The sequence below is a fragment of the Elgaria multicarinata genome, chromosome 1 (assembly GCF_023053635.1).
Source record: "Elgaria multicarinata webbii isolate HBS135686 ecotype San Diego chromosome 1, rElgMul1.1.pri, whole genome shotgun sequence".
NCBI lineage: Eukaryota > Metazoa > Chordata > Lepidosauria > Squamata > Anguidae > Elgaria > Elgaria multicarinata.
In genome coordinates, this window is record NC_086171.1 from 98,983,459 (window position 1) to 99,096,905 (window position 113,447).

A 113,447-nucleotide genomic window follows, 5' to 3' on the forward strand; every position below is an offset into this window, starting at 1 on the left:
AGGTGTAGAAGTAGCCTAAAAAAGGAACGAAGTTTGCACACTGCTACACTCCAACATAATTTTTGGGCCAACCCAAATTCTATATTGTTGCCACTATGAGACTGTTTCCCAAGATACCATAACATTGTGGGCTTCTCTAAATGACTGTATTATAACACACTTGTGACTGACCATTCATGGTAGTTTGCGGGTCATTTACATGATGTTGTCAATAGCCACGGCGTCTCCTGTGCTATGCCCCCACTTATTCTGCTGTCAGAAAACACAGAGATAGTTTTTTAAAAAATTAAAATCCACAAAATTGGCCCCACTGAGTGGAAGACACATAGGAATCATTCAATCCAACCCACATGGCCACCCATGTAATTGAGCTGATTGCAAACCCAGAACGAAAACTGAAGCAGAAGTTGTTTTTCTTAAATTTAGAGAAGCATTGTGTCTAGGTCAAAGTTTTATTTTTGCGCAAGATGCTATCAAACATAGAAGCATAGAATAGTAGAGTTTAGGGTGACCATACAGAAAGGAGGACAGGGCTCCTGTATTTTTAACAGGAGCCCTGTTAAAAGGGGTTTTCAGCAGGTGTCATTTGTATGCATGAAGCACCTGGTGAAATTCCCTCTTCATCACAACACTTAAAGCTGCAGGAGCTATACTAGAGTGACCAGATACAAAAGAGGGCAGGGCACCTGCAGCTTTAACTGTTGTGATGAAGAGAGAATTTCACCAGGTGCTGCGTGCATACAAATGACACCAGCTGAAATTCCTTTTTCTATTCAACTGTTAAAGATACAGGAGCCCTCCTTTCCATATAGTCACCCTACTGTGTGACACTCTTTCAAGTACTTGAAGAGTGCTATCATGCCTCCCCTCAGCCTTTTCTTCTCCAGGCTAAACATGCCCAGTTCTTTCAGTCTCTCTTCATAGGGCTTTGTTTCCAGACTCCTGATCATCCTCATTGCCCTCCTCTGAACCCCCTCCGGGGAGGGGTGTTCAGAGGAGGGCAATGAGGGCACTGCATCCTTCTTGAAGTGTGGTGCCTAGATCTAGACACAGTACTCAAGGGGGGAGTCTACACCAGCTGTTCATTCCAGGATTGTATCGCATTGGTCACTAATGGGCCACATGATGTTCACCTGCTCCCGCAGTGATCTCAACTCCACCTCTCAATTTTCCTGAAATATCGCTGGCTGCTTTCATTACGTTTTTTCCGGCTCTCTCATGTCCATTGCGGTTTTGCCCCCTCTTTGCGAGGTTGTTGCTGTTTGCCATGAGTTCCAGGATTAGAAACAGTCAATTAGCTCTGAGGGGCATGTGCATGGGTATTGGCATGTTTTACCACTGGGTTTTTTTTTGTTTTTTGTTTTAAACAAACATATCTCTGTGCAGGAGCACATACTGGATGGAGTTACTGTCATCGTCCCCCCTCCATGTGTTGTTGTATATCTGCACTGGTGCGCATCCCTCACAAGTAATTTTTTTAAAAATCCTGTCCCCAGTAGCCATCTCCTTAGCCCTGCCCACTTCTACCAATACACACGTGGAACCGCTGTAATGGGGCACATGTGCTCCCACAACAGCACTCCTGTCATTGCAGGAAACTTCAGTCGGGTATGTCCCATGAGTGCTGATCGTGGAAGTGGCAAAACTGGCACCCCTCCATTGCAAAAGGACTGTAGGTGTAGAAAGGGCCAAGATGAGGCCTAACCAGTGCCAAATAGAAGGGAACCAGTATCTCGCATGATTTGGAAGCTATACTTCTATTAATGCAGCCCCAAATAGCATTTGCCATTTTTGCTGCCACATCACACTGTTGGCTCAAATTCAGCTTGTGATCTACAACAATTGCAAGATCCTTCTCGCTTGCAAGATTGCTGAGCCAAGTGCCCCCCATCTTGTAACTGTGCATTAGGTTTCTATTTCCTAGGTGTAACCCTATTAAATTTCATTCTGTTGTTTTCAGCCCTGCGCTCCAGCCTATCAAGATCATTTTGAAGTTTGTTTCTTTCTTCCATGGTATTAGCTATCCCACCCAATTTTGTGTTGTCTGCAAATTTGATAAGCTTTCCCAGCACCTCCTCATCCAAATTATTAATAAAAAATGTTGAAGAGCACTGGGCCCAGGACTGAGCCCTGCGGTACCCCACTCGTTGCCTCTCCCCAGTTTGAGAAGGTTCCGTTGATAAGCACTCTGAGTCCGATTCTGTAGCCAACTGTGGATCCACCTAACAGTTGTTCCATCTAGCCCACTTTTAGATAGTTTGCTAATCAGAATGTCATGGGGCACTTTGTCAAAAGCTTTGCTGAACTCAAGATATATTATGTCCACAGTATTCCCATAGTCCACAAGAGAGGTTCAAAAAATGAGATCAGATTAGTCTGGCAGGATTTGTTGTTGAGAAATCCATGCTGGCTTCTAGTAATCACAGCATTGTTTTCAGTTTGCTTGTAGATAATCTGTTCCAAACATTTCCCAGGGATTGATGTCAGACTAGCTGGTCTGTAGTTCACAGGTTTTCTTTCTTTTTCCCTTTTTGAAGATACAGACATTAGCCCTTCTCCAGTCATCCAGCGCTTCACCCATTCTTCTGCCAGCTCTTTATTACACTAGGATGCAGTTCATTGGGGCCTGGAGATTTGAACTTGTTCAAAGAAATTAGGTGTTCCTTGATCATTTGTTTATCACTCTCAAGCTTCAGTCTTGCCCCTTGAGCTTGTACTTCACTTTTTGTCAAGGGGGTCATAGACCCACTTTTGGGAGAAGGCTGAGCCAAAGTAGGAATTGAGCACTTCTGCCTTTTCTTTCTCAACTGTTATCATTTTGCCATCCACATTTCTTCCCTCTGTCTTTTACTTTGCACATCTCTGTAAAAGCTATTTTGTTTCTTTTAGCATCCCTCGCTAGCCTCAGCTCATTCTCAGCTTTAGCTTTCCTGATGCCATTGCTGCACTTCTGTGCTACCTGTCTGTACTCTTCCTCTGCAGCCTGGCCTTCCTTCACATGATTCCCCATGTCAATAATTGCCATTACATCTACAGAAAACGAACTGGGGGTGTGCACCACAAACCAGCCATGGGCCACCCAAAATCACAAACCTTTTCCCCTGGGAGATTGTTTGTTCTGTCTGGCCAACCCCTTTGTTTAAGTCTAAGGTAAAGGTGGATGCAATGCTAGGGGTGTGTGAGGAGACCGTTTCCTGGTGATAGGGGTGCATATTTTGGGATGTCCTGTAGCTTATTTTGGGGAGCAGATGTGTGGAAACTTCAGTTTGTTATTCAGATTGCTTCTGCACCTCCCTGTTGAAGAAGGAACTGGGAACAAGGTAGGCTTCCACCCTTAAAGGCAGTGTAAAATGTTTTTAATTAAAATAAATGAAGTTCAGAATCTCATCAAACCACATTCTTAGCAGGTTTGCATAGAATTACAGCATTCCAGTTACAGTCTACATTGTTACAATCACTTAAGATGAATTCCCTCTTAGCTAGCTTTAAGCATCCCTTTCATATTCCCAGTTAGAATAATTAAATAGTGATAGAGAAATTCCCAGTGGGCTGTATCGTGTGGAGTGGGTGTGAATGGTCGTCTCTGAGAATACAAAAAGCACAGGTAGCCATCTGATGTTGGCCATAAGAAAACAAAAACAAAAACCAATTATTAAGCCAACTCAAAAGTCACAAAATAGTGTGTAAGCTTTCAATGTCTCTTCATCTGGCAAGCAAGCTGGTGGGATGGGGTGGGGGGGCTGACTTGATCTTGAAGTCATGAAGTCTGCATTGTCTGAGTCTTAAGATGAAATGGGGGAAGAGGCTACAGACATTCAAATTAGGTCACCAGTTGCTATGATTGTGGGACTGTCTCTGTGTCCAAGAACTGCTGGGATGAACAAACAATGATTAATATAACCCATTACAAAAATATATAGCTGTTACTCAGAACTGTCTGTCTCCATCCTTAAGTGAAACACATAGGTTCTTGGAGGTGGAAAGCAAAACCAGACAGTTGTTATATTAACAAAGCTGCAGATAATTTTAAATGATGTACTAGGTAAGAGAAAACATCAATAGAAGCCCAATTGGGTTGTTTCCCTAGTAGTCAGAGATGTACCTTCAGAGGTTAAAGTCCAAGCTTCAGAATAGTTTCTATATTGGAGCCCTTTTTGTTTCTGGGACATCACTTCGCCAGTATTTTTTTTCCATACACAACTGCTGCTCTGTGGTCACTTGTTAATGAATACAGCTCAGTATCAGTTGTGTTTATAACATGATCAAATGCTACATACCAACGCATAGTGTTGTAACAATGGAAGAAGTAAGAGTTTGAAAGCTCACATGTGTATTATTGCATTTATATCCAGCCTTTTTTCCTCCAAGGAGGCAATCATAATCCTCCTCCTCCTCTCCATTTTATCCTCACAACAACAACCCTGTGAGGTAGGTTGGGCTGAGAGTCTGTGACTGGCCCAAAATCACCCAGTGAGTTTCCATGGCCAGTGGGGACTAGAACCCGGATCTCCCAACTCCCAGTCCAACACGTTAGCAACTACACCACACTGGCACAAGCACATGCTACTACAGCCCAGCACCCCAGCCTATCAAGATCACTTTGAAGTTTGTTTCTGTCTTCCAGGGTCTTAGCTATCCCACCCAATTTTGTGTCATCTGCAAATTTGGTAAGCCTTCGCTGCACCTCCTTGTCCAAATCATTAATAAAAATGTTGAAGAGCACTGGGCCCAGGACTGAGCCCTGCGGTACCCCACTCGTTGCCTCTCTTCCTTGGAGAATGGTTGAGTTGAGAATGTAATAAAAGTAAGTCATATTCAGAAAGTTAATATTTACTTCTGGACTTTTTATCTGTGCCTTTCCCCATTCCAGTTCTTGTATTCTTCTAACCATTCTGGAATAGGAGGCAGGCAACCTTAGGAAGTTTGCACATTAAAATAGGCGTGATCCAACAAACATTAAGCACTTTCGTCCCATTTATTTCACTGACAGAGATTCAAGCACATCCTCACATCTCCCCCTGAATTTCAATTGGAAGTGCTTCTTGGCTGGATCGTGTCACTCTAAGCAGGTACAATTCTGGTCCTCTTATTATTTTCAAAATTCAACAAGTTTCTATCCTGTTTAAGGATTGCACCCCTTTTCCTGCCCCCCCGGGCAACGATCCAATCAGCGACTCGCTTATAATAGGTACCAGCCAATGAGCACTTGTGGTTTAGATTAGCGCACCAACCCCCTCCCCCTCGAAGCCTTTAGGCCTGGGCGGCGGAGGCGCCGTTCCGTTCCGCTCCGCTGTTGTTTGGGCTTCGGTGAGGCTCGGTAATGGCGGCAGCAGGAGAGCAGCTGAGTTCGGTGCCCGAGGCGCAGATAGACTCCGACGGCACCTTCAAATACATTTTGGTGCGAGTGAAGCGCGGCGCTGACGAATACCGCGATATCGTGAGAGGCTCCGCCGCCGCCGAGTTCCACAGTGAGCGGAGCCGTCGGCCGGAGGGCTTCGGGCGGGCGGGAGGGCGGGAAGGCAGGCCGGCAGGCCGGCCTGAGGTTCCTCTCCCGCCCCCCTCTGGGTGCAAACGTGTGAATCAAGAATGCGTGTATTTTGCTCTGCCTGTGTGGAAGCCCTACAAGGAGCACAACCCGCTTCAAGTTTGCATAAGATTGGCATGTGCTGGTGCATAAATATAGACTTGAGTGCTGATGGACTCACTTGGGTTAATGAAATTGCTGCACGAGCAAACTGAATTTTTCATCCTACAAAGGGTGGGGAATCATAGAATAGCAGAGTTGGAAGGGGCCTACAAGGCCATCGAGTCCAACCCCCTGATCAATGCAGGAATCCATGCTCACCCTAAAATGGTTACATCGCTTCTGCAGAAAGCTGGGGCCGATCTACATCAAGCAGGATATAACACTTTTAAAACAGTATGAAAACGGTATATGTAATCTGTCCTGGGCCTGAATAGTTGTCATAACCCTTATAAACTGTTATAAGCAGTAGTGTAGATCCTGCCCCGAAATTCTACACATATCAAGTCTAAAGCAAAGACAAATGTATGTCTCATGGGGCATATTTATTTATTTCATTTATTAATTACACTTATATACCGCCCCCATAGCCAGAGCTCTCTGGGTGGTTTACAGAGATTCTAAAATTGAGATAAAAACAAGGATACAAAATTTAAAATTTTAAAATACAGAACATACACACATAAAGCATTAAAAACAGTTAAAAAAAACTGCACCCCCGAAATTGTGCTTTTAGAAAGCTTGAAAACCACTAGGTTTAATAAGGCATGAGGTGTTAGATACTCCCCTCCTCTCTTCTTTCAACGTGTGTGTGTTGTGTGGTGGTTGTGTCTAACCCAATTTTCTTCATTTTGGGGAGCCAACACATACCCATTAGATTCAACATCAGTTGGCATCCCACTTAAAGATAGTTTCTGCTTATACATGCACACACTTAAGGATGGCAGCCTTGTTCAAAATGGATTTTGGAAGTTGATACAGGAGAAATAACTTGAAATGTTTAAATGCTTAGTGGGAGAATGCAGCCACTTCTTCCCCAATTGGTATAGGATAACCTTTGAACATACTAGTTCAGCACCTTAAACTTGGTGTTTGACTTCACTGTAAGATCTAGTTGTAAAAAGAGGTGCTCGGGTATGTTGTGCAATGCTGTAAGTTTTGGCTTTTGCTTTTTTTTTTTTACTCAATCCTTTGCAGTACTATTCTCACAATGAACTGAGAATGAGAGAGAAAATTGCTCTCCCAAGGGTACTCAGAATAAAATCAGGCCTTCCAGGCTCAAGCTCAACTCTTCTTTGCTAGATTTTCTTTATTGTGAGGTTTCTTCACTCAAAAGTTATCTTTGTAACGTAGATGTATTCTAAAGTTTATGAGGCAGAAATTATTTTTCTACTGCTTCTAATATTTCTACTTTTTCACAAATGTTTTTTTTAAATCCTCATTGTGCTTTCTTCTTTTAAGGTCCTCTTGGTATTGTACTTTTATCTTTGCAGATCACATATTTGATAAAGTAAATCCTGAAATGGAAAAACTGGGGTTTGTATGCAAGTGTCTTGGAGGAGGAAAAATCGAGCATAATAGCAAAGACAAGAAAATCCGTGTATTTGGGCTTTCTATAGTAAGTGTTGTGTACAGCTAAAGCTTAAATATGACACTTTGCATATAAAGATGTAATTATAAGAACCCACAAAAATGTCTTCATATTTTTTTTCTTGCCAGAAGGGATAGGCTTCTAGGTGCATTCACAATCCTATAAATTGTATTTAGTTTTCATAGATTTGGAATATTTTTAACATGTGAACATACTGGTATTTCATAATCTGCTAAGAAAGCACATGCAGTTGCTCTTTTACATGTAGAATAAACAAGAAATTAGTTGCTGATAATCTTTTAAGGCATTCTAAATAAAATGTAACATTCTTCAAAATAATTCTTTATGAAAGTATAATTTATAATCAGAGTGCCACACAAGCTCAGGATAGGTGACAGCCTCCTAAAATAAACTAGCAGGAATTAATCATGAGGGAACCACCACTGGATCAGCCCATTACTGACTGAAGTATAGTTTGCTGAAGTCCAACACTTACATCTCAGCATTGGGTATTAAAGGCAGCTAACAAGTTATCCCTTCCACTCCCAGCTTTCCCATCATGATTTTTAAAATTTTTATTTATTTATTTGTTTATTGCACTTATATACCGCTCCCATAGCCAGGGCTCTCTGGGTGGTTTACAGAAATTCTAAAATTAAGATTAAAACAAGTATACAAAATTTTAAATTCTAAAACACAGAACATACACACATAAAGCATTAAAAACCGTTAAAAAGAACCCTAAAATGTGGGTAATTAAGATGTGCCGCCATATGCCTGGGCAAAGAGGAAAGTCTTAACCAGAAGGATAGCAGCGTTGGCGCCAGGCAAGCCTTGTCAGGGAGATCATTCCATAGTCTGGGGGCCACCACCGAAAAGGCCCTGTCCCTTGTTGCCACACTCCGAGCCTCTCTCGGAGTAGGCACCCGGAGGAGGACCTTAGATGTTGAACGTGACGATTTAATGGCTTCAAATCCCCTAGTTTCCACTGAAATGAACCCCCCTTTCTTCTCCCTTTCCCTAGCAGTCATACTCTCTTTGGGACATAAGCTGTGCCTTCCTTTGGTTATTCATTGGCTCAGCAAGGAACAGTGCCAACTCCTTTTTCAAAACACATAGAATGCCATTTCTGTAGTTTGTCAGTGGCCTCATTTCTAGAAGTTCAAATAACTATTTGCAATATCACTTTGCCATAGTGATGCTACTGTGCTAGAACTATGCTGGCACAGTAATAGAAGCATTGGATGAAAGTTCCTGTGTCCTACACCTGCCTCCCCCCCCCCCCAGGATCATGCCGGGATCGTTCCTGTGCATCCAAATGCCACACGGGATACCGGGAGCAGGCAGGGACGATCCCTCATTTGCTTCGGATAACCCTTAGGTGTGGAAAGGGCCTTACAGATGTTCATTATGATAGTTTAGGTACTGCTCTAATCCAGTTCTGCTTGTTCTCTCTACTTCCCACCCCCAGTTCCTTCACCCTTTTGTTTCCCAAGCATGTCTTACTATCATTATAGGAGGGAATAGTCTGGCCCTTCGGCCATAGAATAAGAAAAAAGAGCCCTGAGATCCCAACTGATCCAAACTATGAGTTGCTGTTAATTATTAATTCAGAGAGCAATCCTATGGTCCCTGGAGAACATCCCAGGGACTGTAAGATTTTGAGAGTCCCTTTCTTTAAGCTGTACTGCTACCACAGCAGTATCCTCCTAAAATTGTACCATAGGTACAGCTTGGCTTTCGGAAGGGACTCTAAAATCCGATCCCCCTTCTGCCCCAGTAGAGGTTTGAAGCAGGGCGGGGACAAGAGAAGCCAGAATATGAGAATATTGAGCAGGGGTTTGGACTCGATGGCCTTGTAGGCCCCTTCCAACTCTGCTATTCTATGATTCTATGGAAAAACCCAATGACCTCAACCCACTTCCAAGCTCAGAAGCCTGTCTGGAGGAAAAATAAACAACACAAGGACATAGAGGCAAAAATTGTTTTGTTCACTCCTCCCACCCTGTCATCTCTTGCATATAGTCTCTCTTTGGAAATAATCATAATGGGGATTTTTTTTTTACCTGCAGGGATATGGCAAAGCCGATCATTCTGTAACTGTAGAAATACTGAAGAGAAGCTATGTGAATTATGAAATTAGTTGGTCAGATGACAAGAAGTGAACTACTGCTGTGAATTTTAAAATTTTAACAGAATGTAGACTTAATTTTTGTTTTCTTCCAAAAAGTACAATCAGTGTATTTAGCTTATTCTGAATAAAAAGCTTGAATGTGAATTTGTGGATGTTCTATTCAAATACGTTTAGGAAGTACTTCCAGGACGCTCATGGGATCAGGGTGAACTTCTGCAAAGGAGAGCTTTTTTGTATCCATGGAGCATTGCCCACTTCAGTATTCACAAGGCATTCATCCTATGAGCCAAGGAATTAGTCCAAGATGTCTCCCCTCTGACTGAAATCCAAGTTCAGCCTGGCCTCTGTGCTTCATTTGGGACATGATTTCTGGACATTCTTTAAAGGATGTTTTACTGGAAACCATACATAAGAACACCATGCTTTTGAGGAAGGAGGAACCTGAAGAGCAACAAGCCCAGGAATTCTAGGGACTTCCCATACCAATGGCCGGGGAAGGCAACGGCAAACCACCCCCGCTATAAGGCCTGCCAAGAAAACGTCAGCGAAAGCTGGCATCCCTCCGAGAGTCAGTAATGACTCAGTGCTTGCAAGAGTGGTTCCTTTCCTTCCCCATGCCAAACCTGGCCCTACTTCCAATTGGACAGAAATCTAATCGACTACGGACAGCATAACTGCCAATTTCTCCCTCCCTAGTGGAGAGAGATTGTAACTGCTTCTTCTTGGCATGGGTGGCTTTCCTCATAGATTAATGGGTCATTGATGGTGCAGAAGGGTTATTATATAGATCTGACATGCATTCCCAGAAACACTTCATTGCGTCTCCAGAAAACCAGAAACATACCTGTTGTCCTAATCTGTTCGCAAGAACTGGAAGGCTTCTTCTGTTCAGGCTTCAAAAACGTATCACTTCACTGCAGCCTTTCCTTAAGAATGTGAGTGACTTGTGTGATTCACAACTGCAAAAGAACTACATATATCTGATATGCCTAATTGTATCTGGTATGTGAGGGTTTGGCCCTATAGAGTGGTTTATAAATACTTTCAATAAAAATATGATCACTCAGGTTCTTATTCCATGTTTATAGTTCTTGTGAAGTATAGAGAATCATTTTGGAATTCAAAAGACTAAACTTATTTTGGCAGAGGTTCAGATTCCACATGGAAACCTTGAGTACCATTAGTGAGAGCATCCATCAAATTGGCTAATTGTAATTAATAGGCCCCATGGAGGCATATTTACATATATCAATTCATCCCAGATACAGGAAGTTCCTGCACTTTGTGTATGAGAGAAATCAATATTGATACAGAGCCTTCAGGGCCTCCTCTTTGTAGGTGCTCATTAAACTGATGGGCACCATAGTGGCACATCAGAGAACCTCCTGCCAAGACTGTCTCATCTAGTCATCTAGTTCTTTAACAGTATCTAAGAGATGCCCAGTTGATATACCAGTTTATTGTAATATAGATTCTTGGTGAACCAAGAAGAGATCTCTGCACCCTGCCCCAAATCTGCAGCATATGGGGCTCAGATCAAACAGAATCATAGAATAGTAGAGTTGGAAGGAGCCTACCTAGGGAGGTCGTGGGATTCCCCACACTAAGATGCAGCTGGACAGCCATGTGTCAGGTATGCTTTAATGTGGATTCCTGCTTTCAGCAGGGGATTGGACACCATGGCCTTATAGGCCCCTTCCAACTTTACTATTCTATATGAGGCATTCTCAAGCATCACTTATGTTACATAGGAGTTGCTGCTTTTATTCTGATGCCTGTTTGGCAGATTGTGTACTGCTTTGCCTAGTTGGAAAAATCAAGAACGCTTTGAAGGCCCAGCTACGTCACCTAAATATATTCAGAAGAGCACATCTATATTTTTTTTATGTGCGTGGTACTGAACCAGAAGCAGGCATTCCAAAATTTTAAAGCAAAATGTATAAGTAAGTCATATAGATATTACAGGTGGAATGCTTTTCAACAAAGACTGAATTATGGATATATTTTTAATCCAATTATTAAAATGGGACAAGGTATTCAAATTGGATTATAAAATAACTTCTCTGCCCTTAGCACTGTCTTTCCATCTACCTATTCCTTTACACCAAAACAGTATCTTGGATAATTGTAGAAGCTGCTGTTAAATTGGCTCCGCAGCCTCTTGAGTCTAAATTTACATTCCCTTCCTGTAATCAATAGATAACTCTTCTAACCACCACCCCAAAGATGACTCAGATAAGGCAAATGCTTGTCCCATTTGGCTCATGCACCCACTTCCTTCCTGCACTAATTGCCAGCACAATTGATGGCACTTCATTGTCCTGCTTGATTACTGGAAAGAAAATGAGGGCAGGCCAGTTTGTCTTACATGAAAGTTGCATGCTTGATACAGAGATATAGTAGAAGCACTGGAAATTTACTGTAGAAAGTAGAAAGTAGACAAGTCGGGGGGAAACAATTTTTTTTGCTTTTTTATTAAATTAATTTTAATATATACATTTTAGCATTCATAAATTATACATCAGAAGTTTCATATACAGAACCCAAACAAAACACAACAGCTTGGAACAGTCGTCTACTAGAGTATTGCTAGAGTCTAACTATAGGAGTTCATTGCAATCAAATCAAAGTCTTTACATCGTTCATTCACATCCAATAGCAGATCTTTAAATAAGAACAGCCAAAAAATTGAGAACTGATTTTCTTTCAAAATTAATAATAAAAAAGCCACAATAGCGTTTAACATCAATAGGTTTTAAAATTAACAAAGGTATAAAGTGCCGACTGTAGGGAGTGCGTTTGTAACTTCCCCCTTTGGTCAAGCTATAACGGAGAAACAGTTATATCTATCGATGCCTACAAGTGCATCTGGATTGCCTTCAGCCTCTCTCTGCCTTATGCCAGCCAGCCAATGTTTCCAGCTTTCACCCTCAAACAATCTCCCCCCCTCTCTGCCAAAGTCTCCCAGTGGTCCAGCCAGGCTGTGCAGTTGTACTCTGTGGCTGGGGATAGGGTGCCAGCTTATAGCTTGGTTGCATCTGGTGACTCTTGTTTTAAAAGAACAACACCACCAGCCACCTCTGCCTGCACAAACACTGGACTCTGAGACACTCTTAAAAGGCTCTGTGTGGCACGCCAGCTTCTCAGCGCTAAGCTACAACTTTCTCTGAGTTGTGACTCTGTCTGAAACTGATGTCAGCCAAAGCCTCCAGCCACCTAACGCCTGCACCAACACTTAATTCTGAGACGCTCTTGAAAGGCTCTGTTGGCACGCCAGCCTCTCAGGGCTCAGCTACAGCCATCTCGGAGTTGTGTCTTCAGTCTAACTCTGTCTCTAAGAGATATGCCATCCAGCTGAAGCCTCAAATCTATTTTTCGCTGACACGCACTTCAAACGTTCTGCGTTGCATGCCAGCAGTCCAGACAGAGCCTAGCTTGCAAGTGAACAAAGTGAAGTGGAAGGGAAGGGGTAGCAAAGCAATGACATGCCGGGTTCCAACATCCACAGTAAAATGACATCCTCAAAAAGGAGAGCCTCTCTCTCGACTGGCACCTCACTGTTGGTTGTGAGAGTTTTTCTCTAAGGATGACCCTTCATTGTCTATGATGGAGAACTCTGAGGAAAAGGCCTCTGACCTGTTCCATTTTGCTCTGTGGGCTGCTTCAACTGACCTCTCCTTTCCCATATTTTGATCTGTGGACACCTCGCCTCTGCTGAACTGCAGGTACCTGACTGCCCACCAAATTTGCAACAGGAAAGGTGCCCTGCTCGCCCAGCACTTCTTAGCTAAAAACTGGAGATCCCCTTGATGCCAAGGGCTGAAACTTCTCAAGGTGTAATACCCCACATAGGAGGTTTGACAACCTGAGTTTGAAGGATATGGCTCCAGCAGTTTTTTAAAATAACAATTTTAAAACCTCAAACTTAAAAAAAAAACCAAAAAACCCAACGGATGAACAGATTTGCTTCAAACCTGGCATGGCTAAAGCCCTACTTAAGAGCTATCCCGGTGCTAAGTTTCATCTCTTTAAGTTTAAAAAAACACCTCAAACTAAAAATTCCTAAAAATCAACGGATGAACAGATGTTTCAAATTTGGCATGGCTAAAGCCCTACGCAAGAACTATCACAGTGACAAGTTTCATCTCCTTATCTTTAAACATGGCAGAGCTGTAAGCATTTTTGTTAAAGTATTATTATTATTATTATTTATTTATATAGCACCATCAATGTACATGGTGCTGTACAGAGTAAAACAGCTGCCCTTTGCATTGGGGAAAAAATCCCCCCTTCCTGGATTTGTTACCAAAAACTAACAAATCCATTTTTTTCCTGCCATATGGTCACCCTATATGTTTAATTGTGTTATAAATTCCTCTCTGAGAAAGCAGGCAGTAACAGCCTCTTTAAAAGAGGCAGTAATCAAGCCACTCCTGAAGAAACCTAATCTGGATTCAGAAAGTGAAAACAACTATAGGGTAGTCATTAACATCCTCTTCCCAGGCAAGTGCTCTTGGATTAAACTGTTTTTCTAGATCCATTTCAATCTGGTTTGGCCTTGGTTTTGAAATGGAAACTGCCTCGGTTGCCTATGCTGAGAAGGGATGGGGCAATGTGACCATGCTAGTTCTCTTGGACCTCTGCATGGCTTTCAGTACTGTTGACCATGGTATCTTTCTGAACAGGCTGTCTGAGTTGAGATGCGGAGGCACAGCATTGCAGTGGATCTGCTCCTACTTAGATGGCTGATTTCAGAAGGTGGTGCTGCAGGATTAGTGGTCTGTCCTACGGCAATTGTGCGATGGGATTCGTCAGGGCCGTATTTTATTGCCCATCTACATGAAACTACTGGTGAGGTTTTCTAGGGATGTGCGCTGAGGTGTCATCAATCATGGATGATACCCAGTGTTACTCCTTTTCATCTAATACAGGTGAGGCAGTTGATCTGAACCACTGCTTAGGCAGGGTAACGGACTAGATGAAGGTCAATAAACTGAGACTCAAACCAAAATGGAGATAGGTTGCACGTGGTTGATGTTTGGTTATGTGGCATTCAGCCTGTTCTGGAGGGGGCTTGCACTCCTAAAGGAGCAGGCATGTAGTTTGGGGGTGCCGTTAGATTGATCATTGTCACTAGGTGGCCTCAAAGGCCTTTTAGCAGCTACAACCCTACCTAGACAGAGATAGCCATACAATTATTCATGCTCTGGTTATCCTCCATTTGAAGCATTGCAATATGTCATATATTTGTTTATATTTACTGCATGTTTACCCGTTCAGGCAAAAATGCTCTCAGAACAGTTTACACAGGTTAATAAGTCATGGGGATGCCTTTGAAACCAGTGGAGAACCCTCAACTAGTACAAGATAGGGTGGCTGCCAGACCATTTCCAGGTCTAATTCAAAGTGCTGGTTTTAACCTTTAAAGCCATAAACAGCTTGGAGCCAGGTCACCTTAAGAAGCATCTACTCCCATATTTACCTACCTGAACAGGAAATAATCCGAGGCCCTCCTCTCAGCACCACCATAGGTGATTACAAGAGAGAAAGCCTTTTCTTGGAGGCACCCCATCTGTGGAATTCGCTCTCCAGAGGCTTATCTGACACCTGCATTACAGTATTTCTGGCACCCTGTAAAGCGTTTTCTATTCTCTCAGGCATTTTATGAGCTGGTTTTAGTGCTTTTAGATCACTGCACTTTTATTTTGTTGTTTTTGCATGCTGTATTTTTACTTTTTGCTTTTCATTTTACCTTGGATTCATTGTTTTAATTCATTTTTGATTATACTTTGTTTTTAATGAATTGTACAGTGCTCAGAGAGTTTGGGTAATTAGGTGGTTTAAACATATAAAGAAATTGGTGATTTTAATGGGCACTTTCCACTTCTTTGTAAACTTCTTCTTTCCACTTTCCAAGTCCCCCTTATGCTATTTTGAGTGCGGAAGCTTCTAAAGTGAAGCTACTTCTCACACTGCTGAGGTTAGAAAGGAAGCCCTGGGTAAAGTGGGAGGCGCTCAAGGGGTGGTTTCAAATCATGACAAGATTCTCCCAGTTTCCCGAAAGGACAATGTTTAGAGGCCTTGAAATACCGGTAGCTAGGGGACAAACAACAGGGGAAAGCTGTTGCATGCATGCCCCTATTTCTTGGTTTCTCAGAAACATCTGACTGACCACAGTTGGAAATAAGATGTTGCAGTGAATTGGCCCAGTCTGATTCAGCAGAGCTCTTCTTTGTTCTTATCTTGATGGAAAGGATCAACACTATAAGCATAATATAAAAGGGGGCTTGCCCGAAGCGCATCAAAAGTGAATTTGGAGAAGGCGATCAATGGCTACTAGTCCTGATGGCTACATGCTACCTCCACTATCTGAGGCAGTAAGCCTATATGCACCAGTTGCTGGCGAACATGGGTGGGATGGTCCTGCTGCACCGTGACCTGCTTGTGGGTCCATAGTTGACAGAGTGCTGACTAGATGAAGCCTTGGTCTGATCTAGCATGGCTCTTCTTATGTTGGCAGAGAAGGGGGAGCAATAGGGTTAGGGAGACAGAAAAGGAGCCCTGCAAGAAAAACACAACTAATGAGCCAAACACACACAAAAGCAAAAACATGTCTTTATTATTGCAGTGGCATGTTAGTACAGGAATTCCTAAAGACCAGTTCAATTATATAATGCTTTAACCCTTTGTCAATAACTTTAACCATTCTACACTTAAACACCTTTTTCTCTTCAATGAATTTTGTAAAAAGGAGGACCCCACCTCCACACCCAAAATAATGGGCTTTGCTTGCCAAATATACACAACCATTTATTGCAAGTAAACTTGAAAGTGTATCATGCAAAGCCTCATAGTAATCAGGATTGTAAATAGTTTCTGAGGTGAGTATGAGATCATATTTTGCTAAGGGATTATTGCTATTTAAAAGAAATTTAGTGAACTTTGACCATTCCCCAGAAAAGAATCTGCATTTAGACAGCAAGTCTTGGGTAAAGTTTTCTTTCCTGCATCGTTTTGGAGGACTCTCAGTAATTCCTTCAACATCATCATCATGAGCACAGTTAATCAATACATTAGGCAGGGTTATTTCTTCAATCACAGAGCTGTTATAGTCCTGAAAATGGACTTCTTCAGCTTTTCCTTTTAATGCAACTATTCCCAGCAGTCCAGCCCCACAGCCAAGATCTAAAACTAACTTGTGTGCAAACTGAATTTTAGATTCAGACAAATAATCCATGAGATCAAAGGTGCACTCCCAGATCTTCAGACCTCCTTCATAAACACCTGTGATTAGGTCAGACTGAGAAGAAATACTTTTAGACACTATGTCTTCCCCAAGGAACTCATCTGGGAGTGCCATCTCCACTATGGATATATTTACATGGTTCATGGCTGGTAGAACCCCCACAATTTTATTTTCTAACACTTTGCTGACATCTTTAGGGACATTATGTTCCTTGACAGATTTAGGACACAAGTGTTGCTTTGACAAAGCCATGGCCTCACTTTTACTTAAAACACTGTCTGACTCATTAATAGTGATTTCTGATAACGGCTCCTGGTTTAATATATTTTCTTCTGAGGACACCTCTTTCCTATTTTCTGCAGTGTTTTCTTGTTTATCCAACAGGACTACAGACTTCTGTATCATTCCCTGCTGTAACTTCCCATTCCCAATAGACTCTGTTCTGTTTTCTGCTGCATTGTCTATTGAAAAGTTGAACTGAAATTCCATTTTCTTGTGAAGCAGGCACAAGATGTCCAAAGTACAAACACACAGACACAGCACCAATGGAAATATTGACTGTACTGTGCTGAAAAGGAAGTTTGCAAGTCCAGTCTTTACTGTGAAATCCTCTTCTGTGTAATTTTCCACTAACTCTATTAAGATCCTCTTAAGTGCATACATATGCTCTGAAAAAAAGAAAAGTAATATATATATATATATATATATATGACAGTAGTAATAAAAGGATTGTGACTAGATTTCCCCCCTGATGCTCTGTCCATAATAAATAGAGAAGCTATTGTGGAAAGAGTTTATCTTTATGTTTTGAGGAGGCAGAATTGTTTGTTCAAAACAACTTCAATCAGTCCTGCCTTTGCTTTTTAAAATACATCCTTAGCTTCTGGAAGCAACTTAGAGCAATAGCAAGTATGCCATAAGGCTGTTTTGTATACAAAAATCCCATAAGGCTGTTTGGTATATTAACTCCTGAAAAATGAAGTTTCTGTGTAATATGGACTTACAATGATAATTTGGAATCAGTTCATGATCCATTTTCCACTTCCACATTTAATAACTAAACTGATGTGGAGATACTCTTACATTCCACTTGTAAAATGCTCTTACTTGATTTGTTTCATGAATAGGGTGAAAAAGGACTGAACAATCCATAATTTGTCAGGTTAAAGTGACAACCCTGTAAAAAATAAATTCCCCTATCATCAGCCTGGTGGAATGGTGTTTGTGCAAGAGCAGTCCTCAGAGTCTAAGAGAGATATGACAGCCTGGACTTTCCTTGGCAGTAGAACTACCGACTTGCGTCAAGATTTTGACCAAGGCCATAGCTAGACCTAAGGTTTATCCCTGGATTGTCCAGGGGTCAAACCTGTTCATCTAGGTGACATACAGGGGATCCAGTGCTCAGGCAGGGGCGAAGCCTGGATGATCCCAGGATAAACCTTAAGTCTAGCTGTGGCCCAGGTTTCAGCTAGGGCAGCCACCATTTCCTCAGCATCTCCAGGGGAAAGAGTAAAATGTATGGAACATTCTCCCTAGGAAAGCTTGCCTGGCGCTGACACCGCCATCTTTTCAGTGCCAGGAACAGACATACTTATTTTCCCAGGCATTTGGACACTATTGTTGTGGGCTGCTTTTGTGATGCCCATTGTAGGCTATGAGTAGGTTTCATTCTAGGCTATTTTGTATATGGACACTTTTTATATTGTATTGTTTCTAGATTATTTTTATTATTGTGCTGATTATGGCATATATTGATTTTGGTCCTCTCCCTCGTAATATTACCTGTGGATTTCTATATTGTGTAAAACCAAGTCTGCTTTTTTGCAGTAGGAAACAATACATAATAATATTAATAACAACAACAACAACAACATCATCATCTCAGAGTCAGAAGCTCTAGGTCCTAAACCCTGAGGCTCTTATTTGCATGAAACAGCACCTTAAGTCCCAAGCGCCTTTTCCTGCAATTCAGGGTCTGAGAAGACCTAAAACGCCTACCTGGACACCCTGTTCATGACCCAGAATCCTTTCCTGCCAGTCGCTAAGTGGAGGGAGCTTGAAGAATAAAGCAGCTCTCTTAAGCTTAGGGGATGGGGCCACAGCTCAATGTGCATTCAAAAAGGTCCCAGGTTCAATCCTTGGCATCTCCAGGTGCAGCTGGGAAAGACTCCCTCTAAAACAAAGAAGAGACGCTGCCAGTCAGGGTTAAAAATACAGAATTACATGGATCAATTCTATGACTCTTTAAAATAAAGCAGCTTGCTATGTTTCGAGTTCTCACTGATGAGGTAAGCCTGTTGTCCGGATTATACTTGTGAATACAAATAGGGACTCACATGCTTGAATATTCCTCTGCACAAAACAATGTCAAACACTAGTATTTTAGGGAGAAGGTTTGACCTTCCTGGTTAGCCCCCCCCCCCCCGTTTTCTAGGGAACATGCCTCACCCTAACATGCTAGTTTTCTATGTGCAGGGATTTTAAATTTTATTAAGAGAGAATATTCAAGCATTTATTTTATTTTATTTATTACATTTTTATACCGCCCAATAGCCGAAGCTCTCTGGGCGGTTCACAAAAATTAAAACCACGAAGAGCATAAAAACCAACAAATTTAAAACACAAATACAATATACAATATAAAACGCCTCCTCCCATATGTACCTGCCCAGACCTTAAGATAATCCACAGGGGCCCTTCTCCGTGAGCCCCTGCCAAAGGAAGTGAGGCAGGTGGCTACTAGGAGGAGGGCTTTCTCTGCTGTGGCACCCCGGCTGTGGATCGAGCTCCCCAGAGAGGTCCGCCTGGCGCCTACACTGCACTCCTTTCGTCGCCAGCTGAAGACCTTTTTATTCTCTCAGTATTTTAACTCTTCATTTTAACTTAAATTTTACTGTTCTAAGTACTGTTCCTCACAGGCTTAGCAGCAGAGTGAGGAATAGGCCCGAATTGCCCATTGATTTGTGGCTTCACCATAAACACAGGGTCCCACGGCCAGCTCAGTCCCGCAGGGGGGCGAGGCTTGGCGCGCGCTCCTACCTCCGCTCCCCACGGGCCGCCGCCGCCCCGCGACTTCCTCCTCAGCCGCCGGCCCATTCCCGCCGTCCCGCCACCATTGCTAGGGCCGCCGCGGTGCCTGATGGGAAGACGCGTCGGGGGGCGGGCCTCGGGTTGAGGCGGCAGGTTCGGGCCGCGTCGGCGAGCTCTGAGTGGGAGTCCCGGCCTCGGCGTCGCCATGTCCCAGGCCGAGCCCGGGCCGCTGTCGCTGCTGACGGAAGTGGAGGGCTGGGATCCCGAGTTGTGCCGCCGCCAGCTGCCCGCAGCCCTGCCTCGTCTCCTCATATCCTTCTCTGCTGCTGCCGTCATTCGGTGCGGTGGGGTGGGGTGGGGGTGGGGGTGGTAAGGGGGGAAGTAAGGGCCGAGAGTGGGAAGTAACGGGCATTCCTTCGCCCGTGGTAATCATGGCCCTTTTATGGTTATGATATTATGGTTGTGGTGGATGAAGTACAGGAATGAGGAGACCTGAGTTCAAATCCCTTCCACGTGTAATGAAGCTGACTGTTAAACCAGGCATATGCAGCCTAACCTTGCTCATGGATTGCTCTAAAAATTACAAACAGGGTGTGGGGGCGGAGAGGGGCCATGTTGGGGGAAGGTGGGATAGAATCTATTTATTTATTTATTTATTTATTTTATTAATTACATTTCTACACCGCCCAATATCTGGAGCTCTCTGGGCGGTTCACAAAAATTAAAACCATTCAAAGTATAAAACCATAATATAAAATGCAATATAAAAACTCAACCAGATAAAAACAGCAGCAATGCAAAATTACAAATTTAAAACACCGTTAAAATTTATTTATAGACTGTTAAAATGCCGGGAGGATAAAATATGAGAAATAAATATTTATGCCAGGGGTGGGTAACCTGGTGCTCTCCGGATGTTTTTAACTACAACTCCCCATAAGGTCCAGGTAGCATAGCCAATGGCCAGGGATTGTGGAAATTGTAGTCCAAAATATCCGGAGGACACCAGATAGCTTACCCCTATCGAATTACTCTCCATCCCTAAGGTGTATGGAAATAATTGGTAACTTCTCATGATCCAGAATACAAAAAGTAGTTAAAAAAGTACTTCCAACTGATAACATTCCAGGCACCTGTGATAGACCATTGCATGAATAAATAAATCTTGTGGCATCATAAGACTTAATAGATTTACTGTGGCAGAAGCTTTTGTAGACCCGAATCTGATGAAAGGGGATTTAGTTCACAAAGGGTCATGCCACAAAAAATGCATTGTATTTAAGGTGGTACAACGTTGTTTGTGATTAAAGGATGCAATGTTAAACAAGTATGCATGCATTTATTAATTTTAATTCTGAATCACTTTTCTGTCTTGCACTCAAAGAGATGTACAGTCAAACCTAAAATCATACATTTAGCGTGTAATCCTATGCATGTTTAGACAGAAAAAAGTCCTACAACTCCCAGGATTCCTTAGCCAGCATATGATTGTACTCTTAATAAAGGGAATGTAAAATCCATTGAACCCTGAAATCATAGTATTTCATATGAAACAGTAGAAGGTCAGCTCATTTAAAACCACTATAGTTATCAAATGCCAGCTGCCAAGGTGAGCTTTTTTAAATGAAATACATTTTAACCTGTCTCCTATGAAAACAAAAGGGAATATAGATAAATACCCCTTCCCCCAGGAATTCTAGCGGGTAGACACCACAACCTGAAAACAAATGCTGTTGAACTTTTATTTAAATAAATAAAAAATAAAAATCTTGTGAGTCAGAATAAATACAGTTAGGATCAGGTTGAAAGTGTGCTATGACCTTGATACTTTGCATTTGGATTCACGCTTTTATGCCAGATGATTTAATTCAGAATGACACTCATTCCTTTGCTCTGACCTTAAAATTAACATTTTCTCCATTTCCGTATTAAAACAATACATGGGAAGCTAGTGGATCCTGCAGCAATTGTAAATGGGTGAAATGCTTTTTTTCCAGGGGCAGGTCAGCGGAGCTTACAAAAGGGAGCTGCACTGTAAATGAGCATTTGTGTTTGCAGAAACAGCCAGATCACAGTAACAGTATTGGACACTGCCCACTGAAATTGCAGAATGATATCCATCCTTTTTCCACTTGAGTCTTTAGCTACCATGCTTGTGAGGATGGTGTGGTTAAACTTTGGAAAGGAATTTCTAATAACTAAGTGTTAAAACACTTGTTAACAGTGAAGGTAGCTGTAAGAATTATGTGATGTTCTAGACAAACGTACAAAAGATAGAGTTATGGAACACACATAGAACATCACATAATTAAAGTGCTGAATATAGTGGGACTTACTCCCAAGTAAATGTACCCAGTAAATGATTTTTTGCCCTAGTTAGTTTTTTCTATCTGCTGACCAGTGGAATTACTATTATAATATTTATGGTTTGCTTGTTTACATAAAGTGGGTACTGAAGGTGATATAAAGTAAGAAATTCTCTGCCTATTTGAACTGTGTTCCAGAACCTGCTGATCCCTTTTCTAATAAGGCTTTTCTGATTTTTAGTTCTAACATCTATCTTCAGGTTAATTACTAGGAAGTTAACTAGCCCTGGAAAAGAAGGGGTTAGCATTCTAGCCCAGCCTAGGGACAGTTCTCTTTTTTGCCTTCAGTCGGTTGGATATGGGCAATACTATTGCTTCTCAAACAAGTGAAAGGAAAATTCACAAAAAAATACCAAATCCAGTCTCTGTTTGGGACTGACTCAGGAAGCCCATTTCTAACAGATTCATTTGCAGTTTCAATAAAGCATTATTTATTGCATTGTTATCCTGCCTTTTTTCCATGATGGAACTCAAGGTAGCACACATAAAGTTCTGAGGTAGTCTTGCACGTAGGCATTGACTAGACTCAGACTTGCTTAGCTTCAGCAAGGTTACTGCATCTTGTGCCTCAGACCAGACCCTATAATGGCAAGCATGATATTCATCCAGTACCCAGGATGTTAGATTGATATGCTCTGTTTCCACCTTCTCTTTTCGTTGTTGTTGTTGTTGTTGTTGTTGTTGAAGTTTTCAGTTAACAGGAAGGTTAGAGATCATTATAATACTGGAAAATATATACATTATTCTTAATTGGTACAATAAAGGGTTATATTTGAAAAATGAAAATTATATTCACAGCAATGCATCAGAAGTGGCACTAACAGAGAAGATAACAATCTCAAGCAGATTTGGGATTATTATTATTATTATTTATTTATTTATTTATTTATATAGCACCATCAATGTACATGGTGCTGTGCAGAGTAAAACAATAAAATAGCAAAACCCTGCTGCATAGGCTTACATTCTAATAAAATCATAATAAAACAATAAGAAGGGGAAGAGAATGCACCAAACAGGCACAGGGTAGAGTAAAACTAACAGTATAAAAGTCAGAACAAAATCAAGTTTGTGTGCTTACTAAAACTATTTAGTGTTCAGCTAGTTGGTTGTAGTAATTTGTTATTGTTGCTGTGTTTTTCATTATTTGACATTCATTGCTTTTTATATTATTTTCTTGGAAGCTGCCTTGAGAGGGTTTTTACTCTTAAAAGGGGTGTAAACACTGTTTAAATAAATTCAACCTGCAACCTTTTTTTTGGGGGGGGGGGGTTAAGTAGATTTTGGCAAAGGCCCTTCATGCACACACTAGGCTGTAATCTTAAACATAGTTTCAAAGGAATAAACATAATTGAATATAGAGGGATTTACTTCCAAGTAGACATACATAGGATTACATGTTAGTGGTATAGGAGCCATTTCTCTGTGGTGCTGAGTGCATGAATATTCTAAACACATGTGTGAAGATGATTGGCTGGGTATTTCCTACTGGATCAGCTGGGAAAGACCCACATGGTTAGAATATTCTCATTTCCCAGGAGTCATGGGGTCATGCTACATGGATACAGCTCCCAGGCATGTGTAAAAAGGAGATTTTAAGAATATGGTGGTTAGAATGCAAATGGATGGGGAAAATATTATTTTGGAACTGAAACTACCTTAAAGAAAATATGGACATTTTAATGATGTTAAATGTTTAATATTTGGAAAGAAACATTTGTATATATTTATTTATTTGTCTTATTTATTAGCTGGCCTTCAGCTGAAGCTTTTAGAGCAGCTTATAAAAATAAAATACTGCAAGTAACAATCAATCAAGCACATCAGCATGGCAGATAAAATTCCAGCATAAAACATCCACGAGCAAATTAAGAAACCTAAAACACCTGGACAAATAGAAATCCTTCCATCTGACAATTGATAAGACTATTCTAAAACAGTTTTGAGGCAGCCTTTAATTGCAGGCATATGTTGTTTTCCTTAGTATTTGAACTCTATGTATCAGGCAGCTGAAAATTGGACTCAGCATATTTGTAAGTAATTATTGTGCAAACTTTAGACTTCCATTGCATACTTACAAGTGTTTTTCTATTTGCATTTATTGTACAGGCATTCTTCTGCTACATATATGATTTACCTCATTTTCCTTTCCATGATGAATGATTGAATATTTTAGGAATGAATATAGGAAAAACTTTCTTTTACTATTAACTATCAAAGAATTTTAAGATCTTGCTCCTTCACCATGTGTATCTATGATCCAGCAGAAGAAGTAGAAATTTGATCTCTTCCCTCCACCCCGTAGTTTGCCTGTTTTTTTAATGAACATAACGGAAGCCACACTTCTTTGATGAACATACTGACTTATTGTATGAAGTTAATGTTCAAAAATTATTATATTCATTATATAAAATCTTGAGATATCAGATTGCAAATCAGGAGAGCTCAGAAACAAAAGATTTGGTTGATTGTCTCCTGCTGGGCTGGGCTGGGTATGCAACCTGAATCTATTTTGGTTGGCCAACTTTGCAAATGGGCTGCTGGAGAGAAGGAAGTTTTAATCTCCTCCCCTATTGGTAGCAGGGAAAAAGTAGTCTTAGGACCACCAGGAGTGGGGGGTAAAGGGTTTCCATACCTCCCCTTCCCAGCAGTTCAAATCTCACTGGTGGGCAGGAGTACTTAACTAAGCCTTTCCCCATGTGATCCCAATGCAGGGAAGATATGTAGCTGTTTGGCTTAGATGCTTCTTTAACACTTTACTATCTTTTTTCAAGCTATAGAGAAATAGACATCTATGGCTATAGTTTCAATCCTCAATATACTGGATGTACAGACACTTGTGTTCAAACAATTATAACATGGAACAATGGGAGTGACTTCTGCCTTAGTAGCCATGGCTCTACTCTTTATTATGCATCAGTGTATGAGTTTATGATGGAATAAGAGAATTATGTGCTACATTTTCCTAATTGCAGCGACTTTTACTCCCATACTGAAAAAGTAAAGCATTGAAGGCTGTCTCAGGGAAAGGAGGAATGTGAAATAACATAGCAACAAGCCAAGGAGGATACATGGTGATGCTTCTCATTCAGGGGGACAGGAGGGAGCTTGATGAGTGGGAAGCTGGCAGTGGAAAGAGAAGAGAGTTTTTCATTTCCTTCCTTAAGAGTTGTCCAAAAACACTTCAAAGTTCCGTAGTGTTGGGGCAGAAAGAGGACACTGTCTTCAGCCATGGCAAGGCTTCATTGGGCAGAGACCACTGGATGTTGGGGCAGAAAAGGGACCAAAGCCAGGAGTCCAGAATCAGTCGGGATATATTTATCCCACAAAACCTCTTCTGGAGTCACTTTGAGTTCAGGAGTTCAGAGTTGCAAGAATGTCTCCTAAATCCATAGCCACCTAAACTGAACTTATTTCAGCAAGGCTACTCCCCTGGAAGTTATTGACTTCAGTGTTATAGTCTTAGAAAGGCAGTTATAGTGTTTGAAAACAAAGAGTACAAAAGAATAAGGTGGTCCTGCACTAAGAACATAAGAAGCATCATGCTGGATCAGACCGAGGGCCCATGTAGTCCAGCACTCTGTTTACACAGCTGTCCGTCGGGAACCCAAAAGCAGGACATGGGTGCAACAGAACCCTATTGCCAATGTTCCTCAGCAACTGGTGTATATAAGGTTATTGCCTCTGATACTGAAGTAGCACATAGCCATCACTACTATTAGCCATTGATAGCTTTCTCCTCCAGGAATTTATCCAACCCATTTTAAAGCCATCTAAATTGGTAGCCACCATCACATCTTGTGGTAGTGAATTCCATAGTTTTAACTATGCACTGTGTGAAGAAGTCCTTCATTTTATCTGTCCTGAATCTCTTACCCATCAGCTTCATGGAATGACTCTATTATGAGAGAGGGAGAAAGATGTCTCCCTATCTGTATTTTCCACACCACACATAATTTTTTACACCTCTATCATCTCTCCCTTATCCTCCTTTTAATTTTTTGAAGCTAAACAAATACAGCTGTTATATCCCTCCCTCATAGGGGAGATACTCCACCCCTTTGATCATTTTAGTTGCCTTTTTCTGCACTTTTCCCAACTCTATAATATGATTATTTAGGTGTGTGGTGACCAGAACTATATCCAATATTCTAAGTGTGGTCGCACCATAGATTTTATAAAGGCAGTATGATACTGGCAGTTTTATTCTCAATTCCTTTTCTAATTTTGCCTAACATGGAGATTACCTTCTTTCAAGCAGCCACACACTGGGTTGACATTTTCATTGAGCTGTTTTCCCAAACCCCACAATCTTTTTCTTCCTCAGTCATTGCTAGCTCAGATCCCATCAGGTTATACTTGAAGTTGGGATTTTTTGTCTCAACGTGCATCACTTTACACTTGCTTACATTGAACTGCGTTTGCCATCTGGATGCCCATCCTCCCAGTTGGAGAGATCCTTTTGGAGCTCCTCACAATCCCTTTTTGTTTTATCCACCTCAAATAATTTTGTGTCATCAGCAAACTTGGCCACTTCTCTGCTCACTCCAGATGAACAAAAGAAAGATGATTGTGGGTGTATTACAATAGTTCTCCTGAACCTATTCTGAACTCTCAGTATCCAATGGAGCAGTGATACAGTGCCTTATTGAATTAAGAAATGGAGATTACGCACAAGTGATTCCAAAAGTTCCTAAGCTAATGTATAGAGGGTGGGATTCTACCCCATCCATCTTAGGTGTCAGGAGGACTGCAAATGTATTTTGTTCTTGTGTGTTCAACTTTGCCAGCTAAACTTTCCAGGGCCTTGAGTGAAGATGATCATGTGGGGACTCAAATGGAGGCAGAATGGTGCTCTCTGGCAAAACATTTATTGTAACAGAATTGGTTATGCTCTGAAAGGGAGTAAATTTTAGCAAATCCAGAATACAGCTTAAAACACTTTAAAACTACTTTGGCCAGAGAACTCAAATGAGCCTCAAAATTAATATTTGTTCCTTGGGCAATTATAGATCTTTATAGTACCATCACCAAGTTTCTGAAAAGTTCTTTAGTATCCTATGCCATTCTCAAAACCTCAGCGTAGTATACATTAATCATCTTCATCTTAATTTTATTCTTAGTTGAAAACTGCAAAATAATATTTCCATAAATATATGACCACTTATTCATGGTTAGAAGCTGTTATTCACCAGCCTATATGCTTTGAATTCATTAAAAATAATGGTTTCCTAAATTTATTTATTTACAGGTATCTTAAGGATCACAACTGAGAGATTTCTACCTCACATTGATATTTCTGAGTTAGAGCAAGCATTTTCCTCTAAAATATTACCAAAGGTACGACACTGTATATTATGAACTGGCAAGTGTGAATTAAGAACTGCTGGGTCTTCACCCTGTTTTAATTTGCATGATTCAGCTGTTCTTTTGGAAGCATGTGATTTCTTTTTTCAGTAATGATTTTTATTCATTAATTCTGTTGCTTGTTTTAATGAGAGCTTTGCTTGTGCTGGGCCAATGGCCAATTTTGGACAGCAAAATTAGCAAAGGCTGGGTTTTAACAACTGAAACAACTTTTAAATAACTTTTTCATTTAACAAAAAAGCCTCAACCTGCATTCAATTGCTACCTTCCTTATCTATCAGGAAATTACACTTCTGAAACTGGGATATTAAAAATGGTTTTATTCCCAGTTCCAGAAATTCACTTGCTGGGCAAAATGTCAAAATAAAGATCAAGTTAGACAAACATGTTTCCATTCCGGGTGAGGTGACTGTGGGGGAAGTCAGCTCTCAAGGAATGACTCCTTTATAAACTTCCAGTGGCTCTCAATCTTTTCAAAAGTTCACCTTGTGGTCAGATTATAGGATAAGATATAGGATAAAGTAATGAGGAGGAGGATTATGTATGCCGCCTTGGGTTCCTGGCAGGAAAAAAGGTGGGATATTAATGCAATAATAAATAAAATAATAAAATAAATAAAAAAATAAGATGAGTTAGGGAAAGTTGAGGTCTGCTTAATTGTCTGATTTGCAAGGCTTCATGCATTTGGGCATTTATTGATTTGTACTTTAATCTGCATTGGTGGATTGTCTGTTTTGGAACTTCTAAAAAGATTTGAAATGTTTCTCCTGTAGCTGACATTGATGGGATTTGCCTGGTATTCAAGATTGGCAGTTTCTTGGAAAGGGCTGAGTGTTACCCAGTAAAGTATCTTGTGTGGATGGAGCAGAAACTAGATTAGAGGGGAAAATGTTTTGCGAACCTATGTTGAGAAGTAAAGAATAAATGAGCATTAGGGAAAGCATAATGCTCATTTATTTACTAACAGATCAGATCTAGGAAGAGGAAGAAGAAGAAGAAGAAGGAGAAGACATCATGCTGTTTTAGCATTTAATGTTATTTTGGAACAATTGTGTGTAAACCAGGAACCTCTGGCCTGTGGGACCTCCCCTTCTTGTCTGGCCCATCCTTTTAAACAGCCTCGATTGGTACTGAGTGTTTTGTCCACTGGGGCTTTTCAAGCCCTCTCTCTTTCTGTTGTAGCCTTTCATGCCTGCTTCTGTCCAAAAGCTGCTAGTATTGTTTAAGGAAACACACCAGAGCATTATGCTATTGTGCAAGGAGTTGCAGCTAGAAAGTAAAATAGGGAGCAAAGAACTCATGTGCATACAGGTCTTTTAGTATCTTGGCTCTCTTTAACAGTAGCCTTCTGGATGAAAAAGCAACTGGTAATCAAATATATGCCATCTTTGTGTTTGGCTGTCATGGCTAGTAATCATCATATGCCCTGAATTAGTCTTGCACTTCTTTAAAACCATCAGAACTAGCAATCATCACCCCAGGGCTTTTTGTGAGAAAGAGTGGGATATCAATCAAATAATTATAATCCATTCTATGTCAGTACCCTGCATTTTGGTTGCATTCAGTCTGTAGAAGCCCATATTGAGTTTTCTGCTAATATTAATTATATTAATCTGCTTTTTTTAAAACAGACAGTACAATTATTTGATCTTTTGATGTATGAAATATCCAGTCAGGCAAAACTATTAACAAACCAGAATCTAGAGTTACACGTGACATTGAGGAACCATTTGCAGGTAAATTCAATGATGTTAGCTCTAACAAAAGGAGTTGTGGCGATTACATATTTTTCCACAGTGATGGCAATACTTTGGGAGGGTTTACACCAGTATATAAAATCAAATCCATTGAGAATTTGTGAGCATTTGCTGGTGTGGTTCTATTGTACAGTGTGTGTCTATGTTTGTTTAAAGGGATTCTGTGTAAATTGCAGTAAAAACAACAGAGTCCTGTGCCAACGTATTGACAAATTTAGTCTTCAAGGTAGCACAAGAAGCTTTGTGTATGAGTGTGTGTGTATGTATGTATGTGAGGAGTAATGTGAGTGGAGCAACTCATGTTGACAATAGCAGGTTGTTATGCACAATTTGGGCTCTCTCCAGCACATGGGAGATGACAGGTGATGGCCCTTGTATGATGTCTGATCCATACCATCATAGTCAAAAGTTGAATAAAACCTCAGCTGCTATGCCTAAAAGAATTGTATGAATAGGTCTGCAAACTTTCCTTTTTTCCTTGAAGTCAGAAAATAGTTTAGCAAATGGATACGTTTCTTTAAGGTTTCTTTTAAGATTTCAGACTTGGGTTAAATTGCTGTTTCTATAATCTCTGTTGTTGCTTGTATTAATAACATATTTTCCATTGCAGGCGCTGGTGCATGTGTTGGAAGCATTAACAGGGTGTGTGCAACACATCTGCACTATGCAGGAGACTGTGTCCTTAGAACATGTCCACAGTCTTCCCTCCTCTGTTCTTCATGTTATCAAGAACACATTTATACATTGCAAGGTTAGTGCGTTTAATCACACAATACGTGTTTAATATTCGTGATCTAGCAGATAATAAAACATTGTAGGTTTTTTGCTTGGGGGATTGCAAAAGTTGAGCAAAATTCATGGCAGGGCAATAAAACGGAGATTTGTGCAAATTTTATGGCAGGATTGTTTTTAAAGTTTGTGAATGCTTAGCAATTTGTGCTTTGCAACTACAAAAAAATAACCTGAGTTATAAATTAGTTGAACTATTTTCTATATCCTTAACCTGCATCCATGGCTAATCTGTATAATATGTTCATTTTATCTTTGATTTTCTATTTTGCTACAGAACAGTGAGTCATTGTACAGTGAGTGTCTTCACTTGTTTTCTGATTTACTCCAGTCTCTGTTTAAGGAAGCCTATACATTGCAAAAGCAACTTATGGAGCTGCTTGATATGGTATCTGTGAACTCCTGTACTCCTGAAGATAATATAGCAATTGTGGTATCAGGTGTGTATAATAATAATAATAATAATAATAATAATATTTATTTCTTACTTGCCTCTCCATTTTGATCGAGGCGGGGAACAACGGTAAATATAAAATAAAACTGAATTAAGAACATAATATAATTGTTAAAACATCCAAAAAACATTCTAAAAACATCCTAAAATTCCCCTGGATAGGCCTGCCAGAAGATAGCTTTTTTGATAGCTTTCTTGAATGCTACTAGACTGTCAAGTTGATGATGCATCTTGACAGATAAAAGATGCATCCTAAAACAGGCTACTCTTTACTGATGCTAGTCCCCAAAACATGAAAACTCCCACCATACACCCATTTCCTTTTGTGGAAATTGATATGACTCATCAGTTCAAAGAAACTTACATGTATTATGCCAGGGCATATGGGTTACCCCCTCCTCAAATTCAGGATCACATACAAATGGAAATAATTGAAAATGTGTTTCCCCGTTATATGTTCCATTCGTTAATTACTATTGTGAACTTATGGGAAATAATATTCAGGTTACTAAATACAGTAAATGCTATTCACTGTGTTAGATGGTGAAGTTATCTTGCATTTAATTTTTGTACTTTTTTCCTCCACAGTGATTCACACTGTGCTGGAGATCTGCTCTACAATTTCGAGCATAGATCATGCTCTTCATGCAAATACATGGAAGTTCATAATCAGGTACGTTTTCAGGCTATTGATGTCATCTTTTATATTATCTAAAGTTCTAAACAAATCATATAGCCACTCTTTTACTAATAGCTGGTCTGACCTACTGATGAGCTCAGGTGAAATGCTTGAATTTAAAGCAGAGTACTTCTTTAGTTTCTCATATGTCTAAATTGCCTAAAATTCAAGTATTTCAGTTGTGGGTTGGGTAGCTAATTTAAATGTTTAGGAATTTGTATGTACCTAACTCCCATTGCAATTCAACCTTTAATTAGAGCACAGTGGAGCAACTTTATAGTCTGCACATGGGACATCCCTGGGCCAAATTGTTAGGGTATGGAAGTTCAGTTCACTAGTCCCACTCCAGGGCTATTCAGTATTCCTCACCTCTCTTCACATCTCTCCTGCTACACCATTGAGCATCCCTCAGCAGTATGATTCTGTCAGTATCAGGACTTTTCTCCCTAGTATAGAGGAAGGGATTTCGGGGTGGGGGGTAGGGTCATTCAGACTCAGAATCAGAAGAAGAAGCAGGACCAGAAATTTACCTGCCAATACAGGAAGCAGGGAAGGATGAGTCAAGGATGAATCTTCCCAGAAGCTTATCGGCAAGAATGCTGACAGCTCAGAGACCATTACCCCCCAACTCTTGGGAACTCAGCCTCTGTTGGAGGGGGGAGGGGATGTCGGATTTGACAGATGTCAGAGTCCATCGCAGGTTCAAGCAGGTGGAATTGAGAGGAAGTGGGAGGTGTTCCCTTAGGGTAGCGGCTCTTGAAAAGCTTCTCCTGAAAGACCCTCCCTGAGATACAATGCCTTTTAGACTGCAGGAATGGTCCTGCTTTAGTTGAAGGCAACTGCCTAGCATTCACACTCCCTTCAGGTATGAAGAGATGTCTATTTGTTGAATCAAGTTTTGTGGATTACACAGTGGATGTCTTTATTCTCACCCTTCAGTGGGAGCACTTGGAATCACTACAGATTTTCATCTCCCCGTATTTTTCCTTCCTTTGTGTGAAGCTTAGGCCTGCTACTTGAACATCTTTTAGCCTGCTAAGAGGGAGGGAGTGAAACGAATACTTGGCCAGTGGAGAGGTTCTTCTGGCTAGACATCACTCATGGATTACCAGTTAAACCATACTGAACCAGGCCTAAGCGAATGTCGCACTGAGACTCTTATCCTGTCATTTGCCCTTATATGGCTGTAATGCTCACTTCTTAACATCTGAATCAACTCATTATTTTCATTTGGAATTTAAACATAGCTATCTAATCTCTGAGTTTTCAGCTCCTGTTTTATGTTTCAGTATGTAAACATGTTAGGCCAGAATTCTAAGACCTATTGCTAAATTGTCTTTGATTTCTTTCAGGCCTGTGCATACATCTATTCATATAATTATTCCTGTATTTAGTCTGCTTGTAGAATAGTAAGAAAAAAAGCACATCTCTGATTGTGAACTTGGGAAACGCTTTGAGTCTAGGGTAGATCAGATGTGCTCAGCAAACCAAAACAAGCAGGACCTGCAACAAAACATTGCAGCGTACCCTCACCTTCTAACATGAGTGCTACTGTCTCAGTTTTTTGCTTTTCTTTTCAAACAGACATTCAGCACTCCATGGTTGCTGATAATGTGAGCTCGAACAGTCATCATTTGACTGTCAGGGTGGTTGCCCCCTCAGGCTTTTAAAAAATATTTATTTATTTATTTATTTATTTATTGCATTAATATCCCACCTTTTGCCTCCAAGGAACCCAAGGCAGTGTACATAATCTTCCTCCTCTCCATTTTATCCTCACAACAACAACCCTGTGAGGTAGGTTGGCCTGAGGGGCTGTGACTGGCCCAAAGTCACCCAGTGGGTTTCCACGGCTGAGTGGGGACTAGAACCCAGATCTCCTGTCCAACACTTTAGCTACTACACCACACTGGCTCTGCACTTCTGCAAGACTTAGGATTCCCCTGAATATGCAGATACCTTGTTTCTCAGTGGCCCCGTTTTGGTTCTATTTCTGTTGTCACTCACAACTTGCAGTCACTAAGAGGGATTGATGGAGAGGTGGTGGTTTTAATGATCTCTTGATTATTTACAATTCGGCAAATATTTGTCTTTATCAGGCAAAGTCTCAAGCACAAATCCCTGATAAAGAACCATTTGAAACATTCTGATATCTTCAGTGGCCTTTGTGAGGATATCCTGTTTTCTTTCGAATCTTGTTTGCAGCTGGCCGTGCAGATGAAACAGTCTGGAACACAGGTGAATAGATGATTACTTAACAGTAGGGCTGGACCACTTGTGACCCTCCAGATGTTTTGGCCTACAACTGTTATCAGCCTTGGCCAACACAGCCAATGATTAGGGATGCTGGGAGTGGCAGTTCAAAAACATTTGGAGGGCCACGAGTTGCTTACGCCTGATTTACAGGTATGTTGATTTTGAGAAGAAGTGGACTTCTAAAAGTGCTGTAATTAAAGTTGCAAGGGTGATAATTGAAAACATTGGCATACGTGTGTCTTAGACAAGGCCACAAGGTTAGCCTTTGGGCCTTTGGGCAGTGCGTAAGGTTAGAATCATGGCAATCTTAGCTTTCCTTTTACTTTTTTTTTAAGATGGGTAAAATCCTCTTCATGGTTTTCCCTCAGGATATGTAAAAGTTGCCCCACAATGGCCTAGGCGAACATCATGTTCACTCACTTCAATGGGACTACACTGCTTTTAGGAGCAAACTTTATTGTTGTTCTCTGATGCATTGATTTAGCCCCAGCTTGATGAGAAAATTGGGTAGAGCCACAATGGAAGGGATTCCAGGATTGAACACAATGCAGTAAAGAAACCCCTGGCATAGGACTCTCTAATGCAGGTCATAAGATGCCTGAAAATGTGGTGGATGAAACAGAAAAGAAAAGTAAAACAAGAAGGTGAAATTCTCTGTTTTGAAGTTTTAGAATTTCTAAGCGGATGTATAATATTATATTGTATAAAGACATCTTTAAAAAGTATATTAGCTATACCATAACTTTCATACATAATTAGTTTTTTTTTCTATTCTGTCTCTTGATCATGTTGAATTTCTATTATGCACATAGAAGTGCAGGAAAAAAAGTTCTTCAGGTTCAACAATTTTATTGTTTTCTACACTGAAAGACAAAACTTAACAAACAAAACAATACTACTTATAAAAACACATAAATGTTTTATACAAGGCCATCATACATTTAAGGCATTCTTCATGTCAGACATATAGGCTATCTGTTCTTATAACTTAGTTCCCTAAATACAGTAACATTATATCATTCTTACTTTTCTCTAGCCAGCACAGGACTGTTACTGAATCTACCAACATTATATATTGAATCCACAGACATATAAATCATTTTTTTCAACTCTTGAAAATATTCTATCAAAGGTTTCCAGTCCAAAGCTGTCGATTTTTCTCTTACCAGCGCTGTAAGTTTGGCCATCTCCGCCAACTCCAGAACCTTCAGCAGCCATTCCTCCGTTGATAGTACTTGTGTGTTTTTCCGTTTTTGTGCATAGAGCAGTCTAGCAGCTGTTGTCATGTACAAAAACAGCATTCCTCTTTTTTCTTTAAATTGATCGTCCATAAGCCCCAACAAGAACAATTCGGGTTTCGTTTGTAAATTGGTCTTTAATATTTTTTGCATTAACAAATGGATCTGGTTCAAAAAGGATTTTGCTTTTTTTACAAGACTACCACATATGGTAAAAAGTTCCCTCTCGTTCTTCACACTTCCAACAGTCTCCCAAAGCAAAATCCTTTTTGAACCAGATCCATTTGTTAATGCAAAAAATATTAAAGACCAATTTACAAACGAAACCTGAATTGTTCTTGTTGGGGCTTATGGACGATCAATTTAAAGAAAAAAGAGGAATGCTGTTTTTGTACATGACAACAGCTGCTAGACTCCTCTATGCACAATACATTTTGAGGGAGACATATACCATCTATACATCATCTTTTAAAAGTTCTCTTTAAGCCTGTTTTCTAAAACACTGTTTAATGCTGTCCATTTGACTTTGCTATTTCTTCCCTTTTGGATAGGAGAGCATTGATAACAAGTTGTTCCAGAGGACAATCAAACTGTGTAGATTCTTCGCTAATTCCCTGATACACTATACGAAGGTAATTTGGGTGCGAGGTGGGGGAGAAGAACTATGCAATCTATGTGTTGATGCAGTGTTGCAAGTAAGTCCCCAAAGGTTACTAGCCTGCAAAACCTTTTGCTAGCCCACTGAGGGCTGGCAAAGGAGGGCTGGAAAGCTGTGTTGTGCACAGAGGAAAGGGATTCCCTTGTCTAGCACAGTGCTTGGTTTCTATGTTAGGGGAGAAATGGAATGCTTTTCCCCTCCTCTGCCAGCTGTTTACTTGCCTGTCTGGAAGTTTGTGTACTCGCCTGAATGCAATTCCTGGTAACCTATGGTGACCAGGCTAGTGCTTAAAAGACAAGGCTGTATTAATTTTGGTATTGTTCTTGACCATAGTGAAACTGTGCAAGGTTTGTGCTCAAAGTCATATCTGAATATGGCTACGTTTCCAACTTGTCATATCTGATTAGCTCTTTTTCACTGTGCATTATGCAAATTCCGCTAATTTTTAAGCCTGCTATTATAAAAGGCAGTTTCCAATATCTCATTTAGTGAACATCCTCTCCCTTCCTCATCTCTAAATCTTTTGTTCCAATTTGAAATTAAGTGGTTTGATTGCTTCCCAGAAACATCACCTGACTCATAGAATCACTAAGGGTGTCCCCCCCCCTTGGGGGCATCAGCCCTAATCTTATCCTGTTTTGAATTTTAAATTAAAATAGTATTTGACATTGTTGGCTTTACAGGAGTTCACTTCTTTCCTGGTAGATTCCTGCCCTCAGCTTCATCAGACATACCTTGAAATATACAGGTAAGTGAAAATGATTATTTGGAGAGTGAGAGAGCATAAACTTCTGTATACCACCTGCAGTGCAGAATAGACTGATAAGGTTAACTCCCATCTCCATAAACTGCTGTTAACATATTCATAGACTATAATTAGAAGCTTGATAAATAGTATTCATGATGATATCTGTGGCCCAGGCTCTTTTTTAACTAATAGTTTTAAGAAAATTTCAAAATCTAATTTAAATCAAAACAATCCGATATAAATAAAAGATCAATTTAAATTTTAAAAATCAATTTTTGTTTTTTGTTTTGTAAAATGATTGGTTTTTATCAACCCTGCTTAGACCTTTGTCCTAGGGGGTCCCCTCAAAGCTGCTTCTTGTCCCTAACGTTGTTTAACATCTGTAGAAACTATTGGGAGAGAATGTCTGAGGATTGGGGCTGGGTGCCACAAATATGTGGTGATGATCATTTCTATCTCCCCATTTCATCTTATGCTGAGGAGGCAGTGAAGGTTCTGAATAAATACCTGAGTGCAGTGATGGATTGGATATGGACTAATAAACTGAGACTCCAGAAAAGACAGGAGGGCTGTCCGTCAGCAATGTGCTGTACATGCAGCTACCTTTGAAAAGCATTCAGAAGCTTCAGCTGGCACGAAATGTAGTGACCAGAGTGATCTTTAGAAATGGTTTTGTGGACATGTTACTCTAGTCTTGTGCCACGTGCCCAGGCTTCCCAATTGTTTTGGGGAGAAATTCGAACTGCTGGTTGTTACCTTTAAACTCATAAACAATTTGGAGCCTGCTCAGTCATAGTGTTCAATATTTCATGCTTCGCTCCACATACCATTGCCTTTCACAGAGCTATGAAGATTTTTATATTTTAGCTGAGTTTTTATTTTGTTTTTTTCTCCTACAGTTGATTTATGGGTTAGGGTTAGGGTGCGCACCTGTTGGAAGAGGGGATTCATTATTTAAAGGCCCTGTTTCTGTCATCCCCCACCTCACCTCAGAAGGTGGAGGGACCCAGAGCAACACCTAAACAGTGGTTCTTAACACACAGGCAGGTTCATGCAGGAATGGGTGGTCCTCCAAATAATCTGGTCTCAAGCCATTTAGGGCTTGGTAGGTCAAAGCCAGCACTTTGGATTGTGGCTGGAAAAGGACCAAAAGCCTGTGTAACTGTTCAAGAATTGGCAATATGCGTTCCTACATCCAGTCCCATTTAATAATCATGCTGCTGTATTTTGTGCTGAATGTAGTTTCTAAAGAGTCATTGAAGTTAGCCTCCAATACAATACTTCATAATTATTTAAGCAATATAAATACCACTATATGGATACCAGTGGCCAGGCTGTTCCTGTCCAGGGAGATATTAAAATTGGGTCCGCAGCCTTGAGCCTTCAGTGACAATGCTGGATCTAGTAGCACAGTGCTCTAGTTTATACTGTTTTTAACCTTAGGAATTCTTACGTAGTGTTGTTCAGAATGTAAGCAATAATGAAGCATTCTGTATTCTTTCTTGACAGCAAATTTCCTCCAAGTCTTCATGCTCCAGTGATTTCTGAGGCTCATCAGGATGAAATAGCAAGGGGATTCCTAGTGGTGCTGGATTCCCTCCTCCTGCAACTGCTCTGCTCTAGGCCTTTCCTAGAAGTGGTATTAAGTAAAACTTTAGGTAAGCTGAAAGGCCTTGCTCTGCGTTCTCTGGCAACAGAGAAGTGAATAACTGCTACTAGAGGGTCATGCTCTGGCTGCATTCAGACGGCAGGTTAGTCAGCAGAAGGGGAATAGCCAACTCCACAGATGGCAATTGAGGGGCTACTCCCCATGTGACATGTTGCCAGGCCCCCGTGGAGCGTTTGAGGCTCACATTGAGTGGATTAATGGTCAACGCAGCACTTGACTGACACAAAGCCCCTGCCCTCTCCCCTCCCTCAGTCCTCTCAGTGGTATCCCAGCAGCCACCATGTCCTGAAATCCATGGCGGCTGCCATTACCAAGCTCCTACCCCGTTGGTTCCGTCGCGGCTGTGGGCAGACCTCCCGCTCTCTGATTGCTGCTGGGAAGTTTAGCAAAGTGGTGCTCAGCTGGCAATAGGGCCCCTTCCTGCCTCTCCCAAACAGGTGGCCCACTTGTCCTTCGTGTGCCTCAGCCCCACTCCGCCCCTTGCTCGCTACACACCCTCTCAGCGATCTGCCCTGCTGCTGCGCTGGCCAGCTGCCCCAGTCTCTCCCCACTCCTCTGCAATCCTCTTCCCCTAGCCCAGTGGAGTGCCCGTTCAAATGGCCCACGCAGGCAAGCCAGCCTCGCACGCTCCCCCCCTTCCTTTGCTTGGCGCTTCCTCCCTGCTCCCGAGGGCCCCCAACACAAGTTGAATCGGCATATTCCCTACACACTAGCACTATGGGAAGCAGTGGAATTATTGGAAGCATTTTTATCAGCCACTACAAAAATGGGCACAACCATTTCAGCATAGGAAAGGGTTGGCATACTAGTCAGGAAGATAGGCCACCTTTGTGCTTGACGAAACCTATGGTTAAGACACAACTGTTAAGGCTTCTCAGAGCTTTGCACCTCACTGCAGGAAGGGAAGCACTAGAAGGGGAGGCCCTCTTACTCAGGAAGCAATGCCAGTCCAGTCACGCCCGGCACACATGGGGGTAGTGCGCCCAGATCCACTCCCAGATCCTTTGGCATACCGTTGTCGCCTCTGTCTGTGCTGCCCGCTCTTGAGTTGGATTCTCACTCTGCCACTCCCATCCACCAGAATGGTATTGCTGTCTTCATCCGTTCTAGGCAGGTCAGGGTGCTCATCCCCATGAGACTCACAGCTGTTGTGCAGAATGCAGCAACAGACGATAAAAGTCAGGAATTATGTGACTCTAGGTCCAGCAGACTGAAAAGAGAACTGGCCAAAAGCAAGCTCAACAGGCATACGGGCACTGCTGTGTTAGAAGTTGAAGTTCTTCTACATGGGGGTCGTGGGAGGAATGGTAGGGGCCATCAGCCACGGCTGAGTGGCAAACGCCTAGGCAGATTTCAGAATCGAGTTCTAGTGGCTGTAGCAGAGTGGCCAGCGTAGTTTTGGCCACTCTTAACCAGGGACTCTGTAGCCAGTCGAAATAGTCTACTCAACAGATCGAAGTAGTCCATGGAGCCTGACAAATGACGTGCTAACCAACGGTTGTACAAATGGTCAACTGCAGAGCGTTGGTTATCTCCGTTGGTTAGTTCGGGAAAATAGTCAACCATGGGGTGGTTTTTGCCTGACAGACAACACAATAGTTAACGGTTGACTATTTAAGCAAGAATTGACTACTTAAACCACCGATGGTGCCGTCCGAACTGAGCCTCTGTCTGCCCTTGATAACCAAACTTTTTTTTTTACTAGCCAACTGTGTAGAACAATCCCACTGCAATAATATTATATGCATTTTCAAAATAGTTATTGGTACAATCAGACTGATAAACTCAAAAGTTACCTATGTTACTGCACACCTGACTATTTATTACTTTTAATCAGATTCATTTCATAGCTTTAGACTGTTTTTCTTTCTAATTGTTAAGCTTGATCTGTTTTCTTCTGTACAGAATTAAATATTTTTATTAAAAGCTCTGATATTATGTACTTTTACATATTGACATAGTTCACATGCAATGCTAACTTGTGGGTGAGCCCAAGCGAGTGAGTGCATTGCCTCCAGTGTGCTTCTCATTTCTTCTTTCACTTAACAACCTAAGATCACGCTTTTGTAGGTTGTTAGCATGATGCCCAAACTTGGACACTGGGTTGTTTAGGGTTTAAACATCCCAGAGTTTAACCCAAGAACAAATTGTATCTTAACTCTAGGCTGTTTAATCCCCAAGAGAACCAGACTGTTGAGGTTCGAACATCACACTAACAACCTATGAAAGGGGAATCATAGGTTGCTAATTGAAAGTTTTGGGGTCAATTGTATGATGTCATCAACGACTAGGATGTCTCCCATGGTATACTCTGGAAATCCCGGTATGAAAAGAACCACTTTTAAAGTCATTAAATCTCAGAAAAAGTGGGTTGTTCCGCTACTAGATGGCACTGTCTTAATAGAAGTGAACAGAGGGGAATTATTCAATACAAAGCACATAGTCGCCCCTCTCCACCTGTGTTATGCAGCCCATAACAAAGAACCAGGAGGCACAAAAGCCCCAGGTAAGCAACGAGATTTCCCTTAATGTGGAGATCCTTGAAGTCTCTCTTGCTGCCTGTAGTGCAACCTTTGCAGTTTGAATGACCAGGTAAATGATCTTATTAAGAATTGCTCCATTTCAAAATGCTTGCTCTTGGTTTTCTAAAATTTTTGAACTGTTAGTCTGAGCTAGAAACCCTGAAAAATCCAACCTTGCCATGAATGAACATTTTCCTCACTCATGCTTTTCTTTTTATTTATTTAGTTTTGGTATTTAGTCAGGTCGGGCTACCAGTTTGAAACATTAGAATTTGAAGTATTTGCTCAAATCTGACCTGTGACTTGCGGAGAAGAAAGAAATCAAACTTAACTTGCATGTTCCCCCTTTTATTTTAGTCTGGAATCCCTTTTGGCCCCAATTAGCAAAGATAAGATCATTGGTTCCATGTGCTTCTCAAACACCTTTTAGCGTGACTTGCCCAGTTCCCTATATTTTCGTATTTCACTTGAGTCAGAGAGTAAAGGGAAGGGCATTCACCAGAACATGGAGGGGCGGTGGTCATGGTGTCCTTGGCATGTGCCATTGTGGACTGCTGACTATGTTGCTTTTTCTTTTTTTCTTTTCTTTCCCAGCTATTTTTTTAATGTGATATCCTCTTTGTGCTATGGTGCTTTAGAATCTAAACTTTAAGATTTCTAGAACTGCAAATGTTTGCATGGTTGTAGGATCCTAGATTTGTTTGGACTATTGGGTCTTGACATGAGTGTCCATACAAATGAAAGCTTTTTAAATAAGTTTTATCACTTTTAAAAAACTGACTTCAGATCTCTCTCCTGAGCTGCACTTCCCACAATGTCGTCTTCTGCTTTCTGTCATGGACATGTTGCCATCCCAGCCTCAGGATGTGCAGGCTCTTTGGAATACAGGAAGACAGTTCCCAGAAGAGAATCCCAGGTAAATCCTTGCTGCTGCAGTGAATCTGTGTTAACAGGTAGGGGCTTAATTGACTCCACATGCTCTGTTGACAAGCCAAGTCCCTGTGGAACCTTGAATATGCTTCATAAAGAAAAGGTGTTTTGATCTGTTGAAGGAAGGATGAAGTCTGGATTTAGTGAATCTATAAGATATCAATTTTTCTTCAGTGTATACCACTGCTTGCAGCATCATTTCCTGGAAACCTAGTAGTTAATAGCATATGACCTATCAAGCAGTGCTTAGTGCTGCACAGTCCTTATTAATTTTTAGTGCTGCTTGATGGATGACTCCAAGGATCTTTTGGAAGTAAAGAAGTAAACCTGCTGTTCTCCATTTCTTTGCAGGGTGTCCTTGTTTGCAGCACTGTTCCTCAGTCTTCAGCAGTGCTCTGGCGAACTTTCCCTTCCCTTTTTGCCAGGAGCGATGGGGACAGGGCAAGCTGAGGATCCTGTCACCTTTTACCACTATGCTTGCATCCACTTGTGTACCTTTATCACATCCATCCCTGAATCACATTTCCATCTTCTGGTAAGAAGGACTATTGCATGCTAAGACTGATTCGCTGATTTGCGATAACCAGTGGATTTTGAAACTTTTAAACCAAGCCTTCATTTCATGAGACATAGGGGCTGTCTATACATCTTTTAAGCCCCGTGGTGGCTGTGAATTGGTGCTGCGTTGGTTATATGATGCAGCTGCCAATTTGCCGCCACTGTGGGGCTTTCCTGCGAAGCTGTGTATTTAAAAAGTTGAGCACTTACCCCGACATTTACTGCTGAAGCGAGGTCACCACAACCCTTCCGACGCCTGACCTTATGCCGGCGTCGGGGTGGGGGTGCTCCAGGGCAGATGCTGATCCCTGATTGGTCTCTGGAAGTTGGGCTGGGGTGCGCCTGGCGACCTGAATGGCTGCCAGAAAATCCACACGACCTCCAGCCGTCAGAATTACCTGCTGCCATCCCGCAGCAGCGAAATCACGGGGTTTAGCAGGGAAGTGGTGGCAACATGTTGCGATCAAGGTAGGGTCGTTCCTTACTGCTATTTCCCACATTTCTTTAATAGTCAACGTATTGTCAAGAAAAGTTGACCATTAAAGAAATAGATCATGTACTATTTTCATTGGGTTGTATCATCCTCCCCCAACCCAGATCTGAGTGGCTGTCCTGTGATCTTAGCTGGAAAGTTCAAAATTGCAGGATTCTGATATCAGTTTTTAAGTACTCTCAGAATTCAGAGTCATTTGAATTGATGTTAGGGTCAGTCCTTTTTGCAGATAAATTATTGCTATCGCTAGCTCCTTGGATTGAATGTACAGCACAGCATAAACTGGATTTGACCTGTCAACATACATATAAATTCTGGAGTTCTAGAAGAGACTCTGAATGGAACGAATCAGATTATCTGATCATTCAACCAGATCATCCACACTCTTTTCTGGGGTGCATGGACTCGACACACACTGCGAGATGCAAAAATGTCATGTCTGAATTGACCTTGCGTACAAACAGCAGGAAGCGAAGGCTCAGTGGGATCACGGAATCTAGGAACTGGCCCCTTCTGTGGAGCTATACATTTTGCACTGCAAGATTCTTTTGATAGTACCTTGTTATGTATGGGAAGTACTCTAGTTTCCAAATAGGGCGTTGTTGTTTTTGCTTGACTCATTTAAAAGCCTGTGTTCTCTTAAGACAGTAAAAAGCAGTCTTGAGTTCTTCTTAAGCAACGTTTTGATTGTGTGTGTGTTTACTTTTTCTTAGGAATGCTCCCTGCTGGAGGCTGTACTTGGTTCTAACATGATGACTGCTCTCTTGGCTATGGATGCTTGGTGCTTCCTTGCCCGGTAAGATAGAAGGATGGACAGCAGTAGCAAAGGCCTGAGCTGCCATGTTCCCTCTTCTGTGAGGACCTATTTATTTATTACATTGGAAACTACCCTTTCTTTGAGAAGGGCTGAGTGCCACATATGGCATTATTTCAATTTCCCCCCCCCCTTAATTATAGGTTGCCAGCTAATGAGCTTCAAGAATAAACAAGGACTTGAATCCAGGTCTTCCCAGTTCAAGATCCACACAGACTAGCAGAGCAGGAGGAGATCTACTTGACTCACTTGCTAATCTTGCTCTCTCTCTCTCTCATCTTCTAGGTATGCGACAGCAGACCTGTGTGCTCATCATGCATTTATAATAGCACATTTGGTAAGAAGAATATGATTTTGTTTATAAACAAAACAAAACTAAACAATGCTAAAGAGCACACCTGCATACAAAGTCAAATTGTTTTATACAAATCAAATAACTTGTTTTTGATAAGACAGATAAATCAAATGGGTTGTTTTTTACAAGTCTGATTACAGGCATCCAGTTTTTGTCCTGTTTTGTCATATATTTAGACTTCATCAGAAAAACAGTTCCGTTATCTGTAAAGACCGATGAACATATACAAGATACAAATTAAATAACATTCAGTGTTACGTCATTATTTTCAGAAAGTATCAAAAGATTCAAAAATATTTTAGTATGTGTTAAACACTCACCGCCATGAAGAAGCAATACTGTGGGAGTATAGGTGTTTGCAAACTTAAATAGTCGTTCCGTACTATTTTTTAGTTTAATCCGTCAAAAGGAGGTTTTCTGTGTGATAAAGGTAGGTTTTAGAAATAGAATAAAATAAACACAATGACGGAAGAATAATGAAGGATCCAAACCTCAATTCCTGGCAAGTAATCCAGACTGCTTCAACGGCGGCAAGTACTGTGAGCAGGTTTGTTCCTTCTACCTTATTAGGTTATTTTATACATGAATCTTAAAGGTACAGGAACATCACTGTATGTAGTGCTAACTAGAATAGCAGTGGTGGTACTGCTAGTGAAAAAGGACCATCCTTCGACATTACTTTCCAAGAAAGGATGCCAATTCCAAACTAACATTGAGGCCATGAGGTTGTACAGTGCCAAGCTTAAAAATCCATTGTGCTTCCTTCCTTAAAAGAAGGTTCTCATGATTATTCCAGTTGTATTTATGGGGGTATATCAATAACCAAAAACTTGAACTCATAATATCTATGAGAGTTATTTAGTTTTGTTTTCTGTTCAACTGCTGCCCTTTTTGGTTGTTTTGTTTATAAGCGGACATATGTTTGAGCAGAGCAGAAAATGTAACTGGCGTAGCACTGAGTGAATCCTACATAGTTCCAAATTCTAACCCCAAGGCTCCTAAAACATTGGGAAAATTTCTTGTACAAAACAAGGCAAATGCTATTCTTCCTTCTCAGGGTCCTGCTGTGCACGTTCATGAAGTACTAAGCCTTGGCTTTATAATTTAGTAGAAGGAATAGAAAAATAGAAAATGCAGTGGAAAAAGTTGATGGAATGATGCACTGTTGGATGTTGCTTCCCAAAGTTGCTCAGAGCCCCCTTGGGCTGCAGCACCCAACACTCCCGACCCACCCACTCTTTCTGAAGGAGCAAGCCGGGTGGAATGGTGGGGCGTGCAATGGATACCATAGCCTGGATGAAATTCCCACTCCTCCTTCTGGAGAGGCTTATTTGTTGGGCTGTTTCATTATGGAAAACATTTTCTTTGATTGTCTAATGACTAGGATTGCCAAGTTCTTCATCTAGGAAATAGAAACCAAATGCACAGTTACAACATGGGGGATACTTGGCTCAGCAATACTACGAACGAGAAGGATCTTGGAGTTGTAGATCACAAGCTGAATATGAGCCAACAGTGCGATATGGCTGCAAGAAAGGCAAATGCTATTTTGGGCTGCATTAATAGAAGTCTAGCTTCCAAATTGCGTGAGGTACTGGTTCCTCTCTATTCGGCCCTGGTTAGGCCTCATCTAGAGTATTGCGTTCAGTTCTGGGCTCCACAATTCAAGAAGGACACAGACAAGCTGGAGCGTGTTCAGAGGAGGGCAACCAGGATGTTCAGGCGTTTGGAAACAAATCCCTATGAAGAGAGACTGAAAGAACTGGGCATGTTTAGCCTGGGAAAGAGAAAATTGAGGGGAGACATAATAGCACTCTTCAAATACTTAAAAGGTTGTCACACAGAGGAGGGCCAGGATCTCTTCTAGATCCTCCCAGAGTGCAGGACATGGAATAATGGGCTCAAGTTAAAGGAAGCCAGATTCCAGCAGGACATCAGGAAAAACTTCCCAACTGTTAGAGCAGTACAACAATGGAATCAGTTACCTAGGGAGGTTGTGGGCTCTCCCACATTAGAGGCCTTCAAGAGGCAGCTGGACAACCATCTGTCAGGGATGCTTTAGGGTGGATTCCTTCATTGAGCACGGGGTTGGACTCGATGGCCTGCTATTCTGATTCTATGATTTCCCCCCTTCCTTTGAATGGATGATTTTATTAAGCTGTTTCTTGCCTTCTTTAGACACCTCTAATGTGGGATTCTTTGGGGATTTCTGCTTGTGACAATAAGATAAGGCATGTTGTAATAATAATAATACTCTGAAGTATTATTATTATTATTATTACTACTACTACTACTACTACTATTATTATTATATTTATTTGTATCCCACCTTTTGCCCAGTACTGAAGTAGTTTGTGTGAGACAGATGTAGATTGGTACAGATGGGCTTAGGCTAAACAAACAACTCCATAATCAGTGGTGAATCAATAATGTTAAGAATGAAATTGTGAGCTTGGATATGTTGCTGCTTAAAATCAGGCTCAGTATTTGATTAGTTATAGATCACTCATTGTTTTTTATGCTGATTCAGATAAAAGCCTGTCCTGCTGAGTGTTACCAAGTCTCTCTGCTGGGGGTCCTGTTAAGACGTCTGCTCTTCCTGATGGCTGCGGATCACCAGGCAAGTACGGCTCTGGTCTCTCCGATCTGCATCAGCCTATAAATACTTTGGTTGCGTTCTTAAGTCTTGAGCTATTAATTGGTACGGGACAGTTCTGGTTGAGGAGGGCCAGTGTGAACTGGTGAGACTGAGTGGCAGGGGTACACTTGTTTATGTGTTGTAATAATGGGGAACGGGGAAAAATGTTTTATTTAATATGTGTATAAATTCTTCTGCTGCTTTCAGGAATCCAGGCTGCCTAACGATAGAACTTAATAGAATTATGTATTCTTAATACTTTAATAGAATTAAAGTATTTTAAAAGTACAATAAAATTATAAAAAGAGAAGAAGAGCATATAAAAAATAGTTACCAGCCAGCAGTATTGCACGACCAACTATCTTCCCTTGGAGACTTTTGTAAAAAATAAGAGGATTTACTTCTGTTTTGGAAGAGGGAAGAGAGGAGGCTGCTTCCCTGTGGAAGGAGTTCCACAGGCACGGTGCCATCACTAAAAAGGCCCCACGTGTAGTACCATGTAGTTTCTTCAGGAAGTGGGAAACCTGAAGCAGGGCCTCCAATGATGTCATGGCCATCCAGGAAAATTGATACAGAGATTGGGGTGGTTGTTCAGGTATTCTGGTCCCAGATGTTTAATGCTTATTTGTTAAGATCAGCAGTATTAAGGGTGGCTTTTGCTTCTAACAGAAACCTGGTTTACATGTCATGATGGCAGTTCTTAGTTTGTTTAACCCAGGAATTTCCAGGGACGAGTGTTGCACGTGAGCCATTTCTGCTTTTAATCAACAATCCATTTCCTGGGTTGTTTCATGATGTGCAAATCCAGAAACTAGGTTGTTTATGGGTTAAACAACCCAGAGTTAAGCCATGGGTCATTCCTGGTTTTTTTATTAAAAGTATAAATGGCTTGCAAACAGCTTGCATGCTCAGCTTATCCACACAATTCCTGGGTTAAACAACTCAGGAATTGCTGCCATAATATGCAACCTGGGCCAATAAGTGGTCACTGTATTAAATGGAGATGCATCCCTAGAAGTTTCAGAAAAGTCCATCCTGTAGCCTTAACATTTCATAAAGATATTCAATATTTTAATACTATGGGAGGTAAAGGTGAGAGGTGTCTTCTTACCCTGGGATGTTAATAATATCCTTGAACGAGACCACATCACGCCAGTCCTTTTCTAGCTTCATTGGCTGCCAGTCCAGGTCTGGGCCTGATTCAAAGTGCTGGTATTAACATTCAAAGCACTAAATGGCTTGAACACCTCCTCCCATAAGTACCTGCTCAGACCCTAAGGTCATCCTCTGGGGTCCCTCTCCGTGAGCTCCTGCCAAAGGAAGTGAGGCAGGTGGCTACCAGAAGGAGGGCCTTCTCTGCTGTGGCACCCCGGCTGTGGAATGAGCTCCTTAGAGAGGTTCGCCTGGCACCTACACTATACTCCTTTAGATGCCAGGTGAAGACCTTTTTATTTTCTAAGCATTTTAACAGTCTAGTAACTTAATTTTAACTTTGCTGTTTTAAATTAGTATTTTAAATCTGTTTTAAATTCTGCATTGCTGCTTCATTTTATCCTGGTTGTGTTTTTATATTGTATTTTATATTATGCATTTATACTGCTTGTTTTATATATTTAATGGTTTCCATGGTTTTAATTTTTATAAACTGCCCAGAGAGCTTCAGCTATTGGGCGGTATAAAATTGCAATAAATAAATAGATAAATAAACTTCCCTCTCCAGACTTATTTCTTTCACTCAGTGAGAATGGAAAATTAGGGTCACCAAACATTTCCTTTCTGTTTAGTGAGAAAAGAGTCATATTTTCCACAAGCCCTCTCATTTACATCTGGAATAACGTACCAGGCCCAATTCAGATGTTACATGCACCGTGGAGAGGTGTATGTAACGGAGTTCTCAGAGGAGGATGTTGTTGCGCTCATGCCCTGCTTGTGAGTTTCTCGTGAGCAGCTGGTTGGCCATTGTGTGAACAGAATGCTGGACTTGTTGCTATGGTGAAGGCCGCGACGCGTCTGATCCAGTATGGCTCCTCTGATGTTCTTATGTGGTCAAAATATTTCTTTAGGGTAGCTGCTGTCAATTTTGTGCAGTTAAATGAGGCTTACCACGTGGAGAGTCCCCATACCAAAGGCTTTCATGAACTTGCAGCACTGCCACGGAGAGTCTCTCCACATAGGAAACAGCATGCGAGCTCCTGCCCTGCAAAAGCATTTTATGACAGCCATAATGTCTGAACGTGAATCCAGAGAACCACAGCGCACAGGTTCTCCACAGGGAAGTCTCGTAGACGCGTCTCCGTACTGACTGAAGCTGTGTGCCCGCCTGTTCTATTGTCAGTGTTGACGCATTTTATCATTATTGGTATGGTTAGATGTCTGTCTTAGGAAGAGAGGGGCTGAAGTCAAGCTGCACCTATGTAGTTTGTTCCCTCCCCCAAAATATTGGCCCTGGTGTTTTGTTTTTTTTGTGTGTGTGTGTGTTTTTCAGAAGGAGAGTGAACTTTCTCCAAACTGGCCTCTCATTATATCACAAATATTTAACTTTTCATTCACAAACAGTAACATGTGTGGGATTTTAACATTTAAGTTCTCCCATGTTCTTTCTAATGTTGTCATCTTCTTGCAGGTGAAGTTTATCCAAAACTTCCCTCCTAAAGATACAGAGAACCTACTATTGTGGCAGCATCTTTCTCTCCAGGCTTTGATACCTTTGCTCAGGCAGCAAGTTGCTCGTGAGCTTTTTGTGGCAGGACTTGCGCAATGTCAGCAGTGGCTGAGCAGCGAAAGGTCCATGGCGGAACTTCCACCGGTGGTAAGCAAAGGCTTGAATGAACAGACTTTCCTTGTGAACTAAAAACTCAGGGAAAGGTTCCTCTTTCCTCTTTGGTCCTATCACATCTCTGTTTGAGGATCCCTACAAGTAAGAGCCCAGCATTCTGGATTTTTTGTTTTAATTACACTGAGTGTAGTCTTCATTAAAGTACTGATTCATTTTACAAAGAAGTGGGGCTTGAATCATAGAATCACAGAATAGCAGAGTTGGAAGGGGCCTACAAGGCCATCGAGTCCAACCCCCTGCTCAATGCAGGAATCCACCCTAAGCATCCCCGACAGATGCTTGTCCAGCTGCCTCTTGAAGGCCTCTAGTGTGGGAGAGCCCACAACCTCCTTAGGTAACTGATTCCATTGTCGCACTGCTCTAACAGTCAGGAAGTTTTTCCTGATGTCCAGCTGGAATCTGGCTTCCTTTAACTTGAGCCCGTTATTCCGTGTCCTGCACTCTGGGAGGATCGAGAAGAGATCCTGGCCCTCCTCTGTGTGACAACCTTTTAAGTATTTGAAGAGTGCTATCATGTCTCCCCTCAATCTTCTCTTCTCCAGGCTAAACATGCCCAGTTCTTTCAGTCTCTCTTCATAGGGCTTTGTTTCCAGACCCCTGATCATCCTGGTTGCCCTCCTCTGAACACACTCCAGCTTGCCTGCATCCTTCTTGAATTGTGGAGCCCAGAACTGGACGCAATACTCTAGATGAGGCCTAACCAGGGCCAAATAGAGAGGAACCAGTACCTCACGTGATTTGGAAGCTATACTTCTATTAATGCAGCCCAAAATAGCATCTGCCTTTCTTGCAGCCATATCACACTGTTGGCTCATATTCAGCTTGCAATCTACAACAATTCCAAGGTCCTTCTCGTTTGTAGAATTGCTGAGCCAAGTATCCCCCATCTTGTAACTGTGCCTTTGGTTTCTATTTCCTAAATGTAGAACTTGGCATTTATCCCTATTAAATTTCATCCTGTTGTTTTCAGCCCCAGCACTCCAGCCTATCAAGATCACTTTGAAGTTTGTTTCTGTCTTCCAGGGTATTAGCTATCCCACCCAATTTTGTGTCATCTGCAAATTTGATAAGCGTTCCCTGCACCTCCTCGTCCAAATCATTAATAAAAATGTTGAAGAGCACTGGGCCCAGGACTGAGCCCTGCGGTGCCCCACTCGTTGCCTCTCCCCAGTTTGAGAAGGTTCCATTGATAAGTACTCTTTGAGTCCGATTCTGTAGCCGACTGTGAATCCACCTAATAGTTGTTCCATCTAGCCTACTTTTAGCTAGTTTGTTAATCAGAATGTCATGTGGTACTTTGTCAAAAGCTTTGCTGAAGTCAAGATATATGACGTCCACCGCGTTCCCACGGTCCACAAGGGAGGTTACCTTATCAAAAAATGAGATCAAATTTGTCTGACAGGACTTGTTCTTGACAAATCCATGTTGGCTTCTAGTGATCACCGCATTGATTTCAAGGTGTTTACAGATTGACTTCTTTATTGTCTGCTCCAGAATTTTCCCAGGGATGGATGTCAGACTGACTGGTCTGTAGTTCCCAGGTTCCTCCTTTTTGCCCTTTTTGAAGATAGGGACAACGTTAGCCCTCCTCCAGTCGTCCGGCACCTCGCCCGTCTTCCATGATTTTGCAAAGATAATAGACAAAGGTTCTGAGAGTTCTTCAGCTAGCTCCTTCATTACTCTAGGATGCAGTTCATCGGGCCCTGGAGATTTGAACTCATTCAAGGAAATTAGGTATTCTTTGACCATTTGTTTATCAATCTCAAACTGCAATCCTGCCCCCTCAACTTCTGCTTCACTTTTTCCAGGGGGGTCATAGACCCACTTTTGGGAGAAGACTGAGGCAAAGTAGGAATTGAGCACTTCAGCCTTTTCTTTGTCATCTGTTATCAATTTGCCATCCACATTAAGCAGTTGAACCACCATTTCTTTCCTCTGTCTTTTACTACTCACATATCTGAAGAAAGCCTTTTTATTGCTTTTAGCATCCCTCGCTAATCTCAGCTCATTCTGAGCTTTAGCCTTCCTGACGCCATTTTGGCACTTCTGCACCACTTGTCTGTACTCTTCTTTTGTAGCCTGGCCTTCCTTCCACTTCCTATATGTATCCCTTTTTGTTTTCAGGTCATCTCTAAACTTTTTGTGGAGCCACATTGGTTTCCTATCTTTTCTCCTGGTTGGAATTGTTTGTAACTGTGCCTTTAAAATTTCCTTTTTTAAATACTCCCACCCATCCTGCACTCCTTTTCTCATTAGGCTCACTTGCCATGGGACCTTACTTATCATAGTTCTGAGTTTATTAAAATCAGCTTTCCTAAAATCCAGAGTACGTGTATGGTTACACTCAACTTTTGTCTCCTTTTGTATAACCTTTTTGTGGCAATTCTAGGAATCCACATGGGCATAACTAAGCATCTGTATAAAGGATGCAGAACTTCAGAATCCTGAGATTCAGAACTTTCACTTTAAAAAGAGAGTTCGCTCCCCCTCCGTATCCTTTGTGGTTGCTGAGAGGAACCTGAATGTGTATGAGACTATGGGTGCATTCAGACAACACAATAGCCGACCTGCGTGAATAATCCACTCCACGGGTGACTATTAGCATGTCACGCTTGGGTGACATGCTAATTGTCATTCATGGAGTAGGCTATAAAGGCGTGTGTGGCTATTGCACTCTCCCCACTCTCCCCACTGAATGGTGGCGCTGGTTCCTGCTCACCATATTGGGGCCCTGCCATTCCGTGGGGCTGGGTGGGGGAGAAACACAGCACGCCTCCTTCTTGCTACAGCGAAGGCCATGATGAAAGACGTGCCGTGGCTGTCACAAGAAGAAGGCGGAGCGATTTCATTTCCTGACAGAAGATGAGATCCCTCTGCCACCTCCTTCTTGCTATGGCGGCAGCCGTGATGAAAGACGCGTCACAGCCATCACCATAGCAACAACTGCCGGAGTTGAGGAGATCCCTCTGTCACCTCCTTCTTGCTACGGCGACGGTGGTGTCACGTCTTTCGCCACATCTGACACCGCAGCAAGAAGTGACGGAGCGATCTCTCCTGACAGGAGAGGAGATCCCTTCGCCCCACTGCCTCCTTTTGGCAGGGCCATAGCAACAAGGGTCCGCCCCGCTCCTTGTTGCTATGGCCCACTGGGGAAGGAGGTGTTGCAGAGTGATATGATCCCCTGTGAGGGGATGGTATCCCTCCGCAATGCCTCCTCCTCCATTTGTTGTGAGGCCGAGGGCAGAGAGAGAGACTGTCAGTAGAGTCTCCCTGACAACGTCCCCCCACCCTCGGCATAGCAACAAATCGTGAACGGAGGGCAGGATGCAGGAGGATGCACTCACTCCTCCTGCGCCCTGCCTTCCGTCGCCACAAAGTGCTGGTGACTGGGGACGCTAGGAGCTCCTGCTGCTTTCAAGCAGCAGCAGGAGTTCCTGTCTCCCGTCCCCAGTCAACAGCACTTCCCCTGGGGCAAGGGACATGCACGTCCCTGGCAACATGTGGGGCGCCACGATTGGCAGCACCCCACCCAGGGATGGTGTGTGCCTGTCCTGGGAAGCGCATGGGGAGCCACCGATCGTGGCGACACACCAAGGGACGGCGCGATCGGCCGCTCCCCAAGCGCTCCTGGGACGGGATTATTTCCCCTGCCTATAGAGCCCCTCTGGGGAAATAATCAACGGAGCCCGCCCCACCGCAGTAATTCGTGGTTGTGCAGATAATCAACTCTCCACACTGTTATTTGCATTGGTTATTTCGGGGAAACAACTAACCGTGGCGTATTTTTCCCCTGACAGTAGTCAATGGTTGACTATTTAGTCTACTGTGAACTGTTTAATCAACTGCTGACTATTGTGTCATCCAAACCCACTCCTTTTCTGCTAATAAGTTTTGCCTCTGTGAGTTTAACCTTGTAAAACTGTTCCATTAAAGCTCCATGTCATGGCAATGTTTGTGCTTCGGAGTTCAACCCCTGAGGTGTTCCTAACTGCTCCCATCTCTTTCCTGCTCTGCTAGAACACGGCTCTTTCTGCCTTGCTGTCCATGTGCCAGACTGCTGGGGAGATAGTAGAGGAGGAGGGTCAGCGAACGGCACTCGTTGGTGCTCTGCGCCAGTTTTTGGTAGTTCTACATTCCACACAAGTAAGGACATTTTATTTCCCTCCACTTGTTGCTGCGTCGTCTTGTCCTCCCTTCTTCAGATGGGATATGTTATATTAGGGTAGATGGATGCCGTTTGTCTGCTTTAGCAAGAGGGCTTCAGAGAGAGGAAACAAGACTCCCGAAAGTGTGTGTGTGTGTGTATCTATGAGAGAGAAAGAGAGAATGAATAGTAGACGTTATTAAAGGTTTTTTTGTTACCATAGCAGGCGCATTAGAGCACCTTGCTTGCCATGTAAGCTACAGTATTTACTATTTAAGGCAACCTTTTTTGGCTTGTAGGAATACACTGGGAGTGTTGAAACAGTGTCCTGGGCGCTGCCACAAACCCACTGCTGTGGTGAGGAGTGGAAGTGAATAATCACAACAATGTTGGGAGCGCCCCCCCCCCCGTGTTTGAAGTGTGTGGGGGGCATGCACACACACACACCATTTCTCTCTCTGGCTTCTCTTTTCTCTCGCTCAATGATTCCGCTCTTTTCTTTCTCCGTCTCTCTCTCTTTCTTCCTTCCCCCCCTCTTCTCTCTCTCCCCCATGCAAGTGAATGGAGAAATTTCTCCAGTTTATTTGCTTGTGGGTGGTGATGGTGGTGAGCATTTGCTAACCATAATGTGTGAAGCTGTTGTTACTAAACATCTTTTTTTTTGGCCTCCTCTGACAATTAGAACTGGGCTGGGATGTAGCAGCTTGTGGAGATCTAATGCTAATATGGGTAGTTCCAGGAATCTTGTAGTTTGCTTCTCTAGAAATGGGGGATGCTCTGAAGCTGTGATGTTCTTTTTGTCCGCTGAAGGTTCCCGTCCTGTCCTGTCTTCAGCAGGCCTTTGGCTTGACGCTTCGCCTCCTGCAGCTCTTCACCCACATGTTAGAGCCTCAGTTGCTAATTCAGGTAAGACATTGTGTGGTGGGCAGGCATAAAAAGCCAATTGCTGCTGTTTATGGCAGAAGCGTTCCCCCGTCATTCTTCTGCCACAGAATGAACCTGGTACGTGACGGTATGAGAATATTGTGTCCCTATTTTCTGTTCTTAGTCTCTCTAGCCCTCAAGATGCCGGGTTAGAATTCATGTTTCTGTACTTCATGAGGTTATTAGGTAACTGCTGGTTTGTAGCACACTCACAAATAACAGCTTGCATCTTCTGATACAGGATCACAGGATGGCAGGAGAAAAGAATTGTGTGAGTTGGAAAGAAGGAATGATTGCAAGGGCCTTTGTGTGTATTTTATTTGGAGGAGCACGGCCTGTGTGTGTGTGTGTGTGTGGATCTCTTAACTGTGCTTAGAAGACTGTGAGTGGGCCTGGGTTTTGTGTTCCCTTCTCCTCCTCCTTTCTCTGGCCTGAATTCCTTCCCCTTCCCTCCTTTATTGCCCTTGATCCTGGTTATTGGCCTTAGTCCTGGTAAACCATGGTCAGCTCTACCGGGGTATTCTAACCTTGTTTACTCAACTGGAATATGAAGCAGTTTTGAAAATATAGTTAAGAAGATTAAGCATAGTTAGTAGGGCTGTGCAAAATCTTTGAACAAGGGTTTGGAGGTGTTTAGACTGCCCCAGACTGGTCCCAAAACTGGGGAACCAGGTTTTTCCATTTTTGCCTTTACAGACAAATCTGATAACGTTTTTGAGCTCCCACAACCACCTCCAAATTCTTCAGAAATGGAAAATGCCAGCAGAGAGAAGTGGGAGGGGAGGCAGAAGAGTGGGTGCAATTAAGTGTGGCTTCAGGGAATGACTTCACCTTTTTACTTCAAATCACAGCGGTTCTGGGAGGAAAATGGAATGAACGTCATCGGAAGCCATTTCAGTGTTTCATTGCTTTTTGTTACTGCCTGCCTGTCTGCCGCTGCCGCAGCAGGCAGTAACAGCTCTCAGGGCTTCCAAAAATGGCTTGAGAACCACCACTCACTGGGAGATGGCGTCTCCCTGGTGCTTGTACAGTGGGTGGCTGCACTGTCTCCCTCGTCAACTATGTGGAGTTCCACCAAGTCCCCACAACCAGAATCAAGCTCCTCCTCCAGCACTTTCTCCTTGGCTGCTTGGAACAAGGAGGGGAAGGTGCCACCTTCTAGGTCAATCTGGCTTCTGCCATGTCTTGTATCATGCGTCGGTTGTGTGTCTGTGTTAAACACAGATGTGCGTACTTCACTGATCAAGGTTCCTTTGGAAAAAGCATCGGCGCTAACAAGGAGGATTCTGAAGTGATTCCCTCCAGCCCAGCCCACACAGCCCTCATGGTTAGCATCCGTGTATATAGAAAGTCACTGTGTGGCAGGAGGAGTTCATGATGTAAATGGAGGAAAGGGAGCAATATCTGTGAGCCTTCAGTTGAATCCTGATTTTTTAATGGGCAATTTTGGACATTCTCTCTTCTCAGTGTAACAAATTTACTTTCTGTAATCTTCCTGATCTTCAGTGATATGTAAAATTCTCTCTTCCTGTAGGTACTTGCACTACAAATATCCATCCTCCAGCTAAATCCCCCAGATCATGTTCTCACTGCAGTTTTAGATTTTCTCTCTTCAATGGGGAAATCCTGTGTTCCACCCGATTTACAGGTAAATACATTGGATTATTATTCTGTTACTTCCTTCTGTATGTGCTATTTATAGGGGATATGTAGACTGAGAGATTATTTTTTCAATTGTGGCCACCACGTCTAGAGTACATTAATCATGAGAATCCCAAATTCCTGATACTTTTTAGAAATCCTAGATGATAGACATAGTACAGGTGGTACAGACCCCAGGGACAGAAATGTACGTACCCCTTTTACATTACCCCTGGAGTTTATTTTAGCTCAAAAGTCATTGACACCTGACAGTTTTCCATTTCTCCTGTTGGATGTAGTGGGCTACTGTACATGTATGAATTTAGACAGCCTGGGTGGTATATTGCAAACCTGTTTGTTGGATTTATTTTGGAGAGTGAGAAATGCTGATTCTTTGGCAAGCAAAGACAGCCATGGACTTCCATGGCTGTAGTTCTGAGAGCTATATCTGGGCTGTCTTTCTAGTTATGATTGCTAGGAAAATAAGGGAAATGGGACATATACTGACTTAAAAAGAAATGATAACTTCATTATCCACTTGTTAGGTACAGTTGCTATCCAAGTTGTCCTGTCTGTTTGCTGCTTTGCTGGCCAGCAGTAACTGGCTGATTCAACAGCATGCCATAGAGGCATTCACTCAGTTTGCAGAGGTAAGAGGAAGCCCAGCTGTGCTTGTTAGTGGGGGGGGGGGTTTGTGGGGGGGGGGGGGGAAATGAACATAATCCAGCTAAAATTGAGCAGGTTCAAGACCATACTTGATTCTCATCAGTGTTAGTAGTACTTAAAAGGACTCAATCCAGCTAAGTTTGTTTGCAGGTGATTAATGGGTGCACAACCTTTATGCCCCCGAGAGCTGCATGTAATGAACACATGTAGACACACATGACATACGCACACATGACACACACTGATCTATCAATGCGAGGATCTCTGGGAAAGGGTTTAGAGCAGTGCTTCCCAAACTTTTTCAGGTAACCGCCCCCTTGGTTCCACAAACTCATGCCCAGTGCCCCCTACCCTACACTGTAAAAAACATTATTCAGAATAGAAGTTTTTAACGACCCACTAAGGAAGATAATAACAATAAAATTCAAAACAGTAACAAGTAATTGAATATTTATTCAAAATCCGAAGCACCTGCCACAGGCTTGCCGAGGGAGGGAGGGAGGGAGGGAGGGAAAAGATAGCGAATGCCTCTGTTTTGCAGCCGGCGTGGCGGGGCAGACCAAGCAGGGTATGTGTCTTCATTAGCGTTTTGGTGCTTTTGAAACATTTCAATTCACCGTTAAAAGGACTCTTCTTAAACAGTATTAATACATGTGTGGATTCTTCCCCTATATGGCTTGGGACCAAACTACCTTCTCCCATAAAATGCCCCTGGGTTTTAAGACCTTTTAGAGATGCGCTTCTCGGAAAAGACCACCTTGAGCACCCCCCTGCCGCCCCATGCCTCTTAACGCCCCCCATGCGGTACTGTCCACTTTGGGAACCACCGGATTAGAGAGAGTACAAATGGCAGGGAATTTAGTGGCAGTGAAAGAATCGGCACCCCTGGTGGCCTCAGGTTGTATTTATTTATTTATTTATTTATTACATTTTTATACCGCCCCACAGCCGAAGCTCTCTGGGCGGTTTACAAGCTCTCTTGTACACTCCTGAAGTGACTGAACTCCAGGGCAAGAGCCCTGGATCTCTGGTGAGAACTAGTAGTGGCACATGCCCTCCCTCAAGGTCTCATTTAAACTGCAATTTGGATAAATTAGAAGCATTTTTTTCTGATATTACAGTTTTTTGCAGGGGAGGGGGACTGAGTTGGAGCAGGGGACCAGATCTCTGCAGGCCAGGTGATCTCAGGGAGCATGGCTGTGCCCCCAATGCTATTAATGTGACATGAAACAGTGGTTGGAACGCCAGCTGGCATTTCACTCCTCTCGTGTCCTCCCCGATTGGGAAGTGGCCCTGGCCAAAGCTGCAGCTGGAGCTTTCCAGTCTCACCATGTCCTACATGAAGGGGAAAGGCATGGCCTTAGCAGAGCACTTTCTGTGCTGCCTGCTCTCTTCACTGGGAGGGGCGTGCTCAGGGGGATTCCCCTCCCCAAGCCTGTGCGGAGCCTGCAGAGGGAGTGAAAGCCTCTGTGGGCCAGCTGGAGAATGTCCGAGAGCCAGGGGTTCCCTTGAACTGGTTTAATGAAAGGAGATTTTGCCTCTTGCAAAACATGCTACTTCTTCTTTGTGGTCTCTGTGCATCACACATATGGGCTCTGCGCCTGTGTGGGGCCAGCTCCGGAAACTTCACTAGCTGAAAACATTTTTAGGCGGGAACCCCTCCCCCACCGTCCACTGAGCATGCTCAGGGGTTCCCGCCCTATCTCCTCAGTTCTCTTCAACCACCTGTGGGTCAACAGCTTTCTTGGAGACTTCTAGGTTAGGTTTTTACCTTTTTGCTGAAAACTGTCGTTTTTTCTTCCTTTTTCTTCTCCAGTTTTTCTAACTTTTCTATATATAAAATAAATAATAATAATATTTTCCCCCCTTATATTTCTTATTAGTAGTTAGGTGCCTATGGCACAAACAGGACTCTTCAAAAAGTGTTCATCCTGTGGACAAAAGATCTCCCAGACGGATGGACATTCGTTGTGTTTATTGTGCTTGGGGGAAGCACACGTAGTTGAATCCTGCGTGTTTTGCTTAAAATTCTCGAGGCAAGCTTGAAAAAACCGCTCAGACCGCCTTCGGGCGATTCTCTGGGAAAGGGCCTTGGTGACAGTAGATAAACCGAGACCAGCTCGAGTTTCTACTTCTAACAAAATGGAGTCAATGCCCCAACCTCCTCCTACTCGGAGTGAAGCCCTATCGGTTCCCCCTACCTCCTCTCATTCCGCTTCTAAAAAGTAGCAAAGAAAATCTCTAAGAGAGCGAGAGAGCACAATGGGGCAGAAGAACCCCAAAAGAAAAAGAGCAAGCTGAAGGCTAAATATGCAAAGACAAAATTAGCCAATCCAGCTTCGTCGATACCTAAGAGTCTGATACCGAGAACTTCGCTACCGAAGTCTACTACAGTACTGAGGAGCCCGATACCGAGATCATCACTATAAAGGTCCCCTCCGATACCGAAGAGCCCGATAAGGAGGCTTTCGCTACCGAGGTCCTATTCAATACCGAAACGGGCAACACCGTTGTCACCGCCGGTATTGACCTTGCCAACACCGCAAGTTGAGGAAGCTCTGGACTCCCCGGTACCATCACCCTTCCAAATAGTTACAGTACCGGTAGAGGACCCCGCTTTAATGGCATCTGTTTCAGAGGGTGAAATAAGAGACTCCTCTTTGGACTATGCAATGGTGAACCGGGTCCCCGCTTCCCCTCGATACCGAGAGGGGCTGCCTCCGCCAGTCGGTACCGACAGACATCGGTACCGATCGATGTCTCCATACCGACATGCCTGGGATCGCCCACCAAAGTCTTAATTTATTATTGCTATTTCGCCCTCCAGTGATCTGGGATCGCATCAGGGAGGGCTCGCATGGCTGTTAAGGCCTTTTTTCTGAAGATGTGTCAGCAAGCTCCCCCAACAGACAGATATTCTCTCGATTTGTTTGGGAGAGGCTCGCATCATCGAGACCTGTCGCTTAAGCCTTCTGAGGGCTAAACGTGTAATGGCGATTCTGAGGAAAAATGCTCTAGAAGCCACGGATTCTCCAAAGCAATCATTGCAGCCACTCATTGCGGAGACTCCTCAGCCTATGTCCCCTCAGCGTCCTCGGACCCTGACTCTAACCATGGGTCATTCCGACCTTCAAATACTGGATGCTCTCTAGCTGTATCTGCAACAAAAGAGATATCTAGAAGGCCCGATATTTAGGAAGGCCAGGTCACTTAAGCCTTTGGGACATACAACAACAACAAAAGCCTCATTCCAAGGCTGTATGGAAGCCAGATCTAACCACTACTGTTAGAGTCCCCATGGGTGGCCTCCTCAGTAGCAACAACATAACTAGCTTCTTCAGTACCGAGCCTGAAACCTCTCGGTACCGAGACTGCTCTCAATACCGAGACTGGCAACAATATAACTAGCTTCTTCGGTACTGAGACTGAATCTCTCAATACAGAGACTGGCAACAATATATCTAGCTTCTTCGGTACACAGACTGAAACCGTCGATACCAAGAGTGGCAATAACATAACTAGCATCTTCAGTACAGACGCTGGAATTCTCAATACTGAGACAGACAATAACATAACTGGTTTCTTTGGTACCAAGACTGGAATTTTTGGTACTGAGAATGACAATAACATAACTGGTTTCTTCAGTACCAAGGCTGGAACCCTTGATACCGAGATTGGCAATAACATTAATAGCTTCTTTGGTACAAACGCTGACTCTTGATACCAAGAGTGGCATCTCGCATGCAGCTTCAATGTCAGAGGGGAGATGTGATCTCGCTCCCCTCCAAAGCCAATGGACATCTATCCACCACATCAGGCAGTATATCCCTTGCAGGTGAACTACCAATTTCAGGGTCTCCCTCCAGAGTCTCTACACTCTGAGTGCTTTGCTTTCAATGGAGAGCGTTTTATTACCTTGATGTCTGATGTCATCATTTTTGCCCCCCCTTCCTTGTGAGAGGAGGAGACACAATGTCAAATGGGCCACGTCTCCTGAGAATACCATACAAGCATGGATACTGGCATCAGTACTGTGATGGGGACACATACAACCGAGATCACTGTCATTGTGACTGGTATACACAGGGCTCAGCTGTTATAGCCACAATGCGTCAGTACAATTACATAGCTCTTCCCCATTCCACCCCCATTCTGTGGGGCATCAGGAGATCAACTTGGGGAAGATGAGTTGGAGCATAAGAATAGACCTGATTCCCCTCAATCCTTTGAGGACTATCAGTCGGTCTCAACATTGCTCTCGTCTGTATCACCTCATGATGTAGTGCCTACACAGGGCAGAACCTCCTTCAGAGGACTTATACCACTTCCCGATCATTGAGGATGACTCGGAATTGAGACACATAACTCTGTAAATAAATCTCACACTGTATGTACTGAGAGGCCAACTCCAATATTGTTATTTTTCCTTCCAACACCGCTTCTGACAGTTAAAAATTCCTGGAAGGCTCTTTGATGGCTCTGACATTGGAAAGGGCAGAATCTTTACATAAGGTCCAGTACTGGACACTGGGGTTTTTCTTTACGCACCCATGTTCCAATTCTATATTAGTTCAGTTTTTCCCAAGGGGAGTTTTCAGAACATATAGGTTGTACCTACTAGGTCACAGAACATATTCATCTGCTTTGGGCCCCAGAGTAATACACTATCTAGTTATGATGTCCAGATAACAACTTTTCCTCTCGTCAGCAACTTAACATGACCTGTTGCCTCACCAACTGTGAGTTGAGAGCAGTGGTGCGCGCTCTGGCATTTCTCATACATACCTATGATTAGCATGTCTCACTCTGTAAGCTAGATTGAGGACCTGCCATTCGACGGTGAAGGGTTGTTCAATCCCATCGCTCATCTTATTTCCTGCGTCAGAACCAGCAAATTACAGATGACACACTGTCCTTAATGCTGCTCCTCAGAAGGGAGTATGTTTTGCCCTCACACACTTAAAAGTATGCTTACTTCCATATAGCCATTCAGAACACTCACCAGAGGTACCTTGGGTTTATCATAGGTACCAATATGTTCCAGTTTGGGTGCTTCTTTTGGACCTAAGCACAACCCACCGAATGTTGCAAAATATATGGCAGTTCATTGCCTACACAGGGTGAAAGTCTACCTATATTTAGACAACTGGCTTCTAGTAGCATCTTAGAAGAGGATGCTATCGAAGGCAGTGGGACTAATCCTCAATTTATTGAGCTCTCTGGACCTCATAGTAGAAACCACAATGTTAGACTGTCAATCCTTACCCCCTGATATATGGGACATAATCCTAGCAGCTAGGAAACCAGCGACTAGAAAGTCATATGCTGCCAATTGGGAAGCTTTCTCCTCCTTTGCACTAAGCAGGAATGAGAAACCCCTTTCAGCGCCTATTTCCACCATCCTCACTTTCCTTTTTTCCTTGTTTAAAAGAGGCCTTAAGTTTTCCTCACTTAGAGTTTATCTGGCAGCGATTTCTGCCTCACATTTATGGATTCAGGGCTGTTCGGTCTTCACTCATCCACTAGTTAAGCGCTTTATGAAAGGGATGAAAGATACAGTTCCACCCCTTCGTTCAGCAATGGAGCCTTTCCATTCAAGGCATTGTCTGGCAAGCCTTTTGAACCGTTGGCAACTACGGACCTTCGTTTACTAACTTTCAAGGTTGTATTTCTAGTTGCCATTACGTCTGCTAGACGTTCATCAGAGCTAGCAGCACTCCGCATAGACCCACCTTATACAGTTTTCCACGCTGACAAGGTGGTCCTTAGACCTGACCCAGCCTTCCTCCCAAAGGCTGTATCATCGTTTCATGTTGGTCAGAATATCATTCTGCCAAGTTTTTTTTTTCCTGCGCCGACGTCGCCACTTGAGTCAACCCTTCACACATTGGACGTTAGAAGAGCCCTTGCTTTCTATCAGTCTGGAACTGCTATTTTCCGGAGATCTCAAAGACTTTTTGTTTGTTACGGGGGCAAACAGAAAGGACTTCAAGTATCTTCACAGAGAATATCTGCTTGGGTCGTACAGACCATTAAATTAGCCTATGAACTTGCTGGCCTCCCGTTGGAGGGTAGAGTGCGTTCTCACTCCACAAGAGGAGTTGCCACCTCTACGGCATTCGAAAGAGGAATTGCTTTATCAGACCTCTGTAAAGCGGCCACCTGGTCAACACCTCTGACTTTCGCCAGTCACTATCGCCTGGACATCAGAGCACGTAGGGACTGTGCTTTTGGGCGTGCCGTCTTATCAGCAATACTTTGAGTTACTTTTACCACCTGACACCACCCGCCTCTGGTAAGTCAGCTTGTTATTCGCCCATATGTGTGATGCACAGAGACCATGAAGAAGAAAGACAGGTTGCTTACCTGTAACTGTAGTTCTTCGAGTGGTCATCTGTGCAGTCACACAACCCTCCCACCGTCCCCACTATGGTGTCATTAAGTTTTGATCACCTGGTGGTTCTCCTCAGTGAGACTGTTTAGGCGGTTTCAGGAACTGAGGGGATTAGGCGGGAACCCCTGAGCATGCTCAGTGGACGGTCTGGGGTTCCCGCCTAAAACGTTTTCAGCTAGAGAAGTTTCCGGAGCTGGCCCTGCGCAGGCGCAGAGCCCATATGTGTGACTGCACAGATGACCACTCGAAGAACTACAGTTACAGGTAAGCAACCTGTCTTTAACATTCATTGCTTTCAATAGTTCTTAATGAAGACTAACTAATAAGACCAGGAACCATGAACTGCTTATCTTTAGCCGGAAGTGGTCTAAGTTACAGTAGGGGATGACTGTAAACGCTTGCGCCTTTAAAAGATGACAAATGAATGGAGAAGGGCAGAATAGAGAGAGAGAAGCTTGTGACTTCTAGACAACAACTCTACTTATTTGGGTTGAGGGTGTTTTCATAAGTTACCATAGGTACAGTGTACAGAGTCAGTCATGGAATTTTTAAATAGTAACATTAAAATACCTGTATCAATCAGCAATAAAAATAATGGAAGGCAAGATTTAGGAGCCTGAATGCTAGCAACTGCCTGAATCATATTCATGCAGTTTCATTGTAAACTCCACTGGTGCCAACCATTTCCTGTAGTTTTGTAGCCATTCCTGGATTCACCTGGATTCTTGCTCCTATTGAAGTAATTGAGTAACAATGTTGGTTTGTATTTGCACCCTCCTCCCTTTTTTTGTATTAAGGGAACAAGCCACGAAGCCATACTTCCCCAGTGTCTAAACTCTGAAGAAATTAAAAGCAAAGTTGTTGGCTTCCTGTCAAAGGTATATATATTTTTTTACATGAAATTGACGACTTACTGCTGATGTCGGTGTTTCCATTTTGAAATTAATGTTTCCTAAACCAAGCATGCAAGACAGCTGGAGATGGATCCAGAATTTGCCTCCTGTTGATGGAAGAGCTCCACTCACAGGCGCCTCCACCAGATTCACGGGGATCTCCCCCTACACCACAGCCCAGCGCACCCTTCTGTGTAACATTCGCGGGGGGCTGCAAGGTCTACCGTGAGGAGGTGCAAACAGGGAAGTCTGCTTCCGCCAGCCCAGTTCTGGCAGAAAATCTGGATCCAACTCATTGCATTCGCAACCAAACAGAGCCTTTTTAGAAGCTAGGAGCATAATCCAAAACCCTTAGCTGTGCAGCCCAAATGCCTTTTGCATTGCAGAATCATGTCTTCTTAGTGATGAGACGGATTTGTTTCTTTCACTGTACACATGTAAGGACCCTAAGCAAAATCACTTCTTTGTGGTGTCTGCAATTCCACACATTTATTTTAAATATCTACCTATATCACGCCTTTCAGCCTGACAGTAGGACCTCAAGGCAGCTGATAAATGAAAATTAATAAAATCAAAGCTGTGGGATCTGGACCTGTACAGAGCTCAATTCAGAACATTCTAGCGCTTTAGCGTGGGAACTGATCTAACCCCTCCCTCATTGAAGTGGAAGGTCCAGCATGTGTGCATGTGTGACGCTGCAAGTAGGGTGAGCAACTTCCTCTTCTACGGACAAACTGAGCCAGCACAGCAGTTAGTAGCTCAATGCCCTTCTAACTTCCATGGTAGCAGCAGTCATTGTTTTAACCACATGGTTTGCTACTCTTAAGTTATAATTCCTCTGGCTTTTCTCTCAGACCTACCACATAGAGGAGACAGCAGAAGCAAGAGCAGAACGAGTTAAAGAGGAAAATGCTCTTTTTAAGTGCCATTTACTGGAGTCTACAGCAGACAGACAAAGGGCCCTGATCTTGGAGGTATGTTACAGTCTTGTGGGTGAGACTCATTTTTACCCAGCACTAATTTATACCAGACATTTTTGTCACTATGAGTAACCCTAGGTGAACTAGGTGACCACAGCTGTAGACAACTGCTATGTCCAGGTCATACTGTTTGTACTATCTGCCACAGGCAGTTATAACTATTCATATAAACAAATACCGTTTTTGTGTATACTACCCTCATTTCATAACATGTTCAGTCCACACATATGCTCTTGCTAGCTTGTGGAGAAGAGGAAATCCTGCTTGCAACTGGGGAGACAGCACCTTCCAGTCACCTGTTTATTGAAAAAAGAGTTAGATCCTGCACTTCTAATGCAGAAGGTGGTGCTTAATCTTCTGCTATTAGGTGGTGAGGAAAGCCCCGCTCTGTGCCTCATTCTTACCTCTAAACAGATAATCTTAAGCCAGATCAGAGACTACTGTAAATTACATGAATTGTAATTTATGGGGGAAAGGTCTTGCAGGATATGGAGCAATGGGCTCAAGTTACAAGAAGCCAGATTCTAGCTGGACATCAGGAAACACCTCCTGACTGTTAGAGCAGTACGACAATGGAACCAGTTACCTAGGGAGGTTGTGGGCTCTCCCACTGTAGAGGCATTCAAGAAGCAGCTGTACAGCCATTTGTCAGGGATGCTTTAAGGCAGAGCTTTCCAAACTGTGTGTCGTGACACATTAGTGTGTCAGCTGCAGTGTGTAGGTGTGTCACGCGTACATAACGAGAAACCTCTGAGTCTATGTGAAATAAGCAATACCAACTTGCATGCATTTTTACGCAGCAAAGGTGCTGATTAGTATGGTGCACTAGTATATTCCCCTTCCGTCATTTCCGTGTATGCACACCACGGTCGAGGGATCATACAGGTACTGTGCATGTGCAATATGCATAATTGGGTCGAAACAGCTGATTCTGCGTCACTTCCAAGAAATTCCATGGGTCCAGTTTTTTGATAGAGCACCATCTCAACCACCGCTCGATCGCAGCTTGACAAAATTGGTTCAGTGTGAAAAGTCTTGTAAATGTATGTTATCATCTTGCAAATCATATATTTTTTAAAATATAAATGAAAGGTTTTCATGAGATATGTTGTGTCCCCATACATTTCGTTATTACAATTTATGTATGTGTCCGTATCTCTTATAAGGGTTAAGTTTAACCTTCGGTTTGCTAGTAAAACTGAATTACTGTGTCGTGAAATGATGCATGTCTAAAAAGTGTGTCACCAACATGAAAAGTTTAGAAAGCTCTGCTTTAAGGTGGATTCCTGCATTGAGCAGGGGGTTGGACTCGATGGCCTTGTAGGCCCCTTCCAACTTTACCATTCTATGTTTCTATGCTTCCATTTTCCACCATATATGGCAGGGAAGGAACTACAGAATTTCCACCTTACAATAGCTTAATGTTCAGGAGCCATATTAGGGATCCTTTCAGACAGGGCAAGAGATGTTTTAAGATGCATTCTTACACTATTGAATATCCCTTCTTCATAACATAGGCTCTTCCCCAAAATTGAGTTTGTAATGACTGGGCCCCAGTCATTAGTTCTGTTAAATGGCCAATGCTGGAGTGTAAGAAACTGTTTAGTCTACACAAGTTCTTCTTTGTGGTCTCTGTGCATCACACATATAGGCTCTGCGCTTGTGCGGAGCCTTGTTCAGGAAGTTTCTATAGTGGTGTATCATTTTGGGTGGGAACCCATCCCCCATTGTCCTACTGCGCATACTCCAACGAGTTCCCGCCTTTCCCCTCAGTTCTCTTTTGACTGCCGACTAAGGTGCCTCGTCGGGAGCTTTGCTCTTAGAGAACTTTTCTCAACTGTCTGTCTTTGCTGAGTTATACCCTTTTCGTTTTTGTTTCTTCATCTCCATTTCTCCTTCTTACCTTTTCTAAAATTAAAATTAAAAAAAAACCCTTCTCCTGTGAGACACTCCTTCAGCGTCTTGCTCTGCCATTTTATGCTTCATATCCTTATGGCATTGAGGGTGCTCTTCAAAAAATGTACCCTCTGTGGAAGTAAGGTCCCTCTCACCGACAGACATTCTCTCTGCCTGCTTTGTTTTGGAGACTCTCATGTGGTTGAGACTTGCTCCCTTCAAGGGACCCTTCGCTGGCGTTGCAGATTCCAACCTCCTCCCCTTACCAACTATGGCAGCCTCAAGACCGTGCTCCTTGGTTCCAGAATCAACAACAACCACAGCATCATCAAAAGAAAACGTTTCCTTCCTCACATTTTCGTCAAACCCGCAGTAGAACCGACAACTCACAAAAGCGGCGTCTTTGACTTTCTGCTTCTTCACCACTCTCCACAATGTGGGAATGCTTTCGCTCAGTTTCTCCCAAACTGGACATCGATAACATCAGACAAATGGGTCTTCGTGATCATAAAACATGGGACCTGAATAGAATTTGGAGTCCTTCCTCCCGTCGATACTGTACGTATCATCCCTCTTTCAGAGGTTCTACAAGGAAACCGTCACCCTGCTTCAAAAGAGTGCTATTTGGAATGTTACGCCATATCATACGGAAGACAGCTTCTTCTCCCGTTATTTCACGGTACCGAAATGGGACAGAGGACTCCGACCTATCTTAGACCTGAGAGATCTCAACTCATTTATCATCACCAGGAAATTCTGGATGGTCACGCTTTCTTCAAACCTGCCGTTACTCAAAAAGGACCGTTGGTTTACCTCTTTAGATCTCAAGGATGCTTATTTTCACATAGCGATCCACCCAGAGCACCAGAAGTACCTATGTTTCATTATTGGTTCTGAGATGTTCCAGTTCATGGTCCTACCATTCAGACTAGTGGCAGCCCCCAGGGTGTTTACCAAATTTATGGCTGCAGTATTTGGCCACCTCTGGGTGAGAAGAGTGGAACTTTATCCCTACCTGGACGACTAGCTTATAGTAGCATCGCCCGAGGAGCAAGCAACGTGAGACATAGAATTCGTGCTACAGACACTAGATTCCCTGGGCCTGTGTGCCAATGTAGAGAAATCCTCATTCCAACCTTCTCAAAGGATTCCCTTTATAGGAGTAGAATTGGACTCGAGGAAAGGCCGAGCTTTTCTACCAAGACTAAGAGCAATGGCCTACATAACTCTCATATCCCAGCTGCTTCAGAATAGGCTTGTGACAGCAATTCTAATCCAACGGCTCCTTGGATTTCTGGCAGCCACCATATATGTTGTACAGTGGGCCAGACTCAGTATGAGGCCACTGCAGCAGTTCCTCCTCCATCGTTACGATCCAGAGAGTTCATCGAGTTTGGTTGTCGATACCACACAAAGTGGTGAGTACACTTCATTGGTGGACAGTACCGGACTACTTTCTTCAGGGAATGCCATTTTTATAACAGGCCCCTCCAGGATTTTGACTACCGACGCCTCCACGATAGGCTAGAGTGCTTATTGCAATCAACTGAAGATACAGGGACTTTGGTCTGAAACTGAACATCGTCTCCATATCAGTCTGCTGGAGGTGAAGAAAATGCTTCTCTCCGAAACCAAGTTTCAACACCACCATGTTCAGGTACTAGCGGACAATACCACCGTAGTCTGGTACCTAAACAAACAAGGTGGGACACACTCTTCCTGTCTTCTCCAGTTAACATTCGACATTTTCAACTGGGTCATTCCAAAGGGGATAGTCCTGGCATCAGCACACATTGCTGGGGAAGAAAGTTCTCTAGGCTCAGCCGAACCTTTCGGGACATTCACAAATGGGAAATGTCTCACTCCGTTCTCCATCTGTGGAAATTTTTGCACTAGGGCAAGATACGGTCGCTTGGAGGTGCCTTCCTCAGCCAACGGAGTGGGGAACTGTGTTACCTTTTCCCACCTTTTCCAATGCTAACTCGAGTGGTGGCAAAGTTCACATCAAATGGAACAAATACCATCATAATAGCTCCGTGGTGGCCCAGACAACCTTAGTTCGCGCCCCTATGCAACTTAGCTGAAGAACACTTCTGTTGACTTCCTTCAGTACCAAACCTGATTTCCAGAGACAAGGGTCGGATTTGGCATCTGGATATGAATACCCTCAAGCTTATGGCTTGGAGGATCCGGAGAACAGCCAGTAACTCTCCCTCCAAAACTGATGCAAGTGCTTGAGGCTGCTCAAAGACCATCAACAATACTGCCAAAAGTGGCCCTTCCAAGAAATTCCTGACATGTGTGGGTGATAACTTTCTCCTACAGAAAGTGGAGGAAGGAACTAGAGGATCGGCAATCCTTGACTTGATATTGATCAATAGGGATGACTTAGTGGATAAAGTGGCAGTTACGGGAACTCTGGGGGAAAGTGACCACGTCATACTTGAATTCTTGATTATGAAGGAGACAAAAGTTGAGTGTAGCCATACACATACTCTGGATTTTAGGAAAGCTGATTTTAATAAACTCAGAACTATGATAAGTAAGGTCCCATGGCAAGTGAGCCTAATGAGAAAAGGAGTGCAGGATGGGTGGGAGTATTTAAAAAAGGAAATTTTAAAGGCACAGTTACAAACAATTCCAACAAGGAGAAAAGATAGAAGACAACAGAGAAATCCAATGTGGCTCCACAAAAAGCTTAGAGATGACCTGAAAACAAAAAAGGATACATATAGGAAGTGGAACGAAGGACAGGCTACAAAAGAAGGGTACAGTAGCACAGAAGTGCCGAAATGGCATCAGGAAGGCTAAAGCTGTGAATGAGATGAGATTAGCGCGGGATGCTAAAAGCAATAAAAAGACTTTCTTCAGATACGTGAGTAGTAAAAGACAGAGGAAAGAAATGGTGGTTCAACTGCTTAATGAGGATGGCAAATTGATAACAGATGACAAAGAAAAGGCTGAAGTGCTCAATTCCTACTTTGGCTCAGTCTTCTCCCAAAAGCAGGTCTATGACCTCCCTGTAAAAAGTGAAGCAGAAGTTGAGGGGGCAGGATTGCAGTTTGAGATTGATAAACAAATGGTCAAAGAACACCTAATTTCCTTGAATGAGTTCAAATCTCCAGGGCCCGATGAACTGCATTCTAGAGTAATGAAGGAGCTAGCGGAAGAACTCTCAGAACCTTTGTCTATTATCTTTGCAAAATCATGGAAGACGGGTGAGGTGCCGGATGACTGGAGGAGGGCTCACGTAGTTCCCTACCTTCAAAAAGGGCAAAAAGGAGGAACCTGGGAACTACAGACCAGTCAGTCTGACATCCATCCCTGGGAAAATTCTGGAGCAGACAATAAAGAAGTCAATCTGTAAACACCTTGAAATCAATGCGGTGATCACTAGAAGCCAACATGGATTTGTCAAGAACAAGTCCTGTCAGACAAATTTGATCTCATTTTTTGATAAGGTAACCTCCCTTGTGGACCGTGGGAACGTCATATATCTTGACTTCAGCAAAGCTTTTGACAAAGTACCACATGACATTCTGATTAACAAACTAGCTAAAAGTGGGCTAGATGGAACAACTATTAGGTGGATCCACAGTTGGCTACAGAATCGGACTCAAAGAGTACTTTGCCTGTGGGTCAACAGCTTGTGGAGACTTCTCATGTGTGGTATACTTTACCTCAGCTGAAAATATTCTATTTTCCTTCGTGTCTTTTCTCTCCAGTTTTCTGACCTTTTCTATTTAGTTATTAAAAAAAGAAGAAGAAGAAGAAGGATTCGCATCAAGGCCTCTTCAAGAAGTGCCCCGTTTGCGGGCTGAAGATCACGCAAACCGACATACACTCACTTTGTTTGCTCTGCTTGGGGGAAACACACATTGTGGAATCTTGTGTGTTTAAGTTCTCGAGGCAAATGAGAAAGAACCGCTCAGACCTCCTTCGGGCGATACTCTGGGATAAGGCGTTGGAGGCAGTGGAGAAACCGAGACCATCTCGACGCTTCAAATCTCCTATCATAATGGAGTCTATGCCCCAACTTCCTCCAGCACGGAGTTGAGCCTTACCGGTTCCCCCCTCCTCCTCCTCTCAGTCCGCATCCGCAAGGGCGGCAAAAGATTTCTAAGAGAGCGAGAGAGTGTTCTGAGGCACACAACCCTCAGAGGAATAAGAGCAAAACTCAAGAATATAAATGCGAGGAAAAAGTCGTCGATACCGATTCATCGATACCGAGGAGCCCGGTACCAAACACATCGGTACCGAGGCATGCGGCAGGGCATAGGAGCCCTATGTTGAGCCTTTCACTGCAAAGGTCTCCGCCGCTACCGATAAGCCCGATACCGAGGCTATCGCTTTCACTACCAATAAGCCGATACCGAGGCTATCGCTTTCCCTACCTATAAGCCTGGTACCGAGGCTATTGCTTCTGAGACCATACTCGATACCGAGACGGGTGACTCCATCCTCGCCACCGGTACTGAACCCTCTGCAGCAAACAGAGTGTATTGCTGACTCGCCGGCACCATCTCCATTACGGATCATCACGGTACCGGCTGACAACCCTACCATAAGGGCATTGGTCTCGGAAGGCGAAATTAGAGGTTCGTCCACGGATAATACCTCGGCTGATCGGGGCCCTTTTTCCCCTCGATACCAAGAAGAGCCACAACCCATCAATACCGACAGATGTCGGTACCGATAAATGCCACAGCAACCGTCAGTCGATACCGAAGGTTATCGATACCGACACGCGTCGCCTTATGGTTAAGCCCGGGACCATTCACCGGCTTTAACTCATTCAGGTTGCCAGTATGCCACCCATGGCGAACGACCTATGTCTCCTCCAAGAATGCGGGACTATTACGCTGATTGGCAACCTTCCCAGTATCCTCTGTATTATTACAAGGATTGGAGACACAGAAGGCACCTAGATTACTATTATCAGTACCCACAACCACCCTCCGACAATCTCCCTTCCACCTCTCCCAGAGGATGTCATGGCCATGCCACCACCGCCTCTACCATTGGTACCGAGGTGCGCTCCGCAACCGACGCAAACCGCAGTACCAATCGCTCAGTACCGTCGCAAGCATTGCAGACGTTGCCTACATCAGACATGGAACTGGATGTTCCATCAGAGGAGGATTACCAATCGGACTCCTCACAAGATACATCACCACCAGATGACCTCGTGGTCACTGCAGACGTGGTGTCCCCTTCAGAGGACTTAGCAAACTTTGTACTGATCAGGTACAAAGAATGGCAACGCCCCTAGGGACTCAAATATCCCAACCTATAGAGAAATTTAATGACCCAGTTTACGATGATGTATACTGTGGGTCATCAACCCCAGTGGCTATTCTATATTTGCCTGTGCTGCTGTGCACAGCGCAACAATCATGGAAGCTGCCCTCCTCTATGCCACAACGTCGAGGAGGCTAGACAACATATATTTATAAGATGCAGGACTAAATTGTCCCGTTCCTATTTACACACCCAAAACCTAACTCAATAATACTCAAATAATGCACCAGTGGACAAAGAAGGCTGTAGGTTGCACAGCCTGGGGAGAAGAGTATACTCTTCTACAGCTTTATCCCTTCGTGTGCATAATTACCAAGCCACAATGGCAAAACATAAGCTCTTTTTATGGGAGGAGATTACATCTCTCTCCGGATTCTTGCCAGATGACCAAAGGGAATTGGCAGTTGTTTTTGTACTGAGGCTATGAGACTTTCTCAACAATAGCTTAATACAGCATGCCACACTACGGACTGCGCCTCAAAGCCTATTGTTGTTTCCATTGCGCTACGAAAGCATGCGTAGCTAAGGTCCGCAGGGCTGTCCCAGCAGGCACGCACCCGCATAGAGGGCCTGCCGTTCGATGGAAGCCAGATCTAACCACTACTGTTAGAGTCCTCATGGCTGGCCTCCTCGGTAGCAATAATAACTAGCTTCTTCAGTACACTGAAACTCTCGATACCAAGACTTGCAACAATATAACTAGCTTCTTCAGTACCGAGCCTGAAACCTCTCAGTACCGAGACTGCTCTCAATACAGAGACTGGTAACAATATAACTAGCTTCTTCAGTGCCGAGCCTGAAACCTCTCGGTACCGAGACTGCTCTCAATACCGAGACTGACAACAATATAACTAGCTTCTTGGGTACCGAGAATGAATCTCTCAATGCCGAGACTGGCAACAATATAGCTTCTTCGGTACGGACTGGAACCCTCGATACCAACAGTGGCAATTACATAACTAGCATCTTCAATACAGACACTGGAATTCTTAATGCTGAGACTGGCAATAAACATAACTGGCTTTTTTGGTACCAAGGTTGGAATTTTTGGTACTGAAAATGACAATAACATAACTGGTTTCTTCGGTACCAAGGCTAGAACCCTTGATACCGAGATTGGCAATAACATTAATAGCTTCTTTGGTACAAACGCTGAGACTCTTGATACCAAGAGGGCATCTCGCATGCAGCTTCAATGTCAGAGGGTGAGATGTAATATCTCTCCCCTCCAAAGCCAATGGACATCTGTCCACCACATCAGGCAGTGTATACCTTGCAAGCTAACCACCTATTTCAAGGTCCCCATTCCAGAGTCTCTACGCTCTGAGTGCTTTGCTTTCAATGGAGAGCGTTTTATTACCATGATGTCTGATGTCATCATTCTTGGGGCTCCCCCCCTCCCTTGGAAGAGGAGGGCACACAATGTTAAATGGGCCACGTCTCCTGAGAATACCATACAAGCATGGATACTGGCTTTAGTACCGTGATGGGGATACGTACAACCGTGATCATTGTCATTGCGACCGATACACAGGGCTCAGCTGTTACAGCCACAATGCGTCAGCACAATTACTTAGCTCTTCCCCATTCCACCCCCATTCCATGGGACATTAGGAGATCAACTTGGGGAAGATGAGTTAGAGCATAAGAATAGACCTGATTCCCTTCAATCCTTTGAGACTATCAGTCGGTCTCAACATTGCTCTCTTCTGCATCACCTACACAGGGCAGAACCTCCTTTGGAGGACTTATACCACTTCCCGGTCATTGAGGATGACCAGGCTTGGTATTGAGACACATAACTAGGAAAATAAAGTGCAGGATTTTGTATCTCATGCTGTATGTACTGAGAAGCCAACTCCAGTGTCGATATTTTTCCTCCCAGCACTGCTTCTGACAGTTAAAAATTCCTGGAAGGGCCCTTCTTTGATGGCTCTGACATTGGAAAGTGCAGAATCTTTAAAGTGCAGTAATGGACATGGGGCTTTTTCTTTATGCACCCGTGTTCCAATTCTATATTAGTTCAGTTAGCCCCAAGGGGAGTTTTCAGAACATATTCATCTGCTTTGGGCCCCAGAGTCATTCACTATCTAGTTATGATGTCCAGATCCAACTTTTCCTCTTGTCAGCAACTTTACATGTCCCGTCACTTCACTGTGAGTTGAGAGCGATGGTGCGCGCTCTGGCGCTTCGCATGCACACCTATGATTAGCAGGTCTCACTCTGTGAACTAGATTGAGGACCTCCCATCCGATGGTGAAGGATTGTTCAATCTCATTGCTCATCTCGTTTCCTGCGTCGGAACCAGCAAATTACAGATGACGCACTGTCTTTCTTAATGCTGCTCCTCAAGAAGGGAGTAGGTTTTGCCCCATACACGTAAGTATGCTTACTTCCATATAGCCATTCAGAACACTCGCCAGAGGTACCTTGGGTTTATCATAGGTACCGATATGTCCCAGTTTGGGTGCGTCTATGGACCTAAGCACAGCCCACCGAATGTTTGCAAAATATATGGCAGTTCATTGCCTACACAGGGTGAAAGTCTACCTATATTTAGACAACTGGCTTCTAGTGGCATCTTAGAAGAGGATGCTATCGAAGGCAGTGGGAGTAATCCTCAATTTATTGAGCTCTCTGGACCTCATAGTAGAAACCACAATGTTAGACTGTCAATCCTTACCCCCTGATATATGGGACATAATTCTAGCAGCTAAGAAACAAGCGACTAGAAAGTCATATGCTACCAAATGGGAAGCTCACTCCTCCTTTGCACTAAGCAGGAATGAGAAACCCCTTTCAGAGCCTATTTCCACCATCCTCACTTTCCCTTTTTCCTTGTTGAAAGAGGCCTTAAGTTCCCTCACTTAGAGTTTATCTGGCAGCGATTCTGCCTCACATTTATGGATTTAGGGCTGTTCGGTCTTCACTCATCCACTAGTTAAGCGCTTTATGAAAGGGATGAAAGATACAGTTCCACCCCTTCGTCCCTTTGTTCCGCAATGGAGCTTTTCCGTGGTGCTCAAAGCACTGTCTGCCAAGCCTTTCGAACCGTTGGCAAAGACAGATTTGCGTTTACCAACTTTTAAGGTGGTATTCCTTGTTGCCATAACGTCTGCTAGATGTGCATCAGAGTTAGCGGCACTCCGTATGGACTCACCTTATACGGGTTTTCATGCCGACAAAGTGGTCCTTAGACCGGACCCAGCTTTTTTCCAAAGGTTGTTTCTCCTTTCACCTTGGGCAGGATTTTACTCTGCCAAGCTTTTTCCTTGCGCCGACAACTCTTCTTGAGTCAACACTACGTACGCTGGACAGAACAGTGACTCTCCGGAGATCCCTAAGATTTTTTGTTTGTTATGGGTCAAACAAAAGGGACTCCAAGCATCTCCGCAGAGAATATCTGCTTGAGTTTTTTCAGACTATTAAATTAGCCTATGAACTTGCTGTCCCCCCGCTGAAGGGGAAAGTGCGCTCTCACTCCACCAGAGGAGGGGCCACTGCTACAGCTTTTGAAAGAGGTATTGCCATACTGGACCTCTGCAAAGCGGATACCTGGTCGACACCTCTGACTTTTGCCAGTCACTACATCTGGACATCAGAGCGCGTAGAGACTGTGCCTTTGGGCGTGCCGTCTTATCGGCAATCCGTTGAATTTTCATCCATCACCTGACACCACCCACCTCTGGGTAGTCAGCTTGTTATTCGCCCATATGTGTGATGCACAGAGACCACGAAGAAGAAAGACAGGTTGCTTACCTGTAACTGTAGTTCATCTGTGCAGTCACACAGCCCTCCCACCGTCCCCACTATGGTGTCATTTTTTGATTACCTGGTGGTTCACCTCAGTGAGACTGTTTAGGTGGTTTCAGGAACTGAGGGGATTAGGCGGGAACCCCTGAGCATGCTCAGTGGACGGTGGGGGAGGGGTTCCCGCCTAAAAGACTTTCAGCTAGAGAAGTTTCCGGAGCTGGCCCCGTGCAGGCGCAGAGCCCATATGTGTGACTGCACAGGTGACCACTTGAAGAACTACAGTAACAGGTAAGCAACCTGTCTTTCTACATTTAGGAAATAGAAACCAAATGCACAGTTACAAGATGGGGGATACTTGGCTCAGCAATACTAAAAATGAGAAAGATCTTGGAATTGTTGTAGATCACAAGCTGAATATGAGCCAACAGTGCGATATGGCTGCAAGAAAGGTAAATGCTATTTTGGGCTGCATTAATAGAAGTATAGCTTCCAAATCGCGTGAGGTACTGATTCCTCTCTATTCAGCCCTGGTTAGGCCTCATCTAGAGTACTGTGTCCAGTTCTGGGCTCCACAATTCAAGAAGTACGCAGACAAGCTGGAGAGTGTTCAGAGGAGGGCAACCAGGATGATCAGGGGTCTGGAAACAAAGCCCTATGAAGAGAGACTGAAAGAACTGGCAAGTTTAGCCTGAAGAAGAGAAGATTGAGGGGAGACATGATAGCACTCTTCAAATACTTAAAAGGTTGTCACCCAGAGGAGGGCGAGGATCTCTTCTCGATCTTCCCAGAGTGCAGGACATGGAATAACAGGCTCAAGTTAAAGGAAGCCAGATTCCAGCTGGACATCAGGAAAAACTTCCTGACTGTTAGAGCAGTACGAGAATGGAATCAGTTCCCTAGGGAGGTTGTGGGCTCTCCCACACTAGAGGTCTTCAAGAGGCAGCTGGACAACCACCTTTCAGGGATGCTGTAGGGTGGATTCCTGCATTGAGCACGGGGTTGGACTCGATGGCCTTGTAGGCCCCTTCCAACTCTGCTATTCTATGATTCTACGAACACATAAGTTTTATGGGAGCAAATGGAAAATATTTACTAGCTTTGCTCATACCTACAATTTTGACCCTATGCACTGTTCTATTGATAAGGTCCTGTTGTTTTTGCATTCACTCTACAATTCAAGTTTGAAGTACTCTTCCATTGGAGTTTACTTAGCAGCCATCTCTGTATTTCACACATGTATACAAGGCTTTTCAATTTTTACACACCCATTAGAAGAGTGTGAAGAATCTGGTCCCTCCAATTAGATTGATTGTACCTCAGTGGAGCTTCTCTGTAGCTTTCAAAGTGTTTACGTCTAAGTGGTTTGAACCCTCTGGACTTTTGACTCCTAACACTGAAGGTATTTTTTCTAGTTGCAATAACATCAGCTAGAAGAACTTCAGATTTATGCGCTCTGCGAGTCGACTCACCCTACTAGATTTTCCATAGGGATAAGGCAGTGTTACGACGAGATGTTTCATTCCTTCCCAAGGTCTAGAACTTGCATTTAAACCAGGAGTTTGTCCTTTCAACTTTTTTTCCATCTCCATCTTCACAACTAGAATTGACTCTACATGCCCTTGATGTTAGAAGGGCATTAGCCTTCTACAAGTTCAGAACAGAGGCTATTCGTCTATTAAACTCTTCATTTGCTGTGGAGGCCGTAATAAAGGTCTTCCCATATTGCCTCAGAGGCTTGCTGCTTGGGCAAGTCATTCAACTATCCTATGAATTGGCTGGTTTGGAACTCTCAGGCTCGATAAGAGGTCATTCTACATCTAGCAGGGCCACGTCGACTGCATTTGGAAGAGGAGTGACGGTCCCTGACCTCTGCAGGCCTGCAACCTAGTCAAAACCATCCACCTTTGTTACCTATTATTGGGCAAGGAAAGACAGGCTGGTTTGTCTGCCCTACTATACTAAACTCCTGCATACCTAACCACCACCAGTAAGTGAGCTTGTTATTTGCCCATATGTGTGATGCAGAGACCTCAAAGAAAAAAGGCAGGTTGCTTACCTGAACTGTAGTTCTTCGAGTGGTCATCTGTGCATTCACACAACCCACCCACCATCCCTGCTTCGGTATTGATCAATTACCCAGTACTGAAGGGGCTATTCTTACATTTCTGCACCCTCAGTCCCGTGGCTGAATACAGACTTAAGGAACGGAGGGGAGAGGTGCGAACCTGTTGGAATATGCGTAGTAGGACAGTTGGAGAAGGATTCCCGTGAAAAATGATATTCAGCTATAGAAACGTCCAGAACGAGGCTCTGCACAGATGACCACTTGAAGGACCACAGTTACAAGTAAGCAACCTGCGTTAACTAGCAGCACGAGAGCAACTTTAACCAAAAGTGCAACTTTAGGGGGGGCACCTTATGTCCCCCTTCTTTGGGGTTGGCAATCACAGGCTGAGAGATGGCTTTTAGCAGTCTCTCCAAACAGTTGCAAACACCATTTGGCCAGATGTGGGTAGTATCCACTGCTGCCCTAATGCCAGCAAGACCAAGTGCTTGTGTAACAGGAATTTAGTGCTTTGGATAGGAACTAGAAATGCTCATATCCAGAATGGAGCTCTGCTGACCTACCTATCCCAATCTGCAAATGAGCGTTTCTACGAGTTTGGGGGCTTGTTGCATAAGCCATGGGGTTAGGCTTGCGCAATGGAATCAGTGGGAGCACAGCAGCCCCATTGGATACTATGCTTAGTGACTATGATTCACAGATTGCAAAGAAGATTCCACTGTGTAAGCTCTATTGAGCTTAACCACAATGACTGGATAATTCCTCCTCCCTCCCAATCCCCTTTCCTTTTGTGTCATGTCTTTTAGATTGTAAGCCTGTGGGCAGGGACTGTCAAGAAATACTTTTGTAAGCCGCCGTGAGAGCCTTTTTTGGCTGAATGGCGGCATAAAAATCCTTAAATAAATAAATAATTTGTCTTATATTAGATAACATTCCTCTACTTGGAAGCTTTCTGTTATACAACAACTTTGTTTTCAATCTGTAGCCATCTCCCAAAAGAACGTGCTTCTCACCTAGTGAGGCACAATACAAGTCAGCTATTGACACCGCTGAAGGGATGCTGGAGGCTGTGAAGCTGCTGCTACAGAAGGGCCCGCCCCCCATTTGGCTCGCAAAGAAACTGGACGCAATACAGACGACGCTGAACAGCTTGAAAAACAGCGTATGTTGAATGGTTTAAACCTCTGCTTCTGGATGACTGCTAACTGCAGCTCCACCCAAGACCCACAAGTAGAAGCCAAAGAAGCAGACTGTCGCCCACCAATGGTGGTTCTGGAATCTTGATGGCGCATGTCTTATGTTCTGTTTGTTTATATATGTTGCAGGGTCTTGTTGAATACAAAAGTAAAGATAGCAAATTCTCACTTAACATTAAGTGATTGAACATGGACTAAAATAAATACCAATTTTTCTGTGACATTTCCTTATACTGCAGCTTGCTTTACCAGTAAGTAGGAAGCATTTGTCCAACTATATGGCTTTCCCTCTAGAAATTAAACTGTCCAGCATAAGAAAACAATGCTATGCTGTGATATTCTTCCATCTTAATTTAAGCCCACAACTTTTCATGTCATACGTATTGCTTTGAAAAAAACGTTCTAGAAACTTGTCACCTGTAAAATCAATAGAACCACGTGGAATCCCATTTTCTCATAAAAATAGAGCGCACAAACATTTAACTAGTGAATTATCCATTTATTTTTCCTAGAATTCCACAAACAATAATAATTGTGGAAAAATAAAATCACACATCTGCAGTGTCTCCTCTGTCCAATAAACTCCGTTTTAGCACCCAGGGCAAGAGGCCCTAGTTTTGTGCTAAACATTGCAGGTCAGAAAAGCAAGCGCTTGCACTGACTGTGAAGTTAGCAAGTTCTTGCTACTTCGAGGAGCGAAGTACTGGAAGGAAGCTGCCCAACACAGCAAAAGGTCTTCGTTGTCACCAATCGGCATCTTCTTCCCAACTCGGTTCCTCTTCTTCTTCCCAGCCAACAGCATCCACCTAGAAGAATTATAAAATGCTAATTATACCAGCAAGATCAGCACTAAACTAACTAGTTGCACAGTCAAGCTGTTCTGAGCTGTTGCTTTTTACTTGCAGGGGAAGTGGGCAACCAAAACTTTTGGCAGTCCACTTCTCCCTCCCTGAACAGCCACCAGAACAGAAGTCCCTGCCACCACGGGAGTCCTGTCTGATTAGGCTGGACTTGAGGGAGCTGAGCTACGTACAGGTCACAGCAAATTTGCCTGTGCTTGCTCTTTGTTTGATATACCATCTAGCTCAGCCTTCCTCAACCTGGGGCGCTCCAGATGTGTTGGACTGCATCTCCCAGAATGCATTCTGGGAGTTGTAGTCCAACACATCTGGAGCGCCCCAGGTTGAGGAAGGCTGATCTAGCTCAATATACAGTCTCCTCTTATGCCCTTATCAGGAACCCACATAGGAGTGTCGCAACCACACTAACTAAAGGGTGATGCTGGAACAAGTCGTACAGAGCTGCTCTCCCTCTTCTCCAAATTAGTCAGTCCACTACAGCCACTGCAGTATTGCTCACAAACACCATGATTTCTTGGATTATGAGAAATAATTTAGGCCTGTACCACGAAATGCTTATAATAAAAATAAAATATTAGATAGCTGATAAAATATACAGCAAATTGAAGAAATAATATCTTGCTGTAGGACCAAAAGAGTTGCTTCCTTTGAACCTACTGACGAATAGAGCCATGTGGTACTCTCTCCTTTTCAACTTGTATTAGAATTTTTTAACAGGTCTCTATAGTAACCAGGGCTGCAGTGGGCAGAATCCTATGTTATATCTCATCAAGTTGATATGGTAGTAACATCTAGATATCACTAGCTGACCAGTATAGATGTGCCCGGCGTTATCATGTCTTAGCAGTTCTCTGTCCAAAAGCCTCACCTCTGTAATTTCAGCAGCTGCAAATTTAGAAGAAAACTCCACCTCCTGAGCTTCACACACAGTGCTGGAAACTGTGTTTAGGTTGCTCTGAACGACAGGATGGGCCCCCAGTTCTGGTAGAATCAAGAGAGCTGATGGTTTGATATCTGGAACCATGTCAGCAAACCAGTCCAGCTCCATATCATGCAACTCTTTCCTCTTCACTTGGATCATGAATTCTTCTCCTAACCCACATTCTGACTTTTGAGACCTCTCTAGAAATGATGTCTTGGGCAGATAGATTTCACTCTGCTGGTTTCTGTGGTCGACCTCATCACTGTTGCTGCTGGGCTCTGGAGAGGGATTGAATGTGAGAGTCCTAAATTCTTTCTTGAGTTCAAACATATTTGGAGGCAGCTGCAGCTCTGTGCTGTCATTTAACCCTACAGCGCTGAGGCTTGTTCCAGAGGAGAGTTTAAAGTTAGGGTTATGAGCCACATCATCCTGAGATTTCTCAGCCACATCACGATTGGCAAGACAGGGGCTGCTGTTGACACAAAGTTCGTTCATTTTGGAATCTAAAGCTTCACTTTTCTTACTCTCTGGCTCACACTCACTCCAGTCTGGCCATTCCTCTGCTGTCTTTTCAGTTACGTGCTGGCAGCTTCTACCATTCCTCAATGTATTTAATCTACCAGGAACACTGTATAAGCGCAAAGAGTCTTGTTCCCCTGTGGAAGATACAGAACATATATGCTTGCTTTGACAAGTGATGTATTTCCATGTCTTACATCTGAAAATTATACACTGAATTATATTAAAAATTTGACATACACATACAACATTGCTTCCAATTAAAACACCTAAAATTTAAGCTAAGCTAAAGAGAACTGCCCACTGGATCAGAGCATTCATCTAGCCTGATATACACTCTGTTGCTTTAAGCATCAGCTAACCAGTTCAAAAGAAACACTGTTCAATTACAAGAGGATGGTAATCCACTGATTCAAGTTTAAAATGGTTAAGTTAAGAGCTGCAGGTGCTGCAATTGACAGGCCAGAAGATGAAGCAAAAACTTCAGAGTTTTTTAGTAGCACGGGCTGTTGCAAGACAAAAGATTAAGGTTACCTGTTCTTAAGGCAATGTGAGAATCTTGCGTTGGCACATGATTTCTGTTGGTGAAGGACAGATTTCCAGAGTTAGGGCACTTCAGGAACACACTTGAGTTATTCTGCAGGGGCTGATAGATCAGCTTTCTTTCACAGCTCATTACATGTTTGGGGGAATCTACAAGGATACACAAGCAAAACAGTTTGACAAAACAATGCTGTTCACTACAGTATGTGTAAACAAAACATTTTTCAGAATTTGTTTTATTAATTTACAAGTCTATGTAATTTAAATCAATTAAATCATGATAAGTGAACTAAATGAACTACATTTCTTTGAATAGTAGCCTTGATTATTAGTACAATGGATAACAGCTGTGAAGATTTCAAGTGGTATTTACCAAGCCCAAACGCGACATTTCTTATCCCTCTGTCATATTTTAATGAGGGCAGCCTACCTGAATAAATGCAGCCTCTCTACTGCTGAGTGGAATTCATTATCGTTAGTGCACCAAGCACATTTCGATCCTTCTGACTTAATTTCCCACATGAAGAGGGGCTTAGAGAGGCAGGGACTTCTCTCATTTGCTAGGCTATGAAGAAAGAGGAGTCTGCTGCTTAATTCCTCCCAATCTCACTGCAAGTTTTCTGGCTCATGACAGGTGGTTGTTGGTGCTTGTTCATGCATTTCTCTTATTTGTGCTGAAGCTTGAAGAGACTCCTGTTTCTTCCGACCACAATGACAGACAACTTTGCGTTTGGGCTTAATAGATTCACAAGATGTGCAGACTTCTACAGGGTCAGGCATTGGGTGTCCATACAATTGTGAAAACCCATAGTGACAGCAGCAACATGCATTTGAGAAACTAGATGCTACTGGTGCATCAAACATCACGTGAATAAACAAGTACAACAAAATTTCAATCTCCTCAGGATCCCCCAGTAAAAGGTTATTCATATTTCTACTATTTAAGTGGAAGATCCCTTTAAAACACACATGAAGAACATTTTCAGCATTAGAGAACTGTCAGCTGCAATGTCAATTCTGTGCTGACTCAGCACATGCACAGACAATGAGCATATTTATTACAATGAAAAGGAACTTGCTGCATAAAATGTAATGATCTCTTTCTACTAACCAAACAGTGCACTCCCAAGACATATACCATAAGTAAATATGCCCTTTGTTTAGAACTGATAATGTAAACAACCTCCCACCCAAAGGAGACAATCACTGCATTTAAATGGTTAGCACCTATTCCTAGCGGAGTCCCAACAGCGTAATTGTTGCCTCTCGTTCTTTCTTCTTAGTTTATAATTGCAGCAGCATACAGAAGGTACCATTTGTTAATATGTTGCCCCAATTACAATCACTGCTCCGGTTTGACCAGCTCCAGCTTGCTTTGTTTGTAGGAGAACACAAAAACTGCCATGTTTTCTTACCTTCTGGGGAAAGGTCCATAGTTTTAGTGAAGCTTGGTGCTGAACGTTTGAAGATCTTTGTTCTGTCACCTCCCACAACAACATCAGGTCCCAGTAGAGAGACTAGCACTCCTAAGCTCTGCAGCGTTGCAGCTACCAGAGAGTCACTGGTATCCCGCAGCCCCAGTAAAACCTAGAATAAGGACAGGCTGTCAAGTACAGCTTGCTTCCTAGATCAATCAGAAAATTAACACCTGCGGCAGGTTCCTGCAGTTCCTTTCTTGGCAATCCCATCATTTGAGAAAAGCCCTTCTATCATGGCTCACTCTCTTAACCAACTTCCCCTCAAATCCAGTGTATTTTAAGTAAATCCCACCATCCTTTAACATCCTGACTTCTTTGCAAAACAAGTAGTTATTTGGACATTCAGACCACGAACACTGAGACACAAAAATGTGGGGAAGATTTTGAGACAGTCAGTCTGAAATTCCAGCAAGCATTTGTTGCCCAAACAGCAGAGATCTTGAATATACAGCATGGGCTGTAGGAGAAGAATACTTATACATGTGTACACCCATAAACCAGCAAAGATAGGGAACGGGGGCAATGGGTCTGGACCGAGAATTATGGATAGAATTTGACAGAACTATCTGCATAAAAATAGGAAATGAGCTTGAATGATATCAGAATTGGATAACCTTTGTCATAAAAATCCCACAGCAAAAGCCAATGTTTCCTTGATATACTACTCCCAGGTGCCATATTTACCTGTGGCAATATGATGTTTTTCAACTCTTTCTGAGTGAATAGTTCTGCATAGGCATCTAAGTGAGATAGCAACACTATCCGAACATGCTCTTCGTGCACTTCAAACAGTTTCAGGAGCACAGGACTGACATGTGCTTGGAATACAGCTGGAGACAGCAGGCCATTGATCTGGCTTTCCCCCACTTGAACTGAAAGGAGTTGAAGAATTAACATGATGCCAAATGAAACCAGAATTCAACATTCTTGCCACAAGTATATAAATGTCTGTACTATCACAAAGAATCAGTATTATTAGCTCTGTTTAAGCTACTCCAAGTCCTCTATGGTGACCCATTGTCTTTTCTAGTGCCTACAGGGCAGGCAGTATGTGAAAGGCAGGAGGCAGAGATCATAGAATCATAGAATAGCAGAGTTGGAAGGGGCCTACAAGGCCATCGAGTCCAACCCCCTGCTCAATGCAGGAATCCACCCTAAAGCATCCCTGACAGATGGTTGTCCAGCTGCCTCTTGAAGGCCTCTAGTGTGGGAGAGCCCACAACCTCCCTAGGTAGCTGATTCCATTGTCGCACTGCTCTAACAGTCAGGAAGTTTTTCCTGATGTCCAGCTGGAATCTGGCTTCCTTTAACTTGAGCCCGTTATTCCGTGTCCTGCACTCTAGGAGGATTGAGAAGAGATCCTGGCCCTCCTCTGTGTGACAACCTTTTAAGTATTTGAAGAGTGCTATCATGTCTCCCCTCAATCTTCTCTTCTCCAGGCTAAACATGCCCAGTTCTTTCAGTCTCTCTTCATAGGGCTTTGTTTCTAGACCTCTGATCATCCTGGTTGCCCTCTTCTGAACACGCTCCAGCTTGTCTGCGTCCTTCTTGAATTGTGGAGCCCAGAACTGGACGCAATACTCTTGATGAGGCCTAACCAGGGCCGAATAGAGAGGAACCAGTACCTCCCGTGATTTGGAAGCTGTACTTCTATTAATGCAGCCCAAAATAGCATTTGCCTTTCTTGCAGCCATATCGCACTGTTGGCTCATATTCAGCTTGTGATCTACAACAATTCCAAGATCTTTCTCGTTTGTAGTATTGCTGAGCCAAGTGTCCCCCATCTTGTAACTGTGCATTTGGTTTCTATTCCCTAAATGTAGAACTTGGCATTTATCCCTATTAAATTTCATTCTGTTGTTTTCAGCGCAGCACTCCAGCCTATCAAGATCACTTTGAAGTTTGTTTCTGTCTTCCAGGGTATTAGCTATCCCACCCAATTTGGTGTCATCTGCAAATTTGATCAGCGTTCCCTGCACCTCCTCGTCCAAATCATTAATAAAAATGTTGACGAGCACTGGGCCCAGGACTGAGCCCTGCGGCACCCCACTCGTTGCCTCTCCCCAGTTTGAGAAGGTTCAATTGATAAGTACTCTTTGAGTCCGATTCTGTAGCCAACTGTGGATCCACCTAATAGTTGTTCCATCTAGCCCACTTTTAGCTAGTTTGTTAATCAGAATGTCATGTGGTACTTTGTCAAAAGCTTTGCTGAAGTCAAGATATATGACGTCCACAGCATTCCCACAGTCCACAAGGGAGGTTATCCTATCAAAAAATGAGATCAAATTAGTCTGACAGGATTTGTTCCTGACAAATCCATGTTGGCTTCTAGTAATCACTGCATTGATTTCAAGGTGTTTACAGATTGACTTCTTTATAATCTGCTCCAGAATTTTCCCAGGGATGGATGTCAGACTGACTGGTCTGTAGTTCCCAGGTTCCTCCTTTTTGCCCTTTTTGAAGATAGGGACAACGTTAGCCCTCCTCCAGTCATCCGGCACCTCACCCGTCTTCCATGATTTTGCAAAGATAATAGACAAAGGTTCTGAGAGTTCTTCCGCTAGCTCCTTCATTACTCTTGGATGCAGTTCATCGGGCCCTGGAGATTTGAACTCATTCAAGGAAATTAGGTGTTCTTTGACCATTTGTTTATCAATCTCAAACTGCAATCCTGCCCCCTCAACTTCTGCTTCACTTTTTCCAGGGGGGTCATAGAGCCGCTTTTGAGAGAAGACTGAGGCAAAGTAGGAATTGAGCACTTCAGCCTTTTCGTTGTCATCTGTTATCAATTTGCCATCCTCATTAAGCAGTTGAACCACCATTTCTTTCCTCTGTCTTTTACTACTCACGTATCTGAAGAAAGCCTTTTTATTGCTTTTAGCATCCCTCGCTAATCTCAGCTCATTCACAGCTTTAGCCTTCCTGACGCCATTTCGGCACTTCTGCGCCACTTGTCTGTACTGGCTTCCTGATGGATACTTGCTGATGGATACTTGCTGATGGAAGCCAAGTGGAAGAAGGAAAGAAGCAGGGCACCTCTCTTCTGTCTGTAAGGGGCATTTAGACCAGAGGGCAACCTTGATCTCTGCAAGTGAGAGACACAGAGCCTGCAACAGACATAATGCCTTACAATTTGTGGGCAGGTATATAGCATGGGTAACAATTCCACAAATGAAGCCATCATCTGAAGCACTGCTTAGAATTCTACATCAAGAGCCAGCCTTCATCTCAAGCACTCCTACATACACACTGCATATTTGTGTTTATTCTTAAGAGAAAATATTCAAACGTTACCTTTCCTTGGACCCAGGAGATGAGGAAGGAAACTCTTGACAGCCACTGGCTCAGCAAACACAAGCTGATTGAGCAAGAGAGGTACCAACCGCAAAGCTATCAGCTTCTCTGACAAGCCAGCCACTCTGTCCAGCAGGAATCTGCGTTAAAGAGAAAGTGCTCAACTTCCCCTGCCACCGCCTCATGCAGTTTACACATCTACATCTTATATGCACCTCCCTCCCCCAATTCTGGCCTGTCATTTTACAGTTCAAACTCTTGGGGTGCAGGAACTACCTCCCACTATGCGTCCTGAATGCATGTTGGATGTAGCAATGGCTGGAATTACACGGGGGATCCAGTACGACAGCAATACAAAGAGTTGTGTCAATTCTCCTTCAGCAGTGGATATTATCCTGGAATGGTTATGACAGGTTGCCCACTGGGAGTGAGAGGTTTATTGCTGGTATTACCAGTCCACTGCCAACACTTAAAAAAATCCTTCTATTACCCGGTACCCTCAAGTATACAAAGGTAACTTGGTTGTTGCTCTGAAAACTTTTAACCTTGTGAATAAAAATGTGACAACTGAACTGAAGCCATACTGAATAGGCAATGATGTATTTAATTTTTAAAAATAGCAGTGGCTACTTTACAAAAGTATGCACAAAATCAATCAAGGCAAGTATGTAAGCAAAACAAAGCAGACAAAATGTCCTCTTATTATGTTATTTTCTCACCTAAATTACAAGATATGGATGTTACAGTTTTGTCTGTACATTAGTAAGAATTGAAATTAGCTGAGGGAGTTCTCCCTTCCTTGTTTTCCTAGAACTTCTGTCTTTTACCTCAACAATAGCTTCCAACTGCCCCGAATCCTCTAACTTGTAATGCAGGGGTGGGCATTAAGCATGTGGCTCCTGATGCCCCCTGAAATGAAAAAAACAAAGGGCCCTCTGTAGTGGCTGCAGAGCGCTAAAAGGGACAAATCTAACTTCTTTTTTCAGAGTATCCCCCTCTTTTTCAGCATTTGAAAGTGAGAAAAACCTTTGAGATCGCAGAGACTACATTTGCTAACACAGAGCTATATGGCTTAATGTATAGCTCCCCCCCGCCACCGCACTATAATTCCTGCGTGGGCTTTCTCCTAATTATTAAGCTTTAAAATGATGGCGTGGATCCTGATAGTACTTAGAATCATAGAATAGCAGAGTTGGAAGGGACTTACAAGGCCATTGAGTCCAACGCCCTGCTCAATGCAGGAATCCACCCTAAAGCTTTAAATGAAGTAAATATTTACTTCATGAAATAAATCTCTCTTCAAACTTTCTATGTTCTTTTAATCCCATTAAAAGAACTTTAAAGGTTGTCACACAGGAGGGCCAGGATCTCTTCTCGATCCTCCTAGAGTGCAGGACACGGAATAATGGGCTCAAGTTAAAGGAAGCCAGATTCCAGCTGGACATCAGGAAAAACTTCCTGACTGTTAGAGCAGTGCGACAATGGAATCAGTTACCCAGGGAGGTTGTGGGCTCTCCCACACTAGAGGCCTTCAAGAGGCAGCTGGACAACCATCTGTCAGGGATGCTTTAGGGTGGATTCCTGCACTGAGCAGGGGGTTGGACTTGATGGCCTTGTTGGTCCCTTCCAACTCTGCTATTCTATGATTTGCAGAAGTAAACATACTACTGCAATTCAAGTCCTGATGCAAAGGAAAAATAAACTCATTTAACTTCTTCCTCTATAGCAATGTATCAAGGCGTCACACATTTATACTGTTTTGTCCCCCCATCTCTAGGTCACTGGAGACCATTCTTAATGGAATACTGGGAGGCCAAATGGGGAGCTGGTCATCCATACCATTTTTGTCTGGAATGTAGCACTGGAGTCAATATATACCAGTGGCTGAGGAACGCGAGCAGGAGAGTGCTTATTGCGCTCACGCCCTGCTTGTGGGCTTCTCACAGGTACCTGGTTGGCCACTGTGGGAACAGCATTCTGGACTAGATAGTCCTTTGGCTTGATTCAGCATAGCTCTTATGCTGATTTTAAGGAGATCCAAGAAAAATCTAGGAAACAGTTCTTATACATCTAAGAAATATGGAGCTCCCACTTTATTATTCATATAGAGGGGCACACATGCTGGCTTTAAAAAAAAAAAGCATCTGTGAGCTTTAACCAAAGTTAAAGAGGCTTAGCTATTGCATAGTGTGATGACTGGTTTGTGATTCACAAACCAGAATTGGAAATTTTGTTTTGAAATTGGTTTTCACATTAACTATGGTTTGCTGTAATATCTAAACTGGCAAACCATCATTGTGGCTACTACATCACCTCCAGAGCACTGAGCAGAAAGAAAATAAAACAGACAAGCAGTTCTAAATTATTACTTGTCTCTACATTTGGAAGTTCAAACCATAGTCAGGATTCTAAACTATGGTGAGCAAAAAACATGATTTGGTGACTTAGCAGTTAATGTTAGAACTGAAACAAAATCAAATTTTGATATATTATATTTTAAATATAATTTGACATATGTTCTATATAAACATAAGGGAGATATGCTTGAATATAGACCAGGTTTATTCTTAGTAGGATACACAATAGGCCCTAGTAACTTCCAAATATTGTCTGCCTGAGCAATGGATTAACAAAACAGTTTTCAAACTCATGTTCTCTGTATTTCCTGCTACACACAATAGAAAGTAGCAGCAATTTGGTAAAGTTTTCTAATTACTAAAATGGCTGATGGTTAGACAAATCAAGCCCTATTCAGGCATTCTGTAACGGTGTAGAATAAATGCACAAGGAGAGGGAAGCACTCTAAGCGCCACTCCACTCTGTTGCCTGGTACTCATAGAGGGTGAGAAGAGAGCCTCCTATATCAGGGGTCTGGAAACAAAGCCCTATGAAGAGAGACTGAAAGAACTGGGCATGTTTAGCCTGGAGAAGAGAAGATTGAGGGGAGACATGATAGCACTCTTCAAATACTTAAAAGGTTGTCACACACAGGAGGGCCAGGATCTCTTCTCGATCCTCCCAGAGTGCAGGACACGGAATAACGGGCTCAAGTTACAGGAAGCCAGATTCCGGCTGGACATCAGGAAAAACTTCCTAACTGTTAGAGCAGTACGACAATGGAATCAGTTACCTAGGGAGGTTGTGGGCTCTCCCACACTAGAGGCCTTCAAGAGGCAGCTGGACAACCATCTGTCAGGGATGCTTTAGGGTGGATTCCTGCATTGAGCAGGGGGTTGGACTCGATGGCCTTGTAGGCCCCTTCCAACTCTGCTATTCTATGGTTCTATGATTCTATGATCCACAGAGGCTCTTCACACAGTTGAGAACACTGGAAAATCAGGGTTCTCAATCACACGGAGAGCCCCCAGGGATACAGAAGACTCTCCTCTCGTCAGACAGCTGCCCTCCACGAGCACAGGGAGATGGGAATGTGCAAGGAGGGGACACGGCTAGAATGCTTCCCCACCTCACATGTTTACATCTGCACAGGATACCCAAATAGGGCTTTAGTTGACAGTATCTGAGAAACAAAGTTTTTGTACTTAGTTTCTTGTTCTTTCCTTTCAGCTAACAGACTACTTTCCACCTCTGGTCAGAAGTCAGAACACACCTTCTCTCTAGTTCAGACAAGTATTACTGCCCAAAGTGACACATGTTTTATGGGAGTCCTAATAAAGGGCTAACTTTCAGAGAAACACAGCTAATATATATATGCCCATCTAGTATGTTCACTGGAAGAGTAGGATCCATTTGTGTGGAACTTGTGTAGTTCCAGGTACGTGAGAGCTGGGAAGTGACTTGCAATTATCAGCGATAGGCAGTAATTTTCTGCCAAAATTATTACTGCTCTGACAGACACAGAAGCAGCAATTATTTCAACACAAGGTCAGCATGCCATTTATTTGAAATCTGTAATCATGCCCTTCAGACTATGCTGGAGGTGGGGAATTTCCCCCCCCCCCCACTGAGGGCTGCATTTCCTTCAGGGTAATTCTGAGAGGTGCAAGGCCAGACGCAGCTGTAGGTGAGGGCAGGGTGACCCTTTCTCTCACACAGACACACACATGCACACCCCTCCCATCTATTCACACATACACCTATTTACACAGTTGCTGTGAATCAGCAAATTATCAGCCAAAAGAAAAGGGGGAAAGTGTGTGCGTAGGGGCGGGGAGAGAGACCAGATCCCTTCCACAAACAGCAAAGAAAAGGCAGAGCAGAACTGTTCCTTTGCTCCACTGCTGCTATGACTCTCTCAGCTCTTCTCCCCGCCCCCAGCCCCAATTGTATGCAACTGCAGCTAACCACCCAGAAAGCTTTGGCTATATATAAATGTAATTAATTAATTAAGGGAGGGGGAGATGCTGAGTCCTCTTTGCAAGCAATGGAGAGGAGGAGGGAGGGAGGGAGAGAAGGCAGAACAGGCCAACCAGAATGAAAAGTTGTGTTGTTCCTTGGAGAAGTTGCAGCACCTCTGTCTTTACTCAGCTAGTCTGCACTGAGCTATCGAGGACACCACGGGATTTTAAGTCCCTAACTGTCTTCGACCAAGTCTTCCTCCTTTTATCTGCTGTGAAGCAAGGCTTCGAGGAAGTCCTTGTCCTGGCCACTTCCCATGACTTTTGTGAAGGGATGCGAGCGAGGAAGGGGGACCGATGGCTCTGTCACACTTCCAGCAGCTTGCTCTGCTTCTGTGCTGGCAGGAAAGGACGGGACTTCTCTTCCTCCCCAGCCGGCAAGGAAGTAGAGTGAGCTGCCAGGTCTGTCCCATCTCCAGCTTGCTTGGCTCCCTCTGCAGTCATCACGGAACATGCCCACAATGAAGACATCTTTAAAGTTTTGCTTCATAGAGGTTGAAAGGAGGAGGGAATGGGGACAGGTCAGAGTGTGCTGCAGGCCAAGAGTTCTCTACTCCTGACCTATACATTAAAACCAAACCACAGAGGTAATACCATATTTAATGGAGAAAATCCTAATTGCCATTTGAAATGGGACTTTTTAAAGAAAATAGTCATTTTTAAAAGGTCAGATCCATTGAAATCATTGGAACATGTGTTAGTCATGACTAACTTAAGTATCATTGATTTCAATGGGTCTTCTCTAAATATGACTAAATCTGGATCCAACCTGTGGACTGCCGACTGACTTTTTAAAAGTCTACTATTTTCTTTTGAAAGTCCCATTTCAAAAGGCCAACATTTTTTTACTTACTTGAAAAATTCTGTTTTCTCCTCCTCCGTTTTCAGTGTTAAGCTGTTCAGAAAGCTCACAACTTCAAGGAAATCATTTCTGAAATTGGTTTTAAAAGGTTATTACTGAATAAGAACTTAGAACCAGAAGTAACAGGAATGCAACAACTCTCAAGCAGAATAAACTTTGTTAAAATGAGAAATGCCAGAATGTGGCGTTTATCCCTATGGCATGTTGATGCAGAAACATACAGTTAAGAGATCATTCCATTCTAAACCTCTCAAGGAGACATGGCTTTGAAGTCTGTTCTGGAACTAAAGCTGATGCAGAAGAGAATGGGTCTCCTCTTAACTTGAGTGCCAAGTTGTGCACTTGAATGTCCCCCAGAAACAATTCACATTGTTAGTCTTAATCTGGAGTTCTAAATAAGTTGGGTTCAACACAGGAGATCCCTGTCTCTATCGTGAATTCTACAGTCAGACACGATCAGACTTCTGATGGTGGCCTCTGTGCACCAAGCACAAATGGCAAGGACACGTACATGCAACCATATGCACCATCTTTGCAACTTCCTTTACCTAGACATTGCCACAGCCCAAGGCTGAGCATCATCATTCTAGATGAGATATAAGAATGCACTCCTTCTTTTCTTGAAAAGGAATTTTGCAGACAGGCATAACTTGGAGTGATTTTTTATTTGTATATCAGTTATTTGATATTTAGAAGACAATTACATGACTTGTTCTGAGCCTACAGGAGAAGAATACATAAACTGCAGATTAAGAGAGAAAACTGAATGACGCAATGATTCCATGTTTAGCCAGTTATTGGGCCTGTTCAGACAACATGCTAAGCCATGGTTAGGCCATTAACTCTTTTGCAGCAAATGGTTAATGAGCATGTTTAAACGGTAGTTATCTAGCCACCATGGTTAGGAATGGTTCACATGACATGCTAAGCCATACTGTTGCACTCAAAATGCTTAACCACTGTGGTTTAGTGTGTTTTCTGAACAGGGTCACTGTCAGAATACTATGAGATTTTTCTTCACCACATCTTATAGAAATTATGGTTGGAAATAATATTTTGCATATCAGAGTACAGCATTGTTTAGGCTATAATGACCGCTGGATGTGGAGAATGTCAGTAAATAAAAACTTAGAACATCAGAATGCCTCAAAGCATTATTTCTTATCCCACATATCACAAACCAAAATTGAAGCAATAACAGTTACCACCAATTTCCTACCCTAGTACTTAATCAAACGACTACAGAAGTACATTTAAACTTTAAGGAATAACCTTATTACAGATTCCCAACTGTAAGGTTCCTTTCATCCACACTCCAAACCTGATAATGACCTCTGAATTTCACACTCGGGTATGCTTTAAGATGTTTTAAGAAAACAACCAGTCAGGGTGCTGTTGCACCATGTCCTGCTTTGTTGGTCCCTGGCCAACTGCTGGTTGGCCACTGTGTGAACAGAGTGCTGGATTAGATGGACCTTTGGTCTAATCCAGCATGGCTTTTCTTATGTTCTAACAGCATGCTCACCTGAAGAATTCATGAGACAGTAGGTTGGACAGTGGGGAACGACACGTTAGATCTGGGTTTAGCAAAGCAGAATGCAGGGTATGCTGAAAGCTGGAAAGAACCTCCTCCGAAACTGAAACACAGAGTTTAGAAATCAAGTCTATGGTTGGGAACTGAGAGCAAAATGTTCTGGCAACTCAATAGAATATAGTGGGTAATAAGGTTCATTTTCCTGCACAATAAGCTTAATAATAATACTTCCAGAAGAAGAATGATTATTCCTACAGTGGCTAAAGAACATAGAAGAGAAGACAAGGCCAGATGATAATACAAGCACTGAGATGGAAGAATCTTCCAAAGCAACAGGATTTGAAAACAAGAATTAAGTTGATCTACGTTTAGACTTAGTCCTGCTTGATAATTCTGGGAAGGCAATCCAATACACAGTTATCTGGGAGTAAGCCCTACTGAGCTCAATGGGACTTACTTCTGAGTAGACATGTATGGGACTGCATTGTAATTCATAATGAACTGCAGCTTAGCAGCACCATTTACTTGAGTGGAGTTTCTGTAGATATACATCAGCAGTGCTTTGTAGATTACTTGTGTCCCAAGCCAAAAAGCAGAGAAATATTACCACAGAATGGTCCAGCAATATAAAATAACAAAGAATATTTTTAAAAAAATGACTTCGCTGCAGATTGCCATGCTGTTCATATAAATACTTTATTTATTTATTACATTTTTATACCACCCAATAGCCAAAGCTCTCTGGGCAGTTCACAAAAATTAAAACCATAATAGAACAAGCAAAAGTTTAAAAACACAAATACAAAATACAGTATAAAAGCACAACCAATTTATTCACATAAATTATCTAATTTATGTGAATGAGATAGACCATTGCTGTCTCGGTTGCGATAATCATAAACACAATAAATCGCTGTGTTAGATACTGGAAAATCCCTGCACTTAAGATAGCTGTTACACAGATTCACCACAGCTGCATCTCTAATGGATGAGTTTAGCAAATCAAAGATTCTCAGTTCACTACTGGCGTTATGTAGCACTATTTTGTCCCTGATGTTGTTGCTGAATGTATCATTGTGTAGAAACAAAACTCAACACTGCTTAAGAAGTTGTTTCCATACATATGGAGTATGTATGGAATCAGAACAATCTTTTAATATCACCAAATTCTGTGAATGTTCTATGATTCCCTACCAAAAGCAGTTCCTTAGAACATAAGAGCAGCAGTGCTTGATCAGACAAAAGAACTATCTGTTCCTTTGGGAAGCCAATTAGCAGGACATGAGTTCAATATCATCCTCTCACTTGTGTTCTCAAGCAACTGGTGTAATGAGGCATACTGCCTCTGAACCTGAAGGCAATAGGTAGCCATCAAGACCTGCAGCCATTGACGGCCTGATCCTCCATGAATATGTCTATCCCCTTTTAAAGCCACCCAGGTTTTGTGGCCATCAAAACATCTTGTGGTATTGAGTTCCACAATTTAACGAAGCACTCTGGTCTTCCTTTTGTCTGTCCCAAATCTCCTACCATTCAGCCACAAAGGCAACTTGGCCTTAGTTATTTGAAACTATGTCATTTCGTTTCCATATTATAAAATGGTTTATAATTAAACTCTTACCCTCTTCATTCAAAAAAGTCAGTAGATTTTCAACCATTATACCAAATGAATAGGCATCCCGGGAATGTCCTTGGCCCTCAGGGAGAATTCGGAAGTCTGCAGACTACAGTAATAGAAAGAACATGATGCAGCAGAGACCTCCTCTGATGATGCATCCCCTCCTCTTAATACATAGATAGTGGGCATGTATATCCTCCTATCCATTAATACATTCAAGGTGTCTTACAAAAGTTAAAAACAATGAACTAACAAAAATAATAACACAAAACAGGTAAAACATAGTAGCAAGGAACCTAAAACACATATCTAAAAGAGCAGTCTAAAAATCAGAATCACAAATACAAAATTTTCATATAGAGCAGCTTCACACTAAAAACAAAATTCAGGAGGTTCAGACAGAAGAAAGATTAAAACTATTTCCTATCTGCTTAAGGCCTTTTAAAATGAAAGACCCTACCCTTGTGCAGAAGGCCATCAAAGGAGGGCCTACCTAGGAAGGAAGTTCCAAAACCACAGAGAAGTCCCTCTCCCTAGTCCGAAACAAACATACTTCTGATGATGGTGGGACATAGAAGAGCACCTCTGCTGGTGATCTTAATAAGTTGGCTTATTTACCTGCAGGTATCCCAGCCCCAAACTGTAAAGGATTTTAAAGGTCATAAGCAGCACTTTCAATTGGGTCTGTTAACAAACTGGAAGTCAATGCAACTGTTTCAATGTGGGAACTACACACTCCCAATACCTGGTTCCAGTAAACAACCAACTGCAGTGTCCTTCTACTGCAGGCAGTCTTCAAAGGCAGCCACATCTAAAACTTCAGATGTTATGTAAATAAGGCATGCGTCAGTAAAGTCCAACTGGAATAGTATCTGAATCACATTGCCAATGAACAAATATAGGAACAAGTCATGCCAGACCAATTGTATCTCCTTATTTGATACAGTTACTAGTTTGATAGATCATGGGGATGCTGTGGACATAGTATATCTTTATTTCAGCAAAGCATTTGGCAAGATTTCCAACTATATCCTTGTTGACAAGATGGTAAAATGTGGGTTGGACAATACTAAAAAGCAGCTCCACAGAGAATTGAGCAACCTCACTCAACGAGTGCTAATTAATGGCTTTGTATCCTCCTGGATGGAGGTCTTGAGTGGAGTGCTGCAGGCCCTGTGCTGCTCAGCATTTTTTATAAATGACTTGGATAAGGGTGTGGAGGGTTTGCTTATCTTATTTGCAGATTACATTAAGCTACGAGCTAACAGCATAGAAGACATGATCAAGATTCACAAGGATCTAGACAGGCTGGAACATTGGGCTCAATCCAACAAGATGAAATTCAACAGAGATAAAAATAGAGACTTGCATTTAGCTACCAAAAAATCAAAGACACAAGTATAAGATGGGGTAGACCTGGCTTGGCAGCAGTACAAGTGAAAAAGGCCTAGGTGTCTTAGGGAACAATCCTATGCATGTTTAGACAGAAAAAAGGCCTACAACTCTCAGCATGCCACAGTCAGCCATGCAGGGGACTGTAGGACTTTTTTCTGCCCTTAGCAGATCATAAACTAAGTATCAGCCAGCAGTGTGAAGTGGCAGCAAAGAAAACTAATGCAACCTTGGGCTAGATTAACAGATGCATAGTACCCAGATCATGGGAAGTAATAATTATGCTCTATTCTGCATTAATCAGTTCACATTTGAAGTACTGTGTCCAGTTCTGGGTGCTCCATTTTAAGAATATTGATAAGTTGGAGCATGTCCAGAGAAAAGCAAGCAGGATGTGGAAGGTTCTGGAAACCAAGCACTATGAGGAATGGTTGAAAGAGATGGATGTGTTTAGCCCGGAGAAGAAAAGATTAAGGGGAGACATGATGCTGGTATTCAAATCTGAAAGGATGTCATGCGGAAGATGGAACAGATTTGTTCTCTGTTGCTCACAAAGGCAGGACTAGAACCAACTGGCTGAAATTGTGGGGAAGCAGATTTGGCTTAACATTAAGAGAAATTTCCTAACAGTGAGAACTTCAGCAGAAGAGGCTGCCTCAGGAGCTGATAGAATCTCCTTCAGTGGAGGTATTTAAGCACAGGATGGATGGCCACCTATCAGGGGTGCTGTAACCTCATCCTGCAGTGCAAATTCTACACTGAGCAGGGGGATGGACTAGAAGATCTCCGAAGTCCCAACTGTATGATTCTATAATAAAAAGTTGCAAACAAGCACACTATGGCCCCCTAATAACAGATGTTGTCTCAGGGAATAGGGATTCAACCTAGATGGGGTTACACTCCCCCTGAAGACACAGGTCCGCAGCTTGGGTGTACTTCTGGATTCAGCCCTGAGCCTGGATGCCCAGGTTTCGGCGGTGGCCAGGAGCGCATTTGCACAGTTAAAGCTACTGCACCAGTTGCGTCCTTTCCTAGAAATGTCGGACCTGGCCGTGGTGACACATGCCTTAGTTACATCCCGATTGGATTACTGTAACGCGCTCTACGTGGGGCTGCCTTTGAAGAGTGTTCAGAAACTTCAGCTGGTTCAAAGAGCTGCAGCCAAAGTGTTGACCGGGGCTGGTTACAGAGAGCATACAACTCTCCTGTTAAAACAGCTCCACTGGCATAATTCAAAGTACTGTTTTTGACCTATAAAGCCCTCTACAGCTCGGGTTCAGGTTATCTGAAAGACCGTATTCTGCCTTATGAGACTGCTTATGCTTTGAGATCTTCTGAGGAAGCCCTTCTTTCAGGCAAAAACTTTTTTGTTCCAGCAGGCCTTTGGCGATTAATCTGGGCCTCCATCTGTGCTAAGGACGTCCAGAGAGCTTCAGCTATGGGGCTGTATAGAAATGAAATTATTATTATTGTTTCTATTTTGAGAGAGTTTGGGTTCTAAAATTGTAAATAAATTAACTTTACTTATTAAAATATACTAATTTATTATAATAACTTTAGTTATTAAAATGTCAAACTGGATGTCTGGGGCTGCCAAGTTTGGAACTAAAATTAAAAATGTTTACAGGCAGAAAATCCAGACATATGATTCACGAGGGCATAGTCCTCTCATTTAAATTATTTCAGTTTTCCTCACGGAAAATTCCAATAGAGCAGCAACAACATCTTAGTATCTTCTAAAATAGATGTACACAGGAGATAACAATAAGTTATCTTTTATTTGTTATACATCTCAAATTAAACACACATAAATGGAAATTGTTTTCTGAACTTATTTTTCAGATCTGCCTCAGCAGAGCTCCAGCATAGACAATAGATGAAGCCTACCAGTTCTTCAGGTGGAATGCCTGTCTTCTCTCGGATTGACTCGATACTATGTAGAAACTACAAAGAAAGAAACCTTTTAGCTAATGTTAGCAAAGTGCAACAAGCAACAGAAGCCGCCACAACCACATGTTAACCTTTGCTATGCTCATTACCCTGGCCACACAACTGAACACAAGTGAAAGATACCAGAGTGCCTAGCCCAGAGCAGCGCTTTTTAAGTTGTGTTCATAGAACCATGTTGCTCATATCAATGTGTCTCTTTCTTGGAGCCTTGTGAACTAGTATCCGTTAAAGGCTACAGCCCAGCGAAAAGTCGCCCCACACAGCAACATAGCACCGTGGGGGCTAAGAGGTACAGGAAGCGCTGCTACTGAGTGCTGGGGCCAGTTCGTGAAGGGGAGGGATCTTGGAGAAATCTGCAACAGAATCAAACGAGTTCAGATTTTTAGGAATAAAACCCACGGATTCCGGAGTGGGATGGCATTTCCCTAGTTGGGTGGATTCTGTGGACTTGTGGTCTATTTTTCTAACTTTCCAGAATTTTGTGCAAATTTAGTAATAGAAAAATACACATTAAAAAAAAAAACACTGGCTGGAAATGTGCACTTCCTTCACAGGCTAAAGCATGAAAATGTGCATTTGGGGGGATCTGCTTTTTCACACATGCAAATTCAGAAACTAAAAAAATCTCCAGTTACATTGATGAGCGGACAACGGAACGAAAGGTGTTTGACAACTTGCGAAATACAGATGGAATGGATTTTAGACAATCTGTACATCGCTATTGAGGGGTATAATTTATTTCTAGTGCTGACTGCCACTTTCTCCTGAAGCTTTAATTCTAGGGAGGGGCCTAACAAAGAATCAAGACATCGTTTTCTCAGTGTACAGGTGCACGAGGAGCAACATCTGGACAAATGCAAGGGTATAATGGATAGCTTCTGTTCTCTTTTCACTGTACACTCATGCACGTGTTCTCTCTCTCAAATAAACACATCAGCCTGTGGCCATGGCATTCTCTCTTCAGCAACATACACAACCATTACCTATCATATATACACTTATACAGCACCATATCACCCACTCCAGCAGTTGCACTTATACAGTTCATATAGCTAGCATGTGTTCTCATTTCCACACACAAATACAACACACCAGCCACAACCATCCCCTTTCTCTCTTTCTCTCTCTCTCACGCACACTGCTACCTTTGCTCATATTTCCTGACCATACATCGCTTTGATTTCCACCATTACTACTGCCCAGGTAGTTTCCTACATAATACCCTACATGTAGTTCAGGCACTGCACATTCTGACAGTCTTAACTGGGTATGCTGGGATTACACTTTTTATTTAGTCTGCAGGAATGAAACCTGCTCATAAGCCTGAGCAATTATAGCACAGTATTGATCAGGCACAGAAATGAATAGAATATGGGCAAGATGACTACCTAGGCTGCAATAGCAGTTGTCCACTGCAGGCTAGGAGAATTAGTTGCCTCTTGGGCTGTAGAGAATTACCTAATCTTGTCCAATATCATTACTTAAGGAATCTGCAATCTGGCTTTGAAATATGGGACAAGGCAACAAGGCTGGTTAATGGGACCACACACTTTTCAATCGAATCAATGTCAAACTATTACATGGGGTAGAATTCAATGGTGAAGATCACCTAGGGAACAGGAAAGGCTCCCCTTGGGCACGGCAAAGAAATATGCTGTGTGACTCTACCTCTGCTGTAGATTCATTCTGGTTGCAGACCGTTTCCATGCCTCCTAGTTTCCAGTGTCCATCCTCACTCACAAATACAGAAGATAGACACACATTGTTGTGCGTTAGGTTTCCCTGAAAAATATTTTTAAAAGGAAGGGAAAAATACAGTAAGGTTGGGAAGAGTTGTATTTAGAAAACTCTTGTTAGTACTAATTAGGTGTCATGAGACTCCAGAGGAGAACTGCCAAAACCACAGAGAAGTTTTATAGGCCACCTGAGAGCTCTGACAAGGAAGGGTATTTTATGCTAGGTCAAACTTAACTAGCACAATTCAGTTGATTCCTGGCACAGCATATTTGTGGAGAAAACAATGTATGTTGTTGCCTTAGGATGTGCCCCCTTAAGTTCCAGGAAAAAGCCCTCGAAAACAAACTGCTAAACAAGCCATTTGGGGACACAGTAAAGCAATGGTTCCCAAAGTGGGCGGTACTGCCCCCTGGGGGGGCTGTGGGATTGCATAGGGTGGTGTTAAGAGGCAAGGGGACGGCAGGGGGGTTGCTCGAGGTGGTCTTTTCTGAGAAGCGCCTCTCCAGAAGGTCTTAACACCCAGGAACACTTTTATGGGGGAGGGTAGTATAGCAGGCAACCGTATAGCGGAAGAATCCACACATGTATTAATACCGTTTAAGAAGAGTCCTTTTAACGGTGAATTGAAATGTTTCAAAAGCACCAAAACGCTAATGAAGACACATACCCTGCTTGGTCTGCCCCGCCACGCTGGCTGCAAAACAGAGGCGTTCGCTCTCTTTTCCCTCCCTCCCTCCTTCGGCAAGCCTGTGGTGGGTGCTTCGGATTTTGAATAAATATTCAATTAATTGTTACTGTTTTGAATTTTATTGTTATCTTCCTTATTGGGTCGTTGAAAACCGCTATTCTGAATAATAATTTTTATAGTGTAGGGTAGGGGGGCACTGGGCATGAGTTTGTGGAACCAAGGGGGCGGTGACCTGAAAAAGTTTGGGAACCACTGCAGTAAAGCATCTCATAAACAATGGAAATATACTAAGAAAAGCCAAATCCAAAAATTCTTCAGAAGGCACATGTCAGTTGTATATTCCAACAACCTTTATTTGGCCTGCACCTACAACTAACTCTTCTATATGAAACACTTAGAAACAGACAGTTATTACCAGCAATCTATCTTAGCCCCCCTGGGCTCTTTGTGAGGAGGGGTCAGGATATAAATAAATAAATATCTTCAAGAACATGATTTCCTTTTATTACACAAAATACATCTACCACTAGAAATAGATGGATTTCACTATTCTTGATACTGTTAATGCCACCCATTATGATTAGTTATTCCTCCTGCATAGTCTCTCATTCCCTGTACGTATAGCCCCACGTATCCCAGCTGGCCCTCTCATTCCAGGCAGTAATTTGATATTCTATGGGCGCAATCCTACGGGGATGGGCATAAGCCTCTAAACTTTGGAGGCTTATGGCCATCCTGTGCAGAGTGGGAGAAGCAGTAGAGATGACCGTCACCTCTGCGCTCCTTTCTCTCCATATTTCAGCTAGATGGGCTTTTCCACCCATCTAGCTGGAACTTTGGGGAGGGGCATCTCGAGCTAGACATAAATATATTTTCTTGCAAGACTAAATGAGGCTCCCACAAAGCCCAGCTTGCTAACTGAAAGCAACCATATAGCTTTACAATCAACGGGCACCAAGTTAAGTAGTTCATTTTCATTTGACTGTGGAACTACACTTGTTAAGAAACAAGTGGACTGAAGGAACATTAAAAAGCAACATCAGATATTTGATTTTACAGGTCCAATACATTGCAATCAAAGCAACACAGTGACAAAGCCCATGTCCCTATGCAAAAACAAAAACAAAAAACCTCCAATCCCACATGCACATCCTAAATATCCACCTCTATGTACTCACCCTATCATGGAGGAACACGAGAGCTTGTAGAACATCATAGATTCCAGCACATATCTCTGAAGATGAGAGGGTCTCCAGGACCTTCTCCAGTGGTTGCACACGCTCTGTAACCAGATGGATTCCATCTGTTTCCACAGTACAAGAAAGGAAGCGCAGGAGGCAAGGGTGGCGTAAAGTTTTCAGGTGCTTTCAAAACGCAAGATAAAACCACTCAGTATGAGACATCACACAGCCAATGATACAAAGGGATAATAGACATGAATGATTTTCATATGGTTCATACTATGTAATGTGAACGTTTTGATTGAAATTATTAATTCTAGATCCCTTTCCCTACAATCAAGATTCCCACCAACATATCCAGATCAGACTCTAGTTTCATACAGTTCTTAAAGTGATATAGAAAATCATGACAATATAGAGTCCTAATTTCAAACAGCAGTTCAATAGAAGGAGACTGAAGTCAAAGAAGATGGACCATCCTATACGAACTTCCAACTCTCTAGGGCCTGGAGAGGCAACTCTTCACCTTTTCTATGGAATGTCTCAGATCTCCAGTTGTGAATATCCTCATTCCCAGGGCTTCTGCATGGATCTCTTATAATGGTCATAACAGTATAAATGAGACAAATTTATATTTGCTCTGATCTTGAATTTATTTCCCAAAAACGGTTTTATTAACTGAAAGGGCACCAATACAAGTTAAAAATAATTTTGAGTTCATTTCATTTGAGAATTATACTCAAATAATTGTGAAGTGCTTATTACTATTAGACAATGCAAACTGGACTTAGTGATTTCACCTTTTTACATATTTCCATTTTTTTTTACTATGTACACCGTTGCTCAATGCTGTCAGCTCAAAATGGTAATTCTTAGGCATGTGCTCCGCTCCGATTAGAAGCGTAGAAGCAGGAGCGAATTGGCCTGCTCCGCCTTGCCCAGAGGTGGAGTAGAAGCGGACCGCGGACCCCTAGAAGCAAGGCAAAGAGAAGCGGCCATTTTCGGAGCGCTCCGGTTTCCGCGGTCCGCTCCGATCGCCATCTTGAAACATTTCGCCCATAGGATTGCATTGCGGAAAAGAAAGGGGGATAACTGTTGTTTTTGATGCTATCTTTCTGAAAATTCTTGTGCTTAGAGAGTCGTGGATGGGGGTCATTTTGAGCCTACTCTCAGCTCTCTGTGTGGTGCGGTTCGCGTGCTATATTTTTTAAAAAATCGGGTAAACAAATAGAGACAGCGAACAAAACGGCGTGTTTTTTTTTTTGAAGCAATGACAGGCACATTCAACTCCCAATCCTGATGAGAATTGATCACCTCATGAAGCATCCTCCAATCCCAGCGTTCAAGGGGGGGACTAAGGCAGAGGCACCCTCAGAGCTTTGAGCTCGTAGCGTCTTGTGGGTTTTGGCGTTCGTGGAGAGAGGAGCTACTTTAGTTAGTTGCTGCTGCTATGTTTGGAGATAGATTAGGATTTAGCTTGGCGTGTGTGTTTATTTGCTTCTTTCTGACTTTTAGCTTAGTTTGCTCTGTGTTTTTCCCTTACTTTGATTTAATATAAACTTTATTTTTAAATTTTGGAGTGTGAGTTTGTTTGGTTGGTTGGTTGTCCCCCCCTCCCCTCTCTTAAAGCCTGACTGTGTTTCATCTTCCTTCTTCCTTCTGTATACAAAAAAATACAAAAAAAAATATTATTCTCTATTTCTTCTCTCTGTTACTTGGACTGTGTGTGTGACTGTTATTGTGTGAGTGTGCTGTGTGCACTATTTGTGAAGTGCAACAGCCACAGATTGAGCATTTCAAATCCTGTTTGGGCAAAGCATACATACACTTCTTGTCCCATTTCCCTACATATAGTAATATTCTTATACATATTATTATATTCTTATACATATTATTATTAGTATTATTATATTCTTATACATATTATTATTATTATTAATATTATATTTTATACATATTATTAGTATTATTATATTCTTATACATATTATTATTAGTATTAATATTATATTCTTATACATATTATTATTAGTATTAGTATATTCTTATACATATTATTATTAGTATTAGTATATTCTTATACATATTATTATTAGTATTAGTATAATATCATCATGAGAAGAGGGAGCAGGTGCATGTCTGTGGAGGGACGTGCGGAAAGCAGTGGTCAAGGCAAGTCTCAGGCTGGCACCAGTAAGCAGGCTGCCTCTCCTGCTGTGAAAATCAAACAGGCAACTCCTTGGCTGGCTGCTCCGCAACAGAAGCAGGAGAAGCAGCAGGCAGAGCCACTCTCTTCTGCAACTTGTGCCCGGCATTCTCTTTTTGAGGGTGGGAATGGGAAAAGTGCCCCTTTGCAAGAGGCAGGTGGCAGCAGTGCCATTAGAGGAGGAGGAGGAGTATCCCCAACTCCTTCATTATCGTTTGAGCCCACGAGCCCGCTGATGGACCTGTCTCCAGACCTCCTAGATGAGTTTCTTCTCAGCACAGTGGAGGGGCAGGAGGAGGAGGAGGAGGTGGTGGGTGTTGAGGAGGAGTAGCAGCAGGCCGGGGCTCTCTCCCCAGTCTCATCCCACACCTCTTCCGCTGCAACCCGTTTCTGTGGCAACACCAGAGAGCTCAGGCGGGCAATTGGTGTCACCACGGAAGCGAAAGACAAGTATAGTGTGGGACCACTTTGAGGTGGGAGTGGATCCCCACTTTGCTGTCTGTCGCCACTGCAAACTCACCCTAAGCAGGGGTTCATCTACAGGGCATTATGGAACCAGCAGCATGAAGATGCATCTTCAGAGGCAGCACCAGTCGATCTTGCTGGGGAAAGAGGCGGGCAAGGCGACTGGTTCCAGGGGAAAGCCGAAGGCTGCTGCTGGCACTGCCACTCTAAGCTCTCCATCTCCCATCCCCACGAGGGTTAGGCAGGCAACCCTGCAGGACATGGGGTGGGGGAAGTATGGACCCACAAGATGGCATTTTCCAACGCCCACCCAGGGTGCTACTGTGGTGGGGCATCCGCCGGGACTGACTCCTCCCCAATACTAGATCTATGACATGTCTCTCTGCCTGCCCCTCTGCTAGCCTGTCTTCCTCCTCGGTGACCGACTCGCTGGGACGGTTTGCGTTTGCAATGCGTGACTAACTGCAGTGCTGGCTTAGAAACCAGCCATCCTTGCCTCACTTCCTTGTGCCCCCAGAAATGCCCACTGCCTGCCTGTCTGCCCGCCTCCCCCGGGGTGCTGCTGTGGTGGGGCATCTGCCAGGACTGACTCCTAGCCTGCTCTGCCTGCCTCTCTGCCCACCTGGTGCCTGGGAGATGGGCTTTGCGGTTCGTGCCCAGCACCCTCCGGCACGCTTGCTCCCAGTCGTCCTCCTCTGTGCCCCTCAATGCATAACTGCTGGCTTAGAAAGAAACAACCAGCCATCTTTGCCTTACTTCCTCCTTGCGCCCGCTTACGGGTTGGTTTGCTATGGGTTAGTGCTCAAGCCATCCTTGCGGCACTACAATGCATGCTGCCTGCCTGCCTTCCCTCCCTTCTCCCCTTCCCGCCTCGCAGGGATGGTGTATGTGTCTTGCTTTGACTCGGGGAGAAGTCCTTCTTGCGCTCACTTAGACTTTATCAAGTTCAAAAATCCATTTTTCAAGTGTGGAAGAAGATTTAGGGTTATCTCATGGCATGTTGGGATTTCCTTTCAACTGGCCCCATTGAGCTGTCTGCATTGCAACTTTAAATCCCTGACATACTGGAGTGTCCGATTTTCAAAACTTCCCCTAACATCAGGGGATGATGGGATTGGCTTGAAACTTGGCATCTATGTGGATACATGGGTAAGCTGTCATGGGACCAAAGGATAGGTTTCTGACATGCAAATTGACATAGTTCTAAAATAGGACTTGATTTGGGGTGAGTTAAAAGGTTTAAGCCCCGCCAAAAATCAGGGGATGATGGGATTGCCTTGAGTCTGGGCATCCATGTGGATACATGGATTAGCTTTCATGGTGCTGAGTTTGAGGTTTCTAACATGCAAATTGACAGAGCTATCGAAAGGGGTGTGAATGGGGTGCCCGATTTTCATAAATTCCCCAAAAATCAGGGGATGATGGGATTGCCTTGAAACTTGGCGTCCATGTGGACACATGGATAAGCTATCATGGTGCCAAGTTTGAGGTTTCTAACGTGCAAATTGACAGAGCTATCGAAAGGGGTGTGAATTAGGGTTATGGGTGGTGCGTTAGAGGTTAGAGCCCCGCCAAAAATCAGGGGATGATGGGACTGCCTTGAGTCTTGGTGTGCGTGTGTATCCCTGGATAAGCTATCATGGTGGCGAGTTTGAGGTTTTTAACGTGCAAATTGACGGAGCTATGGAAAGGGGTGTGAATGGGGTGCCCGATTTTCAAAAATTCCCCCAAAATCAGGGGATGATGGGATTCCGTTGAAACTTGGCGTGCGTGTGTATATGTCCATGAGGTGTCATGGTGCCAAACTTGAGGTTTCTAACTTTAACAGAAAAAAAGTTGTATACTTTTTTAGCTTTCAATGCAACCCTATGGGGGGAAAAAACGGAGCTCCGATCCGGATCCGGAGCTCCGCAGCGGAGTGGAGCAAACATAGGCGGAGCGAGGGGTGGAGCGAAGCGTCCCGATCCGCAAAATGCGGATCTAGAAGAGAAGCGGAGCGGGGGGTCTGTGCACACCCCTAGTAATTCTAGTCCATATCATTTTTCAATATGGGCAGTATCCAATGGGGCACAACTGCTAATGTAAATTATGCTGCGCTAATGTAAACTATTCTAGTGCAATACTAAAAGTGTTAGCTAGGGCACCAGTTTCCTGGGGAAACTATTAGCATTGCTATTTTTCTACAATAACAATATAATAAATGTCCAATTAATGCAATACCTTGGCAGCTTTGTTAACATTATCTTCATTCTCTCTCTTGTACACAAAGACTGAAGCAAGTTTGCCACGTTGCAGAACTGCTGGATAAATATCAACTCCAGAGGGTAATGTAAATGGAGGCTCTTCCAGTGCATCACGCTTTAAAGCGCTGTTCTCCGAGCCCATTACCTTGTAAACTCAAGCCGTTTTGCAGGAACTTTTTCTAGTATCAAAGAAGATTTAAAGAGAGGTGATTCCAGCCAAATTAATCATTGCAAATTTAAATGTAAATTTTCTTACAGAATTCTCTGTATAAGGCTGAAAGAACATACAATAAGCCTTAGGTTGGAGCCAGAATCTGCTTTCCATGAAAGAAAGGGCTCCGCTTATGGAAAGTTCCTCTGCCCAAGGGAGCCCCCACCCTCCACACACAATTCACCCCATTCAGCAAGATCTCTGGGTAGCATTTTCAGGAGGCAGGAGGAGCTCATACGAGAAGCAGAGGGAAGGGAAGTCCATTTCCATCAAAACAGTTGATCCAGAGTAAATCTGGATCCAACCTAGAGATGTAAAATTTCTGGAAATTTTGAAGCCATGGGGGGGAAACCGGGGGGGGGGGTTCTTTGGGGGTTTTTTTGGGGGGGGGAATTGAAATTTTCAGAAAAAATGAAATGCAATATTATCACTTTTTACAGATTGAAAGTCACTTTGTAATTATGTTCAAATTGGTTTGGCATAAAATTATTACATTTGGTATATTAAAAGTACAGTGTATTCAAACAATTATTACAAACTGAATTTACTTAATTTTTTTTTACCTTTTTGGTAACAAATAGAGCTACAAGCTCCTGAACTGTTAGGAACACCTGAACTGTAAGGAACGTCTTTGGTTTTGCCAGTTTATGAGAAGCAGGCAAAAAATAATTTAAAACAACCACAACAGAGGAAACTATCAACGTTAGTAACAGAGACAATTATTTATGTCTCTGCTAGTCCTCCACATTGTCAAGTGGACATAAAGCACCCATTCCCATAAAAATAACTGAGAAAAAGTGAGGACCAAGATTCAATGACATTTAATCAGGCTCATTTCCTGAGCTATCACTATCAGTTTCAGTCTCTGCTTCAGGGGCAGTGCCCCCTAATGGCAGAAATGCATCTTCCTCTTGCGTTTGAGAGTTGTAGTCTCAATTTGCAACCTAGGACTTGCTTGTCCTCGTTGCACAGAAATTGTAATAATCTGATACTGCACATAGTTTTTAGAAATCATTTGGAGAAGTAAATATCTGATCACCTTGTCTTAAACATTTTATTCATCATGCTAAAATAAAACATCCAATACATTTTCTTCATTTTTTTCAATTTTTTGGAAAAAAACACAAAAAAAGGCTTCGCAAAAACCCCGTTTTTTAAAAAAAAATAAAAAAAAAATCTGTTTTTTTCCCCAGGCTTTCACATCTCTAATCCAACCTAAATCTTTTTGTGTTGATAGAACTGAGATTAAGGATGCGATACTAACTAGATTTACTAACAAGTAAGCCCTATTAAACGTAATGGGACTAACATCCAAGTAAACATGTATTCATTGAATGCACATTGGGTCAAAGTCTTCACATTCCAATCAGCGTCTTGAACATATAAATTCCAAGGTTCCAAAGACATCATGTACTTTAACAGTTGTTAAAGCAGACACACTGAAATAGCATCAGAATCTGCCTTCTCACCAACTCAGGAAGCAGTTTGGACTTCTCCATGTATGCCCCACCTGTGGGCTTTGGAAGTGAGTCCAAAGAACTGAATCCTTTCCACATAAAAAAAAGACAGGTTGGGAGGACTAGAAGTGGATAAATAAGGGGGGGAAAGGAAAGGAACCTCTCGTGCAAGCACTGAGTCATTACTGACTCTTGGAGGGATGCCAGCTTTGGCTGACGTTTTCTTGGCAGGCCTTATAGTGGGGTGGTTTGCTGTTGCCTTCCCCAGCCGTTATCCCTTTCCCCCAGCTAACTGGGTACTCATTTTACCAACCTCAGGAGGATGGAAGGCCAAGTCGAACCTTTAGCCAAAATGTATTTTTCATAAAACTCTGTTGTTAAGGGAGAAAGGCATTATTGTTAAGGCACTGGTGTTTGTTTTTTAAACAATCCATGTAATCATTTGTGAATTTGTCCCTTGAGCCTAATACTGAAAACTCTAACTATCCCTATGGGCTGCACATATTTGTTTTTTCTCCTTGAGTCAGAAGAATACAAGAACAGTGCATGTATGCCAGCACTTGCCTTCAAAACACCCATATGTGTTTCAGAAAGCTGTCTTTCTTTCTTTCTTTTTCTTTCCCTCCTATCTGCTTGAAAGTTATCATACCAGATAGGCCAGATCATACCAGATACTGTGTACTGTGTTTAAGAAACATTGCTTCAGATGCAGAATGCAACTATATTTTCAGGTTTCTTTTCTGTAGCCTTAAGCTACTAAAGGTGATAGTTTTAAGATTCAAGCAAATAACTTCGCTACTCAGAGAAAACCTCCTGTAGAAAAATACAGTCAATGAGATTTTTGGTATGATAGAACTATATCATATTCAGAAACAAGATAAGTAATATTTTCCTCTGCATTATTTAAACAAAGTTTTCTGGGCACCCAGAATGTAGTACCTGCAAATACGTGATGCTTTAAATCTGACACAACTAAAAGAAGGGAGCCTGGCAGAGCCTATCCTGTGTGGAGTCACCTAGCCTACTCACCAAAAAGCCACCCCAGTTTGACAGTCCCTGACTCTCAACTTTTCACTCTATTCCCTGGCCCAGCAATGTCACTGGGGAAAGTTCCAAGTTCCAAGTGTACACACACACACATATACAAACAACTAAATCTTGAGCACCTTAAAAATGGACAGATTTATTGTGGCATAATTTTTTGCAGACCAGAGCCCACTCCATCAGATCCAGGAAGCGTTATTCTCAATTAGCAAGGCATGCACACGCATATTATGAGAAGACTGTAAACAGCGGGGGCCAGAAAGCCATGAAATGCAGGAGACAACACTAGCATTTCTGTCACAGACCTACTGCTGCCTCTCATTGCATGGCCTTCCATCCCCCCTCCACCCCATTCCCAAGTGTCCATATACCTAATGTCAATTTAGGGTAACACCTGCATGCGATTGGGCTCTAGTTCACAAACGCTTCTGCCACAATAAATCCATTAATATCTAAGGTGTCGGGGGCTTTGTTGCGTTGCTGCAATAGGCTAGCATGGCTACCTCTCTGGAACAAATTTCATTTCATTTAATTTCATTTATTGCCTTTTTACACTGCCCAATAGCTGAAGCTCTCTGGGCGGTTCACAAAAATTAAAAACTACAACAATATTTAACAATGTACAAATCAACAATATCACAATAATATTCAAAATATACTAAATACACGTGTACAGCAAAACAAACCAGGTAAGGGGGGGAAAAGCCTTCAGTTCCAGCCTTGCTTTAATGTCTCCAGGTGGGGGGTGAATATGAATGAATAAATGAATGGTGTGTGATGTGATGTATGTGTGTGTGTGTGATGTGATGTGTGTGGTGTGTAAGTGCTGTGTGTGTGATGTGTGCCTACGTGCGACCACAGAACATGGCACAAAGGAGGTTTAACCCTTTGCTTGCTTTCAATCACCAGAATGCCTTTTATTTTTTGGGGTGGGTTTTCCTTAACTCCCCCCCCATAAAACTCCACCTCAGTGTTGTCAGGCAACGCAAGCACCCCCCAAATTAATGGCACCCCAATTAATGTTTCTCTGTGCGAGTCGACCTGACCTGAACAATCACCGCAGAGTGAAGGGGAGAGAAAAGGCTCCCTCACCTTCGCCGGGAGGGACGCTCCGTTCCCCTCCCCCCCCCCCCCCCCACACACACACCTCACCTGCTGCCCCGCGACGGGGGAGGGAAGGGGAGGCGCCGAGCTGCCCTCGATTCTCCGGGTTCCGCTTCCTCAACAGCCACTTCCACAACAAGCGGAGGGAGGGGGAGGGCCACTTCCGGCTCCAGCATACCATAGAGTGTCACCGGAGGACCTACCGAGACCCACAAGCACTTCCGCCCTTACTTTCGGCGGCGATAGCGGATGCCGCCATATTGGTTGAGGGCATTCGAGGCTGGCAAGCGGCGCTTTGTAGGTCGAAGGGAATCTCGGCCGCGTTTTCTTTCAGAATAGCGACGTTTTTCGAGCAGTGGGTGGGAGAAGAAGGCATCAGGCAGCAACACAGGAAGGACTTTCCCGCGACTGGCTTATCCTGAGTACATTTGCCTGATTTTATTTATTTATTTATCTATTTATTTATTACATTTTTATACCGCCCAATAGCCGGAGCTCTCTGGGCGGTTCACAAAAATTAAAACCATTCAAAGTATAAAACAACATATTAAACCATAATATAAAACACAATATAAAAGCTCAACCAGATAAAAACAGCAGCAATGCAAAATTACAAATTTAAAACATCAAGTTAAAATTCATTGGGTAATTCCAGTGCAGGATGGTGGCTCCGACATCCATGGGTGTTGAGCAATAAAGCTGCTGTGGGTTTCAGTCAGATGCACTCGGAACTCTAAAGGTGCTGAACCCAATCTCCAAATTGGGTTCAGCACCTTGGACAGCTCCTTTAGAGTTCTAACCTGTTCTGACTCAAACACACAGCTGAAACCCACCGACATCGGAGTCACCAACCTACAAACAAGGCGTTCATCATTCCTTACTCACGGTTGGTTTTGAGTTCTTTAGATGATGTCATGACCCTCCAGTTTCACTCCTGTTTTTTAAGAACACTTTCCTGAGTTTTTTTTTAGAGTGGGGAACTGGAGCATTATTTTTGAAGCGAAAGAAAATATATTTTCCTACTTGTATATTTCTGTTATTCTGCAATAGCACAGTGCCATCTAGAGGAAAAGCAGGAAAGGACTGCTCTAACAGTCAAGAAGTTTTTCCTGATGTCCAGCTCCCTGCAACTTGAGTTATTCTGTGTCCTGCACTCTGGGATAATTGAGAAGAGATCCTGTCCCTCCTCTGTGTGACAACCTTTCAAGTATTTGAAGAGTGCTATCTTGTCTCCCCTCAGCCTTCTCTTCTCAAGGCTAAACATGCCCAGTTCTTTCAGTCTCTTCTCATAGGGCTTTGTTTCCAGACCCCTGATCATCTTCATTGCCCTCCTCTGAACACGCTCCAGCTTGTCTGCATCCTTCTTGAAGAGTGGTGCTCAGAACTGGACACAATACTCTAGATGAGGCCTAACCAGGGCCTGATGAGGTTCTTCATGCTGTGGCTAAACACATTCTTCCCAGCCCTTGTGAGGTGCAACCCATCCCTTGCCAGCAGTCCAGCTTCCAAGTAACGCAGCCCGTGGTCCCAGAATCCGAATCTCTCACGTCGGCACCACCCTCCTAGCCAGTCGTTCACCCAGAGTATTTCCCTTTCCCTTTCTAATCCTCTTCCAAGAACTGGGAGGAACGATGAGAAAACTATCTGGGCTCCAAAGTTCTTGAGTTTCTTTCCCAGAGCTTCATAGTCTGACATGATTTCTACGTAGCTCCGCTTGGCGACATCATTTGTTCCCACATGGATGAGAAGAAAAGGGTATGTGTCAGTGGGTTTTATGAGCTTTGACAACACTTCAGTAACATTTCTGATCTGTGCTCCAGGGAGACAGCATACCTGGCAAGTCCATGGTCTTCGCGACATACTTGGGTTTCAATCCCACACATCAGGGAGTCTCCTACAATGAAGCTCAGAAGATGGCAACAAGGGAGAGTAATTATGGCGATGGAGCTGGCATAAATCTTTGAGATTAACACCCCTAGATATCTGAACCACTATGGCAAAGTTGAAATCCTGAAAAGTTGCTTAAGTTTATCCTCTCTAATGCTGTCATGTTAAAACATAACAATATAGATTTTGAATAGTTAATTTCTAAACCTGCAGCTTCTTTAAATTCAGCATTGCCATCAGGAATGCTATCAGGGTTACCTAGCATCAAAATAACATCAGCAGCAACAAATTGATAGAATGTTCTGCCCCATTGACGCTGATGCCCTGTGTCTGTGGATTCGTTTGAATAGCAGTTGTTAGGGCCTCAATTATTATGACAAATAATAATGGGGACAAAGGACAGCCCTGATTAGTACCTCTGCATATTTGCAATCTGGGGTACTCCATTCTGTTAGTACAAACCACTGCAGACTACACAGAGTAGATTTGGTTAATAAAGTGCATAAAGCCCACTTCTCCATAACAAGCACACGTATATTTTGCTACCTACCTGAAGTGGAGCCCAGATCTTTAGTTTGTTTGATGAATGAAAATAAAGTCCTTTATGACTGAATATTCAGTAAAAGTTTGTTTTTAAAAAACACACACAAATAAAATTCCCTGGGGGCATATCCTAATGAAATGTGCTGTGCACATTACCTACTTGTCAAAATGTTCATTCAGTTATTAGATGGGGAAAACTCTTTCTCTGATTTACTCATTTATGTTTGGGTTTTTCAGGGATCTGTTCTTGTTCTTCTGCTATTCTCTCTGTACACATTCTTCCTAGGATGCTTCTTTGAATGCTGTGGTTTTCAGAAAGCACTACATATACACAGATGACTTCCAAAGGTGCGCCCAACCTTTCCTTTCCATTCCTCTTAGTCAGCTTCCTAATACTTCTTGTTTGGCTGTCTCATTGCCATCTCAAATTCAAAATGTCTAAAATTAAATTTATTGTGTTTCTTCTGAAGTCATCCTTCCTAGTACACTTTCCATAGCCATTGACTTCACCACCTATTATTTATTTCTTACATTTGTATTACACCTTTCCTCTTAGAAGACCAAGGTGATCCTCCTCCTCCCTCTCCTTTGCTCTAAGCCATATCACTTTCCTCTGTACAACATTTTGAAAATCAGTCCCCTCCTTTCCATTTCTTTGGTTAAAACTCAGAATTCATGGATCTGATCGTCTCTTCCTTAGCTGCCTTCCATTGTCATACTTCCTCTCACTTCTATCCAGAACTCCTGTCACCAAACTCAGACACCTCTTCCATTGCTCAGACTATGCAAGACCCTTCCTTAAAACCCTTACTTAGCTTTCTATCCACTTCAAATTGAGTGCTTGTAT

The 113,447-nt window shown here is 43.0% G+C and overlaps 4 protein-coding genes across 4 annotated transcripts; 2 read left to right on the forward strand and 2 right to left on the reverse strand.

The window, feature by feature from the left end:
- The first annotated feature begins 5,248 nt into the window (after nt 1–5,248).
- On the forward strand, nt 5,249–9,393 carry LOC134403321 (14 kDa phosphohistidine phosphatase-like). Its single transcript, XM_063133410.1, has 3 exons — nt 5,249–5,468; nt 7,018–7,142; nt 9,188–9,393. Exons 1-3 carry the CDS (start codon nt 5,321–5,323, stop codon nt 9,278–9,280), a joined length of 366 nt encoding a protein of 121 aa, XP_062989480.1. The 5' UTR covers nt 5,249–5,320; the 3' UTR covers nt 9,281–9,393.
- Nucleotides 9,394–15,848: 6,455 nt separating this feature from the next.
- METTL18 (methyltransferase 18, RPL3 N3(tau)-histidine) lies at nt 15,849–19,624 on the reverse strand. The gene is made up of 3 exons (XM_063133422.1): nt 19,535–19,624; nt 18,494–18,668; nt 15,849–17,163 (listed from the first exon to the last, which is right to left on the reverse strand). The coding sequence occupies exon 3, from the start codon at nt 17,156–17,158 to the stop codon at nt 15,869–15,871; it is 1,290 nt and encodes a 429-aa protein (XP_062989492.1). The 5' UTR covers nt 17,159–17,163; nt 18,494–18,668; nt 19,535–19,624; the 3' UTR covers nt 15,849–15,868.
- A 106-nt stretch (nt 19,625–19,730) lies between these two features.
- FIRRM (FIGNL1 interacting regulator of recombination and mitosis) lies at nt 19,731–78,726 on the forward strand. Its single transcript, XM_063133447.1, has 24 exons — nt 19,731–19,834; nt 23,884–23,924; nt 27,143–27,231; nt 28,890–28,994; nt 29,626–29,766; nt 30,082–30,244; nt 30,847–30,931; nt 33,037–33,175; nt 34,983–35,063; nt 35,773–35,837; nt 37,347–37,495; nt 40,815–40,944; nt 41,310–41,493; nt 42,723–42,805; nt 43,109–43,160; nt 45,709–45,798; nt 48,440–48,625; nt 52,670–52,795; nt 53,607–53,702; nt 55,255–55,368; nt 55,907–56,011; nt 63,219–63,299; nt 64,169–64,288; nt 78,295–78,726. The coding sequence occupies exons 1-24, from the start codon at nt 19,731–19,733 to the stop codon at nt 78,478–78,480; spliced, it is 2,715 nt and encodes a 904-aa protein (XP_062989517.1). The 3' UTR covers nt 78,481–78,726.
- A 257-nt stretch (nt 78,727–78,983) lies between these two features.
- Nucleotides 78,984–110,306, reverse strand: SCYL3 (SCY1 like pseudokinase 3). The gene is made up of 14 exons (XM_063133435.1): nt 110,219–110,306; nt 106,332–106,533; nt 101,439–101,624; nt 99,504–99,617; nt 97,773–97,829; nt 94,497–94,599; nt 92,867–92,978; nt 91,333–91,410; nt 86,122–86,261; nt 83,512–83,699; nt 82,765–82,936; nt 81,341–81,499; nt 80,234–80,943; nt 78,984–79,311 (listed from the first exon to the last, which is right to left on the reverse strand). The coding sequence occupies exons 2-14, from the start codon at nt 106,494–106,496 to the stop codon at nt 79,249–79,251; spliced, it is 2,247 nt and encodes a 748-aa protein (XP_062989505.1). The 5' UTR covers nt 106,497–106,533; nt 110,219–110,306; the 3' UTR covers nt 78,984–79,248.
- Nucleotides 110,307–113,447: the final 3,141 nt, after the last annotated feature.

Coding starts and splice junctions, on each gene's coding strand:
- FIRRM (XM_063133447.1), top strand. CDS start 19,731: ATGTCCCAGGCCGAGCCCGGGCCGCTGTCGCTGCTGACGGAAGTGGAG. Junction 43,161..45,708: donor CATTTATAATAGCACATTTG/GTAAGAAGAATA, acceptor ATGCTGATTCAG/ATAAAAGCCTGTCCTGCTGA. Junction 63,300..64,168: donor TTGTTGGCTTCCTGTCAAAG/GTATATATATTT, acceptor CTTTTCTCTCAG/ACCTACCACATAGAGGAGAC.
- SCYL3 (XM_063133435.1), bottom strand. CDS start 106,496: ATGGGCTCGGAGAACAGCGCTTTAAAGCGTGATGCACTGGAAGAGCCT. Junction 101,625..106,331: donor ATGTTAACAAAGCTGCCAAG/GTATTGCATTAA, acceptor GCGTTTTGAAAG/CACCTGAAAACTTTACGCCA. Junction 94,600..97,772: donor GCATTCCACCTGAAGAACTG/GTAGGCTTCATC, acceptor CTATTACTGTAG/TCTGCAGACTTCCGAATTCT.
- LOC134403321 (XM_063133410.1), top strand. CDS start 5,321: ATGGCGGCAGCAGGAGAGCAGCTGAGTTCGGTGCCCGAGGCGCAGATA. Junction 5,469..7,017: donor CGCCGCCGCCGAGTTCCACA/GTGAGCGGAGCC, acceptor TTATCTTTGCAG/ATCACATATTTGATAAAGTA. Junction 7,143..9,187: donor GTGTATTTGGGCTTTCTATA/GTAAGTGTTGTG, acceptor TTTTACCTGCAG/GGATATGGCAAAGCCGATCA.
- METTL18 (XM_063133422.1), bottom strand. CDS start 17,158: ATGTATGCACTTAAGAGGATCTTAATAGAGTTAGTGGAAAATTACACA.